This window comes from Engystomops pustulosus, chromosome 1 (assembly GCF_040894005.1).
Source record: "Engystomops pustulosus chromosome 1, aEngPut4.maternal, whole genome shotgun sequence".
NCBI classification, from domain to species: Eukaryota; Metazoa; Chordata; class Amphibia; order Anura; family Leptodactylidae; genus Engystomops; species Engystomops pustulosus.
In genome coordinates, this window is record NC_092411.1 from 63,860,631 (window position 1) to 64,004,809 (window position 144,179).

The 144,179-nt window shown below is 39.9% G+C and overlaps 1 protein-coding gene across 1 annotated transcript; it reads right to left on the reverse strand.

The window, feature by feature from the left end:
• Positions 1–10,983: 10,983 nt before the first annotated feature.
• SRRM4 (serine/arginine repetitive matrix 4) lies at positions 10,984–112,197 on the reverse strand. Its single transcript, XM_072142309.1, has 13 exons — positions 111,679–112,197; positions 58,017–58,142; positions 56,304–56,396; positions 55,418–55,489; positions 55,007–55,033; positions 53,288–53,338; positions 49,042–49,134; positions 46,403–46,544; positions 30,157–30,473; positions 29,609–29,833; positions 28,856–28,966; positions 27,961–28,104; positions 10,984–17,209 (listed from the first exon to the last, which is right to left on the reverse strand). The coding sequence occupies exons 1-13, from the start codon at positions 111,807–111,809 to the stop codon at positions 16,954–16,956; spliced, it is 1,788 nt and encodes a 595-aa protein (XP_071998410.1). The 5' UTR covers positions 111,810–112,197; the 3' UTR covers positions 10,984–16,953.
• Between the last annotated feature and the right edge of the window lie 31,982 nt (positions 112,198–144,179).

Sequence of the window (144,179 nt, forward strand, 5' to 3'; positions counted from 1 at the left end):
TTCCAGTTGAGATGGTATGTTAGTGTGGAGGCTACATGCTGGGAATGCCTCGATAGAGATAAGCTGTCTAGCATAGAAGATTCTGTACTTCCAATGACTAGTAAATTTCAGCTATAGACTAAGCTCTATCTCCAGCTAGCTCTCCTAAAAATGCATTGATCCGACGCGTTTCCTAATCTTATTCATCAGGGATCTGATACATTATGTCTAAATTAATTAAATAAACACATGTAGATACAAGCACACATTCAGATAGCGTGTCCCCACATTGATGTCAGCGGCAGCGGCCGCGGGGAAACACTAAGTATTTAAGTATGTAGCCCCACCTTCCTGTGATGACACAGAATGGTTCGGAACCAATGCGTGGAGCCGGATAAACCGAGCCTCCCGCAAAGGACACGCCCCTCCGCGTCAGAGTGGTAAGAGCCAATGGGAGGATCGGGGGAGAGAAACCCGCCTCCGATCACGTGATCGCAAGTCCGGGAAGCGCCGTGGAGGACCGCCCAAACTCCGCGAAACCCATGGCTATAGGACAGCGTTGGAGCATGTGATGATGTGCCAATATAAACAAAAACAAACCACTCCCGCTAAGGGAGGATGCGGGGAGGTAAGGGGTACAATAGATAACAATAGGGGGAATGATACCGATGTATGTCACATAAACATCGGCGGCCGGATTTAATATATTACAGTACCGTCTGGATACTTTTGATATAGCATTAATGATAGTGTAGAGGTGAGGACCAGGAGAGTAAGGCGTAAATGTCATTGTGCTATGCATGGACCAGTATCTGGCTATATGCATATTCCATATTACAGACATATATAGTCTACAAACTGCAGTATGCAGAAAGAGAAAGAAGACGGAAAAGATGGGAGCAAGAGCATCGGATACATAGGAGTAATACACCATGCAAAAGGGCAAGGCGACGAAAGAGAAAGAGAGAACAAAAAAAGGGTGAAGGTAAACTTAAGAGATCTATAATGTTGTGGTTGAGAGATCCCTATACATAACCTCACCTATAAAGGAACAGGAAAGTCACAGGAAGCTGACAAAAGACAAGTTCTCATTGAGGCCATTTGGTTCCACTGTGTTTAAGTTGTAAATCCACCTGGCCTCCTTTTGCTGAATCAACCTGTCCCAGTTTCCTCTCCGTTTGGGGGGTCTGACCTTTTCTATGACCTGAAAGCGAAGGAGCTTTGGGTCACTGTGGTGCCATTTGGCAAAATGTCTTGCCACAGTGGTGTTGCGTTTATTCCTGATATCCCCTACATGTTCCTGTGTTCTCACTTTGATTGGGCGGTATGTTTTTCCCACATAGTTGGTTGGACAGGGGCATGACAACATATAAACGGCACCCACTGAGCAAAAGGGCCCGCTGAGGCTCTGTCATCCAGGGGCCTACTTAAACCTGGAGCCGGCCTTGAGGACTTTCTGCAACTACTCTGAACATATGCTTACATTTAGCAAACTTATTTGTGTTTAACAAAATCTATATAGTGTATGTTCATTTATTTACACATTTATACTCATTTATGCTTCTGTCATACATATATTTAGCCAGGCATGCAGTGTGCATGACTACGAGCACAATCCAGCTTGCATGAAGCTACATGGAGGTAGAGGGGCACATACAGAGCGCAGTAACTTCCTCTTCCTGTGCTGCTTAGCCCTGGCAATATTTCCAATTGTCCTCTCCGCCTGCTCTCCACTATCTGACCTCACTGCTGCAGGAGAGGAAACAGAGGAGTGGATACCCATGATGTGCAGTAGCGGCTGTACGATGCCCCATATCACTGTATCACCCAAGGTTAAAATGGCACTACACTGAGCTTTGTTCTAGTGCTGTATTTATAGGTTGAGATATGTTGAGATAAGAACAGTAAGGGGTTTTTATTATATTTATTTTTAGGGCACCATTCATTCCATCGTGCTGTATATTCAGTAAGGAGTTCAGATTCATTACAGTAAGACAAGAACAAATGCAAGTACAAATACAAAAGCTATAGTGATCAGGAAGCAAGTAGAAGGGGTTAAAAAATCTTGCCTCCAGAAGGCTCTATAATAGTTATAGCACAATTTTTTTCCGTTACCCAACATCATGGTTCGGCCTCAGATCTATGAAGAAAGGTCTCATGGGTTGTGCATGAAGAGGGGTCACCGGTGTTAACCATTTAACTGCCGTTTACATTTAAATTCACATATTCTGCCATACTGTAGTTTATGTAGTAGTTTATTTAGTGTATGTTAGGATTAGAGATGAGCGAGCACTAAAATGCTTGGGTACTCGTTATTCGAGACAAACTTTTCACGATTTTTCAAGGGGACCAAGGCTCTGCACAGGGAAGCTTGGCCAAACACCTGGGAACCTCAGAAAAGGATGGAAACACCACAGAAATGGACAGGAAACAGCAGGGGCAGCATGCATGGATGCCTCTGAGGCTGCTTAATCGCACCATTATGCCAAAATTATGGGCAACAGCATGGCCATGACAGAGTGACCGAATGAGGCTAGATAGCATCTAAAACATCCAATAATTGACCCTAACACTATAGGGGATGGCATGCAGAGGCAGAGGCAGCAGTGGCAGGCTAGAGAGTCTCATGGCGACATACCCGAAATGGACTCAGGTTTCACCAAAGGAGGTGAAATGATTTCCTATGTGAACAAAAGGTTGACTGTATATTTAGTCGATAACACAGCATGGTGGTGACATAGTGACCAAGTTCCATAACGTATATGGTGAAACACCCGAAAAATGAGCCTGACACAGCTCTTTTGATAAGGGGACAACATGTGGAGGCAGCCATGGAGACGACTTCCATGATTAAGAGCGACAGTATGGGGCATTCATATTGCGCTGCTATGATTGCAACTTCAGGTCTCCAGCATGGCGGCGACAGATGGGCCGAGTTCCACTATGTATCTGGTGAAACACCTGAAAATTCTGCCTGACACAGCTCGTTTGATAAGGGGATGATGTGCTGCATATTCTCTCGTGCTCCAGCGTCTGGAGTATAGAGAGTTGAAATGAGACATTGGTGGATGATGTGGAGGATCGTGGAGGCAAAATGGACAGGAAACAGCAGGGGCAGCATGCATGGATGCCTCTGAGGCTGCCTAATCTTGGGATGGAGCTGGCGGTCCACTGCCAGGTGAGCTTTCGCCTGTCCAAGCCCCTGTCTCTCGGCTTCTCCCCACCCAAAATGGGCCTGGGGGCCAGAAGCGTTTACTTTGAAAAAATTATAATTTTCATAGCAGACCGGGTCGTTTGAATATTTCACGTAGGAATAATGGAATAGCATAGTGGTTCTATTTTTAATTGTTTTTACGGAAATGGTTCCATGATTAAGAGCGACAGTATGGGGCATCCATATTACGCTGCTATGATTGCAACTTCAGGTCTCAAGCATGGTGGCGACAGATGGGCCACGTTCCACTATGTATCTGGTGAAACACCTGAAAATTCTGCCTGACACAGCTCGTTTGATAAGGGGACGATGCATGGAGGCAGTGAACTAGTAGTAGATTAAAGGTGCTGCAGTTAAAACTATGTTAGTTGGATCTTGAGATGGAGCTGGCGCTCCGCTGCCAGGCGAGCTTTCGCCAATCCAAGCCCCTGTCTCTAGGCTACTCCCCAAACAGCACTTCTAAGAACCTTTTGTATAAGATCAAGTGTAGTAGCGTTCTAATAAGTTTAGGATATGGCGGTTGAGGGGAATGTAAACAGATGCGCAAGAAGCGCTGAAATAATATTGGTAAATGATAAAAGTTTGCCAGTATATTTTGTGGATTACACAGCAGGGTGGCGACAAAGTTAACAAGTTTGATGTGGAAGCCATGAAAACAACCCAAAATTCTGCCCGACACAGCTCGTTTGATAAGGGGACGATGTATGGAGGCAGTGAACTAGTAGTAGATTAAAGGTGCTGCAGTTAAAACTATGTTAGTTGGATCTTGAGATGGAGCTGGCGCTCCGCTGCCAGGCGAGCTTTCGCCAATCCAAGCCCCTGTCTCTAGGCTACTCCCCAAACAGCACTTCTAAGAACCTTTTGTATAAGATCAAGTGTAGTAGCGTTCTTATAAGTTTAGGATATGGCGGGTGAGGGGAATGTAAACAGATGCGCAAGAAGCGCTGAAATAATATTGGTAAATGCTAAAAGTTTGCCAGTATATTTTGTGGATTACACAGCAGGGTGGCGACAAAGTTAACAAGTTTGATGTGGAATCCATGAAAACAACCCAAAATTCTGCCTGACACAGTTCGTTTGATAAGGAGACCATGTATGGAGGCAGCTATATGGACGACTTTTGGAGGCAGCTATGGCGATGACGTGTGGAGGTAGCAATGGAGACAACGTGTGGAGCCAGCTAAAAAGACGACATGTGGAGGCTGCTATGGAGACAATTTAATTTGGATAGTGCCTGTATGTGGCAGTCCAAAAAAGTTTTCAAACCAGAGGAGCAGGTAGGTGGTCCTCCAGAAAAATTAAATCAATTGAGTGCCTGTATGTGGCAGTCCAAAAAAGTTTTCAAACCAGAGGAGCAGGTAGGTGGTCCTCCAGAAAAATTAAATAAATTGAGTGCCTGTATGTGGCAGTCCAAAAAAGTTTTCAAACCAGAGGAGCAGGTAGGTGGTCCTCCAGAAAAATTAAATAGATTTAGTGCCTGTATGTGGCACTCCCAAAAATTGCTTAAAACAGAGGACCGGGTAGGTGGCCCTCCAGAAAAATTAAATACATAGAGTACTATAGCTAGAGCCAGTTGGCCCTGGCAAAAAATAGCCAGTTTCCTATGCTTTAGTGTACAAAGAGAAGGAGAAGGAGGACAATGAGGAGGAGGAGTGCATACATTATTCAGGTTGAGCTTCTTTCACCTGTTGGAGAATGAAAATCCGGAGAAATCCAGGCTTTATTCATCTTGATAAGCGTCAGCCTGTCAGCGCTGTCAGTCGACAGGCGTGTACGCTTATCGGTGATGATGCCACCAGCTGCACTGAAAACCCGCTCGGACAACACGCTAGCGGCAGGGCAGGCAAGAACCTCCAAGGCGTACAGCGCCAGTTCGTGAAACATGTCCAGCTTTGAAACCCAGTAGTTGTAGGGAGCTGTGTGATCATTTAGGACGATGGTATGGTCAGCTACGTACTCCCTCACCATCTTTCTGTAAAGATCAGCCCTACTCTGCCGAGACTGGGGACAGGTGACAGTGTCTTGCTGGGGTGACATAAAACTGGCAAAGGCCTTGTAAAGCGTACCCCTGCCAGTGCTGGACAAGCTGCCTGCTCGCCTACTCTCCCTCACTACTTGTCCCGCAGAAGTACGCCCTCTGCCGCTAGCGCTGTCAGAAGGGAAATACTGTTTCAGCTTGTGCACCAGGGCCTGCTGGTATTCATGCATTCTCACACTCCTTTCCTCTCCAGGGATGGGAGTGGAAAGATTTTGCTTGTACTGTGGGTCCAGGAGAGTGAATACCCAGTAATCGGTGCTGAAATAAATTCTTTGAACGCGAGGGTCACGGGATAGGCAGCCTAGCATGAAATCTGCCATATGCGCCAGAGTCCCAACGCGCAAAAATTCACTCCCCTCACTGGCCTGACTGCCCATTTCCTCCTCCTCCAACTCCTCCAACTCCTCTTCTTCTGCCCATACACGCTGAACAGTGAAGGACTGAACAATGGTCCCCTCTTCTGTCTCGCCAACATTCTCCTCCTCTTCCTCCTCCTCCTCCGATATGTGCTGAGAAACAGACCTAAGGGTGCTTTGGCTATCAACAAGGGAATCTTCTTCCCCCGTCTCTTGTGACGAGCGCAAAGCTTCCGACTTCATGCTGACCAGAGAGTTTTTCAACAGGCCAAGCAGCGGGATGGTGAGGCTAATGATGGCGGCATCGCCACTGACCATCTGTGTTGACTCCTCAAAGTTACTCAGCACCTGACAGATATCAGACATCCACGTCCACTCCTCATTGTAGACTTGAGGAAGCTGACTGACCTGACTACCAGTTCTGGTGGAAGTTGACATCTGGCAGTCTACAATCGCTCTGCGCTGCTGGTAAACTCTGGATAACATGGTTAATGTTGAATTCCACCTCGTGGGCACGTCGCACAACAGTCGGTGAGCGGGCAGTTGGAGGCGGCGCTGCGCTGCCCTGAGAGTGGCAGCATCTGTGCTGGACTTCCTGAAATGCGCACAGATGCGGCGCACCATTGTGAGATAATCAGACAGATTGGGGTATGTCTTGAGGAAACGCTGAACTATGAGATTTAACACATGGGCCAGGCATGGCACATGTGTCAGTCTGCCGAGTTGCAGAGCCGCCACCAGGTTACGGCCGTTATCACACACAACCATGCCTGGCTTCAGGTTCAGCAGTGCCAGCTGCGCCGTGATGCCCTGTAATAGCTCTTGGGCGGTGTGCCTTTTATCGCCTAGGCTCAGCAGTTTGAGCACCGCCTGCTGTCGCTTAGCAATGGCACTGCTGCTGTGCCTAGAGCTATCGACTGATGGCGCCATGCCCACGGATGGTAATTCGGAGGAGGAGGAGGAGGGGTGGGAGGAGGAGGAGGCATAGTAGGCCTTTGAGACCTGGACCGAGGTAGGCCCCGCAATCCTCGGCGTTGGCAGTATATGAGCAGCCCCAGGGTCAGACTCGGTCCCAGCCTCCACCAAGTTAACCCAATGTGCCGTCAGCGACATATAGTGGCCCTGCCCGGCAGCACTCGTCCACGTGTCCGTGGTCAGGTGGACCTTGTCAGAAACGGCGTTGGTCAGGGCACGGATGATGTTCTCTGACACGTGCTTGTGCAGGGCTGGGACGGCACATCGGGAAAAGTAGTGGCGGCTGGGGACCGAATACCGAGGGGTGGCCCCCGCCATGAGGTTTCGAAAGGCCTCGGTCTCTACCAGCCTATAGGGCAGCATCTCCAGGCTAAGCAACTTGGAGATGTGGACGTTGAGGGCTTGGGCGTGTGGTTGGGTTGCGCTATACTTCCTTTTGCGCTCCAGCGTCTGGGGTATGGAGAGCTGAACGCTGGTGGATGCTGTGGAGGATCGTGGAGGCGAAGATGGGGTTTTCGCACGGGAGGTGTTTGGGCCGTGGTCCTGGGCAGGGGGCTGACTAGCAGATGACACAGGGGAAGGAGCAGTGGTGTGCCCGGACGAAGGTGAACGGGCTTGGTGCCATTGAGTGGGGTGTTTAGCATTCATATGCCTGCGCATACTGGTGGTCGTTAAGCTAGTAGTGGTGGAACCCCTGCTGATCCTGGTTTGGCAAAGGTTGCACACCACAGTCCGTCGGTCATCTGGTGTTTCTTTAAAGAACCTCCAGACTTCTGTAGATCTAGCCCTCGCCACGGGAGCTTGACTACGGGCAACATTTGGCGCTGATGCACCAGCTCTGGCCCTGCCTCTCCGTCTGGCCCCACCACTGCCTCTTCCAACCTGTTCTGCTATAGGACTCGCCTCCGTCTCAGAAGCACTGTGTTCACCCGGCCCATCAACCCAGCTTGGGTCTGTCACCTCATCATCCTCCGATCCCTCAGTCTGCTCCCCCCTCGGACTTCCTGCCCTGACAACAACTTCACCACTGTCTGACAACCGTGTCTCCTCATCGTCCGACACCTCTTTACACACTTCTTCCACTACGTCAATAATGTCATCATCACCCACAGACTGCGACTAGTGGAAAACCTGGGCACCGGAAAATTGCTCAGCAGCAACCGGACAAGTGGTTTGTGACTGTGGGAAGGGTCCAGAAAACAGTTCCTCAGAGTATGCCGCTTCAAATGCCAAATTTTGCTGGGAGGGAGCAGACTGGGGGGAAGGAGGCTGAGGTGGAGGAGCCGGAGGAGTGCTGATTTCGGTGACATGGGTGGACTGCGTGGAAGACTGACTGGTGGACAAATGGCTAGATGCATTGTCCGCAATCCACGACATCACCTCTTCGCACTGTTCTGGCCTCAACAGTGCTCTCCCACGAGTCCCAGTAACTTGAGACATGATGAACCTAGGGAGTGTAGCTCTGCGGCGTTCCCCTGCTCCCTCATCAGCAGGTGGTGTCTCACCCCGCCCAGGACCACGGCCTCTGACCCCTGCAGTAGTTGGACGCCCACGTCCACGCCCTCGTCCTCTACCCCTAGCCCTCGGGTTAAACATTTTCCAAATTAAAGTGTAAACTTTTAATTTTTTTTTTTTGTGTGTTTATTTTTTTTTATTTATTTATTTTTTTTTAACAAAACGATGCTTTCCTATTGCTATGGCTAGTTTCTAACCTACACTGACAGCACACAACTGGATTTTGTGCTGTGCCTGATGAGTTTGAGCTATAAAATGAAATAAAGGTAAAAAAAATAAATAAATCAGCAGACTCTGCCTAATTCTAATCAAACCCCTAATAAATTGTCCCACTACGGTGTTTGAGGTGGATATGCGTGTCACTAAGAGCTAAACACAACGGTCGCAGGTCTCCCAGCAAATTCCTCACAATATGGTACTAGCTGCACTACTAATGTCAGCAAGCCCAGCCACAAGCAAACAAAAAAAGGAAAATATAACGCTATTGTAGGCCTAAGTAAGCCGTTGGGGTTCTCCTATGGCTATTTTGTAGCCGACACTGAAAGCACACTGCTTAGCAAGATGAGTTTGAGCTATAAAATGAAATAAAGGTAAAAAAAAAAAAATAAATCAGCAGACTCTGCCTAATTCTAATCAAACCCCTAATAAATTGTCCCACTTCGGTGTTTGAGGTGGATTTGCGTGTCACTAAGAGCTAAACACAACGGTCGCAGGTCTCCCAGCAAATTCCTCACAATATGGTACTAGCTGCACTACTAATGCCAGCAAGCCCAGCCACAAGCAAACAAAAAAAAGGAAAATATAACGCTATTGTAGGCCTAAGTAAGCCGTTGGGGTTCTCCTATGGCTATTTTGTAGCCGACACTGAAAGCACACTGCTTTGCAAGATGAGTTTGAGCTATAAAATGAAATAAAGGTAAAAAAAAAAAATAAATCAGCAGACTCTGCCTAATTCTAATCAAACCCCTAATAAATTGTCCCACTTTGGTGTTTGAGGTGGATATGTGTGTCACTAAGAGCTAAACACAACGGTAGCAAGTCCCCCTGCAAATTCCTCACAATATGGTACTAGCTGCACTACTAGTGCCAGCAAGCCCAGCCACAAGCAAATAATAAAAAAAAAATGTATAACGTTATTGTAGCCCTAAGAAGGGCTGTTTGGTTCTTGTAGAATCACTCCTGCCTAACACTATTCTAATAGAACACCCTAACGCTTTCCCTGACCAGCAGCAGCTCTCTCCCTAGCGGCATCCAGACACAGAATGATCCGAGCAGCGCGGGCAGGGGCTAGTCTATTCCAGGGTCACCTGATCTGGCCAGCCAACCACTGCTATCGACGTGTAAGGGTACCACGTCATGCTGGGTGGAGTGCAGAGTCTCCTGGCTTGTGATTGGCTCTGTTTCTGGCCGCCAAAAAGCAAAACGGCGGGAGATGCCATTTTCTCGAGCGGGTCGAAGTATTCGTCCGAGCAACGAGCAGTTTCGAGTACGCTAATGCTCGAACGAGCATCAAGCTCGGACGAGTATGTCCGCTCATCTCTAGTTAGGATCAATCAGACCCCTAGGTGGTCTTAAAATAATAAAAATGTAAAAACAACTGTTGTTCTCAATGGTGAACCCCGTAATGGAAAATAGTGCCCAACTGTCCAGATGCCCACTTATTTTTCCCAAAAATATTGGTAGCATTGAAAAACGTCATCTCATCCAGCAAAAAATGACACAGGTACATACACCAAAGTATGAAATAGTTATTGGCCTCAGAATATGGTAAAAGTATTTTGTTTTTTTGGAACAAATTTAATTTTTTTTCAAACTTACTAAAACATAATGAAACTTATGAAAAATTGATAGCCCTTTGATAATACTGACCTAAAGAATAGGCATGCTCTATATACACAACTTCTCTCTCTCACTGTTCCACATTCCTTCTTGATGACAGACATACGGAGAGGGGAGGGGAACAGAATGAGTCATAAGACTTCTGCTGCATCCCATCCTATTCATCCGAGCTCAGACATGTAAACAAAGATTTACAGAGAGTTTGCAGACAGCACTAAAGTAAGTAGCAGGGGTGCTGAAGCACTTGATGAATATTCAGGGATTATTATTAAGGCAGCAAAGGCACATGGGCAATTTATGTAAAAGAGTGTCCAACCTCTTTAAGACAAATTAGACTGACAAGTAAAACTGAAAATACTGACTGAAAAACTAGAATGATAATAGATAAATCTCCTTCTTAGTCTTGAAACTTTAGTATTGAAAGATCCAGGATTTAATAATAGTTTTTTTATTTGATATGGATTATAGCGGATGGATCCAGGCTGTGTACAATACTGATTCCACTAATTTATTGCTTTCTGCCGGTCAATATGTGGAATAGATTGCCTCAGGCACTGGTGACAGCAGGGACAGCAGAGAGATTCAGGAAGGACCTAGATGCCTTTTTACATCAAAATAACATTGATGGGTATGTTATATAGAATGGTTTCCCCTAAATCCAATCTCATCAATCCCCATCCTCATCCAATCCCTTCCCTTCCTAGGTTGTATATGTGGACATGTGTCTTTTTTCAACCGTATAAACTATGTAACGGTAGGCCCAAGGCACACCAGTCAGAATATCTGTTTCTATGATTTTGTAAGTTATTATTAATGGCATTAATTGGCAGTAATTGTAGTTTCATTTTTTGAGGTTTGCCTAGTAATTTTAGTGGACAAAATATACTTAATTTTGTGAGGAATTCCATCTTGCTAGCAAAATGGATAGGAACTCACTGAGGTGCTAGATTCAAGCTGTCACCAGCTCATGGAAAACTGCAAGACAATGACTGTGCTACTAATTTGTGCAATGTCTGCTGAAAAGTCATGTAGGTGGTAACAAGCTATTCAATAAATAAGGAAAAACGTTCTTGTCATATGAATGCTTTATTTCCAATATTGTAGACATATTAACAAATAAAATACTACAGAAGGCATTAGAACACAACATGGTTGTCAGCTTTGTACAGTGATAGAGAATTAAAAAGGAAAGCTCCAATAGCTGCACGAACATTTGTTCATCTTACTTTTTACACTTAAGAATATGGTTATCCTATTGCATAGATCCAACACATAGGATCCAATTCATCTTTATCCTCACTATACAGTTACAATAACCCAATGGTTTGCAAATCAAATAAACAGTTACATTATTTGGAGTGTTCTTCAGCTGGAATGTGATGCTTCTTATATTTGTAAGAGCATTCATTTATTTTTTTGTTTAATTTCATTGGTTTCTAAGCAACAATGGAAGAATATCTAATCCTCAATGCATATCAGCAATAATTCTAGACTTTGGCTACTTCTCATGAGACAATCCCATGTCAGCATAAAGTCTGATTTCAGTGCTGTTTTAAAAAAGATTTGGATGATTTAATAGCCAATTCACTTTTTTTTTATAATTTTGGGCAATACCAAGAAAAACTAACAGCTGTAAGGGTTATCCATATTCTATATATTTTATGACAAAGCCTCTCAGCATAATTTGTTCAGAGGCTTCTCTGGAGGTAAGTTTGATCCTTACTTCTTTTTAGGTATAAACATAATGTAATCTTACACAATAATCTGAACACTATTTCTTAAATACAGGAAATAAATATTAAATACACACCTCTTATCACCTCTCCTTATATACAATGCATAGCAAAACTATATTGGTCCAGAAAGGCAACACACATAGACAGTAACACAGTAGATGAAACACCACAGTAAGAAAATCAGTATGAGATGTCCATGATATCCAGTATCTCTGAGCACTGGAAAAGGGTCTAATAACCCTCAACAGGTGTCATCATTAAGCCTTGGCGCTAGGATTCAGGCATATGATATACAGAGCTGAGTGGCATCAGGAGAAGTTCATACATATCATGTCTGAATGGCCGTCTTCATTGCAGTGCAATAGTGCCCTTTTTTTGTAACCATGGTATGCATCATGAAAAGTAAAGTCAATATGCTGCCATGGTTATGCTGCCAAGTATCTGTCACAATTCATTTGAAACTTTTTAAGGGCTAATAATGAAAAAAAAAATGTTATAGGATGAGCAGTGGTGTAACTCATAGCTGATGGACCCCAGTGCAAAGTCTGTGCCAGGCCCCCAACTATAATCTATAGTTTATAGTAGTAGTGTTCTCATCTGGAAAAGTGACACTTTATGGTCCCGCTAAGCCTCTTGGGCCCGGTTGCGACCATACCAACTGCACCCCCGCAAGAGTCTCCTTATTATAAGAATCAGCATCAATCTCATCCATGGGCTGTGTTAATGGCTAAACTACAATAACAGACCCGTGGATGAGAATGGTGCCACTCTATATATGCAAATAGTGATAATAACTGCATGAATATCATCATCATAAATACATTAAGCACATACAAATAAATTCATAAATAAATAATTATTCCCTTACTACACACTTCATGACTTATTCAACAAAGGATTTGTAACATGACAGGTTTTATGTGCAGAGAAAATTTACTTTCAAAGTGTAAACATAAAAATTAATGGAAAATATTCCAGTAGGCACATGCATCTTGTATGCAATGGCCATGTATGTACTTCTAAAATTTGCTGTTTTGATCCTGTAAATGTCCAATGAGATATAATCTACTGTAAACCAAGAATCAAGAGTAATGCAGCATTGAGACTTAAAGTTTTAAACTGTAAACATAAAATGCAATAGAAAAAAGAGAACCCACAAGAAAGTCAAAAGCCAATAATGTGCATAACATAAATACAAAGCAGCCATTGTAATAAAACATGGCAATTCAAGTGTGAAGCAATCAGGAAAAGGTTGGTTCTCGCCTAGACCACTAAGGATAAATAAATAGAACAAAAATATAAAAAGTTAAACAATAAGACAAATCCAATAAATATCTCAAAGCAGCATAAAATAATTCAGAAAGATGGAGGTACATCATATAAAATAGACATTTTCCATTGTCAATTAATAATTGTCAATAATAATGGCTTGAAGTGGAAACTATCCCATATACAGTGATTTCTACCACATCCCAAACAATTCTCACTGATATCATTCTATCAAATCATTAGTTGTCATACAATTTAGAGATATCCATCAAATTTCCATTAAAATATTCCAATAATAATTGTTTAATTTATTATTGTTATTGTTTTTCAAATGAAATAAATACATGAATAAATAAATACATAAATAAATAAATATAACAATACATCATGAAGAGGAATGTCGCAGCCTTGGTGCTACATACTTCAGATATAACAGAGTAGCTTTCTGACTTCCGGTACCTGATGCTGGGACACAAGGCCTCCCGACCCCTATCATCAACATACACGTCTGGTACATGATTTTTTGATGGTTTGGGTATTCTTATTCAAGTAGATTTGATGTATTTATTTTTTAACTATTTAAAGCCTGCCTAGGAATGTATGGAAGTAGTGGAAATTTCAGAGCTTGAGAAGTCCTGAGATCCACTATATTGATGGGTCAAGAAATTTGCTCTATTGGTTTTTCCTTATCATGAAAACAGATAATAATCTCTAAATCCAATCGTATTTTGTTCCCATTAAATATGTTGACATTAGTAAAGTTGTGCAACTTATTTGACATCTTATTATTGTTTACTGGACCTTTATTTTGTTAGATGGAGTTAGTGGACATGCTGACCAGGTAAATGATGACAATGAATGTAGAATGAATCATTCTGAATTTCCTTATTTCTTACATCACAATTTAAAAAAATCTTACAAGTACGTGTCTTTAGACAACACACTAAAAAACCTTAGTTTTGGTATAGCAAGATTCTGACATTGAAAGTAGATTCAGGATTTTAATACAGAATATATTGTATAAATGTATAAGGCATGAATAAAGGGATGCTTTCATGACTGATGTTATACTATATGGCCAAAAATGTGGGTATTTATCCAAACTAATGGTTGTCCTGTCTTCTTTTTATTCCTCGGATTTGGCAGCACATAGTTAATGGAGAGATAGAGGAAACATATGCAGGAGGTAACCTGTGCTCTGGTTAGAGTTAAGCAGAACAATAGTCTTGTACAAGGTCACCAAGCATTAATTAATTGTGGCTTGTACTGAACACTGAGCTGATAAACATGTACACTGTCAGGATGATGAATGCTTAGATTAACTACAAGGGGAATGATAGGGCATGATTGCCTCAATTCCCCTGCTATGCCGCTGGTTTTTAAATAAGCATGTAAGGACAGGTTTACCAACACTACTGCATAAAAAGAGTTCGGTCTATGGAAAAACCAAAATAATTCTTTGTGACCACAAATCATGATCAATTAAATTTGTACTACAACCTGTCAAAGAACAGGTACATAGTTTAATCAACCCAACATGTCCCCTCCCTGTAATAATAAAATGAACAAATGGGATTTACAACCTACTCCTTACTATACCACACTCAACATTGTTAGATGCTTCCAAAAGTGTTGCAGCCGTTCTACTTCATCAAAATAAAGTTACATGTCTCAGCTATCAAGACCCTCTGATTCAATAAAGTGATGAATCTGTGCCAGTCCATAAACTGCTGAATGGTCATTATTTGCATGCTATTGGTACAACGTCCACCATTGGGCCATACCTGTAAACTGCCATTGCAGGTTGAATGCACTATTAATAGCTAGACACTCAAATAAAATCTTTTACATTAATCACCCACAGCTAGAAACTATCGAAACTGGCTCTACGGCCTCATACCTAAAAATATAAAACATACAAGCAGTCCCCGGGTTACGTACAAGATAGGTTCTGTAGGTTTGTTCTTAAGTTCAATTTGTATGTAAGTCGGAACTGTATATTTTAGAATTATAACCACAGCCAGAATTTCGTTGGTCTCTGTGACAATTGGATTTTGTTGGATAACAATAAAGCTTCATTTCAGACGCCTTTGATAACTGTTACAGCTGTTCATTGTAGCCTAAGGCTAAAGTACAGTAAACTGTTTGTAACTAGGGGTCTGTTTGAAACTAGGGGTCATCTGTAAGTCGGGTGTTCTTAAGTAGGGGACCGCCTGTATATAAAAGAACAAAGTGGCTAAATTTAGGAATTCTAGTTATTTTTGTAATTAAAATCCCTGTTATTGAATTAATGTGTTACCTTTGGGATTTGTGAAATTACTTGTACAGTCATTTAAGAAATAAAATAAAACCCATTTTTATGAAAGAAATATAAAAAATTAATAAAAGTAAAATAAATTTATAGGCTAATAAATCATGCCCCTTCTTGCTGGTTTTATTAGACATAGGCTTCCTTACTGTAGGAACATAGCACTTTGATACTTTAGCACAATGAAAAAGCCTTCTGTGTCATCCCTGTAGAACACGTATAATATCTATTGCACTATTTTATGTTAAGCCACTGTTCACTAAATCAACTTAAAAGCAACATAAAATGCAAATTCCACACTCTGGGGTCATGTAAATAGAATGTGCTGTGAGCATAAACTACAGCAGTGACAGTGTCTTCATGTGCATCATACTACATACAGATGCATCTTTCTTTAACTTTACTCTTGGCATGACATATCTTGACGTGAGTGGAGCTGGAAAGACAATTTTAGGGAAAAAAAATAATAACACTGTCTGGAGTTGTTTATGCTATCAGAGACAATGTGGCCACTGAGAGGTTGAGATATGGTCTGCAGTATATTCCAATAATTTGTAATGTGCAGAAAGGGGTTTTCCCATCTTTAAATGTTGTGCTCAATCCAAAGGGTCCAACAGCTGGGACCCACAACATTATGAGAACGGGACCCCCACCAATAAGGAGAACAAGGATTGGCCGATCCCATAGAACTAAATGGAGCATCTTGCCACTCTATCCATTAATGAGAACGGGATCCCCATTCTCCAAATTGCTGGGAGTCCTTTTCACTTGAATGGTGGGGGTCCCAGCTGTCAGACTCTCACTGATTAGGAAGTTGCCTCCTATCCTGTGGACTGGGGATAACTTCCGAAGTTAGGACAAACACTTTAATGAACCGTAACAGTTCATTAAAGGGTAAGGTTTGAGAAATCAGTATATAGTGAGACAGCCCTGCACCACAATTTTACAATATGACAATAAGAATGTGACACACCTCAATTTTTCCATTAATATTCTTAAAATAAATAAATAAATAAACTGCAATTCCACAAACTGCTTATGAAGTACAAAGGTAACTGTGCCCCATTGTGATTCTTCATTGTTCTTTCTGCTATTGGAAATACGTGAATGCAGGATCTTCGGTATATTCTCATTCTGTGACATATACGTTGAAACATAATGGGATTATTGCCGCCCAGGTGGATACTCAGAATAAAGTCCTTTCTCCAAGTCTTCATAGTGAACCACAAAGGAAAATAGCTTTCTAGCTACAATTACACTCAATTTTTTTTAAGTATAGTTAACCCTGTGATGACTAAACTAAATCAAGTGATTCCTAATTTGCATTGTAAGGAATGTCTTAAACTTGATTAATAGTATCAACATTTAGGGTGCTGATGGTTTCTGTAGGTTGACTTCACATTAAAGATCTGAGTAGATAATATGCCACATGCTTGTCATTCCATGTGGTGTATAAGAGTCATGAAGACCCCCAGCATGGGACGTTATGATGACAGCATGGTGGAGTGGGGTTGCTATGATGACGTAGCCTGTAAGAAAGAAAGATGGTCTCTGGGCAATTCATATATTTCCTATTTAGCATCATAGCAGTCCTATCCAGGGTTGTAGAGAAAGAACATGTCTGATTATATAAGCAGACCAGTCGAAATGGAGGTTTATGATAATTATTTCATAGCCTTGCTGCTGAGCTTCATATGAATAACATGGAAGCCCAAGCAGAATTCTCAGCGTCTGATGCTGTCACAAGAGTCAGAACTTCGACTCCAGCTTGTACTACGACTCCTGCTGTGTTCCCGAGAGCTTCTATTCCAGTCCCTGCTGCGGCTTCTACTGCTGTGGCTTCTGCTTCGACTACTTCTGTGACTGAAGTAACTGCGACTTCTGGACCTGCTTCTTGGATTGTACCAAGAGGGGGTGCTGCTGTCACTGCTGGAGGAGGAAGGGCTTGGCCGGTAGTATGGGATGGGCCGTTTGCGAGCACTGTGTGGAGAAGAATGACAAATACATTAGCACAGCTTGTGATGGATTTCCATTGCTGAGATGCCAAGTCGCTTTAGGTCACAAGTGCCATGTAAGGACAGGGCTGTTTTTATGAACTCCTGTCTATTTTTAGATTATACATTGCTGCTGCTCTCTGCTGGAAATTCATATGAAATTTTACTGACCTGGAATTCTTCAGATTTAATGATTACTTCAAGTACAGTAGATATATATCAATTATTAAAAATACAAAAATAATTAATTGCTATTATCTGAATTTCCCTATCTTTTAACAATGATGGGTCAGGATGGATTCTTGGATTGTGGTGTTATCATGCTCAAACAGCAAAATTGTATCAAAACTGCAGACTCGGATTATCAAAAAATTGCCCACTGCAGAAAAAAAAATGTTGCAGTGCAAGAACCCAACCTAATGCGGGCAAGCAAACTGCGTGCTCCACAGAGAAGGAGGGGTGAGCTCTGCATGCATATCTTGTATTTGATATCCATGGCCTCCTTCCTTCTAAACTGAATTTATAAATTCTGCTAATGAGCCCAAAAGGATACTGAGGCAGTCCACAGAGCCCTTCTGTGCTACAGATTCACAGACTGTTAGACCCTATCTGTCTCCCCCCTCCCTCTGCCTGATGTAATCTCACTGCAGCCCACAGTGGTAGGGGGGATGTGCTGCCCACTGTAACTTGCGCACTGTGCTTATTGTCTGTGAAACAGCAGCATTGAGAGGCTCTGGTGACCTCCCAAGAAGCCTTTCAGATTCATTAGCATAATTGTAAAAGTTGATTTTAGAAGGAAAGAGGCCATGAATAATAAATATGGATTACCACAGCCCTGGTACCTAGATCATACACCATATACCATACCATATACACTGAAGTATAAGCCGAGTTTTTCAGCCGAGGGACAGGCAAGGAGCTGACAGGCTGTATACTAGAGGCCCGCAGGCTATATACCAGAGGCAGGGGGCTGTCTGGCTATATACTGGGGGCTTGGGCTGGCTATATATTGAAGACAGGGAGCTGCCTGGCTATATACTGCAGGCTTGGGATTGCTATATACTGGAGGCAGGTGCTGACTGGCTATATACTGGGGGCAGGGGACTGGCTGGCTATATACTGGGTACAGGGGGCTGACTGGCTATATACTGGGGACAGGGGGCTGACTGGCTATATACTGGGGGCATGGGCTGGCTATATACTAAGGGCATGGGCTGGCTAGCTATATACAGTACTAGGAGGAGGGTGTGACCAATGCATTTCACAGGATGTTGTTTGACAATTGAACTGTACCATTACAAACTACCCCTCAATCCACAAGAATTTGTGTTCTAAAATGGCAGAAATCAAATCTACCGTAAAAAAACTATTGTTATGATCTTAAGTTGCTTTATCCTGAAAGAAATAATACCTAATATTTTCTGGCTCTGCAATTAACCATGTTGCAACTTCAAAGCCAATTAAAACACTTTCAGAAATAATGGATCAAATTTATCATGGTTTGTACACATGGCCAAGAAAAGTGCCCCCCCCTACTACGCCACTTCCATGCCAAGTGATCATGACACGGTGTATTACAGTGACTCCACAGCATGGAGCATTTGCAATTGCTTGTGCCAGGATTCTGGCACAGATTAGGCAGAATTGTACGCCAGCCAAGACCCGGTGTTGAATTAATACAGATACTCTTAGTACATATGCCGGCAAAGGAAATTCCAATGTAGACAAAATGCTGTAAACTCCAAATCTGGCCACAAGTCCATTCACTAAGAAAGAAAGTCTATCCACTATTGTTAAATGCCTTGCTGTATATGCCAAATAATCCAAAAATTTGCCTTATGAGAAAAAAATAAAACAACAAATTACATTTTATCATGGATAAAAGACATGCAGATGTGGTGGTCCTAAAAATGTATCAGATACATATTGGGGCACATTTACTAAGATGGTGCGCTTTTGGTGTCGGACTTTGCATGATAAATGTGGTGCATGGTCCGACTGAGCACGCCTCCTTCATTTCTGGTGCACTTCTTAATTAATCTGGCGCATCGAGCATTATAAACGGGCAAAGCATTTTTCTTAGTAAATATGCCCCATTGTCTGTTGAGAGAGCGGAACAGGTAATATTAATAGTATATTCTATGACAGCTGCCTTCTTGGACCATTTTACAGCTGAAGCTCTTTGGAGATGAGAAGGTCATGTTACATTGGCTGAATATTAATACAAGCAGTAGTGTCTCAGCAATAAATGTTTATTTAAAATCAATGTGTAAAAAGGCTTTGCTTTTCCAGCCTCATGTTTAGTCTTTACTAATGTTGTTCCCGGTACATAGATGACATCCTGATCATCTGGAAGGGCAATTTGTCTGAACTTCAACATTTTTTCAATGCTTTAAATGACAATGCGTATAATATAAAATTAACATACACTGCTGACAAGTCTTGTGTCTCTTTTCTGGATGTTACCATCAGAAGAGATGTTGATGGATTCCTACAAACAAATGTGTATAGGAAGGAAACCGCAGTTAACGCATTACTTCATGCAACATCATCGCACCCTAGTCAGACGATCAAGGCAATACCCACCGGCCAATTTTTGCGAATTCGAAGGATTTGCTCTACTGAAGAGGATTTTGAAACCCAAGCAGCTGATTTGCGCGCTAGATTCTTACAACGTGGCTATAGTAAGAGATCACTTAAATCAGCATACCAGCGAGCAAGGAGAACTCCACGTCAAGCACTTCTGATGCCAAAGTCCGAAACAACAACACCTGACCAGGTAAGATTCATTACTGGCTATCATTCCCAATGGCAAGAAATGCGCAGCGTGTTGAAAAGATACTGGCCTATACTGCAAGGTGACCCCATTGTGTCAAAATATATTACATCGTATCCATCTGTGACAGCTCGGAGAGCCAAAAATCTCAAAGATTTATTGGTAAGGAGCCACTATACATCCGGCAGATCAGGAACCATCTTCAATTCAGATAGACCAGCGTGGGGATGTAAACCATGCGGGAAATGTATCGCATGCCCAAATGTTGTACGGACCAACACGTTTACAGATTCGACAGGGACCAGAACCTATAATATCACTCGGAACATCACATGTAGCACAAAGGCAGTAGTCTACTATGCAACCTGCCCATGCGATCTCATTTATATAGGCCTAACATCTCGCCCTTTAAAAACACGAATCAGAGAACACATGCGTGACATTAAGGCCGGGGCAGATATAAATATGTATTTGGAAGGAAAACCGGTAGCACAACATTTCAGAGAGAAGCATCACTCTGATCCAAATCTACTAAGAGTGCGAGGCATTGACAAAATTGAATTGGGGATCAGAGGTGGTCCCATCCAGCAACGCCTTGCACAATGCGAAACTAGGTGGATTTGGACTTTAAACACATTAAAACCAAAAGGTTTGAACGAAACTTTGAGTTTCGCCCCTTTCCTCTAGTGATGCTTTCCGTTTCACACTGCTCCTCCCCTTTTAAACAACTATTTCTCTCCACCTGCAGCATGTTCAATATTTTCATGCACTGGCGTCAATTGTTCACCAGTTTTTAATATAAGTTTTTAACATGATTTTATATTTGTGTATGTCTAATTTGTGATATATATTTTTTCTGTACTTTCAGGAATATTGATATTTGTCCTATTCAGGGCCCTATGGTATTTTAGGTAATCGCATAGCTTTCCAAGCTTTTTCAGTGCTTAGTGAGGCATGGACGATTATCCCTCACATATGGTCACCAAATAGCACTAAGACTGGACTCAAACAGGCAATCCGCTACTCACCTAGTCGATTTTTAATGGAGATCATACAAGAAGTTCCACCCAAGTCCATGACGCAATCATCAGACTATAACTGACAAAAAAAACCCCCATCAAGCTATTCTATATATTTTACATTATCAGGTTACAGGTTTTTAAGTACAACTATGATCTTTATGACTATTGTTTCATTATCATGATATTAATAATGATTCACACTTTGTATATTTGCAATATATATTTTATGCACTCTCGCACTTTTCCCTCACAGTCCACACTAATTCCCCCTTCCCCCCCCCCTCTCACCGTCCCTCCATCCTGTCCTCCCCGTCTCCCATTTTGTCTTCACCTTAGTTTGCACAATTATTGCACGTTGCACACATTATATTATGACTTATATGCAAATATGTGTATTATGACTTATATGCAAACAATGGTTATATCTCCGGTATCTGTACCCTGTATTATGGATTGATGCATATTGGGTTGACTATAGCACCTAGCACTTTATGGAAATTTTTAATATAATTGGTTCACCTCTTCACATATTTTTATAATTGAGGTTCATGTTTATTATGCACAACAGCACTTTTTGTACAATTTATATGCATTATGATTTATGTATGATGACTTATATGCAAATAATGTTTATATCTCCGGTATCTGTACCCTATATTATGGATTGATGCATATTGGGTTGACTATAGCACCTAGCACTTTATGGAAATTTTTAATATAATTTGTTCACCTCCTCACATATTTTTATAATTGATGTTCATGTTTATTATGCACAACAGCACTTTCTGTACAATTTACATATTTTGGGCCCACTGTGGCATTCTCACTAGCTGAGATCAGTGATCATATATGTGGATCCTGGAAACCTTATTTACTGAATGTTCCCTATTATAAAATATAAAATCAAACACCTAGAGGGGCTGTCTACTTTTGAAGATTACAGCGCATGATGCGCATGCGCCCTCTTTGCAAATTACTACCTTAGCAGCATCGGAAGGATGCAACGCATCCTTTCCCCTAGATCACGTAGTTCCTGGGTCATGTGACCGGGTGACGTCATGGTCATGTGACCGCGGGATTTCGAGGTCATGTGACATGGACTCGCGAGATCTCGGCACTATGCCGTGATGCATAATTCTACACCATCACGTGCACAACAGCGGACGTTTTCATTGGGCGATTTACTACTTATCTTAGGACCCTTCAACATCATGACGCCACCCCCAGACGAAGGCTCTATCCCGAGCCGAAACGCGCGTCGGGGCAGGCAGCCATCCCAGCCAGTAGAACACCCTATTTCCATCTTCAATTGGTAAGGACTAGTGTTATTCCAGGGCAGACCCACACACTGGTGTTATATGATTTGTCATGCTAATTCTGTGTAGCCTAACACTCCAGAGGTTTCCCCACCATACACGGTCCACCTAGGCTCTGCACAACAACGTACAGTTCTATGTTTCTACATTGTCTTGGGCTCTGTATGCCGTTCTTTCCTTGTGTCTTACCGCACCGTATGTACTATGTTTATATGCTTTTTTGTTTGTTTTTATGATTATCGGATGAAATAAAAAAACTTTTATATATCTCCACTCTCTGTAGTAGTTGTTCCTCCTTTCCCCCATGGCTCTGCCTTGAGGGATACCATTTATGCATATTTTGTTTGAGGACTCTAGCCTCATGCGTAGATTACACGAGGGGGGCCACTTTGGCCATGATTAAAAGGATCTAGTATTATGTATCATTGATCATTTCTTGGTCCCTATCCCCTCCCTCTGATCTTTCTTTTTGGAACAAAATTATTTAACCTTTTTCTGTGTTATCTTCACAGATTTTTTTCAGGATCAGCACGCATCATGAATTTCCAGTCCAGGGAACTGTCCTGGCGGACAAAACTAAATGTAGTTTTTAATGATACAGTTCCGGGCGGTGACACAGTGGTCGGTGAGAATGTTGGCATGCTGCAGAGATCTTTAAAAAACCTTCTACATAAAAGGATGAGAGCATGGTGGAACGGGGCATTTCTGGAAAAATATGTGGAACGTAAGCTAATCCCCAGAGGGCTTAGAGTACAAGTGTTCCCCTCATTCCAAATTGATAACGAATTATTCATTTCCAAATGGGAAGCAGCTTGCTCCCTTTGTTCAGATACTTTCATGAACCTCCTAATAGAGGATAATAAGACAACTTTAGAAGCTATAGGTAAGGAAATTGAGGCCGCACGGACGAAACTTACGTCATCACAAACCTTGGATCAAATCAAGACCTTTGACCTTTCTTTAGAACCCGAATTTGAGAAGTGGGAAAAAGAAATTTGCGATAAGAAAACAAAAAAATTTCAACGTGATCACAATGATTTTTTACAAAAGAAAATGTATCATTGGGGAAGGCATAACAGAAGCAGGAGATATGGCAGACCTGAACGCAGGGCGAGCCGGTCGTCATCTCTCTCATCGACAGCCTCACTAACTGACCAAGGTGACAAACCCAATAGCCAGACCAATCAAGGGACAAAACGGAAACAAACACAATCACAAACCATCAGCAAACGGCGACCTGAAACTCGAAGTGGCAACTATGAGAGCCAGCTCAAGGTAATTAATTTATCTAACCGCATTCTGTCATCACAAGAGAAGGAGGTACTCGAAAAAGGCCTCACTTTTTCCCCTAGCAGTAAGCTTAATGTCTTTTCCACAGTGAAAGATCTTCACATGTTCGGGAGGTCTCTGATCTTCAAAAAATGGTTCCATACAAGTGATCCAGCAGAGTTATTTGAGACGGAAAAAGAAATAGAAGCGGTAAGAATATTGGAAGAATTGCAGAAAGAACACAATATGGATACACAAATTCCATCATGCATAAGAAGAAAATCTAAGAAATTTCCCAATTTGTCTTCATGCCCGGCTGTAGATCAATTTGTTAAAGTTGTCACTCAGGAAATTTCCAAGATGAGTCAGCAGGTAAGTTATGATAATTTATCAAATGCACAACGTCATTGTATTAATAAGCTGAAGAAGGACAAAACGATTGTCATAAAACAATCAGATAAAGGAGGGAATGTTGTGGTGTGGCCTCGAGAGATGTACGAGGCAGAGGCACACCGACAACTTGATAACCCACAATGCTATAAACGTTTAACCTTTAACCCTACGACAAAATTTATGAGTGAATTAAAAAACATACTCCTCCAGGCAGCTAGGGATAAAGTGATTAGTGATAATCTTGTTGAATGTTTACAGATGCCGGATCCGACCATTCCAACTCTATATTTATTGCCCAAGGTCCACAAACACCCCAAGGTGCCACCGGGACGCCCCATCATTTCCGGAAATGGGAGTATCACAGAAAATGTGAGTAAGTTTGTGGATCACTACCTTAAGAAAATTGTGGAAGCACTACCATCCTATACCCGTGACACAACGGATTTATTACGCAAATTAGATGGACTCCATGTCGAGGAGGACACGTACCTGGTCACCTGCGATGTGGAGTCGCTGTATACGTGTATTAGGCATCATGATGGTTTAAGAGCAGTGCAATTCTTCCTATCAATGGAAAACCTAACACAAGAATTCCGCTCTTTCATTTTACAGCTTTTGGAATTCATTTTATTCCACAATTTTTTCGTGTTCGGTGGGTCCTTCTACCTGCAGCTCCAGGGCACGGCTATGGGGGCGTCTTGTGCCCCCTCGTATGCCAATTTGTTCCTGGGGCTGTGGGAGAGGGACCTACTGGACGGTGATCGGGATGTCGCTATGGACCGGGTTCTTCTCTGGGCCCAGTACATAGATGACATCCTGATCATCTGGAAGGGCAATTTGTCTGAACTTCAACATTTTTTCAATGCTTTAAATGACAATGCGTATAATATAAAATTAACATACACTGCTGACAAGTCTTGTGTCTCTTTTCTGGATGTTACCATCAGAAGAGATGTTGATGGATTCCTACAAACAAATGTGTATAGGAAGGAAACCGCAGTTAACGCATTACTTCATGCAACATCATCGCACCCTAGTCAGACGATCAAGGCAATACCCACCGGCCAATTTTTGCGAATTCGAAGGATTTGCTCTACTGAAGAGGATTTTGAAACCCAAGCAGCTGATTTGCGCGCTAGATTCTTACAACGTGGCTATAGTAAGAGATCACTTAAATCAGCATACCAGCGAGCAAGGAGAACTCCACGTCAAGCACTTCTGATGCCAAAGTCCGAAACAACAACACCTGACCAGGTAAGATTCATTACTGGCTATCATTCCCAATGGCAAGAAATGCGCAGCGTGTTGAAAAGATACTGGCCTATACTGCAAGGTGACCCCATTGTGTCAAAATATATTACATCGTATCCATCTGTGACAGCTCGGAGAGCCAAAAATCTCAAAGATTTATTGGTAAGGAGCCACTATACATCCGGCAGATCAGGAACCATCTTCAATTCAGATAGACCAGCGTGGGGATGTAAACCATGCGGGAAATGTATCGCATGCCCAAATGTTGTACGGACCAACACGTTTACAGATTCGACAGGGACCAGAACCTATAATATCACTCGGAACATCACATGTAGCACAAAGGCAGTAGTCTACTATGCAACCTGCCCATGCGATCTCATTTATATAGGCCTAACATCTCGCCCTTTAAAAACACGAATCAGAGAACACATGCGTGACATTAAGGCCGGGGCAGATATAAATATGTATTTGGAAGGAAAACCGGTAGCACAACATTTCAGAGAGAAGCATCACTCTGATCCAAATCTACTAAGAGTGCGAGGCATTGACAAAATTGAATTGGGGATCAGAGGTGGTCCCATCCAGCAACGCCTTGCACAATGCGAAACTAGGTGGATTTGGACTTTAAACACATTAAAACCAAAAGGTTTGAACGAAACTTTGAGTTTCGCCCCTTTCCTCTAGTGATGCTTTCCGTTTCACACTGCTCCTCCCCTTTTAAACAACTATTTCTCTCCACCTGCAGCATGTTCAATATTTTCATGCACTGGCGTCAATTGTTCACCAGTTTTTAATATAAGTTTTTAACATGATTTTATATTTGTGTATGTCTAATTTGTGATATATATTTTTTCTGTACTTTCAGGAATATTGATATTTGTCCTATTCAGGGCCCTATGGTATTTTAGGTAATCGCATAGCTTTCCAAGCTTTTTCAGTGCTTAGTGAGGCATGGACGATTATCCCTCACATATGGTCACCAAATAGCACTAAGACTGGACTCAAACAGGCAATCCGCTACTCACCTAGTCGATTTTTAATGGAGATCATACAAGAAGTTCCACCCAAGTCCATGACGCAATCATCAGACTATAACTGACAAAAAAAACCCCCATCAAGCTATTCTATTTATTTTACATTATCAGGTTACAGGTTTTTAAGTACAACTATGATCTTTATGACTATTGTTTCATTATCATGATATTAATAATGATTCACACTTTGTATATTTGCAATATATATTTTATGCACTCTCGCACTTTTCCCTCACAGTCCACACTAATTCCCCCTTCCCCCCCCCCTCTCACCGTCCCTCCATCCTGTCCTCCCCGTCTCCCATTTTGTCTTCACCTTAGTTTGCACAATTATTGCACGTTGCACACATTATATTATGACTTATATGCAAATATGTGTATTATGACTTATATGCAAACAATGGTTATATCTCCGGTATCTGTACCCTGTATTATGGATTGATGCATATTGGGTTGACTATAGCACCTAGCACTTTATGGAAATTTTTAATATAATTGGTTCACCTCTTCACATATTTTTATAATTGAGGTTCATGTTTATTATGCACAACAGCACTTTTTGTACAATTTATATGCATTATGATTTATGTATGATGACTTATATGCAAATAATGTTTATATCTCCGGTATCTGTACCCTATATTATGGATTGATGCATATTGGGTTGACTATAGCACCTAGTACTTTATGGAAATTTTTAATATAATTTGTTCACCTCCTCACATATTTTTATAATTGATGTTCATGTTTATTATGCACAACAGCACTTTCTGTACAATTTACATATTTTGGGCCCACTGTGGCATTCTCACTAGCTGAGATCAGTGATCATATATGTGGATCCTGGAAACCTTATTTACTGAATGTTCCCTATTATAAAATATAAAATCAAACACCTAGAGGGGCTGTCTACTTTTGAAGATTACAGCGCATGATGCGCATGCGCCCTCTTTGCAAATTACTACCTTAGCAGCATCGGAAGGATGCAACGCATCCTTTCCCCTAGATCACGTAGTTCCTGGGTCATGTGACCGGGTGACGTCATGGTCATGTGACCGCGGGATTTCGAGGTCATGTGACATGGACTCGCGAGATCTCGGCACTATGCCGTGATGCATAATTCTACACCATCACGTGCACAACAGCGGACGTTTTCATTGGGCGATTTACTACTTATCTTAGGACCCTTCAACATCATGACGCCACCCCCAGACGAAGGCTCTATCCCGAGCCGAAACGCGCGTCGGGGCAGGCAGCCATCCCAGCCAGTAGAACACCCTATTTCCATCTTCAATTGGTAAGGACTAGTGTTATTCCAGGGCAGACCCACACACTGGTGTTATATGATTTGTCATGCTAATTCTGTGTAGCCTAACACTCCAGAGGTTTCCCCACCATACACGGTCCACCTAGGCTCTGCACAACAACGTACAGTTCTATGTTTCTACATTGTCTTGGGCTCTGTATGCCGTTCTTTCCTTGTGTCTTACCGCACCGTATGTACTATGTTTATATGCTTTTTTGTTTGTTTTTATGATTATCGGATGAAATAAAAAAACTTTTATATATCTCCACTCTCTGTAGTAGTTGTTCCTCCTTTCCCCCATGGCTCTGCCTTGAGGGATACCATTTATGCATCTTTACTAATGTTGCATATTTATTGCATTCTTTACCTAGTGATCCTTCTCGCTTCCAGGTGGCTTGGAGAATCCCTTCTGCGCTTTCTTAGAGGTGAGTAGGAACTGCGTCTTACTCTGTGACTTCCCTTCCGCGTTTCCGTTTCACCAGAATTATACTTGCTGCTTCGATCTCGATCTCTGTTGGAATTATTCAGTATTGTGATATTTAAGAAATAGATTTTTAATTATGAACAATGCATAATCCATGCTGCCCACATTTTCTCACAGAGCAAAATATCTTCCTATCCTTCTTGTGAATATGTTTACTGGCACCATAATACTGGAATGCTTATCCTCATTCCAGTCAATACAGTTAGTATCTTCTTGATGAACTCAGTTTGATCACTTGAGTGAACCAAAATTTAGGGATAGATAAGCAATCTTGCCTAACCTTGAATTGTAAATAGTTTCAAACAAATGAGCAGTTGTATCACTGATTGGTGGATTTCGGCTTGCAGCATAACTGTCATGCAGCATAACAGATTCATCACTGCTACATACACACACAGCTCTTCTTCATATCATTCCCAGCTCCAACTTTTTCTCTAGCCCCATCCCCCAACAGCATGAAAAGGTGTACAGATCTCAGGGATGCAGTAAGCATGTGATTAGTCACATGTTTCTGATATCACTTTAGGTCTTGCAGTAACACCCCGATCAGGCGGCTGGGAGAAGGAGATAAAGGTACTGAGGCTCTGCTCTCTCAGACACCGGGTGAAACACTTTGTTAGTGCTTCACCTGTTCTCTAGGAAAGTTTGTCAGGAGGTTCTGGCAGTGCTGGATCCTCCTGACCTTCTGATCTAAAAAACGCAGGCACTTTTTAAAAAGATTTTTGCAATACTTTTGTACCAAGTTTGTATTAAGGTATTGAACTTCAGAATTAACTACCTGCTGGGACTGTAGCGGGAGTAACTTGGACTTCTTCGTGTTCGTGAGTTTCTACTTCCAGCACTTTTCCTGGCTGATTTAGAGGAATAGCTGGGAGATCTTGAATATGACCTACAATGGTTTATGCATGTTAATTACAGCTGTCAAGACATACTCAAATCATAAGGTCAAGTAAATCAAAGCATTAAAAGAAAGCAATTTTTATCGTCATATTTTGAGGTAAAGAACTGGAGTCAGATCTAATATTCCAGATGCTTAAATTTGCAATCCCAAAATACATTCAAAGTGGCAATTTATGACATATCTATAGGATACTGTATGACATAAATTTATGGCACATGTAGGTCCAGAATGGGTTCCAGATTGATAAGGTGACCATTGGCCATAGAGAGGGATTAGGGAGGCGCTTTTGTATATGGTAGTGAATTATATGAAGATGTAAATGAAAAAAAGCATGAACATGTAAAGCCCCCACTGTAAGCAACTAACCAAGCAAGACATACATAGCCTGTGTTCTGGAAATAGGCATGTGATGAAAGTCTAAAATGGGAATACCTCTTTCAGTTACTAAAGGCTGCCCTAAAAATGCAAGATATGGGCTAATGCCTTCATATCAAAGTGTAGCATCATTTTTTTAAATGAAGAAGCTCTGTAATACACTTAATGACATCTGTATCTTTATGATATTATAATATATCTGGAAGTTATCTGTATCCGTCACAACAAAAAACGGTTACACTTCCCTGGACTTACCTGGCACCTGAAGAGATGGACCTGCTTCGAGACCTCCTGTCTGGAGATGACCTATAGTAAGAAGAATAAGAGCTGATGGAATGGCTGGAGCTACGGGAGTACGACCTTCTGGTGCTTCTGTATGAGGAACTCCGTGATCGATGTCTATGTACAGATGTTCTGTCAGGTGATACGTCAGATACGCTTTTATGTTCCTCAAGGCATCCAAGACAAGAAGACAAATCTCTGAAGAATAAAAAAAACAACTCTTAATTTATTTACAGTAAAGAAACAACTTTTGGGGGAGATTTATCAGAGGTGTCTAAAAACTATTCTAGTTGCCATGGAAACCAATCAGAGCTCAGCTTTAATTTTATAAACAGCTGCAGGAAAGTGAAAGCTGAGCTGTGAATGGCCAACTAGAACAGTTCTGCTCTCAAACACAAATCTCCCCCTCTGTGTCCAAAAATACCTTGGATGTAGTGAAGCTGTCTTTTAGTAAACACATATACTGTAAATCTGTTACATCCCATACGACTAGAATATTAATGTAGCCCATGATTCTTCACCTTTTTGCTGGTGTCCGTGACTCTCCCAAAAGAAGTGATGAATCTTTACTAAAGGAAAAACAACTGGCAGATGAATTCCCTGAATCAGAGATGTTGTCACTGTGACCATTTGGAGTCTTCACCACTGAGGGGACATGTCCAAAACCCTGATGAATAGGGCTCTCTTTTTCCTGGTCAATCTTCAACACAGAGGAACTTGTCTGCATGGAGGGTGGGGTGCATACATCATTTCCAGAGTCATACTCATTTGAGACATCCTTCTGACAACCTCCATGACTCTCTGTTGTGACCAAAAGGCCAGGGACTGATTGGGAAATCTGAAAACACAAAAGAGTGTTGACATAGGTGTAACCCAACACTTGTAAAGCAACTTGTCACTTAGTGCCACATTCACTTTCCAAAATAATTTTCTTTTAAATTTTCTGTATACTGTATATTTTATTAACTGGAAAGAAAAGAGAAAAAAAGGAGAGGGCAGTGGAGAAATGATACAGAAAGAGGAAAAAAACAACAAAAAAAATTTGTACAGAAAGTCAACAGAGGTGCTTGCAGACAGTGAGAGCTGCAATGATACTGACAACATGCACGATTTTGGCATGCACCCATAGAAGAAGAATGAGATTCAGAGTGGGAAAGAAAAAAGGAATTGCTGTAAATGTAATGAGCTTTCTCTCTGATTAAACATTGGCGCAGCAAATGGGACAAGGCTTTAGAGGAGAATTGCTACATTTAACGTAGTTGTTATCAACTACAATTGTGCACAATGTGTTCTGCAGATTTTAATTAGACTATTGAAAGAGACAAAGCAGCACCTTTCAGTGGTGTGGAGGCCGAGCTGTCAGACAGCGAGGGCCAAGTGCTTATGCCCCTTCATCTTTTTCTTATACAGACATAAAGCTCTAGCAACATTTGAAGGTTACTTTCTGACAGATGGGCAAAAAGGTTAGATCAAAAAAAGAAGAATGTAAAAAATGTTGCTCTCTACAGAACTTTCTGTACTTTATGTTCCTTTGGTGAAGCCAAACTTCTTACTCTACTCTACTTATGAATTAAGTTACTGGAGTATCGCCTGCTTTTACTATATGAGGCTTGTAATTTCTCTTTCCTCTGTCTTCAGGCTGTTGGTCTGTCTCACCCTTTTCTCAGCATATCGCTTTAGGGGGGAAGTGCTCCAGCACAGTGTAACAGCCTGTGAATTTGCAGCATGGAGGAGCTCTGGAAACCTCACCAACTAGCATAATAAATGTTGAGTGTCCCTGGTTTATCATGATGGATTTTGATGGTACATTTCCTTTAAATGGAACCTGTCAGATATTTACCACTCTAAACTGTCTCCAGCACATACATATCAGCTAGATTGAGTTCTGCCAGTTTTCCAGGATTTTGATATTGCTGAGCCATCCATAGTATAGGTTATAAATAGCCTGGTTGTCCAACATATGGCACCTCCACCTATCAACTGTGCATAGCAGCCTTCAGATCTGGAGCTATGCAGAGAAGGGAGGTGAACGCCGACAGTTCCTTCCAATCCACGGTGGCTAAGCCAAGGGTTCATCCCAGATAATATTTAGCAACCCATATTATTGTAGACTGTGTACCATGCTTTACAGGGTGATCTGTCTATTTCCTGTAATCGGAACATAAATGGAGCTAAATGTGAAATAGACTAGGGGTTAGAACTCATTGGGGCTCATTTACTAAGGGTCGCAGAGCGCACTTTTGTCAGACTGTGCACCGTTTTCGGGGATTGCACGGCCTGGACAGTTATTTAGCAGGTATCTGCGCTGGGATTGTTTCGCACACAATCATTTTTTAGCGCAGCTGCGCCGGCCTCCATGTGACACAAATTGGGCAGCGTGCCGTCGGACAATGCGACAGATTCGGACTGAGCGCGGGATTTAACTTTCATATTGTGTCACAATCCAATGCACTTACGTGCACCACTTAAAAGAAGGTGAACTCCGTCGGACCTGAGCAGGGAAGCGACACAAGCAGGATATTGGGCGCACAATCTTATTGAATTGCGGCAGACTGCATTATCGTCGGACAATCCACTTTCGGGGAACTCCCTGGGATGGCTAAGTAAATGTTCCCCATTGTGATTCAGGACATCATCCAAATAGTAAAATACAGGGAACTGCCTGTAGGGCACATTTCTGATCACTAACATTGATGTCATTATATTTATATTGAAGGAGATGCAAGAGTATCTGGTTGGACTACATCTAGGGGTGAGCTGATATACCTTGTATTCATACACTACTGAGATCACAAGATAATATCTGATAAACCTTGAAGATGTTTTCTGCAGTACGATTTGCTTAATGCATTAGTTTCTTATGAATGTATGAAGATCTATATCTACCATCTTCATATTCAAGTTGTTAAATTAATAATGCGTTTGATGTGTCGCTGGAAGCTATTTGCTGCACCAACTTTGTTCTAGAATGACTCATTGATCTGATTCTGTAACAGAAACACGTCCCATCAATTATGGTGTGCCCTGACACTTTACATATTGCAGAGGGCTGGGAGAGATTTGGTTATTTCATGGATATTAACAACATTATATTAATAATGATTTTAATGATAAAGATCCAGTGGCCAAAATAGAACTAAATGGCACTGTGACTGAGTTCTTCATTATTGGCAGGTAAAGATGTCCTTTGTCTCACTTTTTTTTCATCATGGATTGATCTGTGTATAGATTTAATTAGAGGTGACTATAGAGGTGATTTTAGATATTCTGGATAAGGATAAAATGCACAAGGATGATCTAATGAGAATTTGGTGTCCCATATGATGGATTTCTACTTCTTAATGAGATTAATTTTAATTTGAGTAAGTAATCAATTTTGGGTTTGGATTAGCTAACATCTTTTCCTACTGTGGATCTCAGAATAGTCATGGCTGACTAATGTAAGTAACAGTTTTGAATGATATAATACATAAGTTTAGTGGATGGTTATAGCATAACTAAACTTTTGACAAAGTTGTGTAAAGCAGCTTTAATCTCTGTAATCCATTGAATGTTAAAGATAAAGAAGGTTTATTAAGTGTCTCATGACATAACTCTTTAAAGACGTTCCCTGAATAGTCTAATGTCCGGAGAGAGCTGAATCGTCATGGAAAAATATTATTTAGTTCTGAAAAAGTTAATCATTAGAGTTCTTATCTTCATGAGGTGGAAGGAGCTATGAATGATTTTATATACATTGCTCACTACAAGAGAAATAGCAGAAACAAGGCTTTACTTTAATGAAGTATAGTTTATTATTACTACCTGCACTTTTTAGTAATATAAAAATATTTTAAAAATTGTTTTGAAGATACAGTCACTAAATTGTTGCCTGGATTATGTATAGCCCTGGTATAGACAAAGCTCAAATCTTTGACAGCTTCTCTAAATATTGGGGAAAAACATTTTTAGATGTATTTATTTGTATGAGGAAAGCAATTATTTAATTATAAAAAGCTGTAAAAGGGAAATTTTACAGATATGGGCCAATGTTATCTATTTTTCTATCTATTGTATCTCTCTTTAACTTTCTATCTGTATAGTAAATACCATTGTTACTTTGAAGAACTGGGGTGTCAGGGAGTGGGTTTAAATCTCGCCTTCTGAAATTACCACATGTAGTATGTTGGTTTGCATGTGTGTGCTTAGTTTGGTTTTCTTGTGCAGCCACAAAATTCTGTTGTCATAGTCATAGTGTGCAGTTGTCTGGGGTGTTTATCTGATCTAAAAATGAATTTGATTCATTGGGAGAATAATAAATACATCATATTTTGCCAACACAGGGCCCTGCATGGTATATAATATTGACTTTACTTTTGCATGATATACTTGGTGCATTCAAAGTGGGGACCCTTGAAATGGTTGCTGATGCTGACCTAATGGTGTTTTGTGACCTAACATGTCATTATTATTCCTAGAATTTTATTAAGCATGGTATAAATGTATAATAATTGAACAAAATTCTGGGTTTTGAACAACCTATTTTAACCATAACCTTTCAGTGACAAGACCTCCCGTAATACACTGTATACTATGAAAGGCGATCAATGTGAATGAACCTGGGTGTGTGTAGATTCCAGTTGTTTCCCTATTAAGACCAGCAACGAGTTCCCCATGGGGAGTCAGTTACTTTCCTAGCTATGATGAGATGTAGCAATGTTCTTTAATCTAACAAGGCCGGCCTCAGTGACTGATGTGTTACCTCAGTATGTAGATACTTTTGGAAACTGTGCTGATATATAATTGGTCTTGCAAATCCTGCTGAGAAGACTCGAATAACTGTTTGCTTTCACCATATTTATGTGTCACTTTTAATAGCTGTGTATTGAAATTTGTGCCATGACTTGAAATCTGCCCAAGGTCACAGTAATTACAAGCTTCCTACACAGCGGCTGAAAGTCACAATTAGTGTGATGTTCGATAACCACCGCCTTTAAATGATTGCAGCGACCCTGGAAGGTTGCAGTGATTAAACCAAACAAATGAATGTCGCCAGCAAATCATGCAAAGCTGACGCTTTATTAGAACAAAAACTTACTTACTGGTATTCAGTACACCCACACTTTATGCAGTATTATGCAAAAATGTTAAACTCTGTATTTTATATAAATTTTTCTCTGCATGTTGACATTTGACAATATACAGTACATCTTTTATTTATTATATTTCCATTATTTCTAATAAAAATGAGCTTATAACACTGCAGATGCTATGCCCTCTCTTTCTGTTCAATAGAACTACAATGAATAACCCTATGACTATATTTTTTAATGTGTATATATATATTTTTTTTTTTACCCAAGCCAATTCCCCAAAGGAGGAAAGGTATTTTTTGAAGCAAGAAGGCTCAAAACAGCCAACAAAAGAAAGAAACAACTACAAAAAAAGAAAAACAATTTTGAAATGAGAACCAAGAATATTATAGGGCAATAGGGCAAAAAATTTATACATTATTAATTTATATGGTAGTTGAAAAGTTATGGGTTTCCATGTTGGGACATTACCGTCCCTCTCCTTTAGACTCTGTCAGAATGGGGACACTTATTGTCCTGTTATGGTGAAACTGTTGTCCCTTTTTGTATTTATAATATGATTTACATGGAATATATATATTTGATATATGGTTATCCCCAAACTATAAATATTATATAGAGTATAATGGCACTGCCCTTTTTGTTTTGAGAGTGGGTTCAATTTTGGTTCGTTCGTTGTGACAGTTTTCTCCTTGTATTTTAGTATAGTTTTGTACTTATTAATTGCACTATGGAATTTTGGAGTATTTATTGATTCTCTGTATATAATTGAATTTCCACTTAGAAAAACACAACGGGGCTTATTTACTAAGGATTTTTGTCGGGTTTTCCGATGTTTTCAGGGATCGCGCCGCTGGGACAGGGATTTTGAAAGGAATTGTGTTGCATGCAATTGGATTTTGGTGCAGGACGTCGGACAATCCGTGTACTCTGGCGGACCAGAGGAGGGAAGCGACACGTCAAAATGTCTCAAATTTTCGCAACTGACAATTTGCACCCACTCCATTTTTCACATCAGATAATTTTCTCCAGATTTCTCACTTGAACTCAAGGGTGATAGAGATGCAAATCAGCTACAGTGACAAAATAAAAACTTAGGAACTAGTTGCAGTCAAAATGTGTCAAATCTCATTTTCCAAAATGAAACCAAATGGTGAAACACCAAAAACTCTAAAAAAAAAATTTAGTATGACTAATGATAAATCTGCCTCTAATCTTTTTATTGATAATGAAATTTCTCTACATATCCTTATAATATTCCTTTAAGGAGTGGCACAGAGTGTAATTATAATTATCACAATCTAACTGCAACCTAGAGACTAATTATGGGACTAATGAACATGGAGCTTGAACGATGGCCACCAAATTTACTGATTGTTGATTACAGAATGTGAATATTTTGCTATCAAAACAAGAAAGGAAAACATGTTTCCAGTCACAAATCTGGAACATTACCGTCTGCTGCAGTTTTGCTGTTTGTCTCTAGATACTTCCCTGATTGTATCTCTAGTTTATGACTTATGATGCGCTGTATGACTGCATTTCATACGAGTCAGCATGTAATTACTACTCTGTCATGATTGGCTTATCACAAGCAACTTCTATATATATATATTTGCTTGCTGGCATGTCTCAATGGACTCCTGAGGAAACCACTTCACGTGGCGGAACTCGTTGGGCTGTCTTGATCCCCCTGAACCCTTTTTGTATTATATTATATTGTATATGATAGTGTTGGCTAACCTATGGCACTGGTGCCAGAGGCGGCACTCAGAGCCCTTTCTGTGGGCACCCAGGCCATCACCAGGCAGGACTCCAGGTATCCTCCTGCAGTCCCAGACAGCCCAGGACTTGCTGTGCACAGAGATATTTTTAAGTGACAGCGCTATCTTGGACTACTGGAGGAGTGGGAAGGTGTGGACAGATCTGGATTATCATTGTGGCTCCTGTTCCGGCCCTCTGCCTCTATATGGGACCTTGGAGGGAAACTACAATGATCCTCCAAATTTCTTCTATTTTCTGCTTTATTGGTGTCCTCAGGGAGCTGATATCAATGAAAGCTGTGACAGAGAAGGGAGAATAAATCACAATTTAAATTTGTATTGGCACTTTGCGATAAATAAGTGGGTCTTGGTTGTAGTTTGGGCACTCGGTCTCTAAAAGGTTCGTCATCACTGGTATATGATGTTGGTAGACTGGATTCTTATATATTGAATAGTCAGTTGTCACACCAAATTTGGTGAGATGTGGGTGGGAAGAGCATGGCTTATGCTGGTTTATTGTTACCAGGCCAATTACTGAGGACAGTTTCTTGTGCGATTTTAATTGCTTTTAGTGCTCTCATAAAATTTTGATTTATTACATGATCTATCAGCTTTGTTGTGACTTTTTATGGGCCGTTTTTGCACACCAATCTTTTTGTGGTTATTTATAAGTAGTTCTTATGAACTGTGATTAATTGTCTAAGGAGCAATTGGTCTCGGAAAATTTGGTAGTGATTTTTGTCCTATTTCTACACCAGGGGGTGACTGGAGTAATTTTGTGCCAAATCGCAAATCATGAATTCAGTTCAGTATTGTGAAAGCTAGTTTTGCAAATAATGAATTTGATGCAAGTAGGGGCTATGCCAAAGTGATTTTGCACTGTCCTATGGAAAGTCGCCAAAACAATGCCAAAAATAGACAAAAAAACCCAATAATAAATTACCCCTTTATGACTCCTATGGTAGGTTAGGGGGTTTAAGTTGCAACATATGCGGCATATGTGTCACAAATGTGGCCAAAATCGGCTTTGAAAAACTGATGTTTTTATGACCAATCAGTCATACATTTTTCATGTATCTCCATAAACTATAGAATACTAGTGATCTGTCGAAAATGGTTCTGTATAGGAAATGCACTATTTTTGAACAGGATGGTCACGCGGTCTGTTATAATAAAGACAGTGGGAACTGATCTGTTAGCATTTAGTGCGCATCTTTCCTTAATCCATGTTCACACTGTGTTTACAGTGAATATTTGACATGTATAGAGAAACACAATGGGGACATAGCCTTACACACCACTAGACTGATTCTCTAACACTGTGTAGGGATCAAAGTGCGTACAATACAATAAAATGACAAGGAAGATAAGAAACAGAAAGATAGAATGGAAAGAAAGAATTAAGCAAAAGGGCCCCATTTGCAGTGAGCAAAACAGAGGCATAGAAACAGAAAATAAAGTATACAGATATTTTCAGTTTCACATTCAATAATTGATTCTTTGTTTAAAATTTCCCCTGAAAATCCAGATTTAACAGGCGCCTCGCTCTAATAAAACCCCTAACATCTGTCAGGAATCAGCGACTTACCAAGCGGGAACTCCTCCTTTAGTAGGTAAGGTGTAAGAAAAAGGTAACATAATTCCATCATTACATATTACAGGTCAGCAAAAACATACATTCACTCTCCCTGACAACTGCCTACTCCTATGTGCTGTGGGAAAGACTGCTGGGCAGAGCTCATGTGCGGGGAACCTTGAGTGTCATATCTTAAAGGATCTGAAATCTGAACAAAACTACCAATGACTAATACAAGAAATCCATGCTACATAATATATAATAAAAGAATCTTAGTCCTATAGATTGGCATTCAATCACAGATCTTTGGACAATAAGTCGATTAAGATAAGAAATAAGCACACCTGACTCAGTATAGAGTAGAGAGGGTTTTAAAGGGGTTTTTCCAAGTTTAAATCTTACCTCCTAACCTAGTAGTCCAACTCTCAGCGTTAACTCCCTAGTAAATGGGGTGGCACGTGAAAATGCCACTACATTAATTCTCTATGGGTTCACTGGGGATAGCTAAGCACTGTTCTAACCAATAATCGGCAGTCCCATAGAGAAGCAGGGGAAAAAGGCAGTGTCGGACTGGCCCACCAGAGTACCAGAGGATCCTCCGGTGGGCCCTGGTTCAACACCAGAGATCCAGCAGAAAACAATCTAATTTGGAGGCGAGAGTTTAGTTCCTTCGGGATAATGAACACTGGGCCCTTAGATTAATTTTCTCTGGAGAGCCTAAAGAATCCTATTCCAACACTGGGAACAGGCCCCCCGTTTTCACAATTAGTCCCAGTCCGCAATGTGTTCCAGTGGTTGGATCACTCTGAACACCATAATATTCTGTATCTCATGGATAAGGGATGACATTTAAACTAGGGGTAACCCTTTTAGCATTTTTAGCATTACTTTAAAGGGATCATAAAATTAAATACAATTATAGAACTTGATGGAAATGTTCACTACACTAATGTCTTAGTGTAATAGTAGTATGTAGTGGTAGAGGTGTATGTGTAATTTGGTACTTTGGTATGTGACCTGTTGAATGAGTCATTCACAATATCAAAGACTTACCCATTTACATGCTTTGTGTAAATATTTGAGGGTTTTGCTTGAATAACGATCACATGTTGTACTGGCTAATGTAAAGTACGCTCAGTTTTAGTAGGAAGACTACAAATGCAAGTGGTCCGCCCTCATGTATTCTGAAACTCACAATATAGTCTAGTAATTCTTATGAAGCTGGAGCTGGGAACTGTTAAATTTTCTATACATAGAAATATAAACCGTACATAAATAGCCTCTTCAAAAACTAAATAGTTTTCTATTTTTCATAATTCGGCCCCCCAACAAGATAAATAGATAAGACCAATTCATCTAACTGCTGGATCATTCACGTGAGCAAAAATCCAGCAACATTAAATTGTAAATCGGTCGATCAATGGTTGGTTACAAAGATCTGACTCCCAGTTGACCACAGTTGAAATATTCCAACCAACAGATCAGATCTCAACAATCTAGCACTGACCAATGCAAATAATCCTCTTATCAAATTTATATACAAATTTATTCCTCTTATCCTTTTACCATGGCCAATGTCTCCACGCATGAGACATTCCAACGCTTCAATTGATTGGGATGGTCTCCCCTGATTTGCATTCAGCACCTTTGTACACTGTACTGGGAACTGTGTCAGAGGGATCTATTTATAGCGATTCTGTCCATATGCAAATATGCTCTATTTAATATGACTTGTATTTTAAGTTTAGTGTCCCTTAAATGTAAAGCTTAAATAGGCCAAAGTTATTGCTAGCCATTATCTATAAGTAAGGGCGCAATATCTATGTCTGGAGACATTAATAATATCTGGAATATTGTATTAGCTAGTGACATGATGTGTACCATTGTTCAATATGTATTCCAGTAACCCATTAATATTTCAGAATATGAAAAACACTCTCAGCGGGAGGAGCGGGAATGAGAACGTTCTGGATTATTCAGAAGCGGCAGTACAAATTGTACTTACAATTAGTATTCATTGTACTGCTTTACTACTCACAATTCAACATGTCCCCCCATAAAACAATGTGCGGTTCTATGTTCAGGTATTCGGCCTGAGTGAGGTTCATCTGGCTTGAGGGAAATGGCAGATAATGAGTTTTCCAACCGCAGGTAATTAGAAATGAATCAGACTTTAAAGAGCCATCTGTTCAGGCAAGTTTTTCAATACAAAACAGCTCTTGGCAATAAGTGGTGGATTTCCTAAATAAAAAATGTTTTGGCACGCTAAATACCAGAACTATCTAAAAATATCCAATAAAAATCAGTTTGTGAACTAATTTTTTCATGATCTTTATAGAAACACTACAGCTGTATCACATATATTAACCTAGTTTGGCAGGATGTAGCCGTTATCAGTAGCTCTTGCTATAATCCATATTATATTTCATACACTTTAGCATTACACGGCTGAATTCTTTATCACAGTCGCTTTGCAACTTAGACAAAGTTGTCTGATTTCTGAGGAGCAGAACAGATGGTGGGTTGGCCTTACTCATTGATTTCCCGTTTCTCGTCCTATCCAATCTGAGCTAATTGAATGCTGAATGTACTGGATGAGTAGAAAAGAGAATATTGGCCCTGACTGGTTGTAAACATCTTCTACCAGTTATATTCCAGAATAGCACTATTGGACATCGTTTTTATATACTTTAGACTAGATCGCTTTGAGCTGACTCATTACCCTTCTCAAGCATGGATGCATTCAATTGATAAGTGCTGGATGGAAGTGAAAAGCATTGACCTTCTTACAAGTCTGATTAAATATACATTATTGTTAACTATAACCCCTTAGTGTCTCTTCTGTTTTGTACCTTAATCTCAAACTTTTTTCCCCCCTTTCCATCCAAAAGCCATAATCTTTTATGTTGGTTGTCCTCGTACCAATATGAAGAATTGATTTGTACAGTATATACTTGAGTATAAGCCGACCCGAATATAATCCGAGTTACCTAATTTTAACCCAAAAAAACTGGGAAAACCTATTGAGCCATGAACGTGGTGGCTAACGTTAAATTATTACTGACAATCATATATGAGGAAAATGTGGCAGTTGTAATTTCAATTTTATTTTAGATAGTAGAATGAATGATGTGATTGACTTCTCATTTAATGCACAATAGTACATATGCCAGCGTATAAGGTCCTAACTCGCAGCTAGATGTCACAGTCATTATTGACTGTGGCATAACATGCTTTAAAAGGCCCGTTCAGTGTCAACACCGACCTTTGTTGTTTGCAACAGGAGCCCATGCAGAAGCTTTGGAGCCCAAGCGTTGACCATAACATATCTGTATAGCAAGATGCCTTTTCATAACTATCCTTCAAATCTGTAGATTTGTAATAATATGAAGCATCATAGAATATTATTATCATATGAAGATAGTATTAATGATGATGGTCAATTTAATTCAAATCATGTGAGTTACTTTGAGTTAGAACTATTTGTATTGTAAGTAGGGGAAGGTCTAAATAAATACTATATATACTTGTTGAGAAATACAGATGCCACTGTATACATTGCATTACATAGCATGAAGTATAAATTAGCATGGTACCAGACATAGCAGTAGAAGGTAATAATTCCCAGGTCACATTGTTTTCTCCCGGATATGCATCTTAAATAGCCCTTAATGTAATTGATGAATTCCACACCTGACTCATTTAATATAATTGGCAGATCTGGCCACACGTAGCTATGCAAATATTGTAGTATCTCACAAATCTTACATATCAAGGGAATACTTCCCTTGAAATTTTCACTTCCTAGAAATCATTTTAACACCCCTGTTAGATATGGCTCTGACATAGTTTGGGGACAATACAAAGAACGTCTGTGGCGCTGGAATTTCTAACACAACATGAAATGTGAACTATTATGATAATGATCATTAATAATTATCATAACATTACTTGGAGGCATCTTGATGCAAATGGTAGTTATCAGAATCTGGATGATATGTTTTTACCTGGAAAACTATACAGAGAAAGAAAAACTTTTGTCTTCTGAAAGTTGTTCTAGTTGTTCTAGCAGGAGACTATCTCCCCCTTTGCCTAGCTGGACATACACATCAGATGTATTTTAGATAACCTCACTTAAAGGGGTTTTCCCACCAAACAAGATAGGCCATGTCCTGTGGATAGGGTCTAACTTGCTGAGCAGTGGGGTGTTAGTGATGATACCTCTACAGATCGCAAGAATGGGTGGTATGATGGTGTCCCAGGTAGCTCCGTTGGACCCCCCTGGAAATGAATGGTGCAGTGCTTGTCCGTTCTGCTCCATTCATCTATGATGGAGCTGATGGAGACTGCTGAGCGCCGCTTTGGTGCTGGTAAAGTGGGAGCTTTGTACATGGTCAAAGGGATTTTGAATAAGGAAGGCTATCACTCCATTTTGCAACACCATGCTTTACCCTGTGGACAGCGCTTGATTAAAGGCAATTTTATTCTACAACAGGAAAATGACCCAAAGCACCTCCAAATTATGCATGAACTATTTAGGGAAGAAACAGCAGCTGATATCCATCTGTAATGCAGTGACCAGCCCAGTCACCAGATCTCAACCCCACTGAGCTGTTGTGGGAGCAGCTTCACCTTATGGTACTCAGAAAACGGCCCATCAAGCCGATCCAACTTGTGGGAGGGGGTTCTTGAAGCATGGGGTGAAATTTCTCCATATTAACTGCTAGAATGCGAAAGGTCTGCAATGCTGTAACTGCAGCAAAGGGAGCATTCTTTGTTGAAAGCTAAATTTGAAGGAGAAAATTATTATTTTAAATGAAAAAGAAATATTTCCGACCTTGTCTGGAGTATATTTTCTATTCATTTTGCAACTCAATTGAAAAATAAAAGTATGAGTTTGCATGGGAAACAATCCTAGATTCACTTTGTTGAAGCTTCTTCAAATTTGGTCTAGGTCTGAATTTATTGTAACCGACCAATTGCTCCAATTGTCCTGGAAATTGTATATGTCAGTTTTTTGGCAGAGTTTGTTCCTGGATCCGCCTTGTATGCCATATTAAGTGTCGGAGCCACAATATTTCTGTGCCTTTTTTTGTTTCTTTGGTCACATAACCCGGGCAAAGCTTTGTAATCTGACATTTTTCCTTCTAGTTTACCAACACTTTTTTGGCATAATTTTTGGCGCACAATTAGATTTGCAAAAGGCTTGACTGCCAAGTTTTATTTCACCTTCATGAATGTTGAATTAGTTGAGACCATTTCGGGTTTTGCAGCAATTCATTAACAGCTTGTGCCACAATCTAAAATTCCAATGTAAATTATTGTACTTTTTGTGCACCAAAAACATGGACCCTGTGTCAAAATTGATGAATGCCCCCCTATGAATCCAATTGTTCTGATACTGGTAAACATGATTGTAATCCAGTAAGCAGATGAAGAGAGACAGGAACAAGTCACAATATTGCCTCATGGTTTTCTTATAGGTCCAAACAGGAAACAAGATGGCCTCCATAATGCATTTGATCAACCACCTTAGGTAAGGGCAAATTCAAGGGCAAATACATAAGCCTCCAGTGGTGAGGAGCAGAAGTGCAGCACACTAGTGGTCCATAATAAAAGTAACTGAGATTCTGACACCAGTGGATTCTTTGATACTTGGCTACTATTAGTACATTATATTTGTGCTGTTTCAGTAGATTTTTTTGCATTTTATGTTGTCCATATATAAAGCAACACAGTCTGATAGCATATGCTCTTTTAAGGAATAATTTAGTCATGGAGATGTAATTATGAGCATATGACAGATTCATTATAGGTTTTGCACCTGGGAAAAAGAGTTTGTAAGGACAACCCTAAACAGATCACAGGCTGATTTGCAACCCATATAATAATGATAGTTCTAAAATGAGACACGTTGCTAACAAGTCACTGTATATTACATCATTCTGTAATAAAACATGGAACTAAAATGCTATAAACTTCCAACCTCTGTACAACTACTGGCACATTAGGGTTACCTGTCACATTCTCTGTGTCTGCTATGTGTATAGATAGATTGTTAGTATTCATCATGATGACTACACAGGTGAAGAACAAGTATTTTAAGTTAAAATATATGCATTTGCTCATTTGGAATGTGTGATTTAAAATGGAACAGATGTGTAGCGTGATTTTTCTCATTGAATAAAACATTGAACATTCACTGTTCTGAATCTAAGTGTGCATTACTGTATATGGAAGGCTTAATACTTTATGTGAGTAGTAAGAAGTAGAAATGAAATTCCATTAAATATCATCAACTTTAGAAAAATTGGGATCTTTTAGCAGGGACTTCAAAAATTTTAGAATGGATGATTCTTTACGCAAGGGAAGAAGCTTTAATCATTTTGGAAACTTCTGTTTCACTAAAACAATGTTGATTTATATACTGCTTTTTCTCGAGTGCATGATACAGTTCAAACTACTTCCTTAAGTTACAGAAAGGGTCCAGATGTTTCCCAAAACACAATGGCACCAACATTGCAGGAATTAGTGGGGAACACTATTATGGCAAGATATAGTTGGAAGTAGATTTTCCCTTCACTGTAAATGGTGATTGCATGTTTGGTATAACAGAGCACCATGACATTGAATGTACAAGGAGTGACAGTATGATAAAAGCTAGCTCTGCATGTAGTAAACCCCAATAGGAAGGTTACAGACTCCAGAAAGTACATAAAGGCTTCATCCTTCTAAACATTTGCCAGTAAAGAGGCTTAATGTGCGCAATGTAAGACATTGATGGTTACATAGTGTTTAATGAAATAAACCTAATGAAAGCCACTTGGTATTTCATCCAGCTAAATTGACCCTCCGGGGAATTCTTTTATAGACACAGCCTGCAATTCATTTAATCAGGGAAAAGGAAATTGATAACCCACGCTGGCATTTAAAGTGTCATTTATTTTTATCTCTCAAATCACCCCTAACTGCTCCGGAGTCCTGTGTAGCGTTGGAGGGAAGTTCTCGGTTGGCTGTTGAATATACATGTGATTCACCAAGCAGAGCTGGCTGCTGTCACTCTACAGATAATACTATACATTGGGTTAACCACTCTGATATTACTCAATACTCAGCTTCTTTATATTTATTAAATATTAGTTATACCTGTTATAATTTTGATATGTAGATCTAGAGAGTTAATAGCAACATACAAGCAATTGTGTTATTTATTTAAATTACAGGCAGTCCCCGGTTTACGTACAAGATAGGTTTGTTCTTAAGTTGAATTTGTATGTAAGTCGGAACTGTATACTTTATACTTTATAATTGTAACTCCAGACAATTTTTTTTGGTCTCTGTGACAATTGGATTGTAAAATGTTGAATTGTCATAAGAACCAGGATAAGCAATAAATCTTAAATGCAGACACCACTGATAACTGTTATAGCTGTTTATTGTAGCCTAAGGATAAAGTACTGTAAATTACCAATTACCAGAGGTCCATTTGTAATTAGGGGTTGTCTGTAAGTTTGGTGTTCTTAAGTAGGGGGCCGCCTGTATATATATATATATATATATATATATATATATATATATATATATATAGATCCCTTATGTACTGGGTAAAGATTCGATGTCTGATTGCTATGGATCTGACTACAAGTATACTAGGAAGTGATTATGAGACTGGGGATCTAGGGATCTCAGTGTGATTGATTTAGTAGAAGACATGCAAGACCACAGCTCCATTTAATGCAATAGGACTGATCTAAGTCAGTCCCATTGAAATTAATAAAGTGGTGCTTGCTCAATTTAAAATGGGGATTTGTAGATGCTGGTTCTCATAATTGCTGGTAGTTTGTGGATAAAAAATACTACAGATTTTCAATAGTAAAATAGTATGTACCATAAAGTTATCTGATGCTTCTATTTTTCCAAATCGTTTCTTTACCCCAACTTGTGGCGCGAAAAGAGAGCAGCTAAAAGCAAGTCTAGGGAGTTCTAAACCTTTCAGTCCATGCGCCAATTCATTAATCCCTTGCGCCACTTACATCCCACTGAAAATATGGCACGATTCTAGAGCTACACTGCACCAAAATAAATAAATGCCCCTCACCTCCATAATCCTGTGTGGATTAGGCTATATGATGCATAATTAGGTCTCATGTTATACTATTCAAATAATCAAAACATGAAAATATTGGATTTTGGAAGTCACCACCATGAGCTCTGCTTGGATATCCAATATGTTTCTGGTTTTCAAATCCATCCAGCACTAAATCTAAATAACTGCAACATGTTCCATCCATCCTTCTAGATAACACATAAGTTTATGATATGTCGTTGCTATTTCAGAATGAAGGTTTCCACTTACTGTTAACTTGGAGGAGCAGATGCTGCTATGTGCAGACACTGGGGTGACTTCTCGTTGCTTCTTATTTACAGACCTAGAGTTATGATATTTGTGTTTCTTTCTCCTTGACCGATGTCTCTCTTCTTTAGATTGCTCTCTTGCTCTGAATAAGGGAAAAGAAACCATTGCAATTCTGAAGATGTTTAGAATATTGAAAAGTAGAATTAATCCTAATATCCATGTAAAATGATTTTAAGCCAATAAACGGCGGCTCGTTCAGAAATGATTTTCTCTCTTCTGCTATTTTAGTGTAGCCGCACACAATCTATTCTGGTTTTAACTTCAGCCTACATAATTGAAATCTATTAAAGGGAAAGTCATATGCTTCAGTTATGATTAATCTATAAATTAGATACAAGTAGATAGAGAAAAATAATATATTTTCATCTTTTTAGAACATTGTTGCAATTCATTTTGAACTCTACCTGAGGGCAATTGAAGCTGAGGCACATTATGCTCCAGGACACCAAATGATGCAGAAATATTTAAATGAAAAGGACCTTAATACAAAGCAGTACCAAGTGTAAAGGGGGTGTTGTCATCTTGCTTCTTTAAAGCTTCCCTTTTATGAACCTGTCCAAGACTACACACTAAGGCTGCATTTACAATGACGTATGCCTGCACGGCTACAACCGATGGAGAGGAGGAAGGATGACCCTGCCCCTCTCCATTTCAATGCATTACATACGGCCAGGAACACAGGGAAACATAGGGCATGTGCGGCACCATATCGCTCCCTGCGATCATTGTTGGTCTATGGGGGATGTATGTACGGCCGCAAGCTTGCAGCCATACATGCGTCCCCCTACAGTCGTGTGAAAGCAGCCTAAAGCCGAGAAGTCATGAACAGTAACTATTTGCACCTGCTATAGTGACAAATGTGAAAACTGAAATATAATAGGCTTTTCCTTTCTAGGAACAGTCCCTGCACAGAGCTCAGAGACACTCACTGATTACTTCCTGCCAGGAGATCCTGAGAGAAACTACAAACTACAAGGAGATAAGTGATCCTGGGGAAGGGGGAGGCAGGCACAGATCTGTGAAATGTAGCAAAGCTTACAGTGTAACAGTGTAAAAGTCTGTCAGCCTCTGTCTGTCAGTATATGTGTAATCTCATGCATCTCCTCATCTCTGATTTTCTCTCTCTATGTGTCAGTGTGTTAGTACAATGTCAGTGCAAGGTAGCCAAGAGGCAATGGTTTCCTTATTTCATCCTGCAAACATTTTCATATTTCCCAGAATCCCCCAGTATCCATAAGGAGTTTTCTTTCTTCCCTGCTGTTACATGAAGACGTTCTAGTATTTGTCTGTTCATAGAAATCCCTGGTAAAAAGTAACACCGTCTGTAAATTCACTATGCTACCATCACATTACCACCTCTAATGCCACATGGAAAATGGATCATTGAGCAAGTGTTTTAGAATCTAGAACTCTTGTACAGGGAAGTTTCTTTATGGGTTTCATAACATTAGTGACAGCTGCCAGATAGCGATATGAAAGGTGTAAATGATCCTGCATGTAGAGGTCTGCAGAAACAACCGGACACGTGCAGAGACAACTGGCTGTCACCTTCATAAAAAGCTGCAGAAGCTGTCATAAAAGAGAATGTAAATAATAGAGCACAGAATCACTTCAGCGCCAGTCACATGCTGCTTATTCCATGGCATTTCCCACTGACAGCCATTACATTGTATGCATTCAGCAGGACTCTCATAAAGTCAAGTGAAAGGTACATTATTTTATATTCAGCAGTCATATGTGGTATTTTATGTGCTCTGCCAGAAAAGATTATGTAGTAATTTTATGAAACCTGCTCTACAGGTTACTGTGCAGAAAATAGAAGGTTGTAGTGGAAAACAGTTTGGTAGCTACCTTTAATACCTTTCATAATGAAGAAACGATCTATGGGACCACATAACAGGTTAAAGTGTACGTTGACCCTTTGAATAATTATTTAGTTTCTTTCACCTAGAAAGGTTGAAATTATATGCTACTTCAAGACTTAGTAAAGCTATATAATGAGTATGTGCAGATCACTTTAAGGGTGCAAAGTGCCTTCAAAGGTTTACCCCCTAGAACTAAAGACAGCTCCTGACCAGCAGAGATCGACAGCAGTGGTCAGATGTACTCTATGTACTTCCACTGGTAGTAGGATGCCTCTCAGGAGCCTACTCTACATGACACTGTGGAGAGAGATTATGACCTGCAAGTAACAAGCTCAAAATGTATTTGTATTTTATTTCTTTTAAAGTCACATATATTAAAACTTCCCTTAAAAGAACACTTTTCAAATTTCCTGCGGTAGATCTTCAGTTCCACCATAAATTATAAATAATTCTTTGAGCAGCAGACTTCCTGTTTAGAAGACCACTAAGGTTGTTGCAAGAAGGTTTCACTGTTTCTACTCTAAACCTGTGTTTCTTAGTTAAAATATAAGACACGTTAGTGGAGGGAGGGACCATATTATTAGTTATCAAGGTCTTTCAAGTACTGGTAATGTCCATCCTGTGATGGTCATTGTTGGAGTTTTGTCTTGCGTCATGTCATTTGATCACCAGTAGTTTCTAATTAATTAGCTTTGTGCTCTTAATCAATGTTACCTGTTTTCACAGCTTGGGGATCTAGACTCAGTGCTTGGAGATCGAGAATCTTGGTATCGATGATGGTGGGATTTTCGAGGCCTACCGCGTGAGCTATGAGAAAACATGATAAAATGTTATTTGTTTCTTTACAATTTGCATTCATTATGTATGAATGTACAATACTGAACCCTAATGAATTAGCCAACTACAGAAGGCTCTTTTAGTTTGAAATGCGCTGATATATTCTAAAAATTCTAGCAATTTAGACATGAACTGGGTTTTTAGAGCACAGCAGGCTTAAAGCAGATGGGATACTACTTTGGTGTGTTTTTTTACCTGAAAAACAAAGTAACAAAATGGCATATGTCAAATTAATGAAGGTGCTGTGCTGAGCAGTGCATTTAGAAGATCACTGCATAAAAGTAAAAACTGAATTGTTTCAAAAATGACAGATGTGCCCAAAACATTACAGGTTTTCACATTTGGGAGATGCTACACTTCCTTTCTGATTGATATCTAGTTTTGTGAGAAAACATTCTGAATTGTATCTTGTCTAATCCAGAGGGCTTACTGGCAAGTCATTCATTTTTTGCATCAGATATTTTTAACCAAAACCAGGTGCAGAGACAGGTCTTCCCGCTCTACAACTTCCTGCCTGCAAATAGAACAATGTATACGATCTGCTTAGCTCCTTCTGCTGTATAACCTGCTGCCTGAATACAGGAAATTAAGGCACACATTTACTAAGGTTTTTTTTTCAGTGCAAACTGTTTGTACATGTATTTATAGGGATAAGTACTTAGGATAAACACATTCTCTAATTCACTGTTATTAACAAAAATACAGCATTTCACAAATATAAGTCCAACCTGTCTCTATCAGTCCTGGTGTACACAATTTTAGTTGCCGCTATACACGACCCTGTAACTTCTGACTTAGGGTCAGAAGCCATCTTGAATTTCTGTGTGAGATGTTGAGCTGAGATTTTTGTCTCTCTCTCTGCTGTATGCATGTAACCACGCCCCCTGCATGGAGCTCAGAGACACTCACTGATTACTTCCTGCCAGTAGATTCTGAGCAGAGAGAAACTACAAACTACAAGGAGATAAGTGATCTGTGGGAAGGGGGAGGCAGGCACAAATCTGTGAGTTGTAGAAGAGCTCACAGTGTAACAGTGTAAAAGTCTGTCAGCCTCTGTCTGTCAGTATATGTGTAATCTCATGCATCTCCTTATCTCTTATGTGTCTTATCTCTCTATGTATCAGTGGGTTAGTACAATGTCAGTAGCCAGATGAAAGTGTATATACACCTGTACCCTGATAATCTAACCACATTGTCACCCCATAGAACTAGATGGATAGTGTTTCTGATTAGAGAGTCCCCACCCACACCCTGGAATCTTACAATGACCATCTCTGAGTGATAGGAGCTAAAAAAGCAATAAAACTGAGTAAAATTGTAAAGTAAGGGGTTCAAATGATCTGTATTATGTTAACATCACTAGATGATTGAAATGTGAGAATTTCCTTTTGTAGGACCCCCTTTAAGAAGTACATGCTCCACATTTGTGTCACATTCGACCGCCTTGTGGCACGGCTGCAGTAATCTTCATGCAAGACAAATTTCTGCACTGAAATGGGCTTTCCAGTGCTCAGTTGGGCCAGATTTATGAAGAATGTAAAACATGCAATCTAAAACGTTTCTCTTAACTAGGGGGAGATTGAGCCTTTTTAAGAACAGAGATACAATAGCTAGAAAGCAATATATTTTAAAAATACATTACTTCACATATTTGACACTTGGCAGCTCCAGTATGACAATAAATTAAAGTTTAATGTGTTAAGTTGCATTACACAGCACATATAAAACTTCTCTCCTTCAAAAACAAAAGCTTTGTAGCTCCAATTCTTTCTACTGTATTCATATGGCAGAACCTAAGTACAGCAATTTCCTGCAGACCGAGCACCTACTGCTAAGTCACTGACTCCTAATGTTATTACTGACAGCAATAATAATCACGGCTGCTCTCCAGAAGATAGAAAGGAAGTCCCCTGTAGTTCATGTCATCCCAATATGCTTTGCAATCAGAATAGAACAGAAAAACAGCATGTCTCCTTTTCTGTTATCTGATCTACATGACGGAATGGAAATGGAACAGCAATAGACTATGAGAATATTATTACTCACTGTACAATTGTCATGATTGTGATGTTATTTTGCTTTATTTCAAACAGTTATCTTGAATAGAAAAGTAACACATTTGGAAATGGCACCGTTCAGATTTCCATTTGTAATGTTGCAATGGTTGCTAGAGGATCCATATAACCCATAGGTTTTTGAGGAAGGCTCATCACCAGGTTGTTATAAACTTTATAAAAATTGCAAGTCTTTACAGTAAAAGCATCTGCTAATCTGCACAATCTTCCCAAAAGCAATGTAGGAGATGACAATACTTTATACAGTGAATACTGTATAACAGTGAAGGATACATAGAAAGTTTAGTGTCATAGGTTGGGTATCGTCTTGAAATCTTACACATAATACTTTTATGGAGGTAAACTGCACTTTGTCCATGGTTTTGAGTTAATTCAAATTTTAGACGAATGTATTTAGCTGAGAAAGAGTAAAATCTGAGACTTAAGGTACATTCAGACGGCCGTTTGGGGGATGTATAAGCTAATATACGCATAGACATATCTATCTTTCCCAGCGTGTGCGGCCATGTGGCGCTTTTCTTTATGGAGGTTGGAGGGGTCACCTCCTCCTCCTCTCCAGTGCACAGCGGTATGCCCACCCGGCTACGGCTAGGTACCCTTATCTAGTTATATTCTCTTGTTTATGTTTTAGCTGCAGCCATTCTCAGACTTTCAAACACATTGGATACATTTCATCTGTTGCTGTCTCTCTCTTGTTTCATAGATTTTGGCTGTGTATCTATTCCTATGGCAGGTAATGAATATACTGGAAAGGAAACCAATGTGGAATAAGCAGAAGTACATTCACTCATTGCTTTGTGTCCTAGAATGCTGGTACTGTCCTGTATTTGCGTCTTTTTTTTGAGACTTTCCAAAAGTAAGTGGCACATGGATTTTAGCCATGTTTGCCTTATTTAACTTAGTAATTCCAAATGTTTTTTCTAATTTATGACATGGAACTTTTTTAAAATGCCTCAAAAAAGTCTTAAAAGTGCTCCTCCACAGAGCAGGCGCAGATAACCAAAGAAAAAACAAAACAATCAGACACATTTGATAAATCAACTTTCTTCTTTTTTTGGTTTTAAAATATAGGTAAAAAAAAACTGTCTGTGTGTTCGGCTCTGTAGATTGTTATGCATAAAATCTGCATCCAATATTTGCATTTTTTATATCGATTTTAATGCAGATTTTCCGCATGCGTTTTTTCCCTCTTTTTTTCTCATCTGTTTTGACTGAGAATTTTGCATGGAAACTGCACATTGATGCAAATTTTTACTCTCTCATAGACTTCAATGGGGAAAAAAATTGATTCTTTTAAACAGAAAACAATTATCATTGCTTAACAATATAAACCATCATAATTCACATTCACATTAAACCCCTTTCCCTTGCCTGAACACAAGTGTCACTCAGCAGGTGGGAGGTCCCCAGTTATTTCAGTCTCCATATAAGGGCACTGACCTCATTGGGAAACCGCCAAATACAATGGCAACAGCCAGTCACTATCTTTTGCTGAGGTTGACTCCTCCCTCTGCTTTCGGATCAGACAAAGTATCACCCTCTATACGGACAGAGTGATGGGTCAGTGATATACATTGTAAGGACATGTTGCTGAGCCGCACAATTCTCCTTATAATGTGATAAAAGAGCGGTGACTGCGGCCGCACTATGTAAAAAGCAGGCTGTGATGGGTCATTTCTATATACAAAGCTGAAACAGTATTATCATTAAAACATAAAATTCTATCCAATTTTTGATTTTTATATAAAATCCCCCCCGCCAAAAGGCATTGATAGTTTTTACAAAAAGTCCAAGCAAATTTTGACATTAGACAAATATGGTGCAAAATAGAGACATTTTAGGTGCAAAAAACAACACAAAATAGAACAACTTAAGATAAATCTGCCCCACTGTCTTATTTTTGGGGATACATGGTGCTACTCTTCTCTTATTAACTACTCTATTTTTATTAACTTGGACACCATTTATGGCCAACAACAGCAGTAGATCATTAGAGGTCTTCAACATATTATAGTAGGTCAATTTAACGAGAGAAGATAAATACTTACTGCTTTCTATGTTTCCTGTCTTGCTTTCTTTTACTTTTTGGACTGGATGAACTAGGAAAAGGAGCAATTTTTTAACTGCAATATTTGAGACATAAAACTATTTATAACATCCTGGTCAGACAAATGGACAAACTTTCATGGATAATGATCTCTTATATCTTATAGTAAGCCAAGCCTAACCATGTAACCAGGTTGACTATGCTCAAAAGAATTGACTGTTAAAGAGAATCTGTTACAAAGTTTTACCCCACTAAACTATGAAATGCCCTTTCTAGTATTCCCTCTTTTCTGTAAAATCTCATCCATATGCTTTAAAAAAATCTCCCCGAAGTCAGGCAAATATGACTCTTCTCATTCCATTTTGGCATAAAATGAGTCAAGTTTAGTGGTTGCAGGGGAAGTGTCACTTCAGAAGCCCCTATCTTCCATTCTATTGTACATAGAAACATTCTTTTTGTGACAAGAATGTTATCTTCCAAATCCCCTAAGGTACTGTGAGCTACAGAACTAAACACATAGGGGCACATTAACTTACCTGTCCAGTTGACGCCGCCAATCCGGAATGTCCGACGAGGATTCGGAGCTGCCGCGATTCACTAAGATCGTGCGTCCAATTTCTTGCATCTGTCGCTTCCCCGCTGAGGTCCACCGGAGTTCACCTTCTTCTTCCCGATGCATGTGAGTGTTGATCTTGCTACACAATTTCATTGTTAAATTCCGCGGTTTGTGTCGCATGAAAGCCAGCACCGATGCGTCACAATTCAATCGCGTGTGCCAAAAACCCGGGGCAATTCAGGGCAAAATTAAAAAATTCAGGAAACTCGTCGGAAATGCGTCAGACGGACCCTTAGTAAATGTGCCCCATAGGCTGTTAAAAAATAGACAGGAACTGGATCTGTACGTGCAGCTTTAATTTCAAACTATATATTTAGCTGTCTGTACCTCTGGTTCTGTAGCTCACAAAACCATAAACCTAGTGATCTGAAAGATGACATTCTTATCTTCAATATGACATAAGTTGCATGTTTCCAGGTACTATAGAACAATAGATGTGGGCTCCGGAAATGACACTGCATCTGCAAGCTTTACTCATCTCATGTTTAAATGAGGTGAGAAAAGTCATATTTGCCTGACTATTGGGGATATTTTTTATGGGTAAATGGGTGAGATTTCACCTAAAAGGGGGAATTCTGGAAACGGCATTTCATACCCTACCTGAGGGGTCTAGTAGTTTATTCAGATAAAACCTGGTGACAGATTCTCTTTAACTTTTCCATGAATCATTTTTTTTTCTTAAAATTGTATAGTTATCATCCTGCGTGTAAGGTTACAGGTTGAATTGAACATGCATTTGTATGGGGATATTGTAGGCAAAACCTGCTGGCCAAACAAGCATTTGGTAAAAGGCCCAAAGGCTTATTTATAATCCATCAGCAGGACAAATTCTAAATCATCCCAAAATCATAACAATACTAGACCAGAGCAAATTAATATAAATATCTATTAGGATTAAAACAACTATTCTGGATTTTCTCAAAGATTTGGTTTATCATATAACAAAAATCCAGTGGAGATATTGATTGAATATCCTTATGAGTTAAGGTGAAGCCATTTATTTACCCATAATTTTCTGAAATTGTTCGGAAGATAAAGAGGGTGATTTAGCTTTCATTGTGGTTGCAAATGTACGTGTTTTATAGGCAACAGGATATCACTTACTTGTGTCTTCTCTTCTTTGATGAAGACCTAGGGAAATCAGAAACAAGTTGAATTTATGAACTTCATTTTTCTAAATATATTACTGAAAGCTTGTGTTCCCATACTGTAATACATAAAACCACAAGCTACACAGGTACAAATATGACATTGAGAAAAGAATCATCAGCCATATGTAAGGGATCGTCAATAAATGACTATGCCATACATTTATGACAGATAAGTTTTTTTTGTTTGGTCTAGTCTCTTGAGAATTGTATTCAGTGAGTTTTATATTATCTGATTATTGTAATAGTGTATTACCAACATGCACCATTGGTGTATCTAAAATTTCAACCAAACTCAAACCAATATCAGGAGCTAAGAAATAGAAAATAACATTGATAAGAAAGTGGAGCCAAATTGGTCTCATACCTGTGTCTCTTCTGTTTCTTTGAACTCTTCTTCTTTTTCTTTTTCACTGGAGAAGGACTGTAAGTCCGAGACCTGGAGTAGTAGGCAAAGGATGAAATAAATATTTTTTTTCTGAATAAAACATATTTAATGCTTGTTCCAATAGAACAATTGACATTTTTCAAAATCCCTTTGTGGAGTACACATTGTATCACATCCAATAGTCATGGTAAGCACTAAAGATGGGATTTATCAAGGCTTGTACTGGCACAGTTCCTATTGCAAGACCAGTAATTGCAACCCCCCCCCTTCCTTACGCAACCTCCACACCAAATGGGTCTAGAGTGGGCTAAACATGCCAACACACTATCTGCAGCCTATGCCAGTGCTTGTCGCATGACATTATACTAAGAGGTCAGCGCCTCTAAGTATATCTACCACGACCTGTGAGAAAGGGCGGGAGACAGTTTTTATTATTATGTAGATTTAATTAAGGACAAGATATGTGTAAGTTACATATAAGTAAAGCTTATAATCAATTTTCTGCTCTAAAGATTTTATTACACACAGCAGGGGCCATGTCCCTAAGGTCTGCAATTTGTCAGAAGTTAAAGGGGTACTCTCGAATGGGCATTCACTTTCAGTTTCATTAATCTGCCATATACAAACATTTCTTCAATCGGATGTTATTAAAAAAAATGTTCCTGTGTGAAGATAATTTCTTATAAATGTAGTCATATGGTTTCTTAGAAACAAGACTGTGTCCTTGGTTACGGCCACGTCTGCTGGAGGGATTGCACAAAGAAACAAAAAGTTTTTGTGTATGAAATGTCCTAGTGTAGTGTTGTGAATTACATATTTATAATCCTATTGTACATGATGTTGCTTAATCCAAAATTAGACCAACCTTTTTCTCTTTTTGCGATCTGATTTTTTCTTTTTCTTTTTCCCCTTGGGAGGTGGTGATGGACTGAGTCTTTCAGTTTCTAAGAACCTATCCCTAGACAGAAGACAAGGATTGTCTTGAATTCATGTTAAAGTAAGTTGTTTTAGTAAACATTATTTCAACATTCATACCTATCTTCTTAAACCGGAAATATCATTACCTCTAAATACACCTTGAAAGTAACAGAATAACATAGAAGACATAAAGTAGGTCAGCACAAGTAGAAAATGTCTCCTCTTCAAGTGAAAAATAGGTGAAGACGGAATCTGTGAAATCCTCATTAAGAGGATTATGATGGCTATGATAAAATAATACAATTTAACTATAACAATATTGTAGGCTTTAAAAGGATATTCCTCTATAAGGACTCCCAATAATCAGTGGAATCTGGAACTGGGTATCTCCATTCGGTGATCTTTAGTTATAAGCCTTTCCAGGATTGCCTGTCCTGGAAGCTATCCCATAGGTAACATAGACTCAGGACAGACAAACCTTTTGTTAAATTAGTTCTCTATGAGACTTTTGGGATTGCCTTCAGGATGGCAGATCCTGGAAGTCTTATGCAGTATTGGCAGGTCAAGTGGCTCACACTCCCCAATTCTGCCAATCGATGGGGGTCATACACCCAACAATTAGACATTTATTCCTTTTCTTGTGGATGATACTACAATAAACTGTGGACAGGTTTGAGTCTGTTTAACTAAAAAGGCAATCATGTTTATAAACCAGGGTCCTGCCTGGCGTAGAAATAAACGCAGCAGGCGAATTTTCACATGTGAAAAGTGTCTGGCTGTATTGAGTGCGCAGGCCTACTCCCAGCCGCCCCCCCCCCCCCCCCCTTCACACTCCTTCACGGCCCACTGGCGTGAAGGTGGCGGATTGGGGAGAATGATTGCAAGTGCTTGCTATAAGCTAGCCACTGACGTGGCGCAGAGGCCCTGATAAATATGCCCCTTAATGTATATACATGTAGCATTACAGTATATGAATAGACGTATACTGTGTCTCTCATACACTTATTGAGAAATATTGTACAGATTTTAAGATGCTTGAGAAATTTTTATTAATATATATTCAGTAGGACCTCCATACTGTCTAGAGTCACAGTTGCCTATATATGTGCTGTTGTTGTTGGATACATCACAGGAGCTAATAGCAGCCCGAAGGGAGTCAGCAAACATTGCCTCTATTCAGGACAGAGCTCCTATCAGCACTCTGATTACCGGTATAAAAGCCCAGTAGCTGGCATACATGAAGTAAGTGCTGTTCACCTATCATAAAATGTTCTCAACATAATAACAACAAAAAAGCTTTGAATTGTGCTTGGAATAGCCATAGGCCTGGAGCAGACTGCTCACATGTTGGCAACATGATGCCTGTGTATATTGAATTCCCCATCATACTCATCTTGGAGGTCAGCAAATAACTAACTTGAGGTTTATCAAGGAAATTGTTTTATCCAGAGATTTTCCAAAAGTTTTTTTTTTTTACATCTAGCAAGATGGATGGTCTTGAACGTGTGTAATGTCAATATTTTGTAAGTGTAATGCTATTACATGTTTCAGTGTCAGGTCATTATATTGATTTGTTATGTTACATCTATTCAATATAATTCAACTCAGAATACATTTACTTGTGAATTTTAGATACGTCATGGTGTTTCTTTCCCCTCACCTATGGTGCTGTCCTGGGCAGAGCTCTCTCCCGAGTCTTCCTGTTGTACCCCCATTCTCTAGATTTCCAGTGAGTGTCTCCTGTCTTGTAGCTTGGTTTGGAGATGATGTATATTTCACATTCTCACTGCAATTGAAAACATATATTTAAAATGTTTTATTATACAACTCTTGATAAATTAAGAAATCAATCTATATTAATAAATTACAGCTACTGATATTGAAGACAAGCTAAGTTTCCTTGATTTTACATTACTAAATTAGGTGGGATGTTTCTTATACAAAATGGTCAAGGAAGGACAATCATAAAGCCTCATGGGGAGACACAAACCAATAAGAGTACCCTTGTTGACCCCTACCCAGTGCCAGAAGTGCCTGTAAAATTCATGTGAAAATCAGAACCATGTAGCATTTGAAGAAGATGACCTTGTTTCATGTTATTTTCTTTTACATCACGTGGACAGCAAGGTATGGCTATCCTCTGGTTCGTACTATGGAAAATGATGGGACGGAGGCAGTGTGAGGCTCTAATTATATCTCCCAGACAAACATAGGATACCAAATAGCACTCTTGTGGAAAGCATGCCTAAACCAATGAGAGCTGCTTTTGCAAGGAGAACATGCAAACTATAAGATTTAGTATTCTGGTTGATTGTAAAAAATGTATTTATGTTATTTAACTTCAGATGTCATATCGGAGGAAAAGTATCTTATGTCATAGTAGAACCTAAAAAGTTTTGGTTGGTGTGGTTTTAGGTTTTGCAACAATTGTTTAAGCAAGTACTCCTCCATTTTAAAGGTTATGTACACCTTAGCCTTAGCCTTAGATAATAACAATTTTATTATCATAAATATATAAAACATGTCCTATGCAAAGTTATACACCACACTGCTCAGCGCAGCATTACTCTCCTGCCGCCAAAATATCTCTGAGTTAAATTCAGATGGTTAATTCCCTCTTTTCCTTCATTAACAAGACTTTGCCACAAGTCCAACAGTTCAGTCCCACCCCCTTTTATCTCACAGCATATAGATCAGTCTGATACAGTGGGTACAGAAAGTATTCACAGCCCTTTACATTTTTCACACTTTGTTTCATTGCAGCCAATTGGTAAGATAAAATAAGTATTTTTGCTCATTAATGTGCACTCTGTACCCAAGAAAAAACAGAAATGTAGATGGGACTCATATTTAACTCATATGCCGTATATATTTCCTTCTGACCCTGCTTGAAATGGTTCTGCTCCTTCATTGGAGTTCAGCTGTGTTTAATTAAACTGATAGGACTTGATTACTTTTGTGATAAATGCCTCTCTTATATTATTAATTGACATACTAGCAATGCAATGTCTAGTATGACCAGTGCTTGAGAACCACCGTGGCCAAAACTCTGAATAGAAGAAGAAGCAATTTGGAAATTATGATTTATGAATGTACCATATTTCTTAGTACCAAATTTTCTAAATGCTCATACATCAGTTTGCTCTGTTTTTTCATGTATCGCAAGAAAAAGCAGATTTGAGCTGAAGGACACAATAAAGAACTAAACATGGCTGATCATTTGGGTCACAGAACCTGGATCAGAACCCCTGAGTAAGTGTGATTGGGTGGCACTTTTTAAATCTTTTAAGACACTTGAAAATGAGTCACTAAAATCACTATCTGGCTGATAGATTATGTTTCCCTTACATCTGCATTTGCTTTCTCTAGCCACCCGATGTGAAATACATATGCATATATGCAATATGAGAATTCATGACTATGGAAAGATGTTTGAGTGATTGGAAAAGAGAATCATATGTAAACCTCTATATTTCCCATATTTGTATTTGAATTAAGTCATCAGGGGAGATTTTTTATATGTCTCTTAGAGCAGAACTGTTCTAGTTGCCTAAGGCAACCAATCAGTGCTCATCTTTCATTTTCCCACAGTTGTTTATCAAGTTAAAGATGAGCTCTGATTGGTTTCCATGGGCCACTGAAACAGTTTTACCTCAGAAACTTGATGATAAATCTCCCCCATCGTGTTCACCAAGCTGTAACACAGAGCCTCCCTCTTTTAAGCTCTAAGATGCCATGTTTCAGAGGTATTCTCTCCTACAAGTGTCTCCTAACACGAGGCTGCTGGCATTATTGCAGGGGTGGCAGCTAACTGTGGCGTGATTGTTCTTTAACGCAGCTCTTACTTCCAGAAGGCTATTCGTCTTTCCGTAGCTGCTACTTCACAATAAGGTAGCTCGGCCTTGTTTCACAATTCCTCTCAGTAAATGGGCACTCGGAGCACAAAGCACGTCAGTGAATATACAATTTCTTGCCAGTGATCTGTAGCAGCTTTATTAAAACTGAAGTGGTCACACAGAGTTAAGAAAATGATTACACTTTACATTGGCTAATTTCAGATTTACAGTGTATTGAAGATGTAATTACAATCCCAGATATTGAATGGGAGGTATTGAGACAACCAAAGGACAAAGCTCTGTTGCTAAAAAAAATATGCAGCTAAAGGTGACATATGAGAACTGTTCTTACTCCAGAAGTCGGCATTAGCAGAGAGCTGGGAGAAATCTCAGTATGTGCCTGGAATTTTTCCAGCTAGCGCTGAATACTTCTCATTTCCACTCTATTAACAGACAGCGTTCAGTCTGACACCCTCTGATGTTGTTTTTCTTAGCGTCAAAACATTGACTAACAGCGTCTGCTAGCATTGTAAGCTACGGCCAAAAACCCAGATAAGACAATAGCTTTTTATGTTATTTTTTTCAAACACCAATGATAGCAGTTCCATAAAGTTGGCCACGTAAAGCACAAATAGTTCTAGTGTGTTCTAACTCCTTACCCCTTCTTTATGAAAAGAAAAATATAATGACACTTCCTGGAACTGAGCCACACAGGTATCTTGCACTGTTGCCCTATTGCGTGTCTATGGGTATAGCTATCTTTATTACTGATGAAAGATGTTTTTTACTTTGCTATCATCACAGAACTCATAATAAATGTAATGAAACTATTTGTGGTCAAACATAAAACTAACACATAATTTATACCTTCCATGCATTGAATAACTTAATAGAAAGGGTTATTTACAGTTATACTATGAGATGCCCTACCCCAAGATTTAGTAATGGCAGAATCTATGTCATCATATCAAAGAGTCTGGATCTAAGAATAAAGGGGATTGAGGGTTAGTATTAATATATTATGTAATGGTATAACCGAATGACTTGATGGATCCATTTTATAATGATGGATCCTTGTATAATGGTCAGACATTTTTTTAATAAGGGAATGGAATAAAAACTATTTAATGAATAGAAATTCTGCTGCTCGAGCCAGCCATCAGCCATCTTATTTACAAAGTCCAAAGTCAATGGGACTGCAGAAAAGCCTGTAGAGTAGTCCTTAGTACTGAAGGACTGCTACCCCATTGTTGCTAGAAGTAGCACAGCTCTACAAACCAATTACGTGCTTGTGAACGAGTTTGGAAGAGCAGCACTGCCCTATTCCAGACACTGCAGTCCACTGTGGATGGCAACAAATACTGTATGTGCTAAAACTAGAGTAAAAGGAACCCATGATTTAGAGGTCACCACTGTCACTAAATTCACTAAATTCATGGTAAAGATCTTAATTACATAAAATATCATCATATAATATTTTAAAAATTACATAATTTTATACAATTTGTCAAAAGTTTGCGTGAAAACATCATCCAAGCTTCACAAGATGATGTATCATATTCTCCATTTTTAACAAAACATGTGGTTTCTTTCTGCCTATCTCCATTACTAAATGAGATAGAATGAGTTAAACACTTACCACTTGATGCTTCCACCCTATACCTTCTTCCAAGAGCTAAATTTAGCCAGTGAAGTCTGGGGGCGGAAAGCAAGATGTTTTGATTGCATTTGCTTAGAATAAATCCCTCCGACAAGGCAATTCTGAAAGTGCAGATTAAATGGGGGAGATAAAGAAGGAAGCCCCTCTGTGGAGCGGTGATTATTAATCATGTAGGTTCCTGGAGTTTGTTATGGAAAATTATAATAGCAAATCAGGGAGAGTCTTTCTCTATGATTACACTGATTCACAAGTGGCTCTGATTATGTCAGAAGCTTTGTGCTCCATTATTGGGATGTATAACACCAGCTGCAAGGCTTTGGCAGTCACAGTTAAAAGGTGCAGTTTCATTCACCCGGTCTAATTTGTTTGTGCTAATTTAATTCTGTCATCACACTGGATACAGAACATATATTATAAGCCATCTTCCCCAAACTGCAGTGTTCAGCCCATTCAGTTCAGTGTCTGCAGAAATTAGATACAATTACAGGGTGGTGTCTGACAAGTCTCTAATTTATGTGAAACGTAATGGATAGAGATGAGCGAGCACTAAAATGCTCGGGTACTCGTTATTCGAGACGAACTTTTCCCGATGCTCGAGTGCTCGTCTCGAATAACGAGCCCCATTGAAGTCAATGGGAGACTCGAGCATTTTTCAAGGGGACCAAGGCTCTGCACAGGGAAGCTTGGCCAAACAACTGGGAACCTCAGAAAAGGATGGAAACACCACGGAAATGGACAGGAAACAGCAGGGGCAGCATGCATGGATGCCTCTGAGGCTGCTTAATCGCACCATTATGCCAAAATTATGGGCAACAGCATGGCCATGACAGAGTGACAGAATGAAGCTTTATAGCATCTAAAACATCCAATAATTGACCCTGACACTATAGGGGACGGCATGCAGAGGCAGCGGCAGCAGCGGCAGGCTAGAGAGTGGCATGGCGACATACCCTAAATGGACTCAGGCTTCAAACCAATGGGTGGCAGAGAGGAACCAAAGGAGGTGAGCAAGAAGCGCTCAAATAATATCGGTACATGATAAAAGTTTGCCAGTATATTTTGTGGATTACACAGCAGGGTGGCGACAAAGTTAACATGGAAGCCATGAAAACAACCCAAAATTCTGCCTGACACAGCTCGTTTGATAAGGGGACCATGTATGGAGGCAGTGAACTAGTAGTAGATTAAAGGTGCTGCAGTTAAAACTATGTTAGTTGGATCTTGGCATGGAGCTGGCGCTCCGCTGCCAGGCGAGCTTTCGCCAATCCAAGCCCCTGTCTCTAGGCTACTCCCCAAACAGCAGTTCTAAGAACCTTTTGTATAAGATCAAGTGTAATAGCGTTCTTATAAGTTTAGGATATGGCGGGTGAGGGGAATGGAAACAGATGCGCAAGAAGCGCTGAAATAATATTGGTAAATGATAAAAGTTTGCCAGTATCTTTTCTGGATTACACAGCAGGGTGGCGAGAAAGTTAACAAGTTTGATGTGGAATGCCCTGTAATAGCTCTTGGGCGTGTGCCTTTTATCGGCTAGGCTCAGCAGTTTGAGCACCGCCTGCTGTCGCTTAGCGACGGCACTGCTGCTGTGCCTAGAGCTAGCGACTGATGGCGCCATGGCCACGGATGGTAATTCGGAGGAGGAGGAGGTGGAGGAGGGGTGGGAGGAGGAGGAGGTATAGTAGGCCTTTGAGACCTGGACCGAGGTAGGCCCCGCAATCCTCTGCGTCGGCAGTATATCACCAGCCCCAGGGTCAGACTCGGTCCCAGCGTGCACCAAGTTAAGTGTAGTAGCGTTCTTATAAGTTTGGGATATGGCGGGTGAGGGGAATGTAAACAGATGCGCAAGAAGCGCTGAAATAATATTGGTAAATGATAAAAGTTTGCCAGTATATTTTGTGGATAACACAGCAGGGTGGCGACAAAGTTAACAAGATTGTTGTGGAAGCCATGAAAACAACCCAAAATTCTGCCTGACAAAGCTCGTTTGATAAGGGGACCATGTATGGAGGCAGTGAACTAGTAGTAGATTAAAGGTGCTGCAGTTAAAACTATGTTAGTTGGATCTTGGCATGGAGCTGGCGCTCCGCTGCCAGGCGAGCTTTCGCCAATCCAAGCCCGTGTCTCTAGGCTACTCCCCAAACAGCACTTCTAAGAACCTTTTGTATAAGATCAAGTGTAGTAGCGTTCTTATAAGTTTAGGATATGGCGGGTGAGGGGAATGTAAACAGAAGCGCAAGAAGCGCTGAAATAATATTGGTAAATGATAAAAGTTTGCCAGTATATTTTGTGGATAACACAGCTGGGTGGCGACAAAGTTAACAACTTTGATGTGGAATCCATGAAAACTACCCAAATTTCTGCCTGACACACCTCGTTTGATAAAGGGAAGATGTATGGAGGCAGCTATATGGACGACTTTTGGAGGAAGCAATGGAGACAACGTGTGGAGGCTGCTATGGAGACAATTTAATTTGGATAGTGCCTGTATGTGGCAGTCCAAAAAAGTTTTCAAACCAGAGGAGCAGGTAGGTGGCCCTCCAGAAAAGTGGAATAGATTGAGTGCCTGTATGTGGCAGTCCAAAAAAGTTTTCAAACCAGAGGAGCAGGTAGGTGGCCCTCCAGAAAAATGGAATAGATTGAGTGCCTGTATGTGGCAGTGCAAAAAAGTTTTCAAACCAGAGGAGCAGGTAGGTGGCCCTCCAGAAAAATGGAATAGATTGAGTGCCTGTATGTGGCAGTCCAAAAAAGTTTTCAAACCAGAGGAGCAGGTAGGTGGCCCTCCAGAAAAATTGAATAGATTGAGTGCCTGTATGTGGCACTCCCAAAAATTGTTTAAAACAGAGGACCGGGTCGGTGGCCCTCCAGAAAAATTAAATGCATAAAGTACTATAGGTAGAGCCAGTGGGCCCTGTCAAAAAATAGCCAGTTTCCTCTGCTTTACTGTACAAAGAGCAGGAGAAGGAGGAAAATGAGGAGGAGGAGGAGGAGGAGTGGATAAATTATTCAGGTTGAGCTTCCTTCACCTGCTGGAGATTGGAAATTAGGAGAAATCCAGGCTTTATTCATCTTGATAAGCGTCAGCCTGTCAGCGCTGTCAGTCGACAGGCGTGTACGCTTATAGGTGATGATGCCACCTGCTGCACTGAAAACCCGCTCGGACAAGACGCTAGTGGCAGGGCAGGCAAGAACCTTCAAGGCGTACAGCGCCAGTTCGTGCCACATGTCCAGCTTTGAAACCCAGTAGTTGTAGGGAGCTGTGTGATCATTTAGGACGATGGTATGGTCAGCTACGTACTCCCTCACCATCTTTCTGTAAAGATCAGCCCTACTCTGCCGAGACTGGGGACAGGTGACAGTGTCTTGCTGGGGTGACATAAAGCTGGCAAAAGCCTTGTAAAGCGTACCCTTGCCAGTGCTGGACAAGCTGCCTGCTCGCCTACTCTCCCTCGCTACTTGTCCCACAGAACTACGCACTCTGCCGCTAGCGCTGTCAGAAGGGAAATACTGTTTCAGCTTGTGCACCAGGGCCTGCTGGTATTCATGCATTCTCACACTCCTTTCCTCTCCAGGGATGAGAGTGGAAAGATTTTGCTTGTACCGTGGGTCCAGGAGAGTGAACACCCAGTAATCGGTGCTGGAATAAATTCTTTGAACGCGAGGGTCACGGGATAGGCAGCCTAGCATGAAATCTGCCATATGCGCCAGAGTACCAACGCGTAAGAATTCGCTCCCCTCACTGGCCTGACTGTCCATTTCCTCCTCCTCCAACTCCTCCAATTCCTCTTCTTCTGCCCATACACGCTCAACAGTGAAGGACTCAACAATGGTCCCCTCTTGTGTCTCGCCAACATTCTCCTCCTCTTCCTCCTCCACCTCCACCTCCTCCGATATGCGCTGAGAAACAGACCTAAGGGTGCTTTGGCTATCAACAAGGGAATCTTCTTCCCCCGTCTCTTGTGAGGAGCGCAAAGCTTCCGACTTCATGCTGACCAGAGAGTTTTTCAACAGGCCAAGCAGCGGGATGGTGAGGCTGATGATGGCGGCATTGCCACTTACCATCTGTGTTGACTCCTCAAAGTTACTCAGCACCTGACAGATATCAGACATCCACGTCCACTCCTCATTGTAGACTTGAGGAAGCTGACTGACCTGACTACCAGTTCTGGTGGAAGTTGACATCTGGCAGTCTACAATCGCTCGGCGCTGCTGGTAAACTCTGGATAACATGGTCAGTGTTGAATTCCACCTCGTGGGCACGTCGCACAACAGTCGGTGAGCGGGCAGTTGGAGGCGGCGCTGCGCTGCCCTGAGAGTGGCAGCATCTGTGCTGGACTTCCTGAAATGCGCACAGATGCGGCGCACCTTCGTGAGCAAATCAGACAGATTGGGGTATGTCTTGAGGAAACGCTGAACTATCAGATTTAACACATGGGCCAGGCATGGCACATGTGTCAGTCTGCCGAGTTGCAGAGCCGCCACCAGGTTACGGCCGTTGTCACACACAACCATGCCTGGCTTCAGGTTCAGCGGTGCCAGCCACAGATCAGTCTGCGCCGTGATGCCCTGTAATAGTTCTTGGGCGGTGTGCCTTTTATCGCCTAGGCTCAGCAGTTTGAGCACCGCCTGCTGTCGCTTAGCGACGGCACTGCTGCTGTGCCTAGAGCTAGCGACTGATGGCGCCATGCCCACGGATGGTGGTTCGGAGAAGGAGGTGGAGGAGGGGTGGGAGGAGGAGGAGGCATAGTAGGCCTGAAAGACCTGGACCGAGGTAGGCCCCGCAATCCTCGGCGTCGGCAGTATATGACCAGCCGCAGGGTCACACTCGGTCCCAGCCTCCACCAACTTAACCCAATGTGCCGTCAGAGATATATAGTGGCCATGCCCGGCAGCACTCGTCCACGTGCCCGTGGTCAGGTGGACCTTGTCAGAAACGGCGTTGGTCAGGGCACGGATTATGATGTCTGACACGTGCTGGTGCAGGGCTGGGACGGCACATCGGGAAAAGTAGTGGCGGCTGGGGACCGAATACCGAGGGGCGGCCGCCGCCATGAGGCTGCGAAAGGCCTCGGTCTCTACTAGCCTATAGGGCAGCATCTCCAGGCTTAGCAATCTGGAGATGTGCACATTAAGGGCTTGGGCGTGCGGGTGGGTTGCACTATATTTGCGTTTCCGCTCCAGCGTCTGGGGTATGGAGAGCTGAACGCTGGTGGATGCTGTGGAGGATCGTGGAGGCGACGATGGGGTTTTTGTGGCAGGGTCCTGGGCAGGGGGCTGACTATCAGCTGACACAGGGGAAGGAGCAGTGGTGTGCACGGCCGGAGGTGAACGCGCTTGTTGCCACTGAGTGGGGTGTTTAGCATTCATATGCCTGCGCATACTGGTGGTAGTTAAGCTAGTAGTGGTGGAACCCCTGCTGATCCTGGTTTGGCAAATGTGGCACACCACAGTCCGTCGGTCATCCGGTGTTTCCTTAAAGAACCTCCAGACTTCTGAAAATCTAGCCCTCGCCGCAGGAGCCCTCGCCACGGGAGCTTCACTAGTTGACACATTTGGCGCTGATGCACCAGCTCTGGCCCTGCCTCTCCGCCTGGCCCCACCACTGCCTCTTCCAACCTGTTCTGGTCGAGGACTCTCCTCCGTCTCAGAAGCACTGTGTTCACCCGGCCTCTCAACCCAGCTTGGGTCTGTCACCTCATCATCCTCCGATCCCTCAGTCTGCTCCCCCCTCGGACTTCCTGCCCTGACAACAACTTCCCCACTGTCTGACAACCGTGTCTCCTCATCGTCGGACACCTCTTTACACACTTCTTCCAGTACGTCAACAAGGTCATCATCACCCACAGACTGCGACTGGTGGAAAACCTGGGCATCGGAAAATTGCTCATCAGCAACCGGACAAGTGGTTTGTGACTGTGGGAAGGGTCCAGAAAACAGTTCCTCAGAGTATGCCGGTTCAAATGGCAAATTTTGCTGGGAGGGGGCAGACTGGGGGGGAGGAGGCTGAGGTGCAGGAGCTGGAGGAGTGCCGATTTCGGTGACATGGGTGGACTGCGTGGAAGACTGACTGGTGGACAAATTGCTCGAAGCATTGTCGGCAATCCACGACATCACCTGTTCGCACTGTTCTGGCCTCAACAGTGCTCTACCACGAGTCCCAGTAACTTCAGACATGAACCTAGGGAGTGTAGCTCTGCGGCGTTCCCCTGCTCCCTCATAAGCAGGTGGTGTCTCACCCCGCCCAGGACCACAGCCTCTGACCCCTGCAGTAGTTGGACGCCCACGTCCCCGCCCTCGTCCTCTACCCCTAGCCCTCGGGTTAAACATTTTGAAAATGAGAGTTATAACTTGAATTTTTTTTTTAACTTTTTTTTTGTTTTTTTGTTTTTTTTTTGTGTTTTTTAGTTTTTAAAAACAAACGATGCTATCCTATTGCTATGGCTATTTTATAGCCAAGTATGAAAGCACACTGCTATGCCAGATGAGATGACGCTGAGTTATGAAAAAAATAAACGTAAAATAAAAAAGGAAATGGCAGACTGTGCCTAATTGAAATACAACCCCGGGCCCTAATAAATTTTCCCACTTCGGTCTTTGCGATGGATATGTGCGTCACTAAAACACAGTGGTCGCAAGTCTGACTCCAAATTGCTCACAATTTGCTAGTAGATGCACTGCAACAACTACAGCCACCAGCAGATCAACCAGAAATCAAATATATATAACGCTACTGTAGGCGTAATTAAGCCGTTTGTATTCTCCTATGGCTATTTTCTAGCCAAGTATTACAGCACACTACTATGCCAGATGAGATGACGCTGAGTTATGAAAAAAATAAACGTAAAATAAAAAAGAAAATGGCAGACTGTGCCTAATTGAAATACAACCCCGGGCCCTAATAAATTTTCCCACTTCGGTCTTTGCGATGGATATGTGCGTCACTAAAACACAGTGGTCGCATGTCTGACTCCAAATTGCTCACAATTTGCTAGTAGATGCACTGCAACAACTACAGCCACCAGCAGATCAACCAGAAATCAAATATATATAACGCTGCTGTAGGCGTAATTAAGCCGTTTGTATTCTCCTATGGCTATTTTCTAGCCAAGTATTACAGCACACTACTATGCCAGATGAGATGACGCTGAGTTATGAAAAAAATAAACGTAAAATAAAAAAGGAAATGGCAGACTGTGCCTAATTGAAATACAACCCCGGGCCCTAATAAATTTTCCCACTTCGGTCTTTGCGATGGATATGTGCGTCACTAAAACACAGTGGTCGCAAGTCTGACTCCAAATTGCTCACAATTTGCTAGTAGATGCACTGCAACAACTACAGCCACCAGCAGATCAACCAGAAATCAAATATATATAACGCTACTGTAGGCGTAATTAAGCCGTTTGTATTCTCCTATGGCTATTTTCTAGCCAAGTATTACAGCACACTACTATGCCAGATGAGATGACGCTGAGTTATGAAAAAAATAAACGTAAAATAAAAAAGGAAATGGCAGACTGTGCCTAATTGAAATACAACCCCGGGCCCTAATAAATTTTCCCACTTCGGTCTTTGCGATGGATATGTGCGTCACTAAAACACAGTGGTCGCAAGTCTGACTCCAAATTGCTCACAATTTGCTAGTAGATGCACTGCAACAACTACAGCCACCAGCAGATCAACCAGAAATCAAATATATATAACGCTACTGTAGGCGTAATTAAGCCGTTTGTATTCTCCTATGGCTATTTTCTAGCCAAGTATTACAGCACACTACTATGCCAGATGAGATGACGCTGAGTTATGAAAAAAATAAACGTAAAATAAAAAAGGAAATGGCAGACTGTGCCTAATTGAAATACAACCCCGGGCCCTAATAAATTTTCCCACTTCGGTCTTTGCGATGGATATGTGCGTCACTAAAACACAGTGGTCGCAAGTCTGACTCCAAATTGCTCACAATTTACTAGTAGATGCACTGCAACAACTACAGCCACCAGCAGATCAACCAGAAATCAAATATATATAACGCTACTGTAGGCGTAATTAAGCCGTTTGTATTCTCCTATGGCTATTTTCTAGCCAAGTATTACAGCACACTACTATGCCAGATGAGATGACGCTGAGTTATGAAAAAAATAAACGTAAAATAAAAAAGGAAATGGCAGACTGTGCCTAATTGAAATACAACCCCGGGCCCTAATAAATTTTCCCACTTCGGTCTTTGCGATGGATATGTGAGTCACTAAAACACAGTGGTCGCAAGTCTGACTCCAAATTGCTCACAATTTACTAGTAGATGCACTGCAACAACTACAGCCACCAGCAGATCAACCAGAAATCAAATATATATAACGCTACTGTAGGCGTAATTAAGCCGTTTGTATTCTCCTATGGCTATTTTCTAGCCAAGTATTACAGCACACTACTATGCCAGATGAGATGACACTGAGTTATTAAAACAATAAACGTAAAATAAAAAGAAACTGGCAGACTGTGCCTAATTCTACTCAAACCCCTAATAAATTTTCCCACTTTGGTGTTTGAGGTGGATATGTGTGTCACTAAGAGCTAAACACAACGGTAGCAAGTCCCCCTGCAAATTCCTCACAATATGGTACTAGCTGCAAATAAAAAAAAAAAAAAAAATTATAACGTTATTGTAGCCCTAAGAAGGGCTGTTGGGTTCTTTTAGAATCACTCCTGCCTAACAGTAAGCTAATAGAACACCCTAACGCTTTCCCTGACCAGCAGCAGCTCTCTCCCTAGCGGCATCCAGACAGAGAATGATCCGAGCAGCGCGGGCAGCGGCTAGTCTATCCCAGGGTCACCTGATCTGGCCAGCCAACCACTGCTATCTACGTGTAAGGGTACCACGTCATGCTGGGTGGAGTGCAGAGTCTCCTGGCTTGTGATTGGCTCTGTTTCTGGCCGCCAAAAAGCAAAACGGCGGGAGCTGCCATTTTCTCGAGCGGGCGAAATACTCGTCCGAGCAACGAGCAGTTACGAGTACGCTAATGCTCGATCGAGCATCAAGCTCGGACGAGTATGTTCGCTCATCTCTAGTAATGGACTCTATTACAGACAGGAGAGACGTCAATTGAATTCTAGGTATCACTATTACAACTAAAACTTTTCCGCTAATACAGAATACTAAGAGTGTGCTAATGTTTTAAAAGAAGAATTACATGTTGTACTTTGATGCATTGCATGAACAGAAAATTAGAGATTGTTCAGCTCCCATTGCACAATGCCAGCAGGCTCAGTACTTGTGGTGTCAACCATTGTGTACGGTGTAGTCCTCCCTTATTATTTTTTTTTCAGTCTCCATAGTCTATTTAACATAGTATGATACCCTTTAATTATTCCTGCCTGTTATGTAAATTAAGCACAATTATTTTTCACATTATACTGTGCAGCTTCTGGCTATTTTAATAGATCGTTTTTACTGCTATATTTATGTATGGAAGTGTAACACAGTTTAAGTATTGCTCTTAGCATTCTGCAATGTTAAGAGGTACGGTGTAATCTAACCTTAATTACGTAGTTCTATAAGAATTTAATGGAAACCATATACTGTTAAGTAACCATATACTGTAATAGTAATTTGCTTACTCACTGATTTAAGTAAGCACGTTCCAAGTGATTTGTAGGGACAATGACTTGAGGCATCTTCATGACCTAAGGGGACCGGCCCTGACCTTACTTGTCTATTACAGCAAATACAAGTGGAATATAATGAGAAGAGCAGCTATCGCAGTAGTAGAGATTTCCCCATCAGAGGGAATGATTCTGAAAGTTCATCAACTGCCTTTAGCATTGCACTTGGTAATCTTGGGGCCTTTGTTGTAATGGATGATGGGGCCCATCTGCTTCTGTACTGATCATGTCATATCATGGCACACAGGAGATATCATACTTATAAGTTTTGGTAGGATATTTTGGATAAACCTATAAGAAATAAACTCATAGATTCATATTCTGAACCTCATTTCATAGTTTCGACAGTAGCCCAGAAAGAGGACACCGAGAGGTTCTCACCTCTATTCTTGGGCCCAATTTACCTCCTCAAGCTGTCGCTGCTATCACTTCAGCTGCATAACTTACACCATGGATAGGTAGGTGACAGCAGAGGTAGCATTCTCACCTTTCTAGCTGAACACACATAGATACTGTAGGATAAGCAGCAAGAGTCTTGAAGTATATATTTTATTTTGCTGATTGTTCTCTGCATGGCTTTCCAATAGGTCTGGTAAAGGAAGGATGACAAGGAGGCTAGAACTTTGCAGCAAAGACAGCTACCCGCTTCTTTGTCCTACTTTATACAGAGTGTTCCTGGCTCTGCTGCTACATTCTTGAAAGCATCAGTATGTTGAATGTAATACGCCTTGTACACAATAGTGGTCCACTTCATACACATCACCACGCTTTCTAAAAGGTAAATGCTCAATGCAGCTAGGCAACGCTTATTCATAGAGAGACTATAATTTATTTCCTGTCATAGCCTCTGATAGACAGATGATTAGTCCTTAAATATTCCCTGGCTATAAAAAAGACTGCAGTTGCTCTATGTCTGGCTATACCTGACCCTGTCACTTACATTAAGGATGAGCATTGTATTCAGCCCTTGGCTTGGGGCCTGCGTACACATCCATATTGTCATATCACAAGGTGCCAACAAGCTCAGTACTTTGAACTGCTGACACTCATTAAATGAGTAAGAGCTGGTGCCAAACTATAGAAGTACTGCATGAGAAGACAAAGGAGTCTGTGTATGGGGAACTTTACTGACGCCCCAAAACCAATACAGTAAGAGAAAAGGTGCCGCATCTTGTACCTTACTGTAAGTCTATTATCACTCTTACCGAAAGGTACAATCCCACTATTAGAACGGATTATAGAGGCATCATCCTAATGGTGTAGTTATAGAGATGAAATTACCTCAGGGGATCCATAAGTTTTGTTTCCCATATAATGTAAGCGCACAATTGTGATATAAATAATTTAATAGAAATCTGTTAGTTGATTTGCCAGAAGCAAACATGTAATATATGACATGTAGACTGTGCAAGGTTAGCTTTTTATTATACAGTGGGGGAGAGAAAGAAAATTGTCTAAAAGTGTGACAGCACAAAGCGGTAATACATGGGGGGATTTACCATATGATGGTGCTCCGTGCAGTGGCGGATACATCATGATGCTTGACGTATCTGTCAGTCGGATGTGCTGATGGACAAAACTACACCAGGTCTGACCTGTTATAGTTTTACGTAAAAACCTGGGTACATTCAGCTTCTAGAAATAATAATAATATTTTATTTATATAGCGCCTACAGATTACGCAGCGTTGCACAGAACTTGCCAAATTGGGCCATGTCCCCATGGGGCTTAAAATCTAAACAACCTGCCAGTATGTTTTTTTGGAGTATGAGAGGAAACCCATGTAAACACAGAGAGAACATACAAACTCTTTGCAGATGTTGACCTGGGTGGGAATTGAACCCAAGACCCCAGTGCAGAAGTGCTACCCACTGAGCCACCGTGCTACCCATAGAAAGTGCACAGGCACAGGGGCGATACCCTTTCATGCCCCCTCCACACCCATTTTCTTGCACACTAGCAGTATTCAAAAAATTGTGATCATTTAGATGCTTCTATGACAGAAAGTGGATGTAGAAACATGGATAAATGCCCCCCATAGTCTTTTACTGCTCCAGATTATCAATGTGTCTTCTGCTGGATGGTTATTCTTAGACAGTGTAGTCTGAAGTAATTGCTCCTATTAATTGTCATAGCTTTGCATGAGAAAATGCAATAAAATGTGTTGCATTATTTGTCACACTGTCTTGTAGATCAGACCATGCTACATTTCCAAGAAACCATGGCCCTTGTTTGAATTTGTCACTTCTGTAGACTCTACAATTCTGCATTGCTGGAGCTTCATGTTCTGTACACATAGTCAAGCCAATTGCTGACAATTATTGACAATCAGATGTAACTAAGTCTTGGTGAACAGATGGGTTGGCTGTTTCTTTTTTGCAGAGAACTAATGTGATCAATAAGTGCATTGTAAAATGTGATCCTGTGTGAATATGTTCCGAGAGGTGCTCAGTATAAACCACTATTTTATCAGAATAGATGGGTACAGAATGATAGAGATGCTCCAGGCTAAGTCTAGACTGTGCTGAAGTCTTGTATAATCACATTTCCACTGAAAGATGTTTTTGTCTGTGTTGAGGGTCAAGTTCTATTACAAATGATAAACATTTATATTTTCCTCTGTTACAAATATTAGCCTTTTTAACCCAATCAGAAAAGTGAATGTACCGATGCTGTAAGATAAATGTGCGCTGACCTCTAGTGGTAAATTATGTAACTGCAATTACCCTTCCTTTATACAAATACACTATTCTCCAACAGTAAATAGATGACCTACAGCAAAACTTACATTGAAATCAAAGAATTGCATTGGATATACTGTATGTGCATTAAAATAAACAGGAGATAATCAGATCTTTATAGAAAACCTTTAGTAAATCTAAGGTGGTGAATGTAATTTCTAAAGTATATTGTCTGTCAAATCAAGCATCTTACTTTCATTAGCCAAGCTTTACAATTGTAAAGCCAGGCTACTACTCTTAAAAAGGAAAATTCACTGTTTTGAAAGATACAAAGACGTGTGCATAAGAGGAAATAACTATAATATATGCTGTAATTATATAGTATGTCTTTGTCTATGGACATAATAATATTTATAATCTTTATTTATAAATTACACCAAATTATAAACGGAAATGTCTTTCAGCGTGCTATCTGACCATTTTAAATAATTGTTTATGTCCAGCACAGGATTGCAATATACTGGAATCATCACATAATATTCATTATTAAAAACTAAAAAACTAAAGTAAATATGGTTAAGCCTCTTAACAATAACCTAAAATGATAATGAAAAATTGTCTACTAAAACAGTAGTATTAGCGATGAAAATGGTCAGTATATAATGGGACTGAAAATACAGTATTTTTTCTATAAGACTATAAGATGCTCCTTAATATAAGATACATCTAAGATGTAGTTATCCAAAAAAAGGAAAACATTATTTGACACCAATTAAAAATTCCCTGTTGGGGAGCAGGGAAGTGCAGCACAGCTCTACAATATCCATTCACTCACACATGGCTCTGCTACATCCATTTACTCACACACTTTGGTGATTGAAAGTACTGAATGGTGCATAGAATACTTAGAAATAAGTGTTATAAATGATACTTTAGGTAACAATATAGATTTAAACATGAAGTTTTACCTTTGTGCCTAATCATATTTATGTATAAATATATATAATCTATTGTACCCATATAAACACACATAAAACCATTAGTCCTTGCTGTGATCACATCAGAGTGTGTGCTACAGACCAAGTTCTCCTCTCTCCGACATAGAGGTTACTCATTGTGATCACTGCTGCAATTGCGAAAACTGATTTGACATTCAGGGTCCAGCATCCACAGTGCTAGTCAGGTGAAACAGACAATGCATGAAATATCACAGCACACGCGTATAATGAAAAATGGACCGTGCAGACACTTTTTTATTGCCTTTGGTGTAAAAAGGTCTGCTCCCAGAACGTTTCACAGGATATCAGAGAAGAAAAGGAATAACAGAGTTTTAAAGGGACTGTTCTACTTATAAAAGATCACACTTATGATGTTACAATGACACCCAATTAGCACTGATAACTTTATGCAGAAGTGAGAATATACCCTGAAAGTAAGACACACACCAGCATGTCGCAGATGTACACTTTTAGATTAAATTAACGGTATAACAAATGTTATGAAATCTCATAAAAGTTTTGCAGTAAAAGAATTTCTCCTACTTAAACAGAACCTCCTAGCACTCTAGCAACTCCTACTCTTTGAATCCTGTAGGTGCCGAGCCATCGATTCCAATACAACTGATATTTTTCATCCGGAGGAATCAGTGCTGTTGGGTCGTGGTGCCAGACTTTCTGGTCCAGCCCAAGACCACTAGAACCAGACTGTTGAAAACCTTGTGGGCTTATATGACGTAGAAAATAAGATTCCTAAGACCCAGAGGAGTCTTTGGGATCCCCAAAGTTTAACTGCTTCTCTTTATATATGCTCGTACACATAAGTCATTTGAGTCCCTTATACATTTGCAGGATCAGCACAGCACAGTGGATGGAGAACACTACCTCCAGATCAAAGTTGTCCATAAAGTAAAGACTATGGGGAAGATCTGAGCATCTATGCCAGTTTTCTACACCAGAGGCACTGTAATAATCACAATAATTCTGGAGACTACACCCCCATGTGGGACGGAGTGGGGCGTTCCTGTCCCTATCACTTTCTAAAAACCTGCAAACTTTCACAGGTGAATGTCTTCACACTAGTCTTAATATCTGCTTGCCTTTGCAGTGGGCCTCATCCTAAATTTGGTGCACATTGTATTGTGCTTTCACGCCACTTTTCTAAATCTGCGAGAGGTCGATGGTCCGCGCTTTTCCCTTAAATCGCCTCATCCTCAAAGTGGTGAGGGAGATTAAAAAAAACATTCATTTTTGTGCAAATGGCGTGAGTTGCACCTTTTTGTATGCCAAAAATACACTACATGCTGTACTTATATATACAACACATTGTTTTGTTATATACAACACATTGTTATATACGATAGTGCCATACAATTACAAGCTGCATGTATGATGCATCATATACAAGGTTAAGGAAGACATCATTATGGTGCACATCTTGTTTTTACCATGAATGTCACACACAGAAGCAATCCCACCCCCAACGCTGCCTTTCCTGTAGCCTTCCTTGCCTTAAACCAAGGCAATTAGTCCTGCATGGTTAATGCATGGGGAACTTCAGTCTATCCACTTCAGCGAAGCCGGCAATGCAATGCCTAGCAACAAGGATCAATACAATATATTAGCTCTGGGGAAAACTAGCCCAAAGCAGGAGATGACCTGACACCAATGACAGATTGTCCTGCCGGGAGGATGAAAAACATGGAACCATGTTTTTTTTTTTTAATGTGTCAAACAGATTTCTAGATTATAGTCATTTATTTTAAAGTTTTAATAAGCAATAAATAGCAAAAGCTTTCCCTTAGAATTGTGTATATTATCTTGGTTAGTCAGCTGCAGACATCCTTAAAGGGCAGTGTGGGAAAAGTTGAAATGACCTTCTTCGATTCCCTCTCTGCCACTGTCCATGCAGTAAATCTGCCCTACATCGCAGGCTCTCTGTTTAAACACAGCTATCTCTTACTGTGACATCCTCATCTCTAAGCCATTGTTCAAGCAGTCAAGCTGGCATCATTCACGCTCTGCCCTCTTTCCAGAACTCATTGAGAGATAGATTGCTTCTTTTATATCATTCTGGTTAGTAAGGGATTACACAAACGTGTACATAAGTCCGTGTTTGTAGATACTGATATTGTTTACTACATGTAGCTCAGTTCTATCTGTGCTCGTATTGCTATGATCTGCTGGCACATAAAGAAGATTCAGTAAGGAACAGGTCAGAGGGATTCTTAGCCCCCTGATCTGCTGATCCCTGGTCCTAGCAGTTGTAGCTGGTGATCAGACATGATTCTGTTGCTATATGACTTTATTGACAGATGCACTTAAATATCTTAGGACCACAGCTACTGTGTGACGCATGTCATATAAAATATCAATCTCTGCCTGCTTCTCAGAGAAGATTCAGATGAAATAATAAATAGAACCGCTAATAAAGTAAATCAATCTCTGTAAGTTAGCACCATATCAGGTACTGCCATGCAGAGATTTGCAGCATTTACATCATTTCCTATTCTCACAATTAGAGATGAGTGGCATCCTTCAATCTATAGCTTCACCTAACCCAGACATGCTGCTTGATGGGCTGCAGAGCAGTCAATCAGGAAGCTTTACAACTCTAGCAACTAGACATGGCTGTGGTTAGCCAGGTATGTCCACCAGGTGTCCACCTGGCCCATCACAGGCATGCCTAGTTGCTAGGGGCAAAAAGCTTCTGGACTGGCTGGTCTGCATCCCATCCTTGCTAGTAGTGTAGATTTGTACCGTGTTAGCCATGGAGAGCAGAAGAAGAGGAAAGAAATCAAGCGATACCTTTCTGAGTATATTTGATGGTGAGCTTTCGAGAATACTATTTCTCTTCGTCAGACATGATGTTATGCATGAAACAGAAAATTCACAGCATTTTATACACACTAGGCAGTGATCATCAAAGGATATTAAAAGTTAGCCTCAAAAAGACATTGCCCGATTTCTTCACTCTTCTTCTGCATCCCATCAAGCAACTTGTTCGGCTTAGGCAGAGTTGCTGAATGGAGTACGACGTACATTAAGTTCATGTCTGCTCATCTCTGCTCACAATGTAAGTGTCCGATATCAGAAACACACAAAGTAAGCCAAATGGCCCCTTAGTGAGTTTTTAAAGAACTCGCAATAAACTCAATAAACAGTTTTTTCAAAACAATGAGCTACAATGATGCACCAGATTCTGTAAAACGGATTCACAGTATTGTATATTAATCACAACATTATATCTGACCTGAATCTCTAGGCTGAAGCTAATACTAATCTAGTGCCTGTAACGGTAACACACCTTTTTTAGTCTGCATGCTCCTATGTAAGAGCTCAATTATTAATGGATAACTCTAATGCAGTAGTTAATACACATTGTTGGTAACAGAGCTCCCTACATGTTTTGGCTTCCTAACAAAGCTGCACAAGATAGAATACATAGGTGGGTCTCATTCAAATATATTATGGCCCAAACAAATTTTTGATTGAAATAGCCTTTTTTCACAAGTACACAGTAAACTTACAGTATGTGCCATGGCGCAGCTTGGGCTTTGTACAAAGCACACATGGCCCAAACACATGTCTAACCCCCAACTAATAGTATGATAGATCCCTAGAATTTGTGATACAATTCCTTTACAGAGAGTCTGCCACCTTTGTAGGTATACAGAGACTTAAGACCATTCATGCTCTGCTGGGGATTCTGGGATTTATAGAAGGTATTTGGACATTTAGCTGTTATACGTGCTTGCAATACACTTGTGTTAAATTGGCTTAAGATTTGAGAGTAGAACATCACTGCCACAACAGCTATAATGAATGAGTCAATATCCTTATCACCAATTATATTCTATATAATATGCAGAGCCATAGTATAATACATTAACCAAGTGGATGTATGCTTTGGTGTTTATCCTGTGTCAAATTTGCATTAGAGTAAAAATATGTGTCTTCATTGAATTCTTGGTGTTCCAGAAGAAGATGGCACTACATAAATAAATAATAGAAGTAATAATAAATTATTTATTACAGTGTATACATATTTATGTGTACAAATTCACTGCAGCACATTTAACCTTCATTTAGTAGAAATATATCCATTCGGATGTAGTCATTATTGATTCCCAATTTCCATAATGGTAGCCAGCTCGCTTCTCGCCTGATGGTGATTTCAATTCATTTACATGGCTTTCTATTACATCGTCTGCAGCTTAATCACATAAGAGAGGGAAGTTAATGAGAAAAGCTTCCCAGTTTGTAGTTTCTCTCAGTTTAACAATTTTATTTTGACATTTAAAGTGGAGAGAAGTGTTGTAACTTTGAAAGTCTGGCAAAATGTTCCACCTGTCTGCACATCTGATAAGGTGAGAGTGAAGTGAGCAGATAATTAGATCCAATCACCAGAAATGCTCAGTAAGAATTAAAACTCATTAACCTCATGTTCTGTTTCCATAAAAAGTCAATGAGCGCAAAACAACTCAATGGCATCACATAACGTCCAAGTACAGGATGTTTACGCAATAAATTAGGCAGTGAAGTCATAGGGGTGCCGACTGTTACTTTACTATAATACTGTCACACGTTACAAAAAAGTTTCCTTTTTTCATCATGACCGTAGGGTGTCCAAACATGTAGGATAAGCATCTTGTGATGCAGGACCAGGTTGTCATTTTATAACATCTGACACAGCCAAGATGATAGGTGAGAAGCTGCACATCTGCACCACCAAAAATTTGCATGTGCAGTATGAGATCTACATTCTTACCTTATTGAAGCAAAAAATGGAATTTGTAAGGTGTAAATATTCTGCTCATCACATGCAGGTTATATCTTTTGGTGGTCAGTGATTGAGCACTCAGAGTCAAGCTGGTCCAGCAACCAGGAGAAACACCCACTTTCAAGTATTCCAGCAATACAGATGCATGACAAAAATTATTTAAAACTACATGTTTGTTTCATAAATAGTTAAAAAATGTAAAATTGTTAAATACATTGACAAAAAAAAACTAAATCCCAAGTTAAAAAAAAACAAAAACAGGTGACCCCTTTCGGACTTCTGACATCTTTTTTTCATTCCTGCTCTGTGATTATTGTTATGTGTCAAGATTACTTACTTTTTTGTGTTTTTTAACTAGTTTTGAATGAACGAAAACTAAAAAAGACAAACAAAGCAATAAATAGATTCTGCTGGATGCTACAATTGGATATTATGAATTTTATGGTAAAATGGATTCAAATCAATTTGTTGTTTCTATATCTATGTATAAAATCGTCATCTCTAGTGTGTGACCTGGAAAATGTAGAATCTTGTTTTACTTTTTGTTCAGCTCATGGTTCTCCAATCCCAAATCTTATTCTATGTACTAGTAACACAGTTCCGGATAGGAGTGACCAATCATATATTGGAGAATGGCCTATTAAAGGGTAAGGGCACATTGCCATGTATCAGCTGTTCCTAGCAAGCAGTATAGAAACTAGGTAACCTCAAACTGTTCATGATTGGTATTGAAGGAATAGCCAGCGCAATAAGGTTTAGGGCTAATTTGTTCTTTTTTTGTTCCAAAATAAAGGCCCTGGGATAGCAGCTGCCAGTTTTCTGGCGATAGAGTAAAAACAAATCAATAGGAAGATTTATCAAAATCAGCGTTTACGACTAATGTCAATGCCTATTGAAATGTGGGTAATTTATTGAGAGGCTAAATTAGGTGCATCTTCCTTCAAGCTCCGTAAGTATGGAAATAATATAAAATATATTGAATCCTAATAGCCTTACCCATAGCCATTTATGGTGTCACATTATGTATTCTTGGGTAGTCATTTTTATAAAATGCCCTGGTGATATCTGATAATTAAAACACAGTATGGATGACATTATATAACCCATGTAAGATGTCACCTTTCTTTCACAGCATCCTGTGCAGTAAGTGTTATGCAGGGATAGATTCCTTGCTCCTGCATAATGTGCTAAGCAATTTAACTAAGTAGTTTTTGCTATAGCCTCCTAATCGGCCTATATCATCAGAATTAGCTATGTGACCTTTAATGGCGAAAGAGAACTGAAAAAAAAACCCCAATTTTAATAAACATGATTTGAATAAACACTGTGTGCTTATTAAATGTGCCCTAATGAAAACAATTTTCACATCGGTGACATACAGAATTAATATCCTATGTTCTTAAAGGAATAAATTGCTTAGCCTCGGGGAAGTCTGAAATTAAAGAGAAGTGTTAATCAATCTCCTTATGGCCTTCTCATTGGAGAAAAGGAAACCTTTCCTTGTATCTTGCCTTTTGAAATGTGTTACTCAAAAACTGAGTTTTAGGTCTATGGTTTAGACAGATTAACTCCACCATTAGACTTTGTGGAGCTTAACAATTATCAAACACAGAGCAGCGGTGTATTTTTTTTTAATAAAAAATATTAATCATATAATTTTTTTTACCAAAAATGTGAATTTTACACAGAGCGCTTTACGCAACAGTGTCTAGGGATCCCTCACTGGTCATGGACCACTAGTCCAGTTAATAGATATCATGGAAATCCCTTCTCCCAAGTATATATATACTGTCTTAAGTTACTACAGAATACTTTATTGACATCTCCATACAGCACTTCAAAATTATATTGAATATAGTAGTGTACCAATTTATGGAAAAGGAGAGGAGTCATCTCATTTTGTCCAAAAATTCCACAACCTAAATAGCACATTGGTTTTTCCATCTTCTTGGTTGAAGGGTTAATAGGCATTCCCTCTAAGTCACTCCATCTGACAGTTTCTTGTACTAATGGACAAAGAGAGGGATATCGAAAAGCATTGTATTTTCACCAAGTACCTCCTTTAAGGAATTCGCCAGTCTATTCATTACGGTGTGCGCATTATTCTCTGCTGCAGGTGGACAGCCATATCATTGATTTTGATGCAGACAACTAAAGGACAAGTGAATGTTACAGTAATTTTACTGCGGAGAGCACCCAGGGGTCGTCTGAAGGTCACTCGGCGGACGTAAGGCAATTCTATTTGGCAGGACAATGTATAGGATGTAGTGGAGACTGTCAATGCAATATGCAGCTTAAAGACTTAAATAGGGGCGTGGAAAATTCTACAATATCACAGTGTGAGGAGATTAGAAGAACAGAACATAATGCAAAAAAAGCAAAAAAATCCTCTCTATGCATACCTCAGATATAATCACCAATTGTACAAGGTAAGGTTTTAATAACCCAGGATAAAAAAAAAAAACATATTTAGTCTATTTATAGTATTGCTGCTGCGCTCAATTCAGGTCAATTGAGGAAAGAGTCAAAGTTAAACTACTACCGTAAAGAGACAACACAGAAAACAGGAAAATGGAGAAACCAGCAGAACATAAAAGACTAATGTCCTTTATTAAGTATGCACTAAAAGTATTTCATAGATGGAAAATCTAAAGGTGAATACACAGAAAGATGGAGTACTGGGAAGCATCCAAAAGAGTACCATTAAAAATATAACATACATAGTGGTAACAGAGATGGAAAGTCACAGAATCATTATACACACAATACTGGGTGCTACATGCTGCACATGACTGGAGGAGTTGGGCACATGCCCCCAGAGAGTCTTCCAGCTCCCAAATCACTAAGGTATACCTTAACTGTTTCCCAGAAATCTGTCATTTTAGAGAATATTCAGTAGTTATTTATATGCAAATCGCCTTCTCTGTGCACTGGGTGGTGCATCAATGTGTCACACCTCTGGTCAACTCAGAAGCTAATTTGCATTAATGATAAAAACAGAATTTTCCCTAAAATTACAGATCTGGGTTAGCTTTAAAGGGTCAACAGATATTTCCCCATTAAACTACCATGCCATATCTCTTGTTCTGTAGCTCCCAGAACAGCAAGCCTGATGTGAACTGAAAGATTATATTCTTATTTATAATATGACAACAAAATAATTTTCACATGACTTTGGAAGCTATTTTTGGACTGAATTCTAGAAAGGACATTTCAAACCTTACCTCAGTCTGCTAGTGGTTGAATTGGTATGATCTGGTCCCTTAAATTAAACCTTCCATCAGGAGGGTCCAGGCACTGTCACTGTGCTAATATTTTTTTATATCTGTTATCCATGGCCTCCTTCCTTCTTAAACCAAATTTTAACATTATACTAATGAGTAAGAAAGGATCTGTGTGTTGTTACTTGTGCCTCTCCATACTGTAGCTTCACAGGCTGTTACACTGTGCAATAACTTCCCTTTGCACTGTATTTTGAAACTTCCTCTGCTGCTGTGAGATTACAGCAGACAGAGAGAGTGTTAAGCTACAAAATGGAGCGACTCTAGTAATGCACTTATGGCTCATGAGCATAATTTTAAAAGTTGATTTTAGAAATAAGAAATATAAGAAGATTACCATGTGACAGTGCCTGAATCTATCAGTAAGTGCCCCTGGTTTATCCATGATTGATTTTTCTCGTAGATTTCCTTTAAGGAATAGAATAGCTATGTTTTTTAAATCAAATTTAAAACCTTTTAATGGTAACTCGCTTTGAAAGACAAAATGAAACTTAGTCTTGTGCAGTATTAATGTTTGCAGCCATGGCAACATAGAACTTTAAGGGACCTTGAAAGGAAAACCAGAAACAAATAATTCTAGCAACAAAGTGCTGCAGAATTAAATAGAGCTACAATGTCTAAACTCTATTGTTAATATTATTATGAAAACTGACATACTTCAATTTTCAGAATTCCTTAAAAATGCTCCTAAATATTAATAATCGTAAGACAAAATATGTATTAAAAAAGTCAGTTTGAAATATGAAAAGGTCTACCTAGACATGACATCTCTGGCTGGTTTAGGATTCCCTTCCCTGCACTGAATGCTTATTATCGCACTCCCTCTGTCTTACAGACATTAGGCCAGTGAATAGATTGCCTGGGGCTGACAGATCACGCTTCACTTATTACTTAAACCTACAGGGCAGTTTGCCAAGAAAATCCCACTGTCCATCTGTTAGTGTAAGAATAAGCTGGATACACAATGTATTATACCTAACATAATCCATTGTGTTAGTTGTAGTCCAGTAGGACATAGTGACTAATGTAGACAGTTTTCCTATGACTATACAATGGTCATTATTCTAAATCAAACTGTTCCCCCTAATGTCAGCCACAGGAATAGAATTTATCATCCCATCTAAATATATGTTCACTTCAATCTAGTCATGTGCCTATGAATACCAAGATAACTCCTTGAGTAAGAGGTAAAGCCTATTTTAAATTACAATTTCCATGTACCACCTCCACCTTCATATTCATCCAATTTGCTTTGTATGAATCTGATTTATTCAACCAGCAGTTACAAGTAGATGTACAGTATATACTAATACATCCATATATTTCAAGTTTCCTTATTGAGATGCAAAGCAAACACACGTTTTCTAAGCATTGGATGCTTATTCTTTTCATCAAACTTCATATCTATTATATTTTCTGACATGCGTTCTTATTATATGTTGAGGCTCACAAAGATGTAGCAGTTCTCTAAAGCAATGGGATGTGAAAAGTAAAGATTTGCCAGTATAGCCACCTGGAGATTTTAATTGGGGGTTCCATCAGCCAAGTTACCTGGCAACTTGAATTATCCCCCACTGCCAGACCACATGGATGGTAATGCTGGATCCCTTATTTTGCTCTGATAATTTGCCCACATAATAGTATGGGTCCTGGATAGGGGTATAAGATCAGATTTCCCAAAACTGCAGAAAAAGTAGGATAAATGTCCAATATACAACATTGAAATGGATGGATGGGTGCGATTATATCAGATAAACTACATAGCCGCCAATGATAGTCAGATACACAGGACTTGAAGATCAGCACTGGAACCAACCATATTCACTGTAACAGTACCAGCACCACAATCCAGCCGGCGGGTATTTCTTCATATATCTATATAATGTAAGGATTTTCATCATGTTCAATGTTTGCAGTCTGATCATACAATAAACATTATAACAAGTTGGAAGTTGGACTTCCAAGGAACACAGCAAGACCTGTCACTCTTACAACAGAAATGGGAAACTGGTTTCAACCTGCTTTAAGATTCTTGCCCAAAGAGTGAAAACATCTAATCTAACGATAAAAAAAATTATTATTCTTCTTTCCCAAATACCATCTTCTTTTTTCTATTTCTCTCCATAGTAATACAATATTGTAATACTGTAAGTATATAAATACATATGTGTATATAGATCACTTTTATACAAGAATAAATTTCAACCAGGCAGAAAATCTTTGCACTACTAATGATTCTTTCTCACAAAGCAGCATGCAAGCAGTTAAGCTCAAGGCAGAAATACTGATGTAGACTCTGCCATCTGTCACGTTGAGCCCCCAAATGAAAGGCCACGAAAGGGACACTAATAATATGTAATGACGGCTAATGCAAAAAGTGTGTGTGGGTGGCGTCTTTGCATTCTTGGCTGTGAGCCATCGCAATTAGTCAGACAGCTACTCCAATTTAGGGAATAAAGTATCAATAGGCTCTTCTATTCTTACAAGGACTTTATGAGTAGATTAGATTATATCCATTCCCTTTCCTCATTCAGTTTTATTTGAAATAATGACACTTAGATCTGTTTGGAGAATACATAAATCACAGATTCTTTCGACTAAATAAAATATTATGAAATAGCTAAAAGATAAAATGCTAGATTTTATTTTCCATTAGAAACACAATGTGGATTCCCGTAGCTTTCAGCAGATGGCATACACATTAATGAAGGAGCTTCTTCCACAGGTAACAGTCTCATGATAAAATTTTGTGTATAATAATGTTTCTATAAAAGTAGTAGTAGCAGAAGAGATGATAAATCATATGATGAAATGGGAACTATCCCTATGTGGGACACTACAACTACACAGGGTGTTAGTTAAGCACCTGATGGTTCAGAAATGCTGACAGTTTGGACTGTGACACAGCAGTCGCTTGACAGATTACAAGACAGAATTCAGATAGCACAACATTTTGGTTCCTTCTTTTGAGGCTTCGACACATCAAAAATTTGGGAACATTGACCAGCTGTCTGTCAAATCAACCCATTGGATACCATGGAGGAACAGCTTAGGTCTGCTATGTAGGAACAGCTTAGGTCTGCTATGTAGTTATTGTATCGTATATTTTTATGCTTTATTATGATATATTGTATTTTGTATGATATAATGTATTTTGAATGGAGATCTCATTTCCTTTCTGGACCCCTTGTTTACAAATTGCAGTACGTATACGAACTATACATTATGGTCTATAATGTAACACAAACACACAGTATTTTTCTGGTAAAGTACTATAGTAACCGATTGTGTTTCTGTCCTTTTAAAGCACCCGGCACATCCAATCCATTCTTATACTGCCAACAGATGTCTCACATGTTTGTTACTCTCTATTGATTGGTAAATCCGACACCTACTCTGTGTAAAACAATGGCCCATATGTTTGTGGTCATTTAAGACATTGGTTATTGATTTTAATTTATTTCATAGATTATATTACACACAGACACAAACACAGAAAAACAATACTGCAAACATGCACTGTAATAAGGCATAGCGGTTTATGTGCGTAGTATAGTGGGTGGCTATGCCTTATTACAGTGCATGTTTTTTTTGTACTTTTCTGTGTTTGTGTCGGCTGCTAAAGTTCCATTTCACAATATCGAAATCCTGATGCATAAAATATTTTCACTTTCTGCTGTATGTTCATTGGTATACAGAGGCATAATTTGGTGGTTTGATTTCAACCAGGCCTATTAAGTGTTTTTAAGGCTGGATTCACATTCACATCTCGGGAGGATTCCTGACGTGTTCTTATGACTGTGGGCACAGACGTATTCCACTGTGTGCACTTACACGTGATACATAGCTCCATGCCTCCAACTTCCCACTGAATACGGGAGGAGGAGTTTACATCGGAAACAGGTAGTAATTGTCTGCTATCGATAATTGGGGCGTTTCCCCATTGATGTCATTGTCTTAATATGGACATTGTTGGAGACCTCCCTCCTGCTGATCGACCTATGCAGTCTGCTCCATCTGCCCCCCATAGACATCAATGGCCTCTGCTGAGTGCAGCAGGATGGATGTAGCTTGCTTTATCTTTCCATCCTGCTTTTTACACAGTATACCTCCATCTATACGCTTAGTGTATACACCTGGAGCTTTGCAATTCTGAGCATATACAAAACTTAATGGGTGAACCTAGTCTATCTCATACAAAGAGACTAGTAGCAAAAGCAAAACATTTTAGGTAAGGGACTAGTACACATTTTGCAGTCACTGGAACTGTCCCAGGATAAAATATATGTCTTATCATAGAGCAATGAAAATAGAATTATTAAAATAAATAAAAAGAATTACAATATTTCGCAAAACAATCCATCAATAAGAGCCCTAATAATTATTATTAGTTCACTGAAACTACATCCAGAATGACAAGAATATAGAGTGCATTAAGTGGGACCCCCAATACATAATAGTCCCCTCTGCATCTTCGCACGTTGTCCTTTATATTTCTTCTTGAAATTTAGAGGGTTCACTTAAGGTTTTGATAAAGTATCAACTGATGTCACTTTCTGTAGATTAGCATAAGAAGGTAGTGTTCTGACACAATCAGACTTCATAGGGTTTGTTTGTAGTCTGTAACCATGGTAACTGATGGGCTGCTGTGTTTTCAATTGTAACTAGTGCAGATTATTATAGATATTTCCAGTATCATCATTATAGAGCTGGCAAATGTGTAGTTCTTTACCTGCTTTTTACAAAGATTTTTTACAATATCCTGCTTATTTTTAAAACTTATTGAAACAGCAGCTGGACTTTTCTGATTTATATTGAGGAAATATGGTTCTGTAAGACAACTTTGATATTGTTACACCTCTGCTGTTCATCCTCTGAGTCTAATAATTGTTACACCTTTGTTCTTCATCTTCTGAGCCTAATATTTAGTGTTTCCTTATTAGATAAACAACATATTTATCAGAAATTTCTCATCTTTCATTTTCCTAGATTTTTGCTATTTTGGGATCAACTTTTAGGAATGCAATTATAAGCTACAGTATATTAGAGGACGGGAAGAACAGTGTCAACTTTTACCCGGGGTGATGGTCATCAAACCCTATTTTAATACTCCAACACAGCGATTCCTAGTGTCAAGGATAAAGTCTTTTCACCAACATTTCCTCTTCCCTCCTATACTAAGTGTCAGCTCTTGTGTCCAATCAAAATACTGTTAGAGCCATTGTTCAGAGCATTCAGTGCAGAGATCTTGGGGCTCTATAGCTGCCATTTGGGAACTAGCAATCTCAGTTCTGGAAGTTTCAACTATTGATCTCCCAATCTTCCATATTGAGGCAGCAAAAGACTCAATTTGCAGGTAAAAACATGTACTCTCCATAATAGCATGGATGACTGCTGCACATGTGCAAAGAGCATCTGGCTAATATGTAGGTTTGTATAGGTTCACCCTTTAAAAGACACATTGAAAGGTAAATTGTTGTCTTTCTAATTGCAGTAATTCCATTTGCATAACAAAAAAACCTTTAAAAGAAATCTCCAGCATGTTTTCTTATTGAATAAGAAATGTAATGTGCAATGTGATACAGTTTAATTAATACCCAGGGTGTAATAAGAGCGTTTATGTATAAGAGAAATTGCTCGTTTCCTGTCTTTATCTTCCTTGCTTTGTGTATACACTACATGTCTCCTATTCCTTCTAATTTTTACTTTCCTTTATATGGACTCTGCCTTTTGGATAGATGGGGGACTGTACAAGTCATTACACAGGGGTCAGTATTATGGCAATGAGCATGACAACTAAAGAAAAAATCAGGTTGGATTCTCCTTAATTTTTTTCTCCTAATCATAAAGCTACTTAAATATTAGTTATAGTAAACAAATAAATATTTAAATAAATTTAAAAAAAGGTTTGATACTGCTTATAATGCTATTATCATGAAGGCTACGTCATGGTTCTCAACAACATTGGAGTATATGTTCTATGTGTAATGTTACTTACATCTACAACCATCCAATAACAGTGCTATATATTCTAATTCTCCTAGTATGACTTTGTTTGGTACTGTTGGCTTTCTTTAAATAAATAAATATACGTTTTTTCAATATACTCTTTGTATCAATTCCTCAGGGTTTTCCAGATCTCTGCTTGCTGTCACTCTATAGAAAGCTTCTATGTTTACTTTCATTGGACAGAAATCACAGGTCACACAGGTGCATGGCTCGTTAGTATCAAACAGAGTAATCAGAGCTACAGGTTATAATGAGCGCTTGTGTGACCACTGGAAGCAAGCAGAGATCTAGAAAATTGAGGAATTGATACAGAAGGTATATTGGAAAATTGTATAACTTTTCTATCTGTTTCTATACAAACAATAACATTTCCATTGTGCTAATAAGACCATCTACTAACCCAGCAGTAGTAGTAAGCCATCTTAGAGAAATTATAATATTGGGTGAAGTAACAAGCATCTCTGGAAATATCATGGTAGAGAAAAACATTTAACAAAATAGAATCCTATAAAATCATACAGACTTGGGATTTTCCATTTTCTCTTTTAGAAAGCAAAATTCTGTGTTGTGTGTTCCTTAAATGATATTGAAAAGTAGCACATAGTGTAGAATTACAAATGCCATATAAAAGAAAATAATCAATTAGTGTAAATTATGAAATATGATGTGATTTGTGGACCCATGATATAATTTTTACATGGTTGTGGGAATCCTACCATTGACCAGGGAGCATTGCTTCAGTCTCATTATTTCCTTTTCTAGGATTCAATTGAATTCTTCCTATTCTTTATTCTTCTAATCTCCATTTCTTTTAATTACCAGTTCTTTTCTAGTAGTCACCACAGGGGTTTCTATTAAAGTCAGGAACTGTATAGAGCATGGCATTAATCCTGTGTGACTTCACTGGGAGTTTCACTATATTTTTAGGAAGCTCAATCTGCACATTTTGATGAAGTCTCTAACATGATCTGCCACTCTTGTACTACATCTTTCTCTATAAGCTTGTATATTAACCTTTTATCCCAACACCATGCTGATCACCATGCATGGACCAGGAGCACCTGACTCTTCCTCACCTACAGTTTCCTCCCTATTCCTCTGACACTCATTCCCCACTACCCCTCCCTAACAATCCTCTCCAGCAAAAAGCATGGTGCAGCTGGAGTAGCTGTGGGAGAGAGGGGGATGGAGCTGAAATAAACTGTGCCTTTGTTAGTGGGGTGGATGGTGGTTAGTTACACAGAAGATGTTCTCTCTTATGGGAGCAGGAAGAGGACAGAGATACAGCAGATGGTGAGCAAGGGACCTGCTCAAAGAAGAGAGGGCGGGAGCATGGGGATAAACAATTCCAGCTCTGGCAGATGCTAACATTAACTAGGAGGCGTGGGATGTTAGGAAACAGCAGAAAGAAAGGAGGGTAGACAATAAAGGTAGGGAAAGGAACAGCGAGACAATAGGTGACAAAGGACACAAGGAGAGGAATTCATCAAAGAAGGTGAATGAGAATAAAAGACTTCTAAGACTTGGGTAAACAAAGTTAAGAACTTCAAGACTGAGACTAAAATGGAAATACACTGAAAAGAAAACTTTCATATAATCTTTAAAACACATAAAATGCAAGACGTTCTCTAGGAAATCATTTTGTATTGTAGAACTATAATTGCAGTTCTTTATCCCTGGTGTTACTGTGGGCCAATGGGATGATGATAATGACCATTTGCAATAAAACAACAATAATACAACATTCTTTTCTCCGGGACAAGTGAAACAAGTCATACCAAATTGGGATTAGTCTATGTACCCTCCCTGTCATCGGGTTTTTTCCATTAAACCTAATGACAAACAGCCAACAACTCCCTCATCTCCCTCACTCCCTCCTCCCTCCAGCTGATGTTTAAAAAGCAAATCTCACACTTGCACACTCTGCTCCCTATATGTCTCATGTGCAGTGGAGAGGGTCCACATCATGTCACTGCGCATGCACATCTTTTCCCAGCTCATTGCTAGGTAGTGAGGGGAGCCTAGTGCGCAAGCATGGGACTTGAAAATCATGATGTCGGCTAGGGGAGGGGGAATGTGGGACCTGGGAGGGATACACTGGGACACAGAGATGTTTCCACAGAAGTTTATAAGACTTCTGTGGAAACCTGTCATTAGGTTTAATGGTGATAACCTGATGACAGGTTCCATTTAAAAATAAAGTAGATGTAATACCAAATATATGTACATTATCCAGTGCAATAAGTATAAGACTATTGAAACAATGCAGCACATCTACTTACTCGCCCCTGCACGATCCCCGAGGTGCGATCCCGAAGGAGAATGCACAGCTGCTGCGATTCACTAACAGCGTGTGTCCGATATCCTGCATGTGTCGCTTCCCTGATCAGGCCCACCGGAGGTGACCATCTTCTTCCCGGTGTATGTAAGTGCATTATATGTGACACAAATTTAAAGTTAAATCCCACGGTTTGTCCGAATCCATCGGATCGTCTGACGGCCACGGCCCCGGTTTGTTTTGCATGAAAGCCGGCGCGATTGTGACACAACCCCTGTTAAATGTGGCACAAAAGGGAAATCGTCGGGAAACCCAATGGAAATGCGGTCCGCGGACCCTTAGTAAATGTGCCCCTTGCATGCAATCGTATGCTTGCCCAGGCCGCAATGTGTGCTTAACGGGCACCATAGATGTCTATGGGGACGGATATTTGGCTGCAGCCAGATATCTTTTTCTGTGCTAGGAGCCTTAATGTTACTGAAATAAATAAACCAATTTATATTATGAACAATCCTATAATAACCTACATGGCTGTAGGAAATGGACTTATTTCCACATTGGTAAGGAGAGCACCATGAATTTTCGAAAACTTTCTGCAGGCATCGGCTATAGGGAAGATGCTTTATACAGGTTGTCCTCAGGGGGCGCGGAGAGGTGTGAAGAGCGGCGCAAGACATTCATACATGAAAGGTCGCCGGATGCACTTATTTTTACGGTAGTGCCTGGCATAGAAATAAAAGCTGTGCAGACCCCCGCCAGATACATCAAGAGGTCGGGGCCTCTCGATGTATCTGGCTGCGCCTCATGCTCAGCAAGGCTATCATATGCTTGAGTGCCATGCGCCGTGATAGATAAACCCCCTTGTTACTGTTGTAAGTACCAATGGTACAATTGGTCACATGAAACATCTATGGTATATGTAATGCTACGCGGGAAATTTTTCACTAGTCTTTCTTAAAGGAAATCAACCACTGCTATACAGTGGTTTTGAAACATGCTGCTGGGGGGCTGCTGGGGGGCATCTGTAAAGCTAAAACCAAGGAGAAAAAGACTTCACATGAGGGAGGTGGAGAACAGCTTGGGCGCTCCCTATATATATGGGAATGGGAGGGAGGATGAGGGAAGATGCGCCCTTGAGCTGCGAGAGGCACACATAGTTATGCATATAGAGAGCACCTGAGCTGTTCTCCGCCTCCCTCGGGGGCACCAGGGCTGCTGTGTCTAGGGGTAAAACTCTTTTTCTTTGCAAACAGAACTTTCCTGGGCTTTAGTTACAGATGCTTCATCAGTGGCACCGCAGCAGTGTGTCAGCAATCGCTGCTCAAACACTCTATAGCAGTGGTTCATTTCCTTTAAGCTTTTCTGCTGTTTTCAAGGTCTGCAGTGGTTTTGCAACCTTTAACTAACAATTCCTTTTTAAGTCAAAATTTTGAGAAACCCATACCAATTTGTTGCCTAAACGTTTTTTTCCAAAATCTAGAAGCAGGCCAAATATATAAAAAAAAACAAATATGGGGCAAACTCCTGACAAAGCATGAAAAAGCAATGGCAAAAATTGCAACCCCCCCCCCCCCCCCCAAAACAAACGCAACTAAAATACTGTAGATCCCCACCCCCTAAGCCATCACTATCCTTCAAATTTATCAAACTAAAAAAAAAAAGGTGCCATGTACAAATCTTGATAAAGTCAGATAAAGTATAAGAGATTACGGTAAGTCATTTTTATCAAACATCAAAAATATGATTTCTTGTACTCTGTGTTTCTATCATTTCTGGGAGATTAGGATGAACAAAAAGTAATTTTCCTTTGGTTTATTCACATAATCAAAAATGGTTCTCTGGTATGGGAGATAAAGGGTTAAAGCTAATCCTATAGACATTATTGTTCGCTGACCCACTTCCAGTAGATCTCCATCTGCTGAAGGTTTGAGTGTCCCGCAGTTAGATTCATGTGGTCAGGATACGTTCACACAATTTATTTTTGTTGGTGTTTTTGTAAATAATGTTTTTTAATACAACATTAGATCAGTAATTAGTCCTAGTTTTGTTTTCAGGACCGAAAATAGGTTGCTTTGACTAAAATGAAAAAAATCCTCACTATTATGGGATTAGAGGTACATGGACCACTTGACATGTTATAGTTCTACACTAGCTACTAATGCATTAAATTTTGGAAACACGTCCTACATTTAGAGTAACACCACCTGGTCCTACATTTTCATACTGCAAAAATATGTGAGTAGGAGTTTGGCCTCATGTACCACTAGTCTTATAATAGTCTTATAAATACACTTTGGGGCAAAGGTTGTAGGTATAACAGTCAGTCAACCTCTGCCCCTGCTGTACTAAAACAAACTCATATTACCACATTTCCCGTCTTTTTTAAACCCCAAAAATCTTTTTAGAATTCAGGGGTCGACTTGTAAGCCAGGTAATAAGGTGCAGCAAATACCCCCTGCTGGAGTAAACACCCACCCCTGCAGCAAACACCCACCCTTGACGATCTCTTGCCATGACCGTATCCAGTCTTTGTAAGACCTGGGGCTGTAGTATGGCAGTAAATAGAAGCATCAATCAGACAACCTAGGATTAAAGTACCCTAGAGGGTCTGAAAAAATAGTAAAAAATAAATTAATAAATAAAGAAAAAAACTAAAAACAAATAAAAATTTAAATCACCCCCTTTCACTAGGACTGATATAAAAATGAACAATAAAAATTATAAACATGTTAGGTCCCAAAATGTCTGTTCCATCAAAACATATTAACCCCGTAACGTAAAATACGGCCCAAATGTCTGAAATGCCACTTTTTCGCCATTTTGTGCCATATAAAAATTGTAATAAAAAGTGATCAAAAGGCTGTAAAGTCCTCAAAATGATAGCAATGAAAATTTGTATGTTCTCTCCGTGCTTGCGTGGGTTTCCTCTGGGTCCTCCGGTTTCCTCCCACACTCCAAAACATACAGGTAGGTTGATTAGATTGTGAGCCCCATTGGGGACAGGGACTGATTTGGCAAGCTCTGTGTAGCACTGCGTAATTTGTGTGCACTATAGAAATAAAGGAATTATTATTGTGTTCTCGCAAAAAAATTACACTGTACCCAGCCTATACGTCTTATACGCCTGGAAAATTCAGTATGTTTTTTAAAGGGTTTGCAATGCTAAGAGATGGTACAACTAGAACTCTTCATTAATGTTGATTTTCTTTTGATTATATGAAATTAATAAAAGTAAAATAAACAAACGCTGCCCTGCCACTTGTTGTAACAGTATAAGTAGAGTTAATCCTAGGAGAGACAATTGGAGTCCTGCTTTCTTCACCCATAGACAGTAATTGACCACTGTCCCTGTGTCATTGTGTGTAAGGCTGTCAATCACTTTTTTGGGTGGGGTAGGCAGGACTCTTGCTGCCTCTCCTAGGAGTCAGGGTTTACTTCAGGATTTACTTAAATTAATGTAACTTTAGGTTCTACATTTTTCCATCTATTACATCGCATATGGCAATACAGACCACATAAAGGTTCTTTTTAATCCATACTCGCCACACTACAGGAAAAACCATGACATAATCACCTACTGAGAAAGTTATTCAGTAGTGTAGATGACAGTTTACATGATAAGAACCAGTTCTATATTTTATTGTCAAGGTCTGGGTTTCTGAAGCCTTCCCTTGAATATGGCCTTCAGATTCCCAAGCACAAATCCGTGATGAGAATCGGTAACATAGATATAATCTGTATCTGTGCCTAATCCCATATAATATGCACTTACCATAGCGGCACAAGACTTCGCTGTGACCTTGTATGAGTTTTTGGTGCTGCCTAATAGCACAGTAAATATAGTAATAATACCTACCCAAGCTACTGCGCAACCTCATTGAGGCCCCTATGTGTCAGCCAAAGAGTAATTCATATTCTCCCATGTTTGCTTTTAAGAGGAGACTGGAGCTTCATGTCAATCACTTTTCAATGACACAAAACTCCCACTGAGTGAAAAGAGCAGCTGGGACAGGGAGGAGGGGAAGAGACGAGCAGCGGCCAAGGGGGAAGACAATGCTGAGGACAAGGTGGTGACAAACTGTAGGGAACACTGGGATAGCTGTCATTGGAAAAGTTACCAATTTCAAAGCAAAGTCAGATAAGTGCCATGACTGTATATATATATATATATATATATATATATATATATATATATATAATAACAGGAAGAGAGCAGCAACCGGATAGAGCAGCTACCGTATATACTGTGTATAAGCCAACCTGGATATAAGCTATAGGCACCTAATTTCACCACAAAAAAAAATGGGAAAACTAATTGACTTGTGTATGAGCCTAGGGTGGCAGAAACTTCATGTTGTATTTCAAAATCTTAAAGGATGTCTACCACCAGGATGAAGGATTGTAAACCAAGCACACTGACCTTCTGGTGTTTGCCCCCTCTGGCAGCATCTGCTCTTCTTTAAGTTTCATATGCCCTTATTATTAAGAATAAAGGATTTTAAAAGTATACAAATAAGTCTGAGGGAATCAAAAATGGTGTTTAAATTATCCAAATTAGCTTGAGGGGCTTCATTCTCCATTAACACCTATAGAACATGGGTCCCTCAAGCTAATTTGCATAATTTCAAACACCTTTTTTTTCTCAAAACCAGGGCATAAGAAGCTAAAAGAAAAGCAGATCTTGCCAGAGGGAGCACACACCAGTATGTCAGTGTGCTTGGTTTACAATCCTTTATCCTGGTGGTAGATGTCCTTTACTTTACGCTTTATCTTCATGAAAATCTACCATCAAAATCAAGCATGATAAACCAGGGATAATTACTCATAGATCTGGTAATCTTCTTATATTTCTTATCCATGGCCCTTCTAAAAATCATTTTAATTATGATAATGAGTCAAAAGGGCTCTTGGGGTATTACCAGAAACCCTCGGTGATGTGGCTTCGCAGGCTCTTATAGTGTGCAGGAACACTTCCCCATGTGAGATTTCAGAAGGCTGAGGAATAGGGGAAGTACTGAGGGACCAGGGGGAGGGGATGGTATGACATTTTAACAGCTTGTGAAGATTCAGCACACAGGGGCTCTGGTAACAACCCCCATAGCACTTCAGGCATATTAGCCCTCAAAAATTGTTTTTAGAAGTAAGGAGGCCATAACAAAAGATTACCATAGTCCCACTTCATGGATCTATGACTAAGTGCCCCTGATTTGTCCCTAAGTGCCCCTGATTTGTCAATGCCTGATTATGATGGTAAATTTCCTTTAAAGTTTCAGATGAGCATTTCAGCTGATTTCTGATATTGTGGGGAGGGGGCAGTTATGAACATTTTTCTAATTTACTTCATTAACAAATTTTCCTTAGTTTGTAAAGTAACAGGCTGTAAAGTGCCCCCTTGTCACAATGTTACTTCTACTTTGCTGGGAAAAGCTGTCTACAACATTATAGACAGCTAATGCTCTCTTCTCTCCTGTTTTCTACACAGATGTGAGTGTTAACCCTTTCTGCACTCTCCCTGGCTGCTGTATGCTTTGTGCATTATTTTTTAACATACAGCTGCAAGTGAAAGGGGGTTAATCCTCACTACCAGAGCTATTCAACCAAACACATTGGGGCACATTTACTTACCCGGTCCAGTCGCGATCCAGCGGCGCGTTCTCTGCTCTGCATTCGGGTCCGGCCGGGATTTATGAATGTAGTTCTTCCGCCGTCCACCAGGTGGCGCTGCTGCGCTGAAAGTCATCTCATCGCGCCGGAATGCACCACCTCGGACCAGGTGAAGGTAAGCGCTTCCTCAGCGACACTTTTTCGGTTTTTAAATGCGGCGGTTTTTCCGAATACGTCGGGTTTTCGTTCGGCCACGCCCCCCGATTTCCGTCGCGCGCATGCCGGCGCCGATGCGCCACAATCCGATCGCGTGCGCCAAAATCCCGGGGCAATTCAGGTACAATCGGCGCAAATCGGAAATATTCGGGTAACACGTCGGGAAAACGCGAATCGGGCCTTTAGTAAATGACCCCCATTGAGATTAGATGTGAGCACATGCAGCCTCCATAGACACTGTTACATGCTGAAATATGCATTTCTTTGGGAGGGAGTAGCTTGATTTTTTTTTACAGACAAAGCAACATTTTTTAATTAAATGTATTAGAAAAATGTTCACTACATCCTCCCATACACATTGGGGCTTATTTACTAAGGGTCCCGTGGCCGCATTTTTGCTGTGTCTTGCTACTTTTTGGGGATTGCGCCGGGAATGGTGTCGCACGCAATTGGATTTTGGTGCATCGGCACCATTTTTATGCGACAGAAATCGGGGGGCGGGCCATCGGACAATCCAACGGATTCGGACTAACATAGGATTTAACATTTTAAATTTGTGTCTCATCCAATGCAGTTACATACACCGGGAGGAAGATGGTGAACTCCGGCGGACCTGATTGGAGAAGCGGCACAAGCAGGAAATCGGGCGCACAATCTTCCTGAATCGCGGCAGATGTGCATACCGGCGGACATTCTGGATCGGGGATCGCGCAGGACTGGGTAAATTAATCATTATTTCAAATGACGGTTACGCTTTAAGTTCAAAAAATAGATGCACCGGATGTTGTAAGCAGCCAACTAATATGACTTATACTATATTTAGAGAAATTCTGTGATAAAGCACAGTTTCCATAACTCTGAGGCCAGTTTTGCCGCTGTGAAATACATTTTTATATTCAGGTCTTCTACATTGTGTTGTTTATGTGGGCGATTATATCCTGATCCCCAATTTCCCAAGTATTCCCAATACTTATGTGTCGCAGTGTTTAATAGCAGTTCATTAATGTATTTCTACCTTCCCCTGCAGTAAAACCTTTTTATCTGGTGCACTGAAAAAAATCAACCTTTGCTAAATAGCAATGTGTGTATTTATGTAACACTAATGGAATCGCTGTTCTTCTTACCCTGTTCAATTACATTTCAATTGAGCGGGTGAGAGCTGCGATGCATGCTGACTTAGCAGATTGTGTAATAGGATAAATCAAAGTACCTTTGTACAATGTCATTCTAATGCCATTTTTATCTAGGTGCTCCATGTAGACTTTCAGACACTGACATCTACAAGGCGGTGGAGCCACAGACAGTCCTGCCTCTATGTCAGTCTCACAATAGTCTACACTATTGATGAGATTAATCGCTTGTAACTCTATGAAATGCAATGGCTTCATTTTGTCCACATGTTATAAAGAATAGTGTACATGGTCACTAAGTGGGAAGGAGCTTGGATGCTACAATTTCTTAGTATGATTATTATCCTGGTACTAAAACATGCAAGTTTTATACATACAGTAGGACATCTGTAATGTTTAACAAAAAAAAAAACCTCAATAGCACTAAATAAATAGAGTAACCAATACTTCATAATCCACATAATTAATCTTTATTCATCACATCAGTCATGCACAATGACCAGAAAAAAGTATTTAAAAAGAGATACACATAAAAAAACAACAGACAGTGTGATAATATCTGGACTGGGAGTTATCATGTATCAAATCTGGAACAAGGTCCTGGTAACACATCATAAATATCACAGCAACAATTAAACATTTCAGGGGAACACAGAAGGTTAAATACACATAGTCTAATCCAATACTCTAAATCACCCCAAATTATTTTGAGCCAGCTATGACACAACCAAAGGCCATACTCCACAAGTCCAGTACCACACTGTCCGAACACCCCGACGTATGTTTTGCACCCTGCTTCGTCAGGGAGTGCCGGAACAATGTGCCACAGAACCATTTAGGGACCATATACAGGTGGAGATAATTACAACATCTATAATGGTATGCACAATGATAGGAAACTGGAACCCTAAAGGACCGAATAGTAAAACTTTGAAAAAGGAAACATTCCAACATTTTTATTAGATGGGTGGGGTCTGACACCCAGCAACCACACAGATAAGTTCTGCTACATGAGAGAGAATAGAGCAAGAAATAGACATCATGGGGGAATTTATCATATGTCGGTGCATTATAGTGGCCATGCCCCCCCCCTGTCGGTGTAGATACATCAAGAGGCATAGGGAGCCTGATGTATCCGTCAGGCTCTGCACCTCCAAGCAGAACTACACCAGGTCTGTCACTGTGCCTTTTGTAGTAAAGCTACAGACAACCTGTCCAAGCTAATTTAATAAGATGTTAGTCACAGGCAGGGAAATCCTCCCACTTGTTCCAGTTCAGTCTAGTTTCTCACTCATTTGTGATTGTTTTTATGCAATGAATGTGTATTTATTATTATTACTGTTAATATTATTATCATAATAACCTATTTATCTAACTACCAGTATCAAGGAATGTTATTTATTTGGACATTTACCTAATTGGACCTAAACTTTTTTTTATAACTTTTAGAATATTTTATATGTGAAACAACATCTTACATTTGTACCATGCGATTTGCTATTGGCAGGTTTGTATGGTATAAGACTATTTCCTTAGAACTGATAGTAAGGATTTGCTGATCTTTTGTATTACGAATGCAGAAAATAAGATATAGGAAGCATGGTTTTTAGCGGCACACTTTTTGACAGATGGTAGATATTCTTTGTTGAGCAACCATATGTGCTAAGGTGAGAAGGCTGTAAGGTCCATATGCTACGTGTGTAATTCTATTCCTTTGTTACCTTGTGGGTTAGGATTTCAGGCTGCAGGGTCTGGTTTACTGAATAGTGTTAGAACATGTGTGGTGTAACTGAACAACGTGTATTGAAAGACATCTTTATGGTCATTCATTTTGCTTTGTAGTAATAAATAACCATACATTTTCTGTACAAATCATTCCATACCGATATTATAGATTGTTCTGCTGTTAAGTAATATATGGCTAATCAGGCTAAATAGAGCACAACTATCGCCCATGTATTTGACAAAACTCCTACTGTTACTGACTTCATTAGGCTTTATGATATATATGCGGAATATAAATAGAAAATGAAAATTACACAAATTATAGGAGGATGATCAATTATAAAATAGTCTAATTCATGTTTATTGATGCTCTATGTATATAAACACATCATATATGAATGTTCTGTATCAATATAATTGGGACATTAACTAGACAGATGTATATGGTATTTGTCTATGAAGATAACTATAGGGATCTAGGGCAATATTCTGAAAGAGAATGGATGCCATAGACCAGTGATGGCGAACCTTTTGGAGATAAAGTGCCCAAGCTACAACCTAAATCCACTAATATGTCACAAAGTGCCAACATGACAATTTAAGCAGTAACTTATTGATCCCTGCTGTATCATAGGTTTTAATTGTATTGGCGTCCTGAGTTCACCAATACAATAGAAAGATAATGGAAAAAATTTGGATTGTAGTTTCCCTCCAGGGTCCCCTGAAGAGGCAGAATCAGGGGACCCAGAGCAGGGGCTCCAATAATAATCCATCTCTATCCACAACTTCTTGCTCCTCCTGTAGTCCTGGCAGCCAAGGCTGTCGCTTTAAAATAGCCCTGAGCTTGGCACGTCCAGGGCTGTATTGTATCACAGGAGAAAGCTTTGAGTCCTAGCTGGCAAATTCTGTGTTGGGGTGAAGACCTGGGTGCCCACAGAAAAGGCTCGGAGTGCCGCCTCTGGCACTAGTGCCATAGGTTTGCCACCACTGCCATAGACCATAGACCATGTGGCCAAAGGGTGCCCAGACCCTTTACTATAGCACAAGAGTCCTGGGAGCCTAAGAAACAAAGTAAATCACAGTACCACTACAGACAGTAGCTTGGAAATCCTTCTACTAAGTATATCCCATTGCTTTCATGCCTCCTAATCTTCATAAGGCTATAACTTAATTGACAGTACCATATTGATGTTATGTAAGTAGCCAAATAGCATATATTTATATAAAACGTTATATTTAAACAGTATCCCGAGATAATGGCTTAACACAGTGCCTGTCTTAATAGCGTGTAGCCCCAGTAGCAAGTAGTCACAGCACCGGTATCCACTGCCAGTAGTCACAGAGCCTGTCCACAGTAGCTGGTAGCCTCAGAGCCTTCCCCCAGTAGCCAGTAGTCACAGTGCTTGTACCTAGTAGTCACAATAATGTCTCCAGTAGCCAGTAGTCACAATAATGTCCCCAGTAGTCACAGTGATGTCGCAGTAGTGAGTCGGTCAGATCCTACCACTGGCTAAGGACATTTACATGTCTATATGTGTCTGCTGATACTGATGCTTATCTTTATTAAGCCTGAAATTGCCATGTTTCTGAGAAAAAAACATTTTAGAAATATGCAAATTAAGGACTGGGGCCACTGCCTATATCAAAGTATCCCCAGCCTGCTCTCTCCGCCTATAATTATTCCTGACTCTTTTAAGTGTTTATCACCTCTTCCTCCCTACCGAGGTGAAATAAGCCGGCTCTCGGGAATTCCGACACATACACGGTCTGTACCCGCATTGTGAAGCAACCCCTTTAGACTCTGAGAGCTCTGCCTATTACACAACCTTCACAGCACTATTCCCCTGGCTTCCAGCTCTATGGGCGCTTCCCTTCCAACTTTGCGTTGGACATATTGCAGAAGCACAGAGCTCAGTTCATAGCTTAAGTATAGCAACCACAGTAAGAAGTAGTCTAAATCCAATAGTGTTATGGAAAACCTTTCATACTACAGTTATACTAGAATGTGAACAAGCCATGACCTTCAGTCAGCCTTACAGCACTTCTTCTCCAACACTTGAAAATAATAGTCTGCATATTAAATTAAGCTGTGGAGCCACAATGTAGATTGCATTTTTATTTACTGAGAAACAATGGGATTGTAATGCATCATCTGATGGACTAGATGTTCTGATATGAAATGATGACATTTACATCAATGAAGAACACATTGGATCAGTCTAATTTATATAATTTGCATAAATGAATGCATTGGATTAGTTTACTGTAGGATGTCAGAAGATGCATGGTATTTCTACCATCTCAGTACGACAATCAATCCATCAAAACAACAGGCAACAAATTGCAGCAGAGATGAGATCAGTGTAGTGTCTAATAGCCTTCACTTAATTGAACATTAATGAGTAGAGCATGGGCAGCGGTGGCAATGCTGTTGTTTTCACTATGAAACATCTGACTGGAGTTTGACTAACACCTTTGGGTTTTTGGTGATGTTCCAGAATTATAATGAGGTCTACTATGCTGCTACAGAAGACACGCCACCAATTACTCCAGCAAGGAAAACAAGTAAATGAAAGCAATAAATATTGGATATTCAGTAATATGTTTTGGTTTTGGATATTACGGGAAGCATTGCAAATCTATTAAACATATTTTAAATTATGCAACAACAGCTAAACCAGGAACGTGGAGCATGCATGATTGATCACGTTACTGCAGCTCAACTTCATGTTACGAAGTCAAACTGGAGCTATAACAAGGAGCAAGAGCACTAAGAGGATTTAGATGGAGAAGCAAACAACAATTGTCCTAAAGCTTTGCTGAAATTGGATACGAGGAACAATAAGAGCCCACAGCTTGTAGCAAAATGACTGCAGACCAGATGGCCCTGCCTAGGGGAATACACAAACTGTGATCTACTTGTCTATATCTTCTACCGTGTTTGTCGCGTTATGTTTTTAGGTCTTGTGTGTTTCACATAGTATCATGCTGAGATATCTTAAGATTCAGTAAGTTTTTCTACCTTTGTATAGAATGGATTACATTTCAAAGACAACAATTCTGGTCTATATGTTACTGTAATGTACAGTATATATAATGTGTTATATCATATATATTATGTGATATCATGGTGGTCTATCCATATTTAAAGTTCTGTCCTATGCACAAGGCAATGTTGCTGATTTGGCTGGATTGGCTGACCGTCTATCGAATGTGTATGAGTGACTTTTGACTCTTCCCTGGCGAAAGCATAATTCTGTTTCAGACTGTCAGGAGCCTAACTACTTTCATTACCCAAGTTCTTGGCTCAGTGGTTAGCGCTGGTGCATTGCATTGATGTAGTCATAGGCTTGAATAAGAATTTTAAGCCTCTTCCTATATTTGAGTGGGTTTCCTAAGAAAAATGGGAAACTGATGTTCCTTAAATGCACTTTTGTGTGTGTATGTTTAAGAAATAAATAATTGCAAAGGGATCTTCTGCAATATCAGATGTCAGATTTTCTGATCAGTTTCGATCAAGATTTTTTACTAATAAGAAAATTTGGCTTAGAACCACCCATCTGTAGACATTTGTTTTGGCTTCCTTCGCTCAAAGCAGGGTCACTAGATTAGATGCCTTAGATGCACAGGGGCTCATTTACTAAGGGTCGTAGATCGCACTTTCGTCAGACTGTTGGCCATTTTTGTGGATTTCATGGCTTGGGCAGGTATTTAACAGGGGTCTGCACTGAGATTGAGTCACACGTTTTTTGGCACAGCTGCGCTGGCTTCCATGCAACACGAATTGGGGGCGTGATGTCTGACTGATTCGGACTGAGAGCGGGATTTAACTTTCAATTTGTGTTGCAAGACAATGCACTTACATTGACTACTTAAAAGATATTGAACTCTGTCGTACCTGAGCGGGGAAGCGACACATGCAGGATATCGGGAGCACGATCTTAGTGAACCGCGGCATAGTGCATTATTGTCGGACAATGCACTTTCGGTGAACTCCAGCGGATGGGTAAATGTAGTAAATGAGCTCTACTATTTCTATCAATAGGCATAGAACCGAATAGCAATTTATTTTTCAGGCAATTTAAAGCTTTTGTGCCCCAATAATAAATTGGTAACAAAGTTACCATGTTACTCCATGTGCTCCATGTTACTCCATGTGCAACAGTTATGGCATCTTACTTTGCTGAGCGTCCCATGGATCCCCTCAAGGACCTTGGCTCAGATGTGACTTCTACATCCACAATGTAGCTACATTTCTGATATTACCTGAAGGCATGTCACAGAATAAGAAAAATATAATGCAAGTGTTTATTTGCCTTAGTGAAAGCTTGTACATATACAATTAAACTGAGAATAATGCAACACATATATTGAATATATTGCTAAATACTATTACAAAACTATTACAACTATATGTTCTTGATGGTTTCCAAAGAAAATAAAAGAGGCACTCCGTCCAAACAATTAGGTTTTGAGAAATTGGAGTCTCTAACCAGAGTTCTGACCTACTGCCCATAGCACTTCATAAATGACTTGTCCACATATTTTACTTGGCATGCATGCTTGCTAGTGATTCATCAAGTTCAGTGACTGGGCTGCTTCTGGACATTTTCTCCGGACTCAGATCTTTACCCAAGTATATTTATGCACTCATATATGTGTTCTAGAACATATTTCTCTGTGCTAGATATAGAACTGATTAGAACATATTCCTGTAATGGAGTGATATGGGATAGTGTATGGGTACACATGGAAATAATTTGTTTCCAATAAATCTAAAACTCTTGTACACTTAAAGAGGGGAGTTTATTGTGGTTTGTACACCAAGAGACTAAGCCACCCTCATGCTAAGTGGGAGGGGGAGCCACCACTGGACCTGGCATAGAATTAATTTATAATTAATGTGTCTGATATTACAAGAGTGTCACCAGCGATAGTATCAGGACTGTGCCCTGTCGTGATAAATTCCCCATAGAGTGTCTTATCTGCAGTAGTTTTTGAATATACTTTTAGCACTTGCTTGCCACTAAGGAGCAAGGTGGCAAACTACCTATTCTTTTAGTCAAGGAGAAGATTGTTACTATTACACTGTCCAGGGAGTTCTGAGAAAAGTATATATTTTGGACTTGTAGGGTAGTTTCTGCCCCATAAGAATATTAGGACTATATCCAGAAAAAAAGGACAACATCCCCTAATTAAGGGGACTAGAGTCCTAAAGACTGACTGTAGGAAACCAAAGCAAAGCTATAGCACTGGATGGTGTTTTACAGCACAGTGAGAGTGAATTCATACTTTACAGTTCAAACTGCATCACGTCTGGATAGTAGAGAACTGTATTCAGTTTTGATATTGTTCTGGTGCAATGTGAAACATGTGACTCTTGTGTAATGTATTTCACCTGCTCAATAAATGTCTTTCACCTGTTAGATTAAGAAACTGCACCAAAGACTCCATCAGTACTGACTGAATCATATGAAGCAGCGGTGATGAAGTTGTAACTACCCAGTGGCTTCCAAGCATCCCCATTGCATTTCCAATTTCCAATGCCCGATACCTGTGATAGTGATGCCTCTACAACACCAGTACTAATGGTACATCACGCCAGTGAGAAATGAGAAAAATAGGACCTTTTATTTTTTTTACTTTTCATAGGAAAAAAATGTACAGATGTCAACAAGAAAAAAGGATATGTGTCCTATACTATACACGTCCTCAATGGCAGGATTAATTGTAGACCTGTCTGGACCCCTAAAAATAAATGTTGCATTCTGGTTGAACAAAGTACTCCTTTTATCTATAAATGAAGAAATAACAAGCAGCACTCCAAAATAAATGGAAAATAAGGTTAGTAAACTATCTATTGTATAGGAAATGGACATGAACATATTGAATCTGATGGAGGAAGTGTTCATGGACAGATGAGTCAGAAAGCCATAATTATTGATCTCAAATATCAATAATTAATCACATGCCATAGAGGTCAAACAATACTAGTAGTATTGCAGTAGTATAGTAGTATTACTAGTAGTATAGTAATATTAGTTTGGTTGATCTCATTTCATGAATGAGACTAAGAAGGCCATTGGTTAAATACTATGATGGTCAAACCCAACGGAGCTAACATATCTTGTATATATAATATAAAATAGTTGCTTTACATAGTACACATCATATAATCATTCATCTGATCTCTACTAATGCAATGGTCAATTACCCCATGTCATTTTAATCCATTGTCTTGAGAGTTTATCTCCCGGACCCTCCTACAGCTGTGTCTCATGTTCCCTCTTATCCTTCTATTTGTTTTTTTCTAACATGTCTGTCTTCTTCATATTCCTGAATCATTCTTCTTCCTAATTTCAGTCTTTGACTGACAAACACATCATGCTTTCTATTCCCAATTTCTCATCCTTTTACAGAGTAGTGTCTCTCCCACACAATCATTGTACCTGTCAATTTCATTCTCAATGTGTCTGTCTGTTTTATATATTTTGTCTATTTGTTTTTGGTAGAAGAACAGACTTTATATATTAGTGCATCAAATGACAGACTCCTCCATTTCTTCTCTCGACGACATTTAGAATGGATGTCTGTGACAAAAGGAAAGTTATACAATGGTTTTTTAATTAAAAATGTTAAATAATTTCCCTAATAAATGATTTTATTTTTTAGAGATAGACACGGACACTTAAAGGGGGAGTTGTAGACCTTCTGGGGACAGTCTTGTCACTATAACAAGTGGCTATAGTTTAATATGATATCAATTACTCTCAAAAAATTCCAAAGCATTCCAAAAAGTCCAGTGTGAAACTGTAGGTTAGCTTTTTATGTGGTTTATAAGCCAATAACCCTATTCTCAAATAAATTACATCAATGACCTCTAAGGATATGATTATATACTGTGTCTCCTATTAAAAACACATAATGGGGACTGTCCAAGTACTCCCTCTGTTATGTTGTGTAAAATGTCCCCCGAGTGTGAGAACCCAGATACAACATAAGGGTGCACATACACAGTATAAAAAAAGGTTTAATCCATAACATATTTCTATTGTGTGGCAATGCGCATTGTCTAGTCTGTTTGACATTTTTACCCAAATATGGGAAAGAAGAGCTTCAATTTTTTTAAAAAAGATCTTCCATCCATTATCAGTGTTTGCTCAAGAGAACATTCCCTGTTCTTTCCCTGTGTGAAAATCTACATAGCAAGTGTATGGATTAAAATGATACGGCTCATCATAGTTTTGTTCTCTCAACAGTATTACAAATGTGTATAGCCACCTAACAGACAGGGGACATATCAATGAATTTTCCCACATAAGATTATTGAATGGGTCATTTGACATAATCCAAAGAAACCATTATCAACACTTTATATTGCAGCTATGTGTATGCATCTATGGGGGTCATTTAACTTTCCCGACTTTTGGACTTGTTTGATTTATCTTAGAGGTTGATATATCAGGCAGTTGTGTCAATAGGGTTTTTGCAACTTTTTATTAAAAAGTCCCAGAAAAGTCTTACTCTTCTTCAACTTCTTTTAAAGTTTTCCTATGCCTGGTCAGGACTGGAATTTATGCGCCTTTTTTATCTCAATTTGCGCCAAAATTGCAACTTTTTCATACGTTCACATCTGGATTTGACAGACATGTCAGACACAACACTGAAAAATTCTGGTGCGGCTAGTTTTGCTAGACGAGTGGAAAAGTGCCCAAAAAAATATATACCCAAAAAAGTAGCAAAATAAAAGAAAAAAGGAGAGCATTCTAACATAAATGACCTCCTATATGTATCATAGGTGCATGAGACTCAAACTAGTCTTAAACAATACATCTTTTATGCCTAAAACAACCTTAACTCTCCATGGACAACCCTCTTAGCTACAATTCAGCAAAGAATACTGGGTTGTAATAGTAATCACTAGATGTCATCCAGATATGATCATAATTTGAACCGACAAACTTTCCAATCTAATCTCCATGATCACAGCAATGGTATCATGTAACCAGTCATTTAAAGGAAATCTTGACTATGATTTACTGTAGGATGGGAACATTTTTTTCCATTCTGAATTATCAGTAATGTCTGTGTAAATTCTGTGCTAAATTTGATGCTTGATGTTAAACACATTGAAACTTTGGTTGTTTATTTACCCATTTTTCTTAAGTACTTGTACTACCAATAGAGGCAATATGAGGGATATACCGATATATATCATGTATACTTGTCTCATCAATAGAGGTAAAATGAGCCATTTATCTATTTATCATATGCACTTGTATCATCAATAGAGGCAAAATCAGGATAAACCTGTATATCATATACACTTGTTTCATCAATAGATGTAATATGACGATATACCTATTTATAATATGCACTTGTACCATGAGACATTGCCCATTGCATCTACAGCTCATTTTTTCACTTTGTCCTCTAACACAAGCACATAACATTGCCATGCACTATACTTGATTTACTGGAGCGTGGATGAGTCTGTTGCCTCTTTCAGGTCATCTTGCACTGAGATTACGGAAACTGAAAGCTAATGTAAAAGTTTCGGAGACCTCCATTTCACATTCACATTTTTCAGTGAACCTTTTTACCTCCAGAGGAATAGCTCTGACAAGAGTTGTACAGGTTGTGTGACTACAATGTGCAGCTTTAGAAAATTCAATTACTTCTGTAGCAACACACAAACATTATGTCCTATATTCTGCAGCTTAGAAACCAGGATGTGAAGTGCTGTGTGTAGAAGACAGATACGGGTGCACACTCTTACATATACATTTGCCTTTGATATAGAAGTTATGCTGTATTTAAACAAGCATGTCTTCCACTCCAGCAGTGCTTCACATGCCTTATTGTTGTTTTAATACTTGGACCAATTATTTCATACTGTGCTAATGATTGTTATTGCAATATTGCATTATAATCCAAAAAGCCAAAGCAATTTCTAACCACTTTCAGGCAATAATTAATGGTCAGATTTACTAGTTGGAGAGGGATTAAAGAAAAAAATTGAACAGTCTGTGTTCCTATCGCAATAAGGGCTTATACATTGAGTATGCTATGTTGTAAGTACAGTTTATTGGCACCAAGGACACAATAAGATTTTTGTGTCTATGGCATCCGCTAGTTTAAATCATTATGGGACATGCATCTTGCCGATTGGGTGTCCGCCAACTGCAAGGTCTATAGAGTTATCTAATCAGCAGTGTAATCACATAAGAGAATGTGCAAGACTCATTGGTAGCAAAGTATATAATTACATTTTCCAATGTTACAGGGGAAAAAAAAGGTCACCTAGGATCGATTCACAGTTGCTACTCTTGCGTAGTCTAAACTGCTGCGGAGTGCAGTGATCTGTAATTCCCCACTTGAAGTGGGGGATTTGTGAATAATTGACCCATTCACCTCACTTACTACTCTCCCTGGAAACTCAACCATATTGCCAAGTCTCTGATGAGCTATACATTATTACCTGGTGGTGACATTTTGCCATGATGGATAAGTTATATTAATTATATAGGGAATAACCCTGTCGCACTAAAATAAAGCTTTTAATACAATAAAACCCTTCTCAAAGTTGGAGTGATGGTAGCATATGAGATTTGTAATAACCTTACAGTTAAGGCAACATAAAAAAGTGACTGTGCAGAACAGAAGCCAAAGTAGATATACTGTAGTGAGTGGGATGGAGCCTAAAACTCTAAAGTGGTAAAGACTTAATAAATTATAGTTGTTTTCCAGTAGGAAATTGATCTGAGGTCCTACTATTAGTCCCTGCTGATACAATATAGTAAAATAGCAAGTATACAAAGTACACAAAGTTAACTTTTACCCATAACTTCTTGCCTCCAAACCATTGTTTTCGTACTAAGCTGCACTCAGATTACTGTCAATATCTTTATTGCATTTACAAACAATTTCCATTTTAATGAAGAGGACAAGTCCTGTTTGAGGGTGATGGTGGAATTTCTAAATACAACTGCTTGCTTCATTGAAAATGCTAACACAAAAGCAAGTAATGAGCATTGTGCAAAGAAATACTTCAATCCGATTTCAATAATTCATCTATCCAATATGCTAACTCAGTAGTACAGCTCCAGTGCGCATATAGATGGCTATCATAGAGCAGATTTTAGAGACAAGCTTAACACAGTATTGAGACAAATATAACACCTGTAAATGAATAAAACTGTATATATATATATATATATATATATATATATATATATATATATATATATGTGTATACATCATAGAACTCTCAGTTAATAAATGACCAGTCAAGAAGAGAATGCAGGCTAATAATACACATACAGTATAACATTGCAAGAATAACTTTTATTTTAATGTGTGGTATATAGAGAAAGTCTTCATAAATTATTCCCTGGATCAGAGGAAACTATTCAGTCACTGGTAACATCTTGCAGGTTTCAGTATAAGACCATTACTATGCACAGAATACAGTAATAAGAGAGGATAAGATGTATAGTATGCACCATGCTTCAGTCGCCTAGGGCATGCTTGCACAGCTACCATGGTCATTTCTATTAGATCCAATTAACAAATAAGATAATTTTAAGAAAAGTCATGCGTTGGGATTTCAGAGGACATACTTGATTTCTAAGGAGCGGCTTGCAGTAAATCAGAGTATTCACATCTTGAAGACTCAGTAGGATTGAGGATTGTTCAATATTGCCTCATCTATCTGATACTGGAGAATCAATTCACCAAGTAAAGATTTGCAGCAAATCAAGACAATACGCATCAGTGAAGACCCAGCTCATCTCTGCTGGCCACAGTAGTTATAAGATCCTTGTATGTGTGATACCAGCATATTAAAAGTTTATTTCAAGCTATTCCATGAAGTCATAGCCTAATCCAATATCATAATAGGAGCGTAAATGAGGGCAGTGAGAGCGGTGCTCTGGAGGGGTCTGTACTCCTGACACAGAGAAAGGCAAGGCATTCAGCTATCACTAGTTCGGACAAAGAAAATGACTGAATGGAGCTAGTTACTCATTGTCAGCATGCTGCCGAATTTCATCAACCTGTTCTTGAGCACACTGCATTAGAAGGCCCTTTTGTTAGATGTATTGGATATTTTTTGTTATAAAAAGTACATTGAAAATGATGTTCTACTATGAGATGCTATGTTTATAACTGAATAAAAATCATTTGACCCTATAAATTCACTAATACCCCCTGTAGAGACCCTTGATTATAAGCCTTTGCAGGCAGTGTCCTGTTTCTTTGTATTAGTTGGTCACCCATTCAATTAATTTTTATTTTTGTGTCAAATGTTATCTACTTTTTAAAAATAAAATCATAGCATTTTGAAAAAAAGTATTGTGTCCACAATTTCTACTGTAGACACAAAAATTCATTGCTAGATACAAGAATGAGATGCAATCCACAATGTATCTTGCTACATGTAGCTCCCGCTTAACAAATGTCTTACCTTGACAGTGGCTTTCTAGAGGTGATGCTAGCAACGATGATGCTTTCTCTCCTTGGAGTGGCCACTGCTTTAAAAGTCCCCATCCAAAACTTCTCAAAAAGCTGCTTTTCTCCTTCCTGGATGCTAGCCATAGTCACTAGAGAGCAAAGAGCTGGGCAGATGTTCTACTGCCAAGCCCACCGCCCAGTGTGAAGAGCTCTGGAGCTGTCCAAATGCTGAAAGTCCTGAATCCGCTCCGCCACAAGCCGGAAAGCAGTAGGGGAGGAGGACTGTGCTGTCTTCACCTCCTCCCCTTGGCCAAGCGTCTGGATCAGGCAATGCCAAACTACAGCAGCTTCTGCTATTAGATCCCACACCCTTTACAGTTTCAAAGCTGGTGCAAGTATGAGGAGCATAAAACAAGTGTGGTGCGGTCACCTCATCCCTCCCCTTCTTCAGGATTGGATGGGCAGGGCACAGGGAGGGTGACAAGTGTGTGTCAATATGTATGCATGTGTAGAAAAGTCTAGGCTCTTGTTTTGTCTCCTCTTGCACTGTGACGTTTCTACAGGGGCTGGCAGTCCCTCAGCCTTCCCTTTAATTCCTTTATCCCACCTCCACCCACTGCCCCCCTTTCTTCTTTTGTATCAGGAAAAAAAGACAAGTGCTTGCTTCCCAGGCCTGACCTATCTGCATAACAAAAGCCTCTAGGGCAAGCGTGTGCCTGACATAATGGTCTAAGGTTCAGCATTGCAACGACCCAGAATAAATGTGGAGCTCAGGAGGGTGTGGAACACCAGCCATGTATTCAAGAACGATACTGCGCTGCAAACTCCCGTCACTAATAGACCTTTATCAAACAGAGACCTGCAGTCTGCCTGTGCATATCAGTAACCCTATAAACTGGGAGTGTTGTGTTGTGGGTGTTAATAAAGTGTAAGGAGAACAGCTGCTATAAACCTGCTCTTCTACTGCTCAGCCTCTGATGGTACATACTAGATCCACACTTTCCCCCTGATCAGATGAGAACGCTTATTTCAGAGGGTCACACTCCAATAGATGTTTCTAAAAATACAAACCTTTTATTATTTTTTAATCTTGGAGAAGATTGTATTTTTCACGTGTCCTGACAGTGAGTTAAACGCTACCATCATAGTGGTATAGAATATTTTCAAGCTTGAATGAGAACAAACTAGAAACACATTTTATTTTATATTCTGCTACGGTGTATTTACTGTATGTGCTGGAATCATTGTTCTAGAAAACCGGTATCTTCAATTATCAGTACAGCAATGGTGCAAAATTATGTTGCACCATTAGGTAAGACTAAATAGTACAGTTGAATACATGCAGCTAAAAAAGCCATATCAGGTGGTCATTATCTGCATTATTTTACATGGAATATCACACTCTGGTTTAGTTGTATGCATTCATTTACACATGGCTCACAAACTTTACATCACAGTCTGCTAAATGCTTGTATAGCTGCCAGCTATCTCAGCCATCTCCCTCATAAACATGCACTCTCGGCTCAGTCAAGCAATGTATACTGTATGTACTGAATAGGAGATGGGTATAAATGGGTAAAGTGGTAGATAATCTCTACCATCAGCATTATAATTATAAACAATGGTATCCTTAAAGCACCAGTACTGGGTTTTAAATTATAGACTCCCTCATCTAAATCTAAAGCAAAGTACTAATCTAATCTAATTTTACCGAACAAAAACGCAGAAACTAAACATATTCTCAAAACATATTTTTACTATCAACAATTTACACAAAACTTTACATGACTAAGCAGAATTAAAACCAGAGGTGTTACACTGACTTCCAGGTTTTTTAACTTACAAGATGGTAATAACCAGGTTCCAGTGCATCCGCAATCCCTCCGGAAGCGAAAGAATGCCCCACTTCCAGTGAGTCTAGCGCTGTTGTTCGTTTCCCAATTCCCCCACACAAATGGGGTCTTGAAAAAAGGAAGCGTCACCTAGGAGTAGCACCACGCATACACACTCCAATACATCAATCACTGGACAAGTAAGTATCTAAGTTAGTGACTGAATTTGAAATTGTTTTCATTCCTACAAGCCAAATTATGATAGTTGTCTTCATAGAAATGAATCGGATCACAATCAGAAATAAAAATTAGTAACCCACCAAAAATCTAAGAAGAATATAATGTACATTTGTGCACCCCCATAATCTGTAACATGTATATACACAGTTTTTATTCAGGTTTGACTAAACTATATATATATATATATATATATATATATATATATATATATATATATATATATATATATATATATATATATACACTCACCGGCCACTTTATTAGGTACACCTGTCCAACTGCTCATTAACACTTAATTTCTAATCAGCCAATCACATGGCGGCAACTCAGTGCATTTAGGCATGTAGATATGGTCAAGACAATCTCCTGCAGTTCAAACCGAGCATCAGTATGGGGAAGAAAGGTGATTTGAGTGCCTTTGAACGCGACATGGTTGTTGGTGCCAGAAGGGCTGGTCTGAGTATTTCAGAAACTGCTGATCTACTGGGATTTTCATGCACAACCATCTCTAGTGTTTACAGAGAATGGTTCAAAAAAGAAAAAACATCCAGTGAGCGGCAGTTCTGTGGGCGGAAATGCCTTGTTGATGCCAGAGGTCAGAGGAGAATGGGCAGACTGGTTCGAGCTGATAGAAAGGCTCAAATCGCCACCCGTTACAACTAAGGTAGGCAGAAGAGCATCTCTGAACGCACAGTACGTCGAACTTTGAGGCAGATGGGCTACAGCAGCAGAAGACCACACCGGGTGCCACTCCTTTCAGCTAAGAACAGGAAACTGAGGCTACAATTTGCACAAGCTCATCAAAATTGGACAGTAGAAGATTGGGAAAACGTTGCCTGGTCTGATCAGTCTCGATTTCTGCTGCAACATTCGGATGGTAGGGTCAGAATTTGGCGTCAACAACATGAAAGAATGGATCCATCCTGCCTTGTATCAACGGTTCAGGCAGGTGGTGGTGGTGTCATGGTGTGAGGAATATTTTCTTGGCACTCTTTGGGCCCTTTGGTACCAATTGAGCATCGTTGCAACGCCACATGTTGCTGACCATGTCCATCCCTTTATGACCACAATGTACCCAACATCTGATGGCTACTTTCAGCAGGATAATGCGCCATGTCATAAAGCTGGAATCCTCTCAGACTGGTTTCTTGAACATGACAATGAGTTCACTGTACTCAAATGACCTCCACAGTCACCAGATCTCAATCCAATAGAGCATCTTTGGGATGTGGTGGAACGGGAGATTCGCATCATGGATGTGCAGCCGACAAATCTGCGGCAACTGTGTGATGCCATCATGTCAATATGGACCAAAATCTCTGAGGAATGCTTCCAGCACCTTGTTGAATCTATGCCACAAAGAATTGAGGCAGTTCTGAAGGCAAAAGGGGGTCCAACCCATTACTAGCATGGTGTACCTAATAAAGTGGCCGGTGAGTGTATATATATATATATATATATATATATATATATATATATATATATACATACATACATATATATACATACATACTATACCAGGACACAATTCTTGTTCTAATATATAAAATCTCTAGAAGACCTCCTTCTAGCAGACCACTTTCCAATGTAATTGTGGTTATAGAGGTTATACTGAACATGATTTATGTATAAAAATTCTTGTAACCTCATATAAAAATGTAGTCACTCTGCACTTCAGAATGTGAATCCTACACGCAGCAATCACATGCACATAGCTCTTCAATGCCATATAATCCATACAAGCCTCTTTATTACATACATACATTCATGGCCATGCACTCTGTTCTATTTCTTCAACCCCTAAGCATTAATGCAGTTTCCTATCACGCAGTCACATCCACTATTCACTCATGCATTATTAACATAGTTTCCTTTAGGACTAAAATGACCGTCTCTGTTTATCTGACATTATCGTAGAAAGGTTTGTTTTATTAATGGAAGTAATTAAAAGATTGTTAAATGAGGACGAATCTTGGAATGCTAACTGTGATTAATCTCCTCTGTAACTGGATGAGTCAAGCTTTTCTCTCTTGTTTGTGAATGCACCACCTACCCCCTTGTGGCTCCTCTAAGCTCCTCGTTGAATAGTTGTTTGATGCTGTACCGATTGCATCCTTAGGCTACACATGTCTAAAAGGATGCCATGTTCATTGCATTGACATTATGGGACTTTAAGGCACTATCTGTTCTATTACAGTAAACGCTTCACTTACGTTGAAGATTTCCTGTATTCCCTGTTCTATTAACATAACTGCTAACTGTTTTATCCTTCAGTCTCCATACAGATCAGAATCAGAAGACATGTTTTACACAGTCCTAGCCTCACTTTACTTACATATTAATTGTTGTTTGGATTCATAGGTTCCAGGGATCACGCAACTATCCAACCTCTTATCAATAGCTTGTAAATTATGGATTCATTGGAAATACCCAATATTAAGGTTTTTATTCTTCCTCAAAGTAAACCGACTATGCACCCATCACCCACCATTAGTCAGATAACCGAATAACATACATCTAGCTGCTTTTAACTAAGAACATTAATGTGAATTACAGCTAAACTTACTAAGGCTGGTGTCATGATAACTTAAACTGGCACAAAATGTCTCTTTTTATGCCTATAGAAGTAGCAACTTGGAAAATGGAGTTGTGGAGTGACACCTAGAGGTCATTATTATAGATGAGCGAGCACTAAAATGCTTGAGTGCTCGTTATTCGAGTCAAACTTTTTCCGATGCTCGAGTGCTTGTTTCGAATAACGAACCCCATTGAAGTCAACGGGAGACTTGAGCATTTTTCAAGGCTCTGCACAGGGAAGCTTGGCCAAAACCTCAGAAAATGATGAAAACACCACAGAAATGGACAGGAAACAGCAGGGGCAGCATGCATGGATGCCTCTGAGGCTGCCTAATCGCACCATTATGCCAAAATTATGGGCAACAGCATGGCCATGACAGAGTGACCGAGTGAGGCGAGATAGCATCTAAAACACCCAATAATTGACCCTGACACTATAGGGCAGTGATGGCTAACCTATGGCACTGGTGCCAGAGGTGGCACTCGGAGCCCTTTCTGTGGGCACTCAGGCCATCACCAGAGATGACTCCAGGTATCTTCCTGCAGTCCCAGACAGCCCAGGACTTGCTGTGCACAGAGCTATTTTAAAGTGACAGCTGTACCTGGGACTATTTTCTGCTGTATTGGTGTCCTCAGGTGCTGCTATCAATGAAAACTGTGACAGAGCAGGGAGTATAAATCACAAATTACATTTCTGTGTTGACACTTTGTGATAAATAAGCGGGTCTTTGTTGTAGTTTGGGCACTCGGCCTCTAAAAGGTTTGCCATCACTGCTATAGGGGATGGCATGAGGAGGCAGCGGCAGCAGCGGCAGGTTTTTTTGGGTTTTTATTTCTTTATGAACGAAACACGCAGAAGAAACCAGAAAGCAAACTGAAATGCGGAACAAAAAACGTATTAGATTACGCCACACGTGACATACAGTACGCTTCATCGGCAGAGAGAATGTGGATTGGGATTTCTGGAGACTAGCTTGCTAAACAGTAGCAGGCAGATGAAATTGCATTTGCACCACTGACAGCACACAAAAGGATTTTGTGCTGTGACTTTTTTACTTTTGAAAAAAAAAAATCGGCAGACTGTGCTTAACTCAATCAAACCCCCAATAAAATGTCCCACTTAGCTGTTTGAAATGGATATGTGTGTCACTAAGAGCCAAAAATAACATTTGCAAGTCTCCCTGCAAATTCCTCACCATATGGTACTAGCTGCACTACTAGTGCCAGCAAGCCCAGCCACAAGCAAACAAAAAAAAGGAAAATAAAACGTTATTGTAGCCCTAGCAAGGGCTGTTGGGTTCTTGTAGAATCACTCCTGCCTAACACTAATCTAATAGAACACCCTAACGCTTTCCCTGCAGCAGCAGCTCTCTCCCTAGCGGCATCCAGACAGAGAATGATCCGAGCAGCGCTGGCAGGGGCTAGTTTATTCCAGGTTCACCTGATCAGGCCAGCCAACCACTATTGACATGTAAGTGTACCACGTGATGCTGCGTGTACTGCAGAGTCTCCTGGCTTGTGATTGGCTCTGTTTCTGGCCGCCAAAAATCAAAACGTGTTTCGCCGGTAAGCTTTATCACTCCCCTTGATAAAGCTTCCCGGAGAAACACGTGTCGGGGTCTGTGGCATGTATTCCTCTCCTTTGGTATGGTATACTAACATACGTAAATCTAATTTAGGGTATAGGTTTGGCTTTGTGAGTTCCTAATCTTTTCATGTCTCCTTAAGTGCCATATCTTTCTATTGATGGATTGTATAACCAACCTCTAAGCCCTCTAGTGGCTGTTACTTTTGTACATGTCACTTTTATCCTTTTTCTTGGTCTACATATTACTGTCCTCATTGTGTGATATATTTTACCGTGATTAATAAAGATTGATTAAGTTTTCGAAATTTGGAGTTATCTATTCATTTTTTGTTCAAGTATTTGGTGGTATTTATTGTGCTGGTGGTGCACAGGCCCTCACCACCGGCTTGTTAACCTTTTGTGTGAAATAATAATGTTAGTAAACCAAGATAATACTGCTACACCATGACCGCTACCTTGACCACTACATCATCAATGAATACACTGTCACATCATGACCAATACCATTAACTCTACAAAGTGAATAATTAATACTGCCACTTTATGAGTACTACCATTACCCTTCATAATGACCAAATAATACTGACACATCATGACCACTCTCACTACCCTGCATAATGACCAAATACTACTGCTACATCATGACCACTACCGTTACCCTGCATAATGACCAAAAATACTGCAACATCATGACCACTATCGTTACCCTGCATAATGACCAAATAATACTGCCACATCATTACTACTACCGTTACCCTGCATAATGACCAAATAATACTGCCACATCATGACCACTACCGTTACCCTGCATAATGACAAAATAATACTGCCACATTATGACTACTACCATTACTTCTGCATAATTACCAATTATTACTGCCACATCATGACCACTACCATTACCCTGCATATTGTCTGAATAATACCAATACTTTATACTATTTCCATACCATGACTACCACCATTACCTCTACATTATGACCAAAAAATATTGACACACCATGGCCACTACCATTATCTGAATATTATCTGAATAATACCACAATATCAGCACATATAAAGAAAAGTCAGGTGTAAGGCTAGCCAGGCCTTACCCATCTATATATGAATAAAGTCAAGGCCAGTTCTAGACTAAGTGGGGCCCTGTGCATAAATAAAGTGGGGCCGAAAAATAAAACTATTTTATGTACAGTCACAGCCATAAAGAGGCTTCCCTTTAGCCCTGTACATTAAAATTGACCTAATAAACCACTACCAGTATGTTGTCAAGCAATTAAACAGCTTCTAGATGATGTTTATTTCATGGCACAGCTTGGTGACATCATCCAGAAAATTTACTTTGAAGTGAGATGTAAGTTAGATGTATAAGTCAGGATGGAGGAGAATTTAACACTGAAATTAAGCATTCCCTGCCTCTGAGCACCTCTTCCCACGTGATTGACTTCATTCCCTGGACTTCAGTAGATCTGATCAATAAAGTCCCAGAACACAGGACCATCATTTACAGTAAAGAGTGTTCTAAGCCTTGACTTCATAAAATTAATTTACATCTCGCTATATAGTTGATTTTCTGAATGATGCTGCCAAACAAGGCCATGGAAGAAACATCATCTAGTAGCTGCTCAGCCGCTTGACGACATACTGCTAGTGGTTTATTTGTAATGACAGGCTCCCTTTAATAACATTTATGGATAATAAATAGAATTATAGATGCAGAAATATAAAGTCGATTATATATAGGTGGATGATAGATGAATATATTCGAGATAGAAACAGAAAAAGAGAGATAGAAGATCGCTTAATGGATAGATAATATAGGAAGTAAAAAGTGGGCAGGACTCCGTGGTTTCAATTACAAAATAAGCATCTTTTTCAATGAAGTTATTTTGTAATTGGAACCACTGAGTGCTGCTCGTTTTTTTACTTTATCAACAAGAGGATCCAGCAAGAACCTTTGGGGGCTCTGCACCCTTCCTTATTAGGAGTCTATGAGATTGTGCTGACTTGGACTTCTAGATAATATAGGAGGCTTATCAAAAAATATACAAGAAAGTGATTTAAAACATAACCTTTACTTGAGTATTAAAATAGATACAATACAGCATAGAAAACTGTTGCTTGCAAGCAACTATTTTACAACATGGTGCCCATTTAAAATAAAGGAAAGAAAAAAATATGCATGTAAATGCCTGATTTACTTTGTATACTGATTGGAGGTAAAGATAATACTGAATGAAACCTGACAGGGGGCTCACCTTTTGGGCTAAACAGCATATAATAGAGAGTTCACCATCCGCATTCCTTATTTTTGAGGATGTTTGTCCGTTGTAGTAGTCAATAATAGATAATATAGGAGATAGATATGACAGATAATAGATAGGAGATACATAGGTTGATAGACATTATAGAGATAAAAAGATAGACAAAACGTTAGATAGATAAATAGTTAGATGGACAGATATATAGATAGGAAATTAGATAGGAATATTTTATGCCACCACAGCAATAGTTACAGCAATGTTTAACCCTCTCAACAAAGGCATTTTCAGCCATTGACTTCTATTATTCTTTTTCTCTGCTGCTCATATCTAATCCATATAAAAGCTGCACCGGTAACTGTGTGTACATGATGTTTGTGATGTGTATAAATTATATCAACGTTATGGAACTTAGCAGCATAGAAAGAAATAGACTAAAGAAGCAAATGGTAACAATGCACTTTCGTTTACGTAGAAGGTGGGCGAAATGTCACCTGGGAAACTAATTTACATGTCATAAGCAATTGTTTGCCGAAAAACAGTCTAGAAGTCTCATTTAATGTACAGGATGGTCAGGAATACAAGGAACAAAGGTTATCTGTAGTGATGAACAGACAAATAGTACTTAAAATTCTGTTTGAACTCGGACCTGAACCACATATTAGTAATGCTGCCAATCAGACCAATCCCGGGTCTTAACCGTTAAAATACCATCAGCAAAGTAGTGGTCAGCATTCACTTTGACCCAGTGCTCTGCGTGCCACGTGGGGAAGATCATCACTCCTCATGATGTCATTGGTGAGTGGCAATCCTTCCCTGTATGGAAGCGTGCAGCAACTTTGCCAGGAGCATTCAAACTGTTAATACCCACAAGTGGTCGGACTCATACCCGAATCTGAACTTCTGATTAAGTTCAGAGTGGAGTCCAGGGTACTCAAACCGCCTATTTTCAGCATGGACCTGAACTTTGTGGTTTGGGTCTGCTCAACACTCAACTATTAGAGGGGACCTGTCACCACATTTTCACAAATATACAGTAGCTAGTGGCAGGTTCCCATAGAGCCCTATTAACCGACACCCTTCTTTTAGCTAATAATTGTTTATCTTAGCAATAATGTCCTGTGACTAGGGTGACATCATCTCAATTCCTTGAGCCTCCTTACATTAGAAAACAGTACCCCATGTTTGTTTCTGATCACATAAATCACAGCATGTCTAGTTGGAAGCATGGAGAGTAGTAGAATTCAATGTGATTCTGTGATTTCATGCAATCAGATATATACATGGGCAGTTTGCTAAGATGACCTGAGATGATGTCAGCCTGGTCACATGACAGTATTGCTGCATGCTAAGAAGAAGCTGGATTCAGCCCTAGGAGGCCATATCCCCATTACTGCCTCTAAATGTTTCTGTATGCAAGGTTAAAAAGATGATTTATAGGTATCGGAATTAAACAATTTTCAACTAAAGGAAGGGTGTCAGTTAGTTCATAGGGCTCTATGGGAACCTGCCACTAGCTGTATTTGTGAAAATATGGTGACAGGTTCCCTTTAATGAGCAATCCACCAAGAATCTGACCAGCTGGGCAGATGATCAGCCTGGGCCTAGAGGTATTACTCCACTCACATTGCTGAGAATTGAATAATAACTAATATTCAAGTTAAAATGTTTACTACAAAAATGTCCCTCATTAGAAAGAATATCTGTCCGTTGCAGTCTGAAGTGATTGGGATTATGAACAACGCCAAGTTGTCTGTTCAATGGTGGGATGTTTCCAAACTCCTGGTCTCCTAAAGTATCCACAGAGGCTGGCATTCTGATCTGAGCCATGAAAAGCTGAGATGAGAATACCATTAATTTAAGGGATCATTGTTTTATATAATACATGTGTACCCCAACCTAACAACCAATTTACAGTGTTCATCAGCCGGAAAAGAGACAAGTCACTGCTTTGTGCGACTATGTTGCCTTTTATTGTAGGAACTGAATATGTGTCTAGAAATATGTGACCTTGTGTTGATTGTATCATTGACATTTCTCTTATTTGCTCTGAGGTCTGTTGTCTGCTTGGTATAAGCGGTGTTCCAGCTATCACAATGGGCTTGAATGTCAATAGTCATCTTCCACATGTACAAAAGTGGTGTCCTTAAGTGTCTACTCATCCAGCAGAGTCTTCTTGAACAACAATAATAATGAAAAAAAAACCCATCTTATTAAAGATACTGGAAGTGCAAATTTTATTGGTTATTTTCTACATACAGTATACTAGTTATCTGTTGTGTTTAGCAGTTTGAGGGATCAACAACATAATTGACCACATAATTTCATGTAAATTAATGTTCTCATAGTACCTGCCTAGTGCACTTGTTTTTTGTTGATGTGTTTTTTTTTCAGATGCATGTGAATCTCAATGAGAATGCATAGTGTCAACCCATCCGGAGGGTACATGCAAAAAAGTCTGGCTAATTGTCATCTGTCCTATTAACAGCCGTATGTCTTTTGTTGTTTTCACAAACTTATTTACGAAGTCTGAACCGATCCTTGATGCTGCGTTCCCATTATGCGTTTTCATTCTGATACTTTTTAGCTTTTTAGATGTGTTTTCATTACATTTTATATTAGTTTTGAAACGCATTACAATCACATACTAAAATGACTGTGCATGGCATAGCACATCACTCCCCTTGATAAAGCCAGTTGGCGAAACACGTGTCGGGGTTGCACAGTGTATACCTCTTCTCCTGGTATGATAACTATGCTTATCACTCTCTGAGGCTATCTATGCACAAGCTTAGGCTTGTATTTAGCTGCTCTACATTTAGATCATTATATTATGTGTCCCATACTGACTTCCTCTTCTTTGATGCTCTGCTACATTATTGTTTGGTTATTCACTGTTTTTAATAAAGTGTCCCCATTGTATGGCTACCCTTTTACTATTTTTGTGACTACTGTTTTTGTGATAAATAAAGAAAATATATCAAGTATCTATAATCACCTTGTGGATATAGTATTTATTTGGGTCAGTATTTTTGGATTTGATACCTTTGGAGCATAGGATTTAATAGCTGCATTCGAATTATCCTTGGCTCGCTACCAGTTTGATGTGATGGCACAGCACATGAAGACTTCACAGGGAGACATGAGCACCTGTGGTAAGTCACAGCCTCCTTTCCTCTGCACAGCTTGTAGATAAAGCTACCTATGGCTGATCAGTGTGCAGGCAGACTCTGCACATATGAGCTCTTTGGACAGCCATGGGCACCAAGGGGCATTGGGCCTTGGCTGGCACTCCCTTAACATCCTAATGAGGATACGCCATTGGTTCTCATACATCTTTTCCTATAATCATGAACTGGGCCATTTCTCTGTTGTTCCTGAATAATTAAGAACAATATGACAATTCATCACAGTTCTTGTCTCTACACAGATTGACACTGACAACTCTTAAGAGACAGTATCAGACTAGCAACACATTTCTAGATAAAATAAAAAAATAAACTACTATTAGAGTACTATTACGGCATACTTCTGACACCAGCTCACAAACAGTGGCAGTGCCAGTAGCTGTGGCTGTACCTCATAGCGGACACCCTGCTCTAACACCCATGATTGGAAATAACTCCTATCATGTGTGTTAACTCTCACACATGCTTGTGTAAGTGGCTAGCCCCATAAATTGGACCCTCCCCCATGCCACATACTGGGGAATCCAGTCCATTCCATGGCAGCTCCGGGATCTGATGAGTGGCGCAGGGCTGTCCAATTCCAGGTTATTTCAGGTCCTGCCGGGGGCAGGATCTCACTGTACCTGTCCGCACATGCATCTGCATGCTGAGACAGTTACTTTACTGTACTGCACTTACATTAGTATTGCAGTGCAGTGGCGTGGACATGAACAAGTGATAATAGCATCTTGTATGCAAGTCCAAGGGTAATAAAAATTAAAACCGTTGATAAAAAAGTTAAGAACATTTAAAAAAAAAAACATAAACAAAGTAAAAGTCTCTAATATAGCACATTCCCATATAAATACCTAATAAACTATTAAAAACACACATACACCAAAAAAAAATGCCTTTGTCAAGCCCATAACAATCTGTACATTAAATCTAAAGCATTATGGGACCCACACAGTAATTGTCATGAAAAAGTGAAAGATTTTGACAATTTTTCATCACTATTCTCCAAAAAAAATTTTCTAAAAATTGATCAAAAAATGATACCACTGACTAACACCTCTGATAACACCTGTTTTTTACAAAAAAATAAGCCCTTAACCAGCTCTCTCAGAAAAATACATTAGTTATGCTTCTGAAAAGATGCTAAAACATATGAGATTTTCCACAATATTGTTTTCATTTATTTAAATTGTGAAAAAATTAAACAAATCATATACAGGCGGTCCCCTACTTAAGGACACCCGACTTACAGACAACCCATAGTTACAGACGGACCCCTCTGCCCACTGTGAACTCTGATGAAGCTCTCTGGATGCTTTAAAATAGTCCCAGATTGCAATAATCAGCTTAAAATTGTGTGTAATGAAGCTTTATTGATAATTCTTGGTCCTATTACAGCAAAAAAATTTGAAACTCCAATTGTCACTGGGGCAAAAAAAAAAAATTGTCGGGAACTACAATGATAAAATATACAGTTTCGACTTACATACAAATTCAACTTAAGAACAAACCTACAGTCCCTATCTTGTATGTAACCCGGGGACTGCCTGTAAATGGGGCATCACTGGAATCGAAGTGACACCCAGAGAATAAAGTCTAGAGAATAAAGTTTATTATTTGTAGGCTACAGAAAAACCCTATGCAAGAATTGATAATTTTCTTTTTTACCACCCCAGAAGACTTTAAATCTCATCAATAATTTATAAACAACAAACAATGAAGTATCTTTAAAGTGCATCTCATCCAACACAACAATAAGCCCCCATATGACCACGTTCCCCCGAAATGTAAAGTCCTGTCATGTACAGCAGTTTTCCACCACATATGGGATATTGGCATACTCTGCAGAAATTGGGTATCAAATTTTATGGTGCAATTTGTAATTGAATCCATTCTGATATGTCATTTTTGGCCAAAATGAATGCATTTTCTTAACAAATCTACCATCAAAATCCATGATGATTATCCAGGAACACTTACTCATAGATCCAGGCATCGTGACTGTGGAAATCTTCTTCCACTTGTTATCCATCGCCTCCTCCCTTCTTTAATATTATGCTAATGAGCACAGTCGGCTTCAGAAGGGCCACAGAGCCTCAATGGGAACCTTTGCAGTAAACTTATGTGGCGGCATTAAAAATTCGGAAGCTAAAACAGCCTCTTGTTCCCTAGTTTATCATACCACACAGCCCCCTCATGGTTATTTTATATACAGCCCCCTCACGGTTATTTTATATACAGCCCCCTCATGATTATTTTATATACAGCCCCCTCTCACCCTTAGGAATCATTGGATACAGTCCTCCATCACCCCCATGGATTCCTTATGTACAGCCTTATGTGGGCCCCCCAGCAGCTCTGGGCATCAGCACTTGCCCAGTGCTGGCGCTGGCCCTGCTAATGAGTCTGAAGGCCATTGGGGGGTGTGACCAAACCCCCTTCATGCTGTAAATCTAAAGGCTGTTGAACTTTGAAGGAGCACTTCCCCGAGGCAATAGGGGAGAGGGAGTGCAGCAGCCTGCGTAGTAAAACAGCGTGTGTAGCCACATAATGGAGGGTTTCTGGTAACATGCCCCAAAGTCCCTCTTGAATATTAGCATACTGTTAAAAGTTCATTCTGGAAGGAAGGAGGCCGTCGATAACACATTAAAGAAGATTACCACAGTCACAGTGCCTGGATGTATGAGTAAGTGCCCCTGGTTTATCATGCTGATTTTGGTGGTAGATTTTTTTTTAACATCATCCATTAAAATAGATAGATGGTGCTTTTTGTTCTAAATAGAGTTTGGTTCTGAATTGTAGACTTGTATAAAGATAAACCAGACAGCCCCCTTAAGGCAAATTTTAACTGAAAGTTTCATTTCTGATGAAGGAACATAAGTAATACATATGTACATATACAAAAGACATCCTTACTGTACATTGCAAGGTATTGACTTTAATTCCGACATTTTCTTTGTGATTTATATTCGCATAGAGAAAAAAAGAGCATTTTTTCTACCTTTTTCAAAATCATCTATTGTCATTGTATTATGTAAACTGTTGATTTTCCTATATTATTTATTTAGTTTGTACATTTCTGTATTTTTGCATTTTTAATATTGATTCTCCACATAATCTCTTTATTGCCTTCCAGGATGAAATGCTATTTCTCAATACTTTAATCCTCTAAAAAATAATAGCCTGGAAGTTGGGTCTGAAAATGTCAGGAAGCTTCAGTAAGGAACTGGTTAGGAGCTGATTTAACCCCTCAAATATTAATTTGCATACTAAGCGCTCTTATGGCAGTTTAGGCTCATCATACATTCATTCCCATGGCAGCTCCTATTGAATTAATCAACCATATCGATAGTCTTCTATTAACCCACCGTTCTTACTAGAGATGAGTGGACCCCCAACTTTACGTGCGGGTGCACCAAACAGCTAATCCAGCATACAGCTACCATCCATTTGGCCACTAACAGCAATGGCGGATCTTCATATAGGCGGTATGGGTGTGCCCCCATATCAGGGCCCTGTATAAAAAACAAACTCTATACTCACCTCTGGCTCCTTTTCCCAGTCCTGCGGTTCCATATTTTCTTCTTCCGGCCAGTGCACATACATAATGACGTGACTGGTTTGTGGCCTTGCACGCCGCTAGGGCAGGAAGACAAAGCCATGGAGTGAAGAAGCTGGAGGTGAATAATGCATTTTTGTATGACATGTAGACATTTCTTTAAAGTGGGCTCTGCAGTGGCCATTTCATTAAAGGGAGCCCTGCAGTGGCCATTTCTTTAAACGGGTGCTCTGCAGTGGACATATCATTAAAGGGGAGCTCTGCTGTAGGCAATTCATTAAAGGGGGGCACTGCTGTGGACATTTCTTTAAAGGGGGGGGGCACTGATGTGGGCATTTCTGTAAAGGGGGGCTCTGTTGTTCACATTTCTGTAAAGGGGAATCTTCTGTGGACATTTCATTAAAGGGAGCTCTATTGTAGACATTTCTTTAAGTGGCCATTTCATTAAAGGGGGCCCTGCCGTGGCCATTTCTTTAAACAGGGGCTCTGCTGTGGACCTTTCTGTAAAGGGGGGCTCTGTTGTATACATTTCTGGAAAGGGGGGCTCTCCTGTTGACATTTCATTAAAGGGGGCATCTGCTGTGGACATTTCATTAAAGGGGGCTCTGCTGTGGACATTTCATTAAAGTGGGGCTCTACTGTGGACATTTCTGTAAAGGTGGGCTCTGTTGTGGACATTTCTGTAAAGGGGGGTCTCTGCTGCGGAAATTTCTGTAAAGGGGGGCACTCCTGTGGACATTTTATTAATGGGGGGCAGTGCGGACTGTGGTTAGGCCTCGGGACACAAGGGTGGTTTGGACGCTGGGGGAGACTTAGTTGTGTGCACAGCACATGGGACACTTAATTCATCACTGACCATGGCTGGTAGCTAGGGAAGTTAATTTACCAAATTGGCTGTGCGGTAGTCAATCCAGCAATATGTCCGGGTCACGTGGGGTGCACCCGAACCCAAAAAGGAGGTTTGGCACAATCTCATCTCATTTTGACCACCATTAACTGACTTTTATAGATAAAATCACTAATCAACCCGTGGTCCACTTCAAAATAATCATTCCACAGGATGCAGTTTGCCCGAGTGAACCTCACCAACTACAATTTTTCCATCTATTGGAATCTCCAAACTCGCATTGATTCATTTGTATCTGCAATCAGGATTTTACATGGGGCTGGATCAATATTTACTGCAGATCACAGAAGGATATAACAATAAAAAGGCAATTTTATTATATACTCAAAATCAAGCTATAAAATTGTGCACTTCAATTTTAATTTAAAACTCAAAAAAGTCCATTACACCAGACACTTCCTGACCCTGGGTTGCACGGATTGTGGCTTCTTCTGTGCACCCTCTTTTTGTACTTTCTATCCAGAAGACTGTGGATCACTTAAGTGCACTGGAAGGAAGCCGAAGTCGTAATGCCATTTTGAGGTCCCGTGGTTGGGTGAGCTAGCGTTTTTTACTACTTTATAGTAGTTTAATGTTTTTTACACTTGATGTATGGGAGGTTACACTCACTGTACAGATATTAAGCTTATATCATCTCAACTTTCCTGTGTATTCATATTGTAATATGAGTAGGTTATATAACTGAATGTCCACATATTTTTATTTGCAGTGTCTAGCAATCAGGTATCATTTCTTTACCATTTAGCACCTTCCTCCTGCTGTGTATACCTATCTTTCCTACTCAAAGAACTAAGAGAGCCTCAGCTGATGACAAGAGAAAGTCAGTAGACAGGGGCTCAACTAGGAGTGGCAGGTCCCGATAGCGAACTTCTGAATGGGGCCCCAATCCCGCTTAAAAATATATTACACTCAAATATACACTCAGATTTATATATACATAAAGAGAGTTTCACCCAAATGCATACATTTGTACACTCTTACAAATATTTATACATTCTTACACAAGCATATAGAGCTCATACACATCATATATACACACATACAGTGGCATATACAGATGTACAGCATATTCATATACACTCACCGGCCACTTTATTAGGTACACCATGCTAGTAACGGGTTGGACCCCCTTTTGCCTTCAGAACTGCCTCAATTCTTCGTGGCATAGATTCAACAAGGTGCTGGAAGCATTCCTCAGAGATTTTGGTCCATATTGACATGATGGCATCACACAGTTGCCGCAGATTTGTCGGCTGCACATCCATGATGCAAATCTCCCGTTCCACCACATCCCAAAGATGCTCTATTGGATTGAGATCTGGTGACTGTGGAGGCCATTTGAGTACAGTGAACTCATTGTCATGTTCAAGAAACCAGTCTGAGATGATTCCAGCTTTATGACATGGCGCATTATCATGCTGAAAGTAGTCATCAGATGTTGGGTACATTGTGGTCATAAAGGGATGGACATGGTCAGCAACAATACTCAGGTAGGCTGTGGCGTTGCAACGATGCTCAATTGGTACCAAGGGGCCCAAAGAGTGCCAAGAAAATATACCCCACACCATGACACCACCACCACCAGCCTGAACCGTTGATACAAGGCAGAATGGATCCATGCTTTCATGTTGTTGACGCCAAATTCTGACCCTACCATCCGAATGTCGCAGCAGAAATCGAGACTCATCAGACCAGGCAACGTTTTTCCAATCTTCTACTGTCCAATTTCGATGAGTTTGTGCAAATTGTAACCTTAGTTTCCTGTTCTTAGCTGAAAGGAGTGGCGCCCGGTGTGGTCTTCTGCTGCTGTAGCCCATCTGCCTCAAAGTCCGACGTACTGTGCATCCAGAGATGCTCTTCTGCCTAACTTGGTTGTAACGGGTGGTGATTTGAGTCACTGTTGCCTTTCTATCAGCTCGAACCAGTCTGCCCATTCTCCTCTGACCTCTGGCATCAACAAGGCATTTCCGCCCACAGAACTGACGCTCACTGGATGTTTTTTTTTTTTTCTTTTTCGGACCATTCTCTGTAAACCCTAGAGATGGTTGTGCGTGAAAATCCCAGTAGATCAGCAGTTTCTGAAATACTCAGACCAGCCCTTCTGGCACCAACAACCATGCCACGTTCAAAGGCACTCAAATCACCTTTCTTCCCCATACTGATGCTCGGTTTGAACTGCAAGAGATTTTCTTGACCATGTCTACATGCCTAAATGCACTGAGTTGCCGCCATGTGATTGGCTGATTAGAAATTAAGTGTTAACGAGCAGTTGGACAGGTGTACCTAATAAAGTGGCCGGTGAGTGTACATAGTATATACATTTACCATACACCATATACACATATAGTATATACACATAACAGATACACACACATATGCAGAATATATACATCACATATAGGATATATATATATATATATATATATATATATATATATATATAATGCTGTACAATGTGCAGCCTAATATGTATGTAAAGGTGCACATCCATTGTGGGCCTTATAGCGGCTGCTTTGGCTGCTTCTTCCGTAGTTAACCCCTGTCAGTAGGCTACTGATAGGGCCTCAAGACAGTAACAATCCTAGGTAAGGGTCAGGAAGCTACTACTAAAAGAAATTTGTGCAACAATGTTAGGAATTTGTAATGTTTTATTGCAATTTGCAATATTGCAAATGGTTGCAATATTATAGGCAATATAGGTAGTATTTGTGTTATAATCTAAGTAATATCTGAAATTGTAATATAGGTAATATTTGCATATAGCTTATAGTGGTAGGCCCCAAATGCAGATTTTACTGGGGGACTCTAGACATTTCAATGCAACAAACATACAACATAAACATATTTTTGATCAGGAAATACAATGAATGTGTGCTCAGTCTAAATTATGATACAGCCTCACAATAATATTTAATAATAACAATTCTTTATTTATATAACACACACAAATTACGCAGCTCTGCACAGAGCTTGCCAAATTGGTCCTTGTCCCCATGGGGCTCACAATCTAATCAACCTACCAGTATATTTTGGATTGTGGGAGGAAACCGGAGGACCCGGAGGAAACCCACACAAACACAGAGAGAACATGCAAACTCTCTGCAGATCCTTTCAGTGTTTAGTCACACTGGAGAGTGTGACTCAAAGCTAAATTTTATTATTTTATTGACATCGTATTTAAACAATCTGCACCCAGCAATCTGTACTAAGAGTTTTATCATTTTCCAGATTGCATGGGGGCCATTCCTGAACTGTGGTGCTGGGTCTGTGTTTTTGGCACAAGAATTGTGCAGTAATTTACATGGGGATATTAGATTTTAGCACAAGGGTTTAATGAACAAGGAAATATCGAAAGGTTTCTAAACTGTCTCCACATTCATCAAGATGAAATAGACAATCCCAGTGTCAGGAACCTAGAGGCGAAGGAAACATTTTGAGATGACTAAATTTATTACACAGTATTGTGGTGCTGAAACTACATAAATATGGCACAGCAAGGGAAAAAAATCTGCCAAAAAACTGCGAGTCAATACCGAATGCACCCCGAATTAATGTTAATGTTTTTATGATAAAAAATACTTTCTTTATCAATTCCTCACTGTTTTTTAAATCTCTGCTTTCTGTCATTTTATAGTAAGCTGCTATGTTTACTTCCCGTGGACAGAAATCTGACTTATGACCACGCTCTCCGTCATTACATCACAGAGAGTAATCAGTGTGGTATAACGAGTCTTGCACCTGTGTGACCATGGCCAGATTTCTGTCTACTGGAAATAAAGATAGAGTTTCTATAGAATGACATGAAGCAGAGATTTTTAAAAAAGGTAAGGAATTTATATAGAAAGTATATTGTAATATGGTATATTTTATAATGCAAACAATAATATTTCGGTAATTTGCTGAAAAGGGAATACCCCTTTAAATGGCTTTGATGGTATTGAAGGTGAATTGAAATAAGTTTTTATTTCCATAGCAAAATACTTTGAAGCTAAGTTCACTGTCGAGTACATTTTAGTGTACCATGTATATCTACCAGCCTGGCATTAGTTTTACTCTACCCTGTGTTTTCCAGAGGTTTTTTTTAGCAAGGGCCACACAAGTGCAAGTGGAAAGAAGAAGCTGCTGGATTCAGCCTGGTGGGATTCAGTGGTGATATAAATGAAATAAAAAGCATCTGAGACACCTGCATCATAACGTGGCAGAGAACAATTGCCACCAACCCTCCCCCAATTGTTGTGGTGTCATTAGAGGGGTATTCATTTTTTATTAGAAGAGGGTTGTCATCCGTAATGGAGCAGATTTATCTTATTGTTCTATTCCTTTATATAAGAAAATCCTTATGTAGCTGAGCATTAATAGGATCCCTATAGGATGGATTATTGGTCTGTTAAAATAATTTTTGGAATGCTTTCCTTTATAACTCTGTTAACTCCTTGACCCCTTAAGGACGCAGGGTTTTTCCGCTCATTTCTCGCTCTCCAACTTCAAAAATCCATAACTTTTTCATTTTTAGGTATACAGACCTGTGTGAGGGCTTATTTTGTGCGGAATAAATTGTACTTTCCCGTGATGTTATTTATTTTAACATGCCATGTACTGTGAAGCTGAAAAAAAATTCCAAATGTGGAAAAACTGAAAAAAAACCGCACGTCACGTTCTTGTGGGCTCAGTTTTTTCGACTTTGACTTTGCACTCAAAATAACACCTCAGCTTTATTCTTTGGTTCGGTGCGATCGCGGTGATACCAAATTTATATAGGTTTTATTGTGTTTTAATACATTTTAAAAAATTAAACGAATGTGTACAAAAAAGAAAAAATTTTTTTGCCATCTTCTGACGCTAATAACTTTTTCATACTTTGGTGCACGGAGCTGTGTGAGGTGTCATTTTTTGTGAAATGAGCCGACATTTTCATTGCTACCATTCTGAGGTCTGTGCGACATTTTGATCATTTTTTATTTCATTTTTTATGTGATGTAAAAAGGTGTAAAAGTCGCATTTCGGACATTTGGGCGCCATTTCCCGCCTCGGAGTTCACCGCTGCCCGTAACCGTTTTTATTTTTTGATAGATCGGGCATTTTGAGACGCGGCGATACCTAATATGTTTGTGATTTTTACTGTTTATTATGTTTTATATCAGTTCTAGGGAAAGGGGGGTGATTAGAATTTTTTATATTTTATAAATTTTTTAAATTTTTTAAACTTTTTTTCTTTTTTTTCCCACTATTTCTTAGACCATCTAGGGTACATTAACCGACCGCGGTTATTAGCGGTGGTGGTTTTCTGCAATATGCAAAAACCCCCACCCTTGTATGAAGAGGACTCAGCCCGTGAGCCCTCTTCATACACTCCTTATACCTCTGCGCCGTAGAGCTACGGCGCAGAGCGTTAAGGGGTTAATAAACACAGTTACATTACTACATAATCTACTATGTGTTTGGTTTAGCATGTTTTTCAAATACAAGACATAGGCCTGTTTATTGGATGCTAGAGTTAGCATTACACAGTTAGCTGCATTAGTCAAGAAGCATCAACAATTATTTAAGATTTTAAGATTCTTTACTATGTTTATGTAAATATAATTAGAAAAGATTGATCCATGGGCTCCAGCTACTGGATCAGGCTTTTATTTACATAATGAAGTGATGATAGATGTGTGATTTAAGCTATCTCCTTATTGGGTGTGAAAGGGCATTTGGCTTAGACCTCATGTACATGACCTTATTTGTGGGTTGTGAGCTAGCTGTATAACTTGTGGCTAGCTCACAGCCCCATTAGAGGTCTGTTGTGGACGACTACCATGTGTTGAGCTAAGTGGACACACCACAAAATATAGAGCAGCTCCTATTCCTTTCTCTATTGCAGTGTGGACACTCAGCTCCTATGGACATGGGTGGGGTTAGAGGTAGTGACCCGCCCATGTCCACCTGGACAATAAAGGGTACAAACTTTCCCCTTTTAGCACATATGGCCATGTGTATGAGACCTTACAATGTAATGTGTAGCCTACATATTCAAATAAGTATTTCATCAGACGTGCTGGGTGGAACAGTATTCATATACATTGTATGAACCACAGAAAATAAAATCAAACTGTACACACAAAACTGTCTGGTGGACATTGAGGATTGAGGTCACATTAATGACATAGTTCAGACACCCTTCTGGCTGTTTAGCGCTTCTTCCCTACAGTCAGGAAAGAGTACATTACTGATTACTACTCCAAAGTCATCCTGGAGTTAATATTGTAATTATCTAGAATTACTATGTAGAGTGTATTCTTGAGTCTGCCGGAATTGACTGTTTTACAGCAAGCTATGTGAAACTTAGAAAGTGCGGTTGACCTGAATTTTGAAGCTGCAGCTGTGTTAGCGTGGACAAAAGACAAACTAAATCTTATTTAACTAGGAGAAAATATTAGATGTAAACAAATTAAACCACATTCAGAAACAAAATCGATGGCATTTAGTTTCCCCACCTATAAATTTTATGAAAAAGTAAAAACAGCTCCCATGAACCTGTTACAGGATTGTGATACTCTTGCTGTATTTAAAATGTTAATGTATAACGAAAATGTTTAGTTACAAAACTGTTTAGTTATAAAAGAAATAATATAACCTGGAAAATGTGATAAAGCACCTCCATAAGGGAACAAATAGGAGGAAAATTGAAAAAGCGAAGAGGGAAAACGACATCAGAACATCAGCAAGCGGGATGTATGAAACAAACTGTATACTATGCCATCGTAAAATGTATACGTATAATGTTGATGATGTTTGACATATGTACTTACCTATATTTCCCAATAAAAAGGTTATAAAAAAAAAAATGATATGTAACTTACTCATATATAGTATAGTGCAAAATTGTACAATTTTCATCGTGAAATATTTGACTATACTTAAAGGAAACCTACCATAAGGAATCTAACATCCGAACTAGATCTGCAGGTAGATTCCTCATGTCTGCCTCTGCCCTAATCTCTAATTTAATAATCCTGGAACCTAACCTAAAATGTTATTTTAGTAATATATAAATTAACCGCAGAGGCTACTGGGGCATGTACCAGCGTGGCCGAGCACTGGGAGTAAAAACTCTCCACACCACCGTAGCCTCTGCAGTCAATTTACATATTACTAAAATAAAGGGTTTTTTAACAATTTAGCTAAGGTTTCAGGATTATGAAATTACATATAAGGGCAGAGGCAGACAGGAGGAATCTACCATCAGATCTACTTCTGATGGTAGATTCCTCACGGTAGGTTTCCTTAAAGGGTTTGTCTAGTGCAGAGTTTCTACAGGAGGGTAGTAAAGCAGTGAAATTGTTCTTATATCAGTGTTTTTGACACATTAGGAAATAGTGATTAGACTGGTTGGAACAGTGACTGCCAATTTGTGACCAGGCAATCACTTTATTAATTTAATAGCCCCTTGTAGGGTAATTTTCGGTGTTATTTACAATTAAATTATTTCCTGGATATATTCTTTAAGGGGTTTACACCTCTAGAAGACTATTTTTAATGTTATTTCTTCTGTAAAGGTCTCCATATACATGAGTCAAAAGTCAAAGGGGCAGATTTACTTACCCGGTCCATTCGCGATCCAGCGGCGTGTTCTCTGCCGGGATTCACTAAGGTAGTTCCTCCGACGTCCACCAGGTGTCGCTGCTGCACTGAAGTTCATTGGAATGCACTGAAGTTCACCGACCTCCGCTGGGTGCAGGTAAGTGCGAGTCAAGCAACACTTTTTTTTTGTTTTAATGCGGCGATTTTTTCGGAATCCGTTGGGTTTTTGTACAGCCACGCCCCCGATTTCCGTCGCTGATGCGCCACAATCCGATCACGTGTGCCAAAATCCCAGGGCAATTCAGGCAAAATCAGCGCAAATCGGAAATTTTCGGATATCCCATCGGAAAAACGTGATTCGGGCCCTTAGTAAATGACCCCCAAAATGTTAAGTTACATCTCAACTAGAGTATTTAATTAGTGAAGGGGCCTATCTTTAGACTATTTCCAAAAGAAGGCTGTCATCTTGAAAGAGAATCACTGGAGTTGATAACTTTTAAAACACTAAATCCAAAATGCAGCCTTTAAAGTTGGCAACAAAGTCCTGTAAATGTAAAACATAGATCCACTGTCACCAAACTCACGAGGGGGATTCAGATATGTAATTTTCCATTTATTTATATTTTGTATTTATATTGTGACGTTCTGTTACCTATCAAATATAGCTTATGTCAGAATCTATAGCCACAACACTAAATAAGGCTATTAGTTGTTATCAGGTCACTATTTGACTTTTTAGTTTTTTTTTTAAACAATAAATATCTGTTCCACATTTGCATCACTGGTGTAGTGCGAGTTAGTGCTTGGTATATATTTTATCATTTTCGTTTCTGAATTAAAATGGTATTTTCTGGCTCACCAACTAAATATTCTGGCGCCGAGCTAGTCCTTGCCCTTTAGCCCCTTTTTCGGACAAATCTGAAACTTCCCAAAAATGGTCTTCACCCTCTTAAAAATGTTTTAAAAATTGTTACATTCTCCCTCCAGTAAGGACATCGCATGGAAAGTTGCGTCTCTGGAGAGTAGTGTAAGATTCATAAATGCACTAAAGTTATCAAACACTATTTTACATTTGATAAACGGGATGCAAATCATTGATCATTTGTGTCCTATGTCACATTTCTCCAATTATGTTTCTATAAATAACATCAGAAACTATAAAATGATTCTGTGGGGGGCTAATAATACTCATAATTATCTCACCAACTTTCACCACCATTCAAGGAGAGCAGGCAGCTATAAACTTGGTGCCTGTTCCAAGTAGCATCATCCGTTTTCTATGGTAAAAGATGACTATAGATTATCTCAAACAGATGGTCTATGCCCTTTGCCTCAGTGTTAGTGGCTCTTGCTTTTCTCTATCTTGTTACTGATTCTTGTTGTATGTCACATGGAGTATTTGATAGTATTAAAAGGCACCTACCACCACAAATCTACCTATAAAGGTAGATCGGGTGGTAGGTGGATCAATGGGACGTGAGGATAGCCCTTTTAAGGGCTAATCCTCACGTCCCCGCAATTTTTTGGTAACTTTTATGAATCGTTTATGCTAATTTTATTATGCGGCTACTGGGGCGTGGAGTAGCCGCATCTGAGGTTACACGAGGCGGCTACTCCACGCCCCGGTAGCCACTTTACCTCTCCTACTCACCATCTTCGGCGTGCAGCTGCTCGTAGCTGCGCGCCCTCGTCTGACGATCCTGCAGTCTGCGCATGCGCAGACTGCCAGATCGTCGGACGAGGGCGCGCAGCTACTAGCAGCTGAGCACTGGAGATGGTGAGTAGGAGGAGAAAAGAGGCTACCGGGGCGTGGAGTAGCCGCCTCGTGTAACCTCAGATGCGGCTACTCCACGCCCCAGTAGCCGCATAATAGAATTAGCATAAACGATTTATAAAAGTTACCAAAAAATTGCGGGGACGTGAGGATTAGCCCTTAAAAGGGCTATCCTCACGTCCCATTGATCCACCTACCACCCGATCTACCTTTATAGGTAGATTTGTGGTGGTAGGTTCCCTTTAAAGTAGATAAGGTTGGAAAAAGACGCAGGTCCACCAAGTCCAACCAATGTGATTAAACAAATGTTCGCCAAATCTTTGGCATATTTTTGTTATATGCTGAAAGTCGTGACATAGGAATAAAAGGCCATACTGTATTCTCTGTTCCAATCCAATCATAGTACAAACATTCTAGATCAATCAAGTAAGAATTATCTGTTTGCCTTATGAATTTACCTCCAATATCACAAGAGGTAACATCTTTAAACTTTTGATCTCCATAACAGAGTTATGAGTTTATACATGAATGCTGAAGAAAACACGTTGAGGGGAGATATAGTATATTTGTTTTTTATAGTTGTGGTTGAACTGGGTATGTTTTTACATTCATTTATGTTTATCCTTTATAATTTTGTAATTCACAGCAAGAATAAATTAGAAAAACAGTGAAGACAATATCAAAAATATGTAGAGAGAAAATGGATATCAGCTCCTACCACGTGTGAACGCCACCAATAGAGGGGAGAGCACGGAACCTCACTCCACTTGAGTTAGCAGGCATCAAAACATGTTTGTCCAGCTCAAATCCACAGGGGTCAGGCATTGTTTAAATAAAAGCTTTCTTTATTGTCTTCATATAATAAATTTTGGACATATACATTGTGTAAATCCAAAGCGTTTCAGGCGCCAACTGCGCCCTTCATCATGGATGAAGGGCGCAGTTGGCGCCTAAAACGTGTTGGAGCTGGACAAACGTGTTTTAATATCAAAAATATACATTTATTGTCAAATAAAAAGTTATTGCCAACAAGTGCATTTCTAGGGAGAATAACACCGGAAAGGAGCTGACAGGTCCTTTTTAAACAGATTCATGCCTAATAATCCAACTATATCTATAGGCACTTATTAAACATGTAAAGTGACAGCACCTGCAGTGGTTGAATGGTTCACAAGGCAAAAACAGAGATGACAATATCGCGCTGTATGTCTTCTTATACCTAAGGTTTGTCAACATTTTTACCCACATTTGCCTTTTCTCCTAATTATTAATAGCTATTTTTAAATGCAGGCAAACTCTCAGCTTCATGAATGCTATGGTAGTCATACTGTTGTATTCATAGAAGTGATCTGGGCTGAACCGTACATTCAGATGATATGTAAGAACAAGAATTAAGTTGTAACAGCCCGTGAATGACAATGATAGTATTAGGATTACATTCATGCAGATGTTCAACAAATTGACCGGAGGTCTCCAGAGAGGCTTAACCTCAGATGCAATCCTGTTTCTATTGCTAGGATGCTATACTGTACACTCTCTACTCTCTTCTTAACAGGTCTGATTATGCATGCTAAAAGTCATTGCAAATTTCCCCGATAAATTACAAACGATATTCTAGTTAAAGTTAAGTGAATGTACTTGTGTATTACTATGAGGACTTTGTATTTAATACGTATATAGAAACCAGAACCAAGATCAGTACAGGACAGTAAAATACAGAACCTGATTGTAAGAATATGTAGGAAATATGTAGGGAGGTTTCCCATTGTATCACAGAAGGCTATACCATATGACAGTGTCATACGTTCTTTGATTCAGCTTCTCCCACTGAAAATTGGATTCGGATTGAACCTCTGTAGCAGCCAGTGCTTCCAATATTCAGAGTGTCTTTATATTTGGACAGCTACATCACTGGGGAAACACCCACATCAAACCCTCAGTGAAGTTGCCTCCATCCCCCGTAACCTATTGTCCAATACTGTTCTCTTGCTCCCCTAAAGATCACTCTAATGTACCCACAGTAGCCAATATAGTAGCAATGATTCCATAGTAGCCAATGTAGTCACAGTGTTCCCACCATTGACAGTATAGTAACAATTCCATTACAGTATTCAATATAGTCAGAGGCCTTCTTATAGTAACAATATAGTAACAATGGTCCCAATAGCCAATATAGTAGAGTGGCCAAGTACCTGAACCACGACAGCCCATAGTAACAGGGCCCCTAGTAGCCCATAATAGGTAATTTTAGTGAGGACAAAGGGGAAAGCAAAATGTTTCTGTTGTGGGCACTGGAATAGGAAAATGGTGTTGGATGAGGGTAAGAATGGCAGCAGGTAGGGGGAGGAGGGGTAGCTTCTATATGATATAGGTAATTAAAGCTTATTTGGTAATATGAATAGAAAGGTCTCTATGGAGGGAGGCAACAGAGGGAGACAGTAGGTGGGCCGTGGCTAAATGGGAGGACAGTCACTTGGTGACATGAAGAAAACAGCTTTCTGTATAATGTAGGTGATAGGCAGGTAGTCTACAACTCTATTACACCCTCAGTCCACAGTCACTGATCAGCGGAGGAGCAGCCACTTCTCTGTTTCTAGGTAGATGAGGAAAGGCTGAATATTTCCCCCTTCTCCTGTTCCTGTCCATCCAACTCCTCCATCTTGTGGCTGTCCGCAGTCCTAGCAGGAAGAAACATCGCTGACTGACACAGCTCATGGCTTCACTTTACAAGAAAGCAGAACATTCAATAGATGTACACTCACCGGCCACTTTATTAGGTACACCTGTCCAACTGCTCGTTAACACTTAATTTCTAATCAGCCAATCACATGGCGGCAACTCAGTGCATTTAGGCATGTAGACATGGTCAAGACAATCTCTTGCAGCTCAAACCGAGCATCAGTTTGGGGAAGAAAGGTGATTTGAGTGCCTTTGAACGTGGCATGGTTGTTGGTGCCAGAAGGGCTGGTCTGAGTATTTCAGAAACTGCTGATCTACTGGGATTTTCACGCACAGCCATCTCTAGAGTTTACAGAGAATGGTCCGAAAAAGAAAAAACATCCAGTGAGCGTCAGTTCTGTGGGCGGAAATGCCTTGTTAATGCCAGAGGTCAGAGGAGAATGGGCAGACTGGTTCGAGCTGATAGAAAGGCAACAGTGACTCAAATCGCCACCCATTACAACCAAGGTAGGCAGAAGAGCATCTCTGAATGCACAGTACGTCGAACTTTGAGGCAGATGGGCTACAGCAGCAGAAGACCACACCGGGTGCCACTCCTTTCAGCTAAGAACAGGAAACTGAGGCTACAATTTGCACAAGCTCATCGAAATTGGACAATAGAAGATTGAAAAATGTTGCCTGGTCTGATGAGTTTCGATTTCTGCTGCGACATTCGGATGATAGGGTCAGAATTTGGCGTCAACAACATGAAAGCATGGATCCATCCTGCCTTGTATCAACGGTTCAGGCTGGTGGTGGTGGTGTCATGGTGTGGGGAATATTTTCTTGGCACTCTTTGGGCCCCTTGGTACCAATTGAGCATCGTTACAACGCCACAGCCTACCTGAGTATTGTTGCTGACCATGTCCATCCCTTTATGACCACAATGTACCCAACATCTGATGGCTACTTTCAGCAGGATAATGCGCCATGTCATAAAACTGGAATCATCTCAGACTGGTTTCTTGAACATGACAATGAGGTCACTGTACTCAAATGGCCTCCACAGTTACCACATCTCAATCCAATAGAGCATCTTTGGGATGTGGTGGAACGGGAGATTCGCATCATGGATGTGCAGCCGACAAATCTGCGGCAACTGTGTGATGCCATCATGTCAATATGGACCAAAATCTTTGAGGAATGCTTCCAGCACCTTGTTGAATCTATGCCACGAAGAATTGAGGCAGTTCTGAAGGCAAAAGGGGGTCCAACCCGTTACTAGCATGGTGTACCTAATAAAGTGGCCGGTGCGTGTATATTGGTAAATTACCTGATCTCCTGTTCCCACACTGAGTTATAGTGGCCAATCCCTTTAATAATAGCCAGAAGTTTTTTCAAAATTCTCTTTGTTAATAGAAAGGTACATTGTCACTACTGTATATCAAGAGTATAGAGCTTTTATTTAAGCCACATCCCGTGAAGGGGGGCTAAGGCATAAACTGTTTGAAGACGATAATTATAAGATGATGTATAATTACTAGTGTATGCACTAAAATCCAGACGGGGCTCAAAGCCTGAAATCAAACTAGCACTGTAACCCTTATTGCAGGCTTTTTGCTTGTTAGATCTTATTTTGATATATTGAAAACAACATCAAATAAGATAAACCATGAACCAAAATTAAATTGGAAATGGGTTATCCAATTCTTTGATGTTTCCATAGCAACCCTGACTGTCTTCAAACCCATAGAGCGGAAGCAACATTAAGTGGTACAATCATCTAAAAACAAAGTAATACCCTGTTTCCCCGAAAATAAGACAGTGTCTTATATTAATTTTTGCTCCTAATGAGGCACTAGGTCTTATTTTCAGGGGATGTCTTATTTTTCCATTAACAAGAATTTACATTTATCATTGAACAAAAAATCAACTTCTCTAACATTCCTATAACTCTCCAAACTCATGCTGTATTTCTTGTGACTCCATTTCTATTAGAATCATTGCCCCCAGTCTCTCATGTTTAGTAAAAGCACTTTCCATACATGACCCTTCTTATCCTGGTAGTTGCTGGTATCACATTTGCAGCCCAACAGTCAGTGATTTTATACCATGAATTCTTTCCCATGTCACAACCTTGTGCAGCATCTAAAATATTTACTAATACTAATGTACGGTGTGGGGGTGGGGGGAGCTGCTGCAATGGCAGCCGCTGGGTCTTATTTTCAGGGGAGGCCTTATATTTCTAAGCCTGAACAAAATTGTACTAGGTCTTATTTTCGGGGGATGTCTTATTTTAGGGGAAACAGGGTAATCATACGTTTTGAACAAAATTGTATACAAATATTTGCCCTTTTTTGTCTGGGCATAGTAGAGCGCAAGATGGTAATACTGGGCTCTGTAATGAAAAATCTATTCACTTTCATGTCATTTATCTTTGTCTTTGCAAATAATATCAGTTATTACATCCAGAGTCAATCTCTAAAACATTCAGTGTTCAGGATGTATTAGACCTTTCATTTCAGTTTGATGAATTTGATGAAATCATTATATGCAGAGATACATTTTATTATAACAAGGATTAGCCATAAGTAAAGCTTATATCACTGTTATTAGTGATTCCTACCATTGCAGTAATGCATGTAACATATGGCAAGAAATTCACTGAAATCTCTGCATGCCTTAAAATACATATGTACTATTCTTGAATATTTTATTGCTGAATGAACTGACATATTTAACATAAAAGGATTGTATTCAATCTGGAAATTATATTGGAACGCTAAATGGCCAAAGTACAATATTCGGCAACATTTCTAATGCACTTTTTTGCTTGCCACAGAGACATGGTCACGTTTCTGCTTGGTTACAAGTGAGGAGGAGAAGGAAGAGGAGCTGTGGGGGGTGTCGGAAGGTCAGTAAGTAAGTTTATTTTTTTTATACAATGAGGCATGTCATGTCATTTCTTTAATGAAGGGGCTCCGTGGGGAAATTCTTTACTGGAGGAGCTGCATTGGGTATCTAATTAATATGGGAGCCTGCAGGGCATTTCATTACTGGGGGGGCTGCTGCTGGGCATTTCATTACTTAGGGGCTGCAAGGGACATTTCTTTAGTGGGGGGAGGCTGCATGCAGCATTTCATTATTGGAGGAGGCTTTCTGAAGGTAATTTCTTTACTGGGGAGCTGCATGGGTATTTCTTTATTGGAGGAGGCTGCTGGGAATTTCATTACTAGGGGAGGCTGCTGGGCATTTCACTCCTTAACGGGGCAGGCTGCTGGAAATTTCATTGCTGGGGGAGGTTTTCGGACATTACATTACTGGGGGGGGGGGGGGAGGCTTCTGGGAATTTCATTACTGCTGGAGGTTGCTAGGAATTTCATTACTCAGGGAGGCTCTGACCAATGCATTTCCTACACTAGGTTAATACTCAATTCAATAAGTTTTCTCAGTATTTTGAGGTCATATTAAATAACTCTGCTTATATTCTGGTCAGTTTATACTCAAGTAAATATGGTAATTTAACAGTGAAGTGGCACTGTTGTTATCAGAGTTTGCCATTAAAATAAAAGATGGCCACTTAAAAGTCAAACATGAGTCCTGTCTGCATTGCTATAATTTCTGCCAAACTCACCACATCCCAAAATTTCCAATGTATAAAAATATAAAAACAGTTTCATTCATGGCAGTGAACCCCGTATGTGCTCAAATGTCCGATTCACATAAAATGTTTCATAAAAAGTGAACAAAAGTTCTCACAGTCCTCAAAATGCTACCAATGAAAACATCAGCTCGTCCCAGAAAAAATGACACATTAGCCAACTCTGTACTCCTAAGTATAAGGGTACATACAGACGGCCATCTGGGGGGATGTATATATACGTCCCCCTAGACGGCAATGGCGGTCCAACAGCGGTACTTCCTCCTCCTCTCCAGCGTACAGCGGTATGCCCGCCGGGCTGCGGCTGGGCGGGTATACAGCCATCTGAATGTACCCTAAAAAGTTATTGGAATCAGAATATGGCAAAATAAAGACTTTTTTGTACAAATGTTTTTTTTATAAAATGTATTAACACCTAATAGAACTCATATACATTTTGTAGCCCTGCGATCGTACCGAACCAAGGAATACATTTGGTGTGCACAGTAAAATACCTAAAAACAGAGCCCACAAGAAAGTGCCGCAGATACAGATTCCCAGTAAAAAGCATGGAATATAAAATACCATCACTAGGAAATACAATTTGTTACACAGATAACAAGCCCCCATACAGATCTGTACATGAAAAAAAAGTTATTGATTTCTGAAAGTGGGGAGCGAGAAGAAGAAAGTAAAATGGAAAAAGTCTATCTAATGGGTTAAAATGCCCCAT

What these genes read in the sequence shown, in the direction of transcription:
- SRRM4 (XM_072142309.1), bottom strand. Translation starts at nt 111,809, where the DNA reads ATGGCTAGCATCCAGGAAGGAGAAAAGCAGCTTTTTGAGAAGTTTTGG. An exon ending in TGCCCAGGACAGCACCATAG is followed by an intron (nt 56,397 to 58,016) that starts GTGAGGGGAAAG and finishes TCTTCTGTCTAG; the next exon opens with GGATAGGTTCTTAGAAACTG. An exon ending in TCACGGACACCAGCAAAAAG is followed by an intron (nt 29,834 to 30,156) that starts GTGAAGAATCAT and finishes TTTATTCTTCAG; the next exon opens with AGATTTGTCTTCTTGTCTTG.